The 144,179-nt window shown below is 37.3% G+C and overlaps 2 protein-coding genes across 2 annotated transcripts; both read right to left on the reverse strand.

Annotated features, from left to right (window-relative positions):
- Positions 1-19,776: 19,776 nt before the first annotated feature.
- LOC128857755 (uncharacterized) lies at positions 19,777-66,128 on the reverse strand. The gene is made up of 3 exons (XM_054093498.1): positions 66,036-66,128; positions 30,028-31,681; positions 19,777-24,180 (listed from the first exon to the last, which is right to left on the reverse strand). The coding sequence occupies exons 2-3, from the start codon at positions 30,182-30,184 to the stop codon at positions 21,458-21,460; spliced, it is 2,880 nt and encodes a 959-aa protein (XP_053949473.1). The 5' UTR covers positions 30,185-31,681; positions 66,036-66,128; the 3' UTR covers positions 19,777-21,457.
- Positions 30,525-80,949, reverse strand: LOC128857446 (uncharacterized). The gene is made up of 3 exons (XM_054093203.1): positions 80,772-80,949; positions 73,763-74,087; positions 30,525-30,873 (listed from the first exon to the last, which is right to left on the reverse strand). The coding sequence occupies exons 1-3, from the start codon at positions 80,923-80,925 to the stop codon at positions 30,525-30,527; spliced, it is 828 nt and encodes a 275-aa protein (XP_053949178.1). The 5' UTR covers positions 80,926-80,949.
- Between the last annotated feature and the right edge of the window lie 63,230 nt (positions 80,950-144,179).

Consider the following 144,179-nt stretch of genomic DNA (forward strand, 5'->3'; position numbering starts at 1 on the left):
AAATTATTGCAATATCTTTTTTGATTCTCTTAATTTCATCTTTTCTCTTCACAATGAATTAGTAACAATTATTTATTTTTTTGTTTTTCATTATTTTTTCATCTGCACAAAAAACACGTAAAAATAGTAATAATTTCATTCTTTTACAAAAATCTGCCCTGAACCTTTTTTTCTTAAAAAATTATGCTTTAGAAATTAACTAAATTCCAAATTTAAAACTTGTGAAAACTGATCAATAAGTTTACTTTTAGTTTCTGAGATATTGGAGTCCGAAGTTGGTGGTCGAAAAATCGACCAGCTGCCGAAAATGGGTTAATCCATTTGCTGCCGTTCTAACTGGTGGTCCCAAGCAATTCAGATCCGTTGTAAACTCCTCCCATTTTTTTGCTTGAACTCTGATGTAAATCCCTTTTGCGAATTTTGGGTTCCCTTCCAGCCTTTCTAGTATATGTTTATTATTTGGTTCCTATAAAACAATAAATAATCGCAAACGACTTACATTTTAACACATTTTCACATAATACGCTACACAATCGAAATCAAAATTGCATTCGACTCTGAATTCGGTATACAACGAAAATTTCGACAGGGTTACACGGCTCATAATACTACTAAGTTCCCATTCGACTTTCGATCTTCGACAACCACCGAATATCGAAGATTAAATCCAACTCATAATAGGGGCCTCTATCTTCTTGACATTTTTCTATCCTCTTTTAATTAAAATTTGATGCTTATATACATATTTTTAACATAGGACCAATAATTCGCTAAGTTTTATTTAGCTTTCCTTTTTCTTATCGTCTGGTCCCACTGTCGGCGTTTGCGATTATTGTTTAAGTTGGTAATTTTTCGTGTGTTATTTGCGTGTGGCATTTCTTTGCTTTATTTAAATTTTTTTTCGAAATTTGTTCATCGTCTTCTCCTTCAAACAGTCAAATCTGTCTCTCCCGCAACTGCAGTGTTGCTTAGTTTTGGATGTAACAAAGCACCAAAATACTAATTTAATGAAAGGAACATTTTTATTGAGTTATGATATAAACACAGCAAAGGATTATACAACAAAATTTAAAACAAAATTGGTAAACTTTTGAAAAAAAAATTTAAATTTATTAACCAGTTTCCTTAGAAAAATTTTGTGCACTTACTTTTCGAGCACCCCAAGGAGATTTGGCAAAATGAGAAGTAGCTTAAAAATTGCATTGATTTTTCAAATTTTTTTAGTGCTCATTTTCTCCACCTAAAAAAATCTTATATTCCTTCCACGTAAGGAAATAAAAAATACGAAGCACCGTTAACAAAAAAAGATAATCGAAGATCCTCGTCTATTTTGTGCCACTTTGAACTTTAATTGACAACAAAACTACTTTTTCTTCTTGATTGGCACGATAACCGCTTAAGCGATTTTGGCCGAACTTACCAACGCGCGCCTGTTATTTCTTTCTTGTGATAACCGACTTCAATTGAACGTACCAAGTTATGCCAAGTCCCTCTTCTGATGATTTAAAGGAAACCTGCCCCTGCGCAGAGGAAGCCTTCCCTTTCCTGCTTTGTGAGTCGGAGCCCTTGTATTCATTCGGACGACATGACCCAGCCAACGAAGCCAGCTGGATCTTTATTCGTGCAGCACTCAGACATTAATTAAGTACATTGTACTACACTTGGATTCCCTTTTAATTTTCTTTGAATCTACCCGATCTTCGAAGAAAACTTAGTAGATCGTGTGGTGCCAAGGAGCAAAGGAGGTTGCTTCTTATCATATCAGCGCCAAAGATCTCAAACCTGATTCGAGCGAAGGCGGGGCAGACGCACAGGAAGTGGTCCGTCGTCTCATTCTCCTCTTCTCAAGCTGGGCAGAGTACAGTCCACTATATAAGTTCTGTTCATCGGAAGAGCACTTTCCTACTCAATTAGCCCAAAAGTAGCACTTGTTGGTAACAGAAATTCTCCGTTGGATTGCAAGATGTCCTCCAAATGCTAATGGAATTTTTTGAATCATTTACAGTTTCTTACAAGATGGTATACCTTGAGTTATATGATCTTTTTTAAATGTTTTTATAAAAAAATTAAAAGTAGATAAATGCGGACCACGAAGAAAAGACAATAACAACAATAAGAACAATATTAATAAGAATAATATTTGGTGCTTAGTTCCATTGTTCTGGGTTTGCCCGAGGTCCTCCTTCAATTCTAAGTGTGTTTTTTGAAGTTTTTCCACACATTAGAGGGGCCTACAATTTTAAGGCGCCACCAAATGGCAGAAGTAAAGGTTTGCCATTGCCTGCCGAAGCTGGTCTAAGTTAAAACAAAAAAATTTCAATTCTTCTCAGAATGTGTAAGAAAAGCTATTTTGTCAACCGAAACCTCTTAATGAATTTTTTGGTTTGGGAGTTCTTCAAATACTTCACTCGACTACGAAAAAGTCTTAAAATCACTTAGCTGTACAATCAAAGAAAACAGTTAACATCACCTTGCTGGTAGAGTATAATGCTTCGAGATTTCTTGACACATTTCTCGAAGCGCATGCATATAAAGAGTGCAACTATTTTCCATTTCAACTTATTAAAGCAGACCATCAATGAAAATGGGGTTAAGTGTTTGTTCTCACTGTATGGGTCTTTCTTAGGACTGACTATGACTACTATGAGGACGGCACAGGGCGTAGATATGCGCTATACAGAGGGTTACTCCAACCCCATAGCCTCTACTAAACCAAGAACTTTAGTGCGTGATGAAGAATCACATCCTGCGCGAGGTAGCCCTGCTACTTAATTCAGTAAGATCCCTTGCTGTCGGTTGACAAATAGAGTGATTACTGAGTTAAAACAGAACACTACGGATCTAGACCTGAACTGTCGATAACGGGTTCCTCTTGAACAGTGACTCCCTCGAAGAGTATTAATAGGGCCACCAAACGGAAATGAGTTCAAACCAGGACTACTCAGCACGGAGTACCCACTTGTGGCAATCCTCCCGCTGGTTCTCCAGCGGCTTGGGATTCGGATGTGAAGGCCCAAAACTCATTCATAACCAAGACGACCAGGACTGAAAATCAGGGCCCTGGAGGAAGCAAGCTACCGGTTGAGGTTAATTCTAGAGTAAAACCCCTAAACAGACTACCGAGAAGTATGTGCCTGGGTATCGCAGGTGCAATGAGTACGACATCTGGTGATGCCACTAATGCCATTCTGAGCTAGTAACCTCTAGATCATCAAATTCGAAAGGAAGCAGTGAGAGCGGCGTAAAGGCTCAAGTTAAAAACGGAGTCTCGGGAAATGAAGTAAGCACTGGCCACCTTCAGATATACCACGAGTTGTCGGAGCGGTGCACACTGTTCTCAATGCCGGTGGACAATCGGGTGCCTGTCGTTAGCTTCGGTAGGAAGCATGTCGTTTTGATCCCAGATAAAGATCAATGGTTAAGCCCAGATAACCTATTAATGGGATATCAGCACACTTTCTACACCTACGGATCCAAAACCAGTGAGAGAAGCGGATCTGGATGGTACTTTAACGAAGACGAGTACTCCTATGCCAGAGGACAGATGGTCACGGTATTCCTTACGGAAGTCTATGCCATCTTGAAGGCTAATTGAGAAAAAATGGCGGGGCAACAGTATTGGAATTTGAGTGACAGTCAAGCTGCACTGAAAGCCCTTGCTAACCCCCACTGCTTTTCGTAGTTAGTCGGTGAATGTAAGACAAAACTGAACAGTGCTGCAAAACACAATAAAGTTAGTCTTATTTGGGTGCCTGGATATTGTGGTATTACAGGGAACGAGTTAGTTGAAAGATTGGCAAATAAAGGCTCTGCAAGTTTGCCACTAGGCCCTGAACTCTTTCTAGGTGTCAATTCCGCATCGATTCAACTATGGATTGAGTACTTCATGAGGTCTACCCACAGAGGTCGTCGGTCTGAGTTGAACTCGTGCAGAGTAGCCAAGTGTTTTGTGAAAGAACCAAACAGGAAAACAGCGACCTTTCTCCTAAAACTCAGCAGGAATGACCTGAGAGTACTGGTGGGTGTAGTCACAGGGCAGAACGTCTGTGGTCAGCATATGGCTACCATGGGGGTCGTGGACAATCCGATATGCCTATCCTGTCTTGAAGAAGACGATACTGCAGAGCATTTTCTCTGTAGCTGTCCTGCATTTTCCACAATGGGATTTACGATATTGGGTTGCGGTACACTGAGTGTGGACAAAGTTCATACTCCTCCTCTTCCGGATCTCTTACAACTCATCAATGAATCCAAGAGATTTGTGGAAGAGTGACCTCAACTAATTTATCCGCTTTTACCATCCACCCTTTTATCTTTCCTATCTCTATTACTTCTACTGATATCTATCCGGTTGTAGTACAATGGTCTACTGACTGAGCGCTTGGACTTGTCCAGCCCCCCAACAAATCAAATCTAATCAATGAAAATAATCTAAAGCCATCAGTCAGCAGTTTTATGTATGAAAACCAAACAGAAGGCACTGTCCAAGCGAAAAGTGTTAAATCTTCGATTTACTGCTAGTTAAATATTTCGACGACCCATACATAGCAGTTCGTTCAGAAAACGTAAATATGTTTAAAGAGCAGACAAACTTTAATGCGACGACGAGGCCTTAATCTACGAAATTGAAAAAAAAAACTGTCACGTCATCTCAATTTTTATTATCGTTTTTCCATTTTCTAAATTTTCTAACGAAAGCGAAATGCCAAAATTTATGCAGCTGCCTAGTCAACTTTCATTTTTCGAATGTCATTTTCGCCACCCACACACATATGATGCTGCCGAAAAGCACCAGCCGCCAATGGATTTATTCATTGACAAAATGGAAAATTCTGATTTTTAATTTAGAAAATTCAATGAAGAAAATAGCAGCGCACAAAATGAGAATCGAAAGCAACTGCCACAACAAAATCTGGCGACTAACAAAATCAGGTGTATAAAATGCGCAGATATCAACCAAAATGTCTTGGTCACGAAGACTTAATATTTTTTACACTTCGACTTTTTTTTGGTTTTTTTTCTGGCTGTCACCAATTTTGAAACCACAAGTGCTCCGGGGCAAGCAACATGGCTGAAGCTGTGATGAGAATGAAAAGCTTGTAAAATGACAAGCTAAGAAAATGGGTGGAAGGGGCAGCAAACATCAAATACATATATGCGAGGGGTCGAGGGCACGAGGGTACGACTGCTGGCGGCTGAGTGAGTAAGTAGCTGGGTAATAATTAATCAAAGACATGTGATGCCAGCTGCAGTGAGTGCGATGTGCTAGGCATTTGCGGTGGCACATATCTACATACATACACACATATGTGTATATGATAGGAGATACCATAGGAGAAATTGGATGAGGTACTGTAATGGTGGTGTGAGTGTCGAAAATTTGGAAAATTTTTTTTGTTAGCGGTATGTACTTAGCGGTGTATGCGTACGTTCTAAGTTAGGAAAAACGCATTAAAATCGCTTGTTGGTTACTTTTTATTTATTTATTTTTTATCTTCTGTTTTACCCCAATCTTGGCGTCACTGTTGCTGGCAGCCGCAGTTGGCTGGGCTGCAATATTTATGCTGGTAATCAAAAAAGTTTTAGCTCGTCACAAGCCTGTAGTACACACACACACACACACACACACACACATAAACACTTATGCAGGTGCGGCAAGCAAACGTCGTAGCATAGCTATGTTAACGCATATGCGTCGTATAATTCAAAGATACTCGAATGTAGACTTGCGTATTCATGCACAGCCGGTGCGTATACGTAACATTGGGTAAACAAATTGTTTCGTGAATTTTAATGTTTTTTGTTTTGCACAAATTTATTGAAAATTACAAGCAAAAGTACAAATAAGTTTATCAGCGCTTTAAGGCGACATATTTTAAAAATGTAAGCAGCACAAAAAAATATGCCGAGGAAGACCCATCTAACTAACTAAGGACGAAAAAAAGACAACAACCAAGGCGCGTACTTTGCCAACGTGTCACATGTCAACGCTGTGACTTTTCACCTGATGTCACCCATTAGCAGCAAGAATGTATAATATTTTGTACGCATTTAAGTTGAAGCAGAGCGATAAGCAGCAGATAAGAGAAAGATGTTAGCACCTCAACTACAACCATGTCAAAAAATTAACAAAAGCATTAGCCTATTTTGTGAGTTGCATACATAAAAAAAAATGTATACCTACAAAGCTACAGTCAGCGTACAATGAGATAAGAACGCTAAAAGCTGCTTACAAAATCGGTCAGTATGAGGTGAACTTTGGAGGTCAGCACAGAAGCTGAGACGCCCGAGTTGTTTACAACGGAGATACTCAGCTAGGCTCGCCTCGTGAAGCAAGATAAGATTGTGCACTGTCAAGAAATTTGTGATTGGCTTGCCTTTTTAGGGAAAGTGAATTTGAATGTAAAGAAAAAAAGAACCTCGTAGTTATTATGTGTTTTGTGCCAACGCTGATAGAACCTCTTTCTCTGTCTCTCTCTTAGCTTCACAGTCTGTGTTGGACCATAGCTTCGTCAACAATTCAGCTTCATCAACAATCCTTCTCCAATTCAGTCTCTCTCTTGCCTCATTTTGCCAATTACGAACGTTCATCGCTTTTAAGTCTGTTTCTACGTCATCAAGCCATCTCTTTCTTGGTCGGCCTTTCTCTCTTCCTTCAATTGGACGCAAAGTAAACACCTTTTCTTGGATTCTTTCGTTGGGCATTCTTCTGATGTGGCCAATCAATTTCATCCGCTGCGCTTTAATAAAACGTAATAATTTTCACCACGAATAAGGTTTTCAATAGGACAGTAGATTTTTCTGATTATGGATATTTCAAATCGCTATAGCTGGTTTATTATATTAGCTTTCAGTGTCCAGATTTCAGCACCATAAGTGAGAACCGGACGTATCAAAGTTTTATACATCTTGATTTTCTGCATTTAGATAAAACCCTTGATCTGAACAATTTTATATTTGTGTACAATTTTATATTATAGTACGTCGCTAATAGCAGATTTAAGACTGATAGAACCACAACTGTACAAAAAATGTAAGGGCCAGTGGCTAGGGGTGGAATGAGCCAAATTTGAATGAAAGACCTGACCCATATAATAACTCCTCTTCAAAATTTTAAACCCTTTCTATTTTCAAAGACTGGACGAAAGTTCAATGACAAAATTTATGCAGCTGCCTCTTCAACTTTTCTTTTTCGAATGTAATTTTTGCCACCCACACACAAAAAAAAATTTAAATTTTTAATTCAGAAAATTCAAGCAGAAAGTGAAAGAAACGAGAAAAATTACCAAATCGTTTTGTTTTAAATTTTGTTCAAATTTCCTTGCCATGGCCATTTTAAGTTTTAAATAATAATCCTGTTTTGTTTTTAGAATAAATAAAAAAAAAGGATGAAACACATATCGGAGAGAAATATGCAGTTAAAATGGATATATATAGTAAAATTTTACGTGGACTCATTTTATGGAACATTTAAGGGAGGGCGCCACTGTGAAGGGTCATTTTTGGGAATTTTTTTTTGTAAGCAGAAGGCAATTTATTATATATATATTATATTAAACCATGTTGATGTAAATTTTTAAAGAAAACTATTGAAAATTGACAAATTTATCTAAATAAACGTAACGAGTTAAAAAAAATGGCGTCATCTGGTGGCAGCGATACAGCAATAAATAATCATCTGAAATCAAAAGCCTAAAAGTTTTACTAATTTATACAAGAGTAACTATCGTTGTACGCAGCCTTTTTTTTTGTTTTCTTTTTTCTTTTTTTTTGTCAAAATGGTGGTGATTTGGATTTCGATGAGTGGATTTCGATGTCTGATTTTCAACAGGCGCAAAAGAATAGTTACTTTCAAAATTTTGAAAATCGGCTACGTACAACGATAGCCAATGCAATAACAAACATTTTGAAAAAAAAAGAAAATTAAAATCGGTTCATTTGTCTTCGAGAAATCGTTGCTAACGTATCAAAAAAAAAAAACGTTTCGAGAAAAACGCGTTTGAAATAAAGCATCCCATCGTAAGCGCTACGATGACGCACCGACGGGCGCTCACTTAAGTGCACATAGAATCGGAAATAAAGCGAATTTCGCTTTAAAATTTTTACCAAATTTTCTTGAGTGGTTATACATACTAACGATTTATGCAATTAAAAAAAAATCGATTTTTTTGTATTTTCACAGTGGCGTTCCCCCTTAAAACCATCAAGTCTGTCACAAAAGAGTCATGTTGGCTCCATTTTGAAGGTCGCTCGAGGGTTCAAATATTCTAGAAAATTATATTCCATAAATTTTCAATTTTCACTAGGGGTGTCCTCAGACAAAAGCTTTGTAATTTTTATTTTGTTAGCATTCTGTAAGAATAACTTTTTTTCATACAATACATAAATCCAAAAAAAAAAAATATTTTTCTCGGATCTTAACCGAAAATAAAGAATATGGAAATTTTCTTTCTTATTATGAAATGCGTTTATAAAAAGGCATCTGCTGCGACAGCATTGCCCTACAGGCGGGACGGGTGTATGAAATTGTATATGAATTAAATGCCAAAGTCAATGCGGAACAATTTGCTATAGGCTTTTTAACGCAGCGTGAGTTCCATTGCAGTTTATTGGTTCTTAAAAACTGGGCCTAAAAGAAATTGCACAAGAAGCGACAGTTTGGTTGTTGTTGCTGTATCAGCATAACACCTTTATTATAACTATTAAGGTAATGTTGTTAAGGGCAACGAATCAAACCAGTTCTCTTAAACCAACTGTAGAACCAACTGTCTTTCGAATGGATCAGTATCGCATTTTATGGTCATCTACATAATTTTGTTTTGGAATAACTTTTTTACTGAATAAAAAATATGTTTAATGATGGAAATCTTTAGTTTGACCCTTACGCGCTCCGCTATTTGTGTGTTTGTATATTCCAGCTGATTAGTGCACAAGTGTCAAATATCATTGACGTACTTAAATTATAAATCTCGGATCTTTTTTGTCTTGATTGGCGCGATAACTGCTTAAGCGATTAAGGTCGAGTCTAACCCAGTCGTGTCTTTCTCGTGCTAACCGGTGCTAATTGGAAACTCTAAATGAAGCCAAGTCCTTCTCCACTTGATCTTTCCAATGCAGAAGAGGCCTTTCTCTTCCTCTGCTATCACCAGCTGGTACCGCATCAAATACTTTTGACCTATCCAACGCAGCTGCTGGAACTTTATTCGTTCTACTATGTCTATGTCGACGTAAAGCTCATACAGCTCATCGTTCCATCCACTCCGATAGACTGATTAATTTTGTGCCATTTTTCATACGCATAAGTAAAAAAGACCTGCATCTTCACGTAAAATTTTTGGTGAAACGCCTGAAGAGTTGTTGCATCCCGCCACTGGAAGGTGCGACATTTGTAGAGCCAGCTTAGCCGAATGGGGTTGTGTTTAACTACAGCCTGCGACAAAAATGTTAATTTTTTTCGGGTTTGTTTTTAATATTGTTTATTGAAATCTGTTTTAAATTTTAAGATTAACCCCTTTATGTAACTTCGTCTAATGGGGCGATCTTGAAGAGCGCGAAATAGGTGTAGTCCAAGTTCACCTAAAGAATTGTCCCTTCACATGCTTGTAAATAACTTGCAGAACAAGAAGTGAGAACCGTGGCATTTTGAGGCTGATTTTAGTTAATTAAAAAAAAAATTTTTTTAATATTTTTATATAATTTGGTTTTTTACTGTTTTTATCTTTTTAATTTTTTTTTAATATTTTTTTTGTTTTTAATTTTTTTATATGGTTTAAAGAGGTGTACCTTATTCGAGGTACGGTATATAGGTGTTTGGCTAAACTATGTGCCTGACAAACCAAATTTTTTTTTAAGTTTTTTTTATTTTTTTCTATTATATATCATTTTTTAATCTTTTAAAAAGTTGTATATGGTTTAAAGATATGCAGTCTGTTTGAGGCGGAATACATAGGAGTTTGGCTGAATTATGGCCCTGGAAAACGCGTTGGGGTAGCTCGACAAATGGCTGCTGTAATGGTCACTGAGTTTCACGTTGCTAGAGTAAATCGAGTCTCTGATGACTATTCGAAGTGCCTCTGCCTGGAGCGTCCCTATGATGGATATGTTGCCTAAGTCCAAATGTGTTAAATTCCGGTTTTGTAAGAAGTTTATTTTCTAGAACCAGCACTGAGCTTCTTCCCATAAGCCATTGTAGGGAAGTGAGTTTTAGGTCGAGATATTTGCGTTTGGTCCGGGTGTATACCCAAATATTTCACGTTTTCCGCTTGTGGAGGCGGCTTATTGAATAAGTTCAAATTTCTTTGTTTTTCGAAACAAATTCATATGCACGACTATGAAGCCTATATAGTAATGCTGCATACCCCTCTTCCCACTTTCCCACAATGTAATTTTTAAGGAGTTTAGAGTTTCGAAGGAGTACATTTTCAAGAAATAATTTTAAATACTTATACTCACTCTATGACAAACGAAGTTGAAAAGTAGACAAATTTAATTTTTAATAGCCGAATATATCCTCTTTAGTTCGATATCGACGTTAATATCGTACAGTCCATATGTATATTTAAAAATTTTTTTTTTTCAAAAATTCAGTCCTTTGAAACTTTAAAGAATAAAAATTTATATTTTCCCTTAAAAAATAAAATTTCATTCTCTGAACTGAAAGTTGCTTTATAAGTCGAGTGAGCAAAATACTTCGAGAATTGAGAAAAATATTTCGACGAAGGGTGATATAAGGTCTCTGGGTGTGACAATGGGAAAATTTTTTTTTCAAAAATAACAAAATGGCGGACTTTTGAAAAAAGGTATGTTTTCACACCTGCTAGAATGACAAGCCTACAGAATATTAATAGTCCGGGAGCCAGGGCTCATTTTGACCTTATCACTTCATGCCGACTGATTTTAATACTGAAAGCAGACGCCTTCCAATGGATAACGAAACCAACCGTCAGCTGGTCCAGTAGCGGTGGGTACGTGCGTGGGATGCTGCGAAACGTGTCGAAAAAAAAATTTTAACAACTCATTTAATATCATCTGAAATTTTCTTTGAGTATTGTTTACATTTAGTAAAGTAAAAAAAAATTGTCAGCTGCGCCGTAGAGGGGGGAAAATACGTCAGCTGAGCGCAATGATACATTCTTGCTTCGGCCGACGGTCTTTCCGCCGCTCTAAACGCAGCTGATCATCATCATTATATTTTCATATATGTCCAAAATTATGTAAAAAAATTTCAATCGGCATAAAGTAGTTTTACTTTTCAATTTTTTTTACAAGTTCACCTGTTCAGCTGCCTTTTTTCCCCCCTCTATAGCCCAGCTGACTATTTTTTTTTATTCTACTAAATGTCAACAATACACAAAGAAAATTTCAGCCGGTATAAAATGATTTGGTAGAATTTTTTTTTTCGACACGTTTCGTACCCTCCCACAATCACACCCACCGCGGGTGCGCCAGCTGACGTCCACTTTCATTTTTCGTGAAAGCTAAGTCACAAGTATAGTCAAGAATTTTATGGTATAAAAACGCAGTCCAAAATCGACCCCTGGCTCCCGGACTATAATCAGTTTAACTTTTTCGATTCAGATGCCCTGAAGAGCCAAAATCCTGTTGAGAAGCCACCTATCATTTTTTTGAGACGCTTACTTTGGTGCCACACTACTACAGAAAAATATGTCAAAAAAATAAAATTTAAATTTAAATTAATTTAAATAATTAAAATTTTGTGTACTCTTTGTTGTCAATAATAATTTTCTTAAAAAACAAAAATTCCTAAAAAATATCTATAAAAAATGAGTGTTTCAGCAGACTACTACCTTAAAAGCAATGGATGATGAAGCAGAAACAGCAAAAATAAATAGTGATTTTAACATTTTTTAACAAATGTTTTCCCTTCTCTTCCCTTCATCCAAGTTGTATAAAGTTTTTATCGGAAATACAAGAAAATAATACCCTTTTTCTAGACTTACACCTAACACTTAAATTTTTGTTGCTTGCCAGAGTTAGAGTTCCAAATATTTTCTTATCATTCCTAATTCATTGGACAGCTACTGTACCTGCAGCTAAACGAAAATGAAACCATAGCCTCGCGCACCCAGCCAGACATACTCGTATATACCCGCTCGTCAGAGTGTCAAGTACGTGTCAAATTGCATATGAAATGCGGCGGGCTGAGGCGAAAAATCAGGTTAAATTGATGTGAAAAATATTCCACTGACATATTCTTGTCTTCAGCACAGATATGTGGCTTGCATATTGAATTCTGACAGCTCTAAATACAAGCACGTACGGCGTCTTCAGTACATAGTAAATCGTATGCAGGTGCCAAGGCATATCTACTCCCACTCAAAAGTGCAGAAAAACGTGAGCGTAATTGCGACTGGTATACTTTGTAGACATTTAAGGACACCAGTTTGGCGTATCGTGCAAAGTCACGGCAAGTTTTTGTATTCCTTATATATTTTTTTCGACTTATTTTGCCTTTTCAGTTGTGTGGTTTTTCCATTATTATTAGAGAACGCTTTCTAATTGGAAACCAGTAATTAGCTACAAAGCAAATTTTTAATGCAAAATGTAAGCGATCACAGTAAGAAATTGTTGATTAAATTTAATACAAATATGAAATAATTATCTTCTTTTTTACATTTAACCAAACTATAAAGTATTAGATACAATGTTATGGTAATTGCTTCTGCTTCTTACTGCATCAACCAACTGCCTAAAAGTCTTTAATCCTGTTCACTCGTTCATGCTACGTAGCCAAATATTTGCTTCCTTCCAATTACTTCTTTGCCTTCGATTTTACTCTGTTCGATCAGTTGCAATAACTCATATTTAGGACCACGCATCATATGACCAAAATATACAGCTTTGTGGCGTTTTGACGTTAGCAAAAGCTCTCTGTCCTTTCTAAGTTTTGTTAAGACTTCCTTGTTACTAACTTTGCCTGTCCACGATATTTTCGTCATCCGCCGATAGCACCACATCTCAAATGCCTCTAATTTATTCATACTCGTAACCTTTAGTGGCCATGCCTCCACACCGTGCAACAAAATAGACGAAACGTAATATTTGAGGTATCGAAGACGTAATTTAATGTTCAAGTTTCTAGCGAAAAAAACTTTCCCGTAATTGAAGGAAGCTTCACTAGCTGCTTCCATGTTTCGCTAAGCCGACATCTTAGCAACTTAAGTCGCGATATTTTTTGTATTGGATTGTCCTATGCATAGATATTTGAATAGGCGATTTGTTGAGAGTTTTTTGAAACAACTATGAATTAGGTTTTTTGGGCTTAATACTCAGACCACATTCCAGACTTTTTCCGCTGCAGATCATTAATTATGTCAGCCAATATTATGGTGTCCTATATTCCTATGTTGACTGATGCCAAAGCTTCTTCAAATACTTCAAATATATTGTTGCCCATCACTGGCTACTACTTTTTCCCGTCTTTCTGGTAGATCTCGTATACCGTCGCGGTAAAACTGGTGAATACCTTTTGAGGCTATCCACGGATCAAGTCATTTTTTGATGCCTCCATATGAATGGAATTGCTGGTCAGCTAGTCCATGCTCCATCGATTGGAACAGGTGTTAATCGGACGGCGCAATATCTGGAAAATATGGCAGGTGGGGTAAGATTTCCCACTTCAGTGTTTCCAGGAAGGTTTTAACGGGTTTGGCAACGTGAGGCTGAGCGTTGTTATGCTTTAGAATCACTTTCTCATGCCTCTCCGCGTATTTTGCCGCTTCTCGCGCAGTGCTCGGCTCAATCGAATCAACTGAAGTCCATACCGATCCGATTGTTTCGCTTGGTTTTAACAGTTCATAATAAATAACACCAACTTCGTCCCACCAAATACATAACATAACCTTCGCAGCGTGAATATTCGCCCGAGGCGACGACGGAGAAGCATGACCGGGCAGAGAGGCTGCAGGTGGACTAAACTGATGTTACCTGTCATGTCCGATTGACTGTCGCAAACCCTCCTGTTATTAATCAGAGGTCAGTGCAGACGGCTGGTTGGACTGATGACGGGACATTTTCTGTGGGCAAAGCACATGGAAAGGTTGGGCATCTCAGACAGTGTACTCTGCCCAGCTTGTGAAGAGGAGGATGAGACGGCGGACCACTTCCTGTGTGTCTGTCCCGCCCTTCGCTCGAATCAGGTTTGAGGTCTTTGGCACTGATGTGTTAAGAAGCGACCATCTTGGCTCCTTGGCTCCACAAGATCTACTCAGATTTCTTCGGAGATCGGGTAGATTTAAAGAAAATTAAAAGGGAATCCAAGTGTAGTACAATGGACTTAATTTGTGTCTGAGTGCTGCAATTGCTAGTTGTCCCGACAAAAAAAAAAAGAAAAAAAAACTATTATTTGTAGAGGCATGTGAGTCATTCAAAATTGATGTTTAGAGATGGCCGAATTACCGCGCCGTTGTGACCAACATATGGAATAGAGTATTTAAAAAAAAATGTTATTAATGATTTTGTACAAAAGTAATAAAACTATTTGAATTTTGGTTTTTTTATTTCTGTTTCAAACCCGATACCTCTGAATTGATCATTCTTTACAAGCGTCTCCATTTGTTTGCCATATTTTTCGCAGTCTTTTTAGTAGCTGCACAGTGCGGCCGATTCCCGAAAAGCTGGCCAAAACTCAAAAAATTAAGTAATTGATTCAAAATTTTTTACTCGGGGGTTGTCGGGGTCGCTGATTACGAATTTGATCTTAAAATTTTGAAAATCCACCCCCTTTCCACCCCTATTGGCCACCCCCTCACGTGAAATAGCGTATATTCTAGAACATAATCAAGATGCATGTAAATTTATATGTTTTCGGGGTCGCAAGGTAACAAGTGGTAGCAGCTGAATCTTGTTTTATTCAGTAACCATTACTTTTTTGAGTAACCTTTAATAGGTTTCAAAGCAGCATATGACGGCGTTGTATTACTATACAGTTTGAAAACTCAAATTTTATAAAAAAAATTGCAAAAAATGTATTTACGTATTGCTGCAGTTAAAAATGTTGTGTCGAGGTATTGATATGTACTAAAGATTTCTCGTATTTTACTAACCTTCCCAAGATGATTCCATTTGGTTTTGTTCAATTTACTCCATTACAAAATCTTTCAAATGTGTACAACTTTCACTATTCATCGACAGTAATACGATGCTCAAACGAAGGCCACGTTGGGACTGAAAATACAGAGGATACCCTAAGTACAGGACGTTGCTATGAACGGTTTTCACTACTCAAGGCATTACTGTAGCCAACCCAAAGACAAAAAAACTCTATCTAGAAACTTTTTTTTCGACTTTTGGCCAGCTTTTTGGGAATCGTCCGCACTTTGAGCTGTGGCAAAAATCGATTTCTTTTCCAAATTTTGTTCAGCTTTTTAAAAATGATTTTCATTTATACTTACGCTCATTTTCGAAAATGTCGCTCCTGCAACCACTTCCAAATCAAATGAAACTCAGACATTTCTTTTACATTTTAATTTTTTTTATTTTATTATTATTTATATTTTGTTAGCAGTTATTTACCATTTTTGGTCACTTTGGGCTGAATTTTGTTAGCCGAAAACTAAGAATTTTCTCATCTCATTTAAAGTCTAGTGATTTTAGATAATTTTTTTGATTTTTTTTTTAAATTTGCTAATGTTTTTTAGTTTTATGCTTTTAGATGTGTTTTCTTTTTGTGGTTGCTTTACTCTTACCTTCTACAATATAATTTCAATTAATGACTAAATTTTAATAATAGTTCTTATAATTGCTAGCGAATCTATGCATGAATTCAACGTTTGCGCCTTCTTCGGTTTGTAAGTTTGGATGTATGAATGTAAGTATGTCGTCGCATGTATTTTTTTTTTCACATGTTTGTTTGTATGTACATTGCGCGTGTGTATGTGTGTGTATTCGGAGTTTCATATGTTTGGCTGTTTATAAAATATTTTGGCTTCAGTTACTGTGTAGTTGCTACTTGTATAAGATGAATTATGTTGGTGCTCGTTTTCGGAAAGAACTTTGCTATGGTATTAATAAATATTTAACAGAAAAGGATTGTAAATGTCATGCGCGTTTTTGGTTTTTTTTTTTTTTTGAGTATTTTTAATTTTCAGAGTACTCTTTGCTATGATACTAAAATTTAAAATTTAATTGAAATAAATTTTGAAATGCAAAAAGTTGCATGCGAGTGATTTTTCTGATAATTTTTATGTCATGAAATATGTTTTTTTAGTGTATGTTAAAATTTTGTTTTTGATATTTTGCATTTACCTATTTTCGTTTGATTTTTTATTTTTGTTTTTTTTTTTTTTAATTTACATTTAAATTCATTTCGTTCGCCTGCATACTTTTCAATTGAATTTTTTTCTCTTGTTCCTGGTTAGGTTTTTAATCCATGACAGCTTAATTGTGTACGCGTATTCAATGCATTTAGCTTTAAAATTTTAAAAAATCTCTAATCTACTTTATTTTTTACCGCTATGCCTACTGGTAGTATTTACACTATTACGTACAATGTTAATTAGTTACTTATGTATGTAAACATATACGACCGATAAAATTTAATTCTTAATTAAAGTTAAGCTGATTTACATAGTAATTTTTTTTTTTTTTAATTTTTATTATTTTTCCTTTTTGGGCTTTTTGCTTAATCGTACTATTAATGTCAACGTAAATATGGTAATGTACTCGTTTATTCAAAAAACTTTTTTATGATGTGTACTTTTTCACTAAATAAATATTGTATTTTTTTCTTTGTGACCTACTTTTTATTTGGTTTTTCCATTTTATTTTTCACAATAGATATGGCATAAATACCGAAAAGGATTTATTGCAGCTAAAAGCTAAACTAAATTAGTATTTGAATTTGCAGCAAATGGTTATAGATTGGCGTTTTGTAAATACCGTTAGATGGTAAATAAATGCAGAGTTTCGCAATACGATTTTCAGTAAGCTCTAATTTTAAGGATTACGCTCAGAAAGAGCTGCTAAAAATTCTATGGTACTAAACGAAGCAATGGGAATGGGTTAAGTTAAAGCGAAACAAATTTAATATCCATAAGCTGTTTCAAGCCTCCACTTCTTTATTCGTAGAATTTTATACTTCATGATCGGATTAATACTTCCATTTCGTAAATAAAATATGACCGGCTGACGATGATGAGGTACGCATGCAATTTTCTTGTTGCATTTTTCAACTTTTTAATTCTCAGATGAGGCCTCTCAAAATGCCTCTTACCGATGTGTGATATGATACAAATTTTTTTGAACTGGTTAATTTCTCTGATAACTCAACAGCTGCAGTTTATAAGCTCGTTGAACTCAAATCTGAAATTGCGCTAGTAAATTTCATTAATTGTGGATTCAGTATAGCGGACGTAAAACTTTAAGAAGCATATTTGAACTAATGACTTTTTATACTAGCATAGTAGTAAGTAGGACTTGTTACACCTACGTACTAAACACCTCTTCATAATCTACTACTCTCCCCGTGGAACTGCCAAAGCACTCACGGCGCAGGTTAGCTAAGAGGCTGCTAGTTATTGTTGACGTCTATGAAACTTCGCATATATCTTAGATCAGCTGATTTTAACAAAAAAACCAATAATATTTTCTCCTTTTAAGATTTTAAAGGTTTCGGGAGCATAGCTTGGGCATTCGAATAAGACGCGATCAACATCTTGTTCTCTCGCCATACAAATTGGTCAGTTTCGTTAACTGTCATGGCCAAATCTGTGGAGGTATTTTCCAAATACCCCGTGCTTTCTAAACACGTCGTAAGGATGGGTACTTACTCCTGCGTTCATCTACCCGTAGGTGATCTGTTCTACATATCTACTGTTTCATTTATTACCTCCATTCTCAGATACAAAATGATCGGAGCTTCCCCTACCGAATATTGCTTTTTCCAATTCGTTAACTTTTTTTGAAGATCCTAAAATTTCTACTCAAGGCTTCCGCCATCTGATATGCCTTGATTTACAATCAGCGGATGTACCCCTGGTGTACTCACGGAGACATCTGTCGTCCACATCCCTAAAAAGAAGGTGCATTTCAAATGGTGTGACATATTGAGGAGATATTCAATAGAAAATAGAAAAGTGTATACGAAAAAAAAAAATACGAATTCGCTAGAAATGGCGGTCACCTAATCGCCGAATCGGCTTGACCCAATTAAAAAAAATGTGGCTGGGCTCACAAGGTGTCAAACCATGTAAATTGAACGAAATATACTAAAAAAAAATTTATAAAAAAAAAAAAAATTGAAAATTATGAAACTTTCGCTTTTTGAGCTTTCCGCATTTTTTAGTTTTTATTTTCTTTTTTCCAACCGGTGAGGGTTTTACTATTCTATCAAAAAAAATCTTAAAAATTGTTTGGTCCCCTAACGATAGTAGTACCTTAAAACAGAAACAGGCTACCTCGCTGAATTTCCTAAGCTCTTAAGGAAAAAAGTTCGGGTAAGAAGCAATTAAATACGAAGCTACTCGAACTATAAATATGCTGAGGTCAAAGTAAAAGATGATCAGATTGGAGGTACTTTTCCCAACAGGGTATTTTTGAAGGGTCGCGTGTTACTATTGTCAAAGCGTAGCTACATAATTTTTTTCAGTATTCATTGACATTTTATCAAGGATAGAATTACGCACCAAGAACCTTTCAAATCGGAAAATTATATTACGAAAATCGGCAATCGGTAAAAAGTGTTCATCGCGCGCTCAGACCAACTTATGGCGTGCATAGCCGTTCAGCGATGAGGCCCATTTTTGGCTTAATGGCTACGTGAATAAGAAATATTTCTCATATTTTGGCTTAAGAGCAGTCCGAAGCCTTTCAAGAATAGCCACCACGTTCATTGACAACAATTGTTTGGTGCAGCCTACGGGCTGCAGGAATCTTTCGCCTATATTTCTTCAAAACCAAAAATGCTTTGGCGACATGATAAAAGACTTCTTGATACAGAAAATTTACGCCCGCGATCTCCACTACATTTGATTCCAACAAAGTGGTGCTGTGTGGCAAGCACGTGGAACAATGGATTTACTGTGCCATCATGTCGGTTATCTCTCGCCTCGGACCAGTGGATTGTCCCCCAAGATCGTGTGATATCACACCTTTGAACTTTCGTTTGTGGAGGTATGTTAAGTCTAAATTATTTCTTGGATACACCAGCTTCGATTGAGGCATTGGAAGCCAACATTCAGCCTAAAATTATTCACGAGATACTGACCGAAATACTCTAGTTATTCATACGGATGGGCCAATTACGGAGCAGTTGCAGCCAACATTTTAAAGAGTTTATCTTTAAAAAATAAATGACATGTATGGTTTTACACAAAAGTATTAAAGATTGCTCAATAAGTTGAAGCTGTCGTTGTTCTATTTTAATTTAACATCCGAGATCTCTAAATTGATCACCCTTAAGTATTAGAAATGTGCATTCTTTTCACAAAATGCTTTGAGGCGCAGCCAGTACTGTAATCATAAGAACAAAAGGCGAATATTTCTTGAAATTTTGTTTGAATGAATTATTTTTTCATTATTTTTATTTGAATATATTTTTGAGTTCACACATTTTCTGTAATAGAAGAAATGGCAACTGCATGGAATGGATAGCACTTTATAGTACGCACAAGCACTAGCCAGGAAACGGAAATAAGCGCCAAAAAGTAGGCGCCAAAAAGTAGGCACCAAAACAAAAACACCAAAAAAATTGGAACCAAAAAACGCCCCGAACAGTAGGCACCAAGGAAATATAACGCCAAAAAGTAGGCACCAAAAATATATATCCTACAAGTTTGCACCAACAAACAAGCGCCAAAAAGTAGGCAGTGTTATTTCCCACTAAAAATTAGCAACCACAAGGAAAAATTCAGGAAGAAAAGACTATAGTGTATCTAAGATATATATAAGGCATAGCTCTCTCTCGCCTTTTCCTCTATGTTATATCGTTTTTCTCTCTCACGGAACGAAAATGCCCAAAAAGTTGCATGGCCTTGAAATTTTACTCTCGATTCTCGCTCATCCATCGACGCCTACGAAGTTTCTCTTCAAAAACTTTGCCCAAACACTTTAAGCTTGTAGGATATTCTCTAACGCAAAGAGTTCTGTTAGACAGAAAACAGGAACATAGGCAGTTGTGAGATAACTTCAAATATAGACATAAGTCAGTTGATTTAGTGAAATATATTTTTGTTGAAATTTTTGAAAAGATGCATTAGCACTCACTCAGAAGAGAATTATGGAACCTGCGCGATTGCTTTGGAAATCGTATATATTAATATGGGGAAATATAAATCTTTTATTTTCTCGGTAGATGGCTGTAGTGATCGATATCTCGTAAATAATGAAGTGAAGTATCGAAGTTGAGCGGCACGTTAGTAGTCACAGCAGGAACCAGGAGCTAAAGATCGACCATAAAACAGTTTTAAATCATTTGCGCAAAAATTGGGGATTTATTTTTCTGCAAACTAATAAATCTCAAATTTAGCAGAGTTTTTAAAATTAGGTCGAACGTAGCCGAAGATATATATGTATACATTTAGTAAAAGTGAATTAAAAGTCGCGAAGGCAGGTATTCTAAAGGGTGGTTAAATTTCGTGGGCCGATGTTGAATGTGAACCACACCTAAACGTTAACGACACCGTTGGACTTCTTTCTTTGGCGTTATTTGAAAGAAAAGGTGTACGTCGATAGGCCAGCAACAATTGAAGAGCTAAGGGATGAGATAATTCGGCTCATTAATGGCATAGAACCTTAATTATGCCTCAGTGTTATTGAAAATTTTGACGATGGATTGCGGTGTGCCGCCGAGGCCGCAACGGCCATTTGGCCCATATTTTGTTCCATACGTAATTGAACTATACCAATTATACCACAGTAAAGAGAAATCATAATAATTTCCTAAAAAAATTTTATTTTATTCAAAATCAACACCGGCCCTTGAAACTTGACCCCCCCTTTTCTTGTCACTGTATCCTTTTCTGTCCCTAAGTTAAGTATACTTTTATCCCGCACACTTAAATCCTTGATTAAAATGGCGGAAGAAATATGTTGCATGATTTTGTTTTATTTTTTTCTTATATTACAGCTCAACTTTTGGATTTTTTAAATTCATAAAAAAAAAAAAATACTTCAAGGACGCACCTAAAAGTAGGCTTCATGCGTTTAGCTGCTCTCGAAGTGCGACAACTATGTAATAAATCCGGTTGATGGATGGCCTACTTTTGGGCAATAGGATCTAAAAAGCAAATACATATTTTCAGCATATGGCGCTATAAGTAATTTTAATTTTTTACACTATATTTATGTATGTATACATTTTCCCTATTAATATTGCATATATTCACTATATTATAACTACTTGTATATACTTGCCAACTATGCCATTGCCCCCACCGCTCATGTACTCTTACAACTATACTACACACATTGCCCCTATTTACACTTGCGTTCCGTAATACTACAGCGACACATATTCCGTGCCCCCGCCTGCATCTGCTACCATCGAATTTCCGCTCGCATTCGTCGATACGCCCGACGCATTCACTGCCGCCGCAACCTTCAGCTGTTGTTGCTGCTGCTGCTGACAGTCTTTTTGCTGCTTTTGTCCCTGCTTCATTTTGCGCGCCTCTTCAATGAAATGCGTCTCATCTTCCACACATTCCTCATCTGCCTCATCGGGTAGCGAGAGCGTCGAGTTGCCGCTAGCGGTGATGCGTCGCCCCATGTTGTCATACTTTAGCCCTGAATTGCTAGACGCTGATGAGCCAGCACCTCCTTTATTAAGCGGTCTCAGCGGCGTTGCATCCATCGTTGTCGGCGGCGTGCTGCAAGAAGACGGTGGTGGCGAGAGGGTGCCAATGCAGGCGGCGCAAGCTTTGGCATTGATGGCGGCCGCCACAGCTGTTTGATTATGATGGCACTGCGATAGTGTGGCTGCCGCAGGAGGTGGCGGTGGTGGCGGCAAGCCAACGATATTAGCGCCATAAGTCTGTCGCTGTTCAAGCGCCTGCTGCTGCTGCTGTTGTTGCTGCTGCTGCTGATGTTCCTGATAGCCCTGACTGTAGGTGGTATCGAGATTGTGATACGAAACGATTTCATCGTGTGGATACAAATTCGTTTGCTGTTGTTGTTGCAGTGAGTATTGATGCTGCAGCGATGAGTCTTTTTTGAGTATGCCGCGTCGTTGATGATTCCGCGGCAACGTCGCAAACGATGAGACATTCACTGCGGTCGTGGTGCCCGTGGGCAGTAGTGTGTTTGTGGTAGTGGTATTGCCGGCACCACTACCGCTGGTCACGCTCACGCCCGCTTGTATGCTGCTGCCATCTGCGCTCATTTGACGCTTTGGTATATTCAACAAGTCGGGATACATGCTGATGTCCGCACCGTCCAACATGTCCTGCGTCACGGAGACGCTTATGAATATGTTGCCGTAAGCGGGATTTGGCACAATGTTGGAGCAGAACTCAGGCGGCGGCGGGAAGACACCAACATTTAGCGGAAACTCCTCCGGTATGGCATTGGGATGCGCTTTCGTACCCACCGCGCCCACGACCGATGCCATTGATGTAGGTATGCCAACAACGCTGCACGAACCGTCTGCCACGGCCATCAATTGCTGGCGACTTGGTTGCATCATAGAGTTTGCCACGCCGCCGCCACCGCCACCACTCCCAACGCTACCTGCACCCGCCATATGCGCGTGATGCTGCTGCAACTGTTGTTGGTGTGTTAGCTGGTGATGGTTGTGGTTTGCTGCGGCGCCGCGAATGTTATCCGTTGCATGTATCTCAATCGGCTCGAAGCCAATTACCGATTCCGTTTTGCTCATTGTCGTTGTGGTATTGTTATCCATGCCACAACTGTCGCCACGGTCGGCTGTTGTCGTTGTGATGCTTAAATCCAGCAGTTTCTTCTCTTGATCATTGAAGCTGACGCTCGGTTTCACGCCAGATTTTTTCGGATGGCGCCGTTGCCGTGTCGTGCGTTTGCACAAACACACCACAAATGAGATAAGTATGAGCAGGAAGATTGTGCCGAAGGTGCCCATGATCAAGCCGAAATACCAAAAGGTCTCCGGTGTTTTCACCAAGACATGCTGCACAATTTCCGTTAGATATATGCTGATGTTCTGCGAAGCCACGCCAACAATATTTGAACCGATGCAGGCGTAGGTGCCCGCATCTAAGCTGGTCATATTGAAGACAGTCAGATTGCTCCACAGCTTATCTGAGGTGATCGACTCTGCGTCGAAAATGACATTGTCATTATCCAGTATTTTGCCATTCAGTTCCCACGTCACCTCGGGCAATGGATCACCGTACACCAGACAGCTGAAGGTCGTATTGCTCCCTATGTCGATATTCTGTACATCTTCGTTATTGAAGAGCTCCACTTTGGGCGTGCAGCCGAACTGTTCCTCATCAACATGCTCCCACTGCTTCTCCTTCTGTGACGGCGGACCCTTACACAGCAAACTGATGCTGTTCAATTTGCTCTTCACATACCAGGTGCGGAACTTGCGCAGCTTGCAATTACACTGCCATGGATTCTCGTCCAATACCAACGTCTTGAGATTCGTCATGTGCTGGAAGACATATTCGCTGAGGCTTTCAAGCAGATTATTCTTTAAGTAGAGAAATTCGAGTAGATTCAGATTCGCCAGGGCCATCGGATCCACATATGAAATCAGGCAGTTATGCAGATCGAGTGTGCGCAGATGTGGCAGTATGGGAAATTGATAGGCGACCAACTTCTTCAGCGGATTGCCATTCAAGTAGAGTATGCGCAAGCGATCGTTGCCCATAAATGTGTCTTTGTCGATCATTTCGATTTTGTTATCTGACAAATCGATTTCGACTAATATTTTCAAATTACGAAATGTCTCCTTATGTACATATTGCACCTCAGAATTCTTTAGGTAGATGCGTTGCAGGTTGAGTAGACCTAAATTGGTGAACTCCTCTCGATTGAGATATGGTATGTGGTTGTTGTTCAGTACGAGCACTTGCAGCTCGGTGCTTAGCGTTGTGGGTATGGTGGTGAGTTGCAGCGAACTGCAGATGGCCGATTTCTTACCATTGGTCCATTTACAGGTACAGTTGGAGGCACAACTCGCCGACCAATCATCGCCAGCGGCATGTGGCAACAACATTAGTAGAATGTTGAGCGCGAGGGAAACTGTTTGAGAACGAAAAGCACAAATAAAATTATATAAATTAGTGTAAATATAAAACCAAATTAAGTGAATTTTTTGAGTTATAAAAGTTTTATGTATATTATTAAACTACGAAGTCTGATAGTACAAATTATAAAGGAACAATTTCATATGCAACAAACTATACTATGGACTTTGTATCTGGAAACACTGCATACTATTTTTTTCATTTTCTTAAAATTTATGCTTTAAAAGGGCTTAAAGTTTCAAGGGATACAATTTTCAAAAAATGGTTTTAAATTTTTTTACTATGAATATTCGTTAATAATGAAATCTCGTACATAATCAGATTTAATTTTTGTTAATAGTCTATAAGAATTTGTTGTTCATAGACTCCATTTTTTTTCCTTGTTCACTCCTCCCGTGAGCATAGGGCCGCGACAAGACTCAGTCTTGCCTTAATCTGTTTTGATTTCGGACAGAGCAGGTGATTAGCCAGCCGCTACCGGTCCTAAGTAGTGGGAATGCCCACCTGTTGTTGCTTAGGAACAACGCCTTCTTACTGCTTGGAGGACCATCTGTGTCTCACATTTTTCTGGCAGAAGGATCGCACAGGTGGTTGAGGACTTCGCAAAATTTCGTGTGTCTGCGCTATTACCGCTGCTGCCCGCTTCCTCTTACTGGCGCCACTGATGCAATGTATAACTGTGTGTTTTTATTTGAGTTTTGCTTGTCTTAGCAGCCAAAATTCAAATAAGGCGCAGACTATTAGCGGGAGTAAGGATGGAAAAGATAAGTTTTTGGGGTGGAGGAATTGAAGTGAAGGAACTGTTTTTGTTTTTCTTTTTAGAAACAAAGAAAGTAGGTAAAATTGGAAAAGTGCGAGGGGCGTGCTTTGCGTGGGATGGCAGGCTAATCCATTTACGCTAGACTACCGAGGCAGCTATATTTAAATAAATCGCTAAACAACTTTTAAAAAAAATTTTAGTTTACTTTTCACCTGGAGAAATGTATTTTCCTTTGAAAAACTTATCGTTAAATAACCCTGATACTTTCATAGTGACTCTATTTCGAAAAAAAGAAAGAAGTATGAAAAATGTACTAAAATATACCTCAATCTCTTTCTTCTGCTCTTTTATAAAAACGTAAACCAAAAACTAATTAAACTTTTTTCCTGTAAAATACACTAGACGAAATAGTGGAGGTATCCATTTGGGTATCCGCTTTGAAACTTTAAGGTTCGTCAAACAAATTAAACTGATGAGGACGCGAAAAACTGAGTATGCAGAATTACTATATCAAATCCATACTTCCACGTATTTATGCTATTTATATTAACACACAAAAAAGTTAATTTTTCATACAATAAAAAATAGAGAATTCAGACCTTTAGAAAAACTATTAAAAACAGGCAAAACTCTCAGTAAATTTACAAATCGCCCCTAGACTGCAATTAGATTGAAAAGTATTGCAAAAAATTGATAGGAAATTTAGTTATCTCTAAATTTATAAAAAAAATTTGAAAATCAGCTAATTAGTTTTGAAGGTAAAGGCAATTTAGTGAACTCTTTTTATTTGGAAACTAAAGTTTAGATAAACCTCGAATGTCCTAACAGGTCTATGTCTGATTGGCGGGTTCTACGTTACCGAAACGACCCGGATTTATACCCGGCCAAGGACTATCACTCTAGCAGTATTCCCCGTATGTAAGTTTGGAGAATGTTTATGCTGCTACAACAACAACAACAACAACTTGAAGCACCCTATAATGACTATTGCAACGATATTGAAGAAGAAGAGACTATAGAACACTTCCTATGCGGGTGCATGGCTCTGGATAGAACAAGGTTCAATATTTTAGGAAAAAGTCCCCTGAATAACTTGGCAGAAGTATTCAATATAAAAATAACAAGCCTTTTTAGATAAATTAAAGCCACAGGTTGGTTCAATGACGGCAATGTAGAGGGAGGATAGAGGACATCCCCGGTGGTATGTCAACCGACAGCCACTTAACCTACCTACCTAAACTTCGAAAACTTTTCAATATCAGATTTCATCTTCAGAGTCAGGAACAAAACTTACGAAAAACTAAACTTATTGAAACAGGGTGCTTACGGTAGTCGACGGTATGCAAATATGTGGCTTTAACTTCCCAAAGCCATTTTTTTTTGTTTGTGTTTTCTTTTTCAGGTAAAACGTGGTAAGAAATTCAGGCACATTCAATAATCGACGCTATATGTGCAAATGAAACGGATTCGGAAATTTCAAATTTTCTTAACTCTCCGTTTGACAGCCGGCTCTGGCCAGACTATTTTAACTTGGGACATGAATTTAACATATTTCTATTATAGCATATTTCTATTGAGCCTCCAAGTAGATTCCTAAAATGAAATTTTCTATCGAATGGTGGAAATAACTTTTTAAAAGGGATCATCGAACAGGACGAAAAAAGGCCAGACCCAGGTGCCCAAGCGAAGGTTTCGAAAAAGGTGTCCCACGAAAGGTGAATTGGAAGCATCAAACGGTGATGAAGAATCATTTTCAAAACGAAAACACCCGAGGAAAGTTCTGATTCCATCCGCTTTGCACACTTTATTCAACAAGTGCAAGCGATCATTGATGAAGATCGTTCAAAATCAATAAGGGCACCTGCGAGGGCGCCAGATATTTCTGATGGTCTTATTCGTTGAGTTGTCCAAGAAGTATAAATAATATAATACGTAAGGCGTAGAAGATAGTTTATATCGACTTCTAAACAAAATTAAAGGCGCTTCAGGGTGCCTCAGATTTTATGATATTTTCTGAGAAAAAAAATGTTGAGCAAGGCTAATAGACCAATGACACTAGACTACAGAAATGACAGTTGGCTATGTTCCAGTCCTACACAGATTCCTGTTGTCATGCACCAGCTTCCTGCCACTATTATGGTTTAGGTGTTGTGAGTAACAAAAGACATGCCATGCCGCCACTCTTCTTTACTCAAGGATATCGAGTGAATCTGCCGCATGTATCGAGATTCTAGATACAGTAGTGAAACCCTGAATTTTTAGTGTATGCGGTGACAGCCCATACATCTTTCAGCAGAATTCTTCTACAAGACTACCGTTCAGAAATTGGAGTGCGAAATTCGATACTGAGCGTAAACAGACGACTCTGAATGCAGCTCTGAGACAGAAAATAAAAGTTGGCGATGTAACCGAAAGTGTTACCAAATCAAAATGGAGGTGGGCTGGCCACATAGCGCGCTTTACGGATAACAGACGGGCATAGAGAATCCTAGAATGGATACTACAAAAAAAAGAAGCAGAGAAAACTAGAGGAAAATTGAAAGACCGCCAACAAGATGAAGCGCTGACATCAAAAAAATAACGACAATTTGCATAAAACCAGCACAAAATAGAGAAAATTGAATATCAATGAAAGCGGGATATGTTGAACAGTGGGCGCAAATGGCTAGATGACGATGATGATAATCGCACAGGCATAGATTAAGGGGTGCAAAAAAAAAATTAAATTTGTTTGTATTGTCATTGAGTAACTATTTTTCATGTGTGATCCTTGGTTACAGTAAATTTTCCATATCCACTACAATTATTTCTAATGCGTCTTCTAAGTGACGACTGCTATTAAAAAATTTGTTCTAAACTCCTTTTTTCCACAAATGCATTACTTTCTACTGAATTTTTGTTTTTATCCCAACTAAGTGAACTCAGAATCTCAACTAAAATGGACTTCTTCTTCTTGATTGGCACGACAATCGCTTAAGCGCTTTCGGACGAATTTAGCAATACCCGCCAGTAGTTACTTTTTCGTGCTAACCGGCGCTAGTTGGCCACACCAAAATGGACTACAGTTACGATATTTCAAAATCTCTTGATCCGAGCGCCACCTAGCAGATAAATTTGTTTCAAAGAGTATATCTTCCAATTAAAAAATATTGTTGATATTATTTTTTGAGTATGAGCCGAGCTGAGCCCTAAATGGAATATTTCAATGCCCGTGTCACTTAACCCTTTCAATACTAACGGGACACATACGTCCCAATGAGTGTTTTCGTTTTACTAAATGCCAAATATTTCTTTGCATCGCTGTGCATTTTCTTCCCATCAGTTTTTTACGAGATATACCATCAATTATGCTCCGTATTACCCGTTATACTTTGTATTTTTCTCTACACATGTTTTGCAGTCGTCGTTAAATCGTAGCACGTGCTAGGTCAGTAAGTGGAAAAACGACAATTATAGATCTACTGAGTGTTCATTACGGGTGGGACAATGTTTTCCCAGGACATTTTCTCAATTCCTAGAATTAATTTCTTTATTTATAGAAGAGGATATACTATTTACATCACTAGTAATAACTTTTCATGGTTAAATATTTTTTCCCCTAAAAAAACTCCGTATTGAAAGGGTTAAGCGTAATATTTTCCAAAAAATTATTGTAATAAGCAATAATCTGCTTGAAAGATTATTTTACTTATGACTGAAGAAACATTTCCCTTATCTTGCTTCCGAGACACAGGAATATAGAGGGAAATGAAATTGCCGATGAGCTTGCCAGGAAGGGGTCAACAGAACCGGTTTCAGGTGTCCTCTTCTCAGACATCGGTGTCCCCTTGACCGTTGTTAAAGGGAAACTACACAATTTCTTTCTAAAAAAAGCGCAAGACAGATGGAGGTCTGTCTCATCGTGTGCTATTTCGAAAACACTATGGCCTCAATACGATAGAAACAGAACGCTTAAGGTAATGGGAATCGCCCGCCATTCAATTTCCAAACTCTTTGCGGTGTTCACTGGTCACTGGGTGATCGGTACTCATGCGGAGAAGCTTGGAATTTCGTACAACCACTATTGCAAAAGCTGTGGGGATCCTGCAGAGAAAGAGACTGTTGAATACTTTCTCTGCAAATGTCCGGCTCTGGCGGCTAGGCGCTTGAGATTCCTTAGCGTGCCCTTTGGGATTGACTTGAAGAAATCCTCCAGCCTAGATCCTTTTTCTCTCCTCCACTACATCAACAGCACTGGATGGCTCTAGACGGGTTTTCTTCCTTACCTTTCTTTCTCAAATCATTTCACAGGTAGTGGTTCACATTATGTTATCAAAACGGCTCGTAAGTGCTACTCGAAGTGTACCTGGGGTACTCTTGCCATCCTACCTACCTACCATGACTGAAGGTCGAGCAGACTCAGAAGAAATCGAAACTTTTCGATCAAACCAACACTTGGTGGAATACTTAGCTTCGGTAAATGGGGCTATGAGAGAAGGTTCGGTCGGTCCGTAAATTCCGCTTACTTGGTAAAAAGAGTAGGTGAAATCCATATGAAATATTAAATTATATAAAAAGGTACTAATAAAGCTCGTCAAGCTTGTTAGTGCTAAGCTGCTAAGTTGAAAGCAGCCACCTAACTTCTAATTGAGGCAGACTATAAAAGTATCGTTTCGCCGATGATTTCAAGCAGTTGAAAAGAATTATCTGAAACTAACGTAATGAATGTGCACATGTTAAAGTAAAAATTTATACTCCATCTACTTCTGACCGCACTTTAAATATTGCCTTCAAAAAGAAAAACAAAAAAAGGTTTGCAGTTTTTCGGATTTAAAATTTTTTCGCTCACGCCATTTACTTTCATAAATCACTGTTTCAATACCGATACGAAATCAATGCGCCTTTTACCCTATCAATAGTTGTGCCTGCGTAAAGAAGCCTTTGTTGCATGTCATACATAAATCAGTGTAAAGTGCAATGTTGCAACATGCGCCACACAAAAATATGCATGCAGCATGCGCCAACATACAGCACTTTCGCGCTCACACACACACACACATACATATGAAAATACAATGAACAATGCCATTCGCACTCACTCACCTGACAAGCAAATTGCCACACAATTTCTGCTCATATTTGCTGGCATTGCCTTTTTCGCTACACTCGAACGGCTATCGCTCAACGCTGTTGCTGTTGTTATTTTTGTTATTACTTTTTGTCGTATTTCGTGTTCCTTTTGCGCTCGTTGCACACTCATATATATATATCAGCACTATAGATGCATACCCCCACTCGTTATTCAACTAGACATATTGGGGGGTGGTGGTGGTGGTGGTGGTGGAGGGGCCGAGTGGGTGTCGCAAAAACACAGCTGCTGCCTTAAGAGTGACCGGCCGCCGACGATTTAAATGCGTTACAGGCACGACAGGCTGCTGATGGAGTGAAGTGTGTTGTTGAAGATGGGAGAGGAGAAGCCGAAGTGTCACAACCAAAAGCGCTCCTGCTCTTGCGCCGTATTGTACAACGGTGCGTATGAGTAATTTTAGCGTATGCCTGCCTTCCGACCGGAAATAGTACAGCAGCTTTTGCTGGCGATATCAGCAAACTAATGTGGCAACATGCGGTGCGTCAATGCAGTATTTTTTCTCTTGTTGCTGTCGCTTGCAATGCGTATCAGCAATGCTGCGCCAACCTCGACTGCTGCCAACTGTACTGGGCCGTTCAAGCTGTCGTCGTTTGCGTCGCCGTTGAGTGGATTGTTGTATACCGTTCAGTTGTTGTTTGCCTACTTGTTGTTTTGTTTGTAAGTGTTCGATGCCATAAACGTGCGTATTGCAAAGGCAGCAGTGACCTATTCGTTGGTGTCCTTCCGTGGTGCTGTGTTTGCGTTGACGAAAATTGATGAAATTTGTTTTCAGTAGCTTCAGCGCTACATGTGAGCCGTCGCTATGGCAATGGTAGTGGTAGTAGTAGTTGTAGTAGTGGTAGTAGTAGTAGTAGTGCCACTGCTCCTGCTTCCCCACTTGCAACGCCACCAACATCACTGCCAACGCGTGGTTGCTTCTACACTGCCGCTGGCCGCTGGCACTCTACACCCTTTTAGCTGTTTTATTGCCAGCTTTTACGATAGCCCACACTTTTTTATTATTGCTCTTTGTTGTTGCTGCCAGGTGGAATGTTGCTGAATGCGCATTTTAATTCTTTTCTCTGTTCCTTTTTGTTTTTTTTTTGTATAATTCCTCTTCTATGTTCTGTTTTGTTTCTTTGTTGGAGCGGAAATTTTATTATTTCATTTGTTTTCGTTACTGTCACTCGCCTTGCCACTCTGTTGCAAATGCGTTTCAGCTGTTATTTTTACCTGTTCTTCGGCAGCATACCACATGCTGCAGCACACGTTTCACTTCGATTGTTTGTGATTGCTATTGAGCAACTGAATTGGCAATTTTTCCTCCATTCAGTCAATCATTCATACATTCGCTCGCTGTGCTGTACACTGGTTATAATTTTATTTTACTTTGCTTTGTTTTTTTGCCCGCTTCCCGTTTATTCGCTCAGGTGACGATGTTGCAACATCTGTGTGACGCAAGCATATTTTCACGCAGCTGCTGCCAGCGTTCGATGCAAGTCCGTTGTATTTGTTACACTTCAGCGCACCTCAGGTTTCATTTGTTGGCATTTATTTTTTTTGTATTCCGCTTTTTTCTTGCAACTCCTTTCCGCGTGCCTAAGTGTTGTGCCCCTCCAACTGCTGGCTCTGCAATGTAACATGAGAAAATGTGAAAATGTTAAATTTTTTTTGTTGTACGCAGGTAAGCACATGTGATGCAAAGTAAAATGAAATTTTTTCGTTTAACAAATGGTTCTTGCATATTATTGGACACAAGGTGCGCGTGTACTATCGGAGCGTAATAACTATTAGTTATGGCTAAAGTGCGAGGCACAGGTATGCAGCTGCTGGCAAGCGAGATGCCTCGCGACAAGCTGAGTTCATGCCAATGGTGATCGACATAAATACAAAAGGTAGGGTGAGCGCTTTTGACTTGATCTTCATTAAAACTAATTTTTTTTTTGACTGTTTTGAGAGCAAATAAAAATCACTCGTTGTAACTCGATTCTGTTAATCCGTTTCAGAGGAAGTTAAAAATATAGGAGTGATATATATATATATATATATATATATATGTATATATTTGGTGCATACACCCTTTTTGGGTATTTGGCCGAGCTCGTCCTCCTATTTGTGGTGTGCGTCTTGATGTTGCTCCACAAATGGAGGGACCTACAGTTTCAAGCCGACTTCGAATGGCAGATATTTTTTTATGCGGAGCTTTTTCATGGCAGAAATACATGCGGAGGTTTGCCTGCCGAGGGGCGACCGAACCTGCATTGCCTCTGAATTTCGAATGGTAGTCATGCACCAAATCAAGTGAAGAAGGTCAGCATAGCTTTCCACTCCTGCAAATCTAAGTTCGGGGGACTTAAGCCACAGGTTGTTTTCTAGATTACAACATAGTGGTTCTGCCACTTATTTGGTGGGAAGCTCTTGGAAAGAGCTTTAATATCACTAAACTGTGGTAGATGCAAATGGCTGCTTGTACTGGCATCACCGGAGCAATAGAATTTGTACCAGTGCTGTCCTAAATGTCATTTTGCGATTACTTCGCACCGACTTTTATGTTATTTTCATCGCTCTTCAAAGTGCAATTAGGTCAAGGAGGTTGCCTCCTAAAGCCAATATATCAAGGGGCATGGCAGAGTCTTTAGGCAGTTATCTCCGTAATTCTCTGAACATCGGATAGATCTCTCTATCAGCAAACTGGTGTTTAAAGGCCATACAAGGGCAAGCTTCTCAAGAAAGCAGGATTAGTATGACGAGGAAATCTGTACCGAGGCTGTTACCTCTGTCTTCACTGACGACTCCAAGAGAGATTTCGTAGCCGTAGCAGAGCTTTTTTCCAAATCAGGTAAGTTATGTATTTCCTTAAAAGTGCCGACCACTGCTAGTGTTTTTCAGGCAGAAGTCTTTGTGATCCTTCTAGCAAGCAGAATGCGTAAGAAATACGGGAGCGAGGAAGATATTAAAATTTTTTGGGACTTTCAGATCAGAGAAAGATCAAATCTCTTGAATGTGCCGGTAACAGTTCTCAGATCTGGCTTCCAAGATATAGGCGAATAGAAGGATTGCTGATGAGTGCGCCGGGAAGAGGTCGACTGAATTGGACTCAGAGTTCTCCCATCCATTCATGGGCATCCGCCTGACTATTGTTAAAGGGTAATCACACATTTTATATCTCAAAAAAGTGCAGAAGAGATGGTGCTACAATTCTTCTTCATGTGCTTTTCGAAAATCCTATGGCACCAGTGGAATAGACGCGAGACACAGGAAGCCCTGGAAACTCCACACCATTCACTTTTCAAGTTTGTAGCTGTGCTTACTGGTTATTGGACGATTGATAGTCACGAAGAAAAACTGAGGTAACCGTTCAATACCCATTGCGGAAGCTGTTGGGATGTTTCAGAAAAGAAGGCTGTTGGACAATTTCTCTGTAAATGTCCGGATTTGGCTGCTAGACAGTCTGGGTCACTGCTCCAACCCAAATTCCATTGACCACCTTCATTACGTCAACAGCTTTGGTTGGCTGTAGATATCTGCCCTTGAAGGTCCCATAATGGTATAAAAACGGCACTTTTTTGGTACTTAGAGAATACCAGAGTGGTACCACAAACATTTTACCTACCAACCTTACTCAATTCTGAGTGAAAAGGGCACTTCACAGAGGTGATCAGCGGTTACCCCACAGAGGCCAGAGCCAATAATCGGAATTAGTTCTGCAGGAATCAAGAAATGGATCAGCGATTATGTAGGCAATCTACATAAAGAGCGATGGTCCGGTCTAGAACGCTGCAGAACTGCAAAGTATTTTGTGACAAGCCCGAACAAAAAGCTGTCGGACTTTATTCTAAAACTTGGAAGAAAAGACTTTCGGTTAATTGTCGGTATTATTACAGAACACAACCCGTAGGGTCAGCATATGACCACCATTGGAATCCTTGAGAACCCAATGTGCTTGTCGTGCTCAGAGAAGGCAGATGGCCCTTAGCATTTTCTCTGTGAGTGTTCCGCATTTTCTAGGGAAAGGTTACAAATTTTAGTTCCGATATCATGAGAACAAGTAAACTTCGCTCTCTCAAGCTGGAGGACATGTATTTTCAGATTTATCAAAGAATCTGAAAAATTTTCACCTTTCATCATTCTTTATTCTGTCCTATTTTTTCTTTTGGGACTTCTATACTTTCCTCCTTGACTATCTACCCTAAATCTCTCGGTGCTTCTTAGCTCAACGTTTGAAATTTCAATTTCAAAGGTGGGAATACCGATTAGGCAAGCGAGTTATTCATTGCAGGTCACAGCCTGTGAACTCTTGTCACAGCCTGTGACCCATAAGTTAAGCTCGCCTAGCACCCTTTGGATGATCCCACCGATCATATTAGGACACAGTCCTGACGTCATTAGCACCACATCATCAACGTACGCTTATGTAACAAAAAAACAAAAATGTGAAGAAAAATATTTTTCGGCAAATTTTTTTAAATTTTGTTTTTTGAATTTTCAGATAAATACTATTACCTTAAGTCACGCTTTTGAGTGATTATGATGATTAATTGGTTTGTCGACAGAGGTAATAATAATCTTCAATTTATGCCATGTTCAGAAAAAAAAAAGTGGAAGAAAAGTGATCGAAACTGCTCTAATTTTCATATATTTATTATTTTAACAATGAAATGTATATATATATACAATATATATATATTATATATATGTATATATATCTAAATATATAAGTGGGTACGATTTATATTATATATGTAGATATAATTTTTAAATAATATATTTTAATTTGATTACAATTTTTTGATTTTATTGACAATTTTTGAATCATTTTTTTATTTTGTGTTTTGAGAAAAACGTCTTGGGTGTATATTATATTTATATATTATATTTGTTTTATGTATTTTTTTTTATGTGTTATTCTAGTACGAAAGTATTTATATATGTTTTTTATCAATAATTTGTGAATTATTTTTGAAGAGAAACTTTTTAGGCGTTGATGGACGATCGAGAATGGAGAGTAGAATTTCATGCAACGGTTAGAGGGAGAGAGAGAGGGAGCTATGCCTCATATGGGGCCTAAAGTTACTTTTCCTGAGTTTTTCCTTGTGGTTGCTAAATTTTAGTGAGAAATAACACTGCCGGATCTCTCCCTTTTTCTTTGTCTGCCTTGAAAGTTCTGGTTATGTGTACTACGTGCGTGTCGTGTCTTCAATACATTTTTTCGTTAATACCAATTGTATTTATAATTTGGGATTTTGTTTTTTTTTTAAGAAATATACTATAATGATTTTTTACAGTTTGTTATTCAAAATTTTTAAGCTATTTTGTTTTAGTTAAAATTTTTTTTTTGTTTTTTTTTTTGGAAGAACGAAAATTTTATATTTATATTATATGTATAATATTTTTGTTTGGAATTTTTTTCGTTATTGTTTGCTTGGAACACGAAAATGTTTTATTTATTGTACAGTCTTGCATTAATAAGTTTTGAAATAAAAGGGTTTTTAGCTAAAATTTTTGAAGCAAGAAAATTTTTAATGTATTTTTATTAATAATTTTTCTATTTTTATTTTTTAATTCAAAAAATATTTTTTTTTTATTTTGAAGCACGAAAGAGTTTTATATAAATATTATTTTATTCATATTTTTTTAATTGTTTCGTTTTTGGAAGCTCCATTTAATTTTTGAATCGCTTTTTTATTTTTAACAAATTCTATGTTCACATTTTTTTTTTTTTTTGTTTTTTGTGATATTTCTCAAAATGTTTTATTTTAGTTTTTTATTCACAAATTTTCAACTGTGGATTTTTTTAATAAGAATAAAGAACAAAATATATATTTATTTGTGTGTTTTAAAGCACGAAGATGTTTTATATACATTTTTTTATCGGTAATTTACAAAATAATTTTTTTTCGGAAGCTTAATTTTTTTGGTTTTGCGTGTTTGAAACAGAAAAATGTTTTATTTACAGTTTTATATTCATAATTTTTGAATATTTTTGGTGAAATTATAAATCTTTTTTTTTGTAGTTTTTGAAGCACGAATATGTATATATATTTCTTTTTATTAATAATTTTTAGTAATTCTTTTTGGAAGTTTAATTTTTATTTTCTGTTTTGCTTGTTTGGTGGAGTTCAACGGTTTTTCTTTATATTGAAGAATTTTTTATCAAAGATATTTTAATTATTTTAGTTTATGTAAGGTTCATAGATCACACCCACCCATTGTATTTTAGATATTCACCTGCACATGTCACTGAAATACTTCATGTCCATTGTCTAATGCTGCTGCTTGTCAGATACTACAAGACAAATACCAACTATCGTTAAAAACACACACATATTCTCAAAACAATTCCATTTCTAGATATTTCGCACTAACACCGCAATGGCAAAACAATGCGCGCGTACGTGCAAGTCTTAAACAATTTTCTACATCTACACCTCAGACACGAACCATTGGAGCAATTGCTTGAGTTATTGCTTGTTATTTTTGCAGGAATTATTGTGTGTGTACGGCGATGTGCTATTGAGTGGCATTTAGTTGGTTTTTAATTGAAATGACATAATAAATCGATTGCATTTTATCAGTAAAACTTATGTGCAGATGCGAGTGAATGACGCACAGAGAAGAACTGAAATTGAAAATAAATAATGGAGGACATGTCGAAAGCATTCTTTCGTTGAAATGCATCTGAGAAAAGGATTATTAAAAAAATAATTTAAAAAACGTGTTATAATCTTGCTGTAATATTTAAGCATTTAAAAGAAAGCTTTAATTTAAGAGCTCTAGCTGGCATTGCTAATGGGCAGATGTACTCGTGGAGTATTGCCACCACCTATAAAGCATACTGCTTTAAAAATTATGTGAACTTGCTACTAAAGTCATGCGATGTAGGGTGAGTGGATTTTTGGTTTTTAAGGTTTTTTAAAGGAAAAGGAGGCTATGTAAAGATTGGATGAGAAATTGAGAACTAAGCTGTAGCTGTTAAGCCAAACAGCCTTCGAAACACTCAAAAGTGCCTGGATTAGTTTGAAAAGTAATCAAGAATTTTGTCTCAAAAGGCCTAATAGCCCCGATACTATGCCAAATTTTATTATTATTGTATTAATTAGTACCAAGAACCAGTACCAAAGACCATTTCCTGGTTTAATGTCTTCCATACGTGACCTCCAAGGTGATTATATAGCAGGGGACAAAGGAAAGTTATCCTAGACGCTTATGACCATTATTTTTAAGTAATTTATTATTAATTCGTTTGTACGACATGATGGCCCAGAATAATGATGAACTACCATACCTGTGAATATAAAAATAGTAGTTCCCTTTAAAATTAATTTGAAGTTGCTTTTTTCCATATTACTCTTTCCGGGGCGCTGTGGTATACAAATTTTACCACTTATTTAAATATTTTTCCTTCATTTTATGCGCATTGGTATAATTCTTTTACCACTTATACAGGCATATTTAATCTTATATTTTATAAAAAAAAAATAAAAAAAGTGTTTGAAAGAGATGAATATGTGCGCTTTTAGGCGCAAAATGAATAGAACATTATCACATTTTGTAAATAAATGCACGTGCAGCATCGGTGTCCTACAATTTTAATAAAATAAAGTATTTATGAATTAATTACTCAGCCAGTGGAACACAAATAATCAAAAGACTTAGTGTGGAAAGTGTTTAAAGTTCCTGGTACAAAAAGTATACCACCGCGCGGTATATACGTATGTAAATGACAAAAGCTAAAAAACTTAAGCAGGGTGATATATGCCAACTGTTGGAAGCTTTCGATGATGAAATTGATTTAGCAAAGATTCCTTCAGATTCCGATTCAATGGTTGATGAAGTTGAAGTATTCGATGAAGAAAGCTTGCAGGAACTCTTTGATGCCATCGTTGAAGATGCTCATTGTCATCTTGTGGGAATTGTTGAGAGCAAAGAACTACGGTTTAGCAGAGAGAAGTTTACGATAGCGATGATGAAGTTCCTCTAGCTGATTTAAGAAGAAACCGTGAACTGCTTGGGCCACCCAAGTGGAGTAAGCAAAATTCTATGGAAGCGTTAGTAGTATTTGCTGGCGAGATGCTGGGGCCTACTGATGATATCGAAAGCAATTTTTAAATTTTCAGTTCAATTGTAACTCCAACTGTGGTTGAGCATATAGTATTCCAAACTAATTTGTATGCCCAGCAATCTGGTAAGTCATACATTCCAACAAGTGTGTCAGAAATATATGCATTTCTTGGAATCAACAATTCGCAATTGAACGACTCTTCTATAATCCCAAAAAGAGGATAACCATCATTCAACAAACTCTACAAAGTTCAACCATATTTGGATATGCTGCAAGAACGCTTCAAACTGTGCTTCAATCCTGGCGAGTACCTTGCGGTAGGCGAATGAATGATAAGATTCAAAGGTAATTTTTAAGATACGTTGATATTTGTATTCTACAGAAACTGTTTTAATAAGACGATCAACTTTGAGCCAGTATATGCCGAAGAGGCCAATAAAAAAAGGGTTCAAAACTTGGATGTTGTGTGACCGCACCAGTTATGTCTATCGGTTCGAGATATATACGGGTAAAAAAGAAGATCTAGTCGAAAAAAAACTTGGAGAACGGGTCGTTCTCGGCTTAACTATGGATTTTAGGGGGAAACACCATAAAGTGTTTTTCGATCATTTTTTCGCTTCGTTCAATTTGATTCCTGAACTGAAAAGGCAGTTGATAAATGGCTGCGGAACAGTGCGAACCAATCGAAAATTTCTTTCTACCGATATTAGACCTGGTAGCAGTTAAAACGGGGCGACTATGATTGGCAAATTAGTGATTCTGGTATATTCTTTATGAAGTGAATTGACAAAAGAGAAATTACAGCTTTATCTAACTTTCATGATCCGAGTAAACTTGTAAAGGTACAACAACGCCAAAGCGACCTATCTAGACTTAATCTATTTCAGTTCCACTCTTCTTGTACAAAGCCTCCAGGTCACGCGATTCTGAGACGTCTCTTTGATGACGTTTCTGCAACGCGTGTCGTTTTCTATGGTGTTTTTCCAGGTTCTTGGTGCTCTGTCTAGCCTTCTTTTCGCTACTTCCATCTGCAACACTTGCCTCAATGCCTAATCATCTGGTCTTCTCATTAACATGACCGTACCAGCGTAGGCGGTTTTCCTGGAGCTTAGTGCTGATTGGAGAAACTTTATTGCTACCAAGCGTAAAAGTGTTTTGAATCTTGTCGAGCAGTGTAAAGCCGCTAAACCATCTCAGCATCCGCATTTCTGCTGGGTGCAGTTTGAGCTTGAGGTTACGTGGGGCAGCCTAGCATTCGGGTGCGTATGTCATTGCTGGCCTGATCACGATTTTGTATAAGTAGATTTTACTTTTGAATTTTTGTAGAATTTTCTTGTCGCATTTAAAGCTTTCAGCGATTTTGAGTGGTGCGTTATTTATTGTAAGAGCTGGACTCACACAACTCACTGTGGCAAAATTAAACTCGATTGCTCTGGTCTTTGCGTAGCTTACGCGTAGCCCATTTACTGTATGAATTCGAAGAGTAAAATCGGCTTTGTAAAAATACAGTTTAGAGTATAGTTTCAGATGTTAGATATAGACAAACCACAACCCATGCAAAATTTTATGGAGTGACTCACAACCCAGTGTGTCTATCGAAGGTCGACTTTCCCCTAATCTCGTATAGAGTAATATTTTCATTACCTCTGAATTGCCAAAACTTATTCAATTTTCGATTATTAGATATTTTTTTATTTAATAAAATTTTATTTCTTCTATTTGAAACGAAAAATTAATAGTCTAGCAACTTTTTTTTTATTTCCCTAAATATATTTGATACCAAATTTGGTTACTTTGTCTTCTCATGGATGACCAAAGCAAACATATGTACACAACTTCATTAAGAAAGCCCAACCAAAAAATAAAACTGTTTCTCGATGTTACCCCAAATTTTGATCTGTGGGCAAAAAATTCAACAACTAATTTTTATTTTATTGTTTCTAGTATTTACCGGTGCCGCCAACGCGACCATTGAATTTGAAATAAAAAATTCATTTCACCATAAATTTGCTATGAAATGTTCGCATATCTCCTCTTTGAATTTCCCTTTACAAATATGCTAAAATTTGTGGCTTATTTAAAAATCCAGAATTTCAGCTATTTTTCAAAAGGACCCTGAAAACCTCTTTAATGTGCATATCATCTTTTCTGCATAACCCAGTAAAGACTGTATAAGTAAGTAATTAAAAAAAAGTGCGTGTAGGGTAGTGCACATAACAGAAGTGAAACTTTTAAGGCAAACAAAGAAAGAGGGAGAGACCCGAAATGAGATAGAGAGAGAGAGAAAGAATATATATCTGAATAAATTCACAACATTTGCAGAGAATACAAATAGACGAAATTTACAAAAAACGGAGAAGGGTCGACTGGTGTAGGTAAACGCCGGACACAAACCGTGGCAAAAACGCGCAATACTTCGAGCGTTTATCACCCGCACAACCGCAGAGATTCCAGGACCGCAGCAATGGCGCAAATTACCGCAAGGCAATACTAATAAATCTGACGCCGGAATGGATAGCACTAGCCAGGAAACGGACATAATCGCCAAAAGGTAGGCACCAAAACAAAAACACCAAAAAAATTGGAACCAAAAAACGCCCCAAACAATAGGCACCAAGGAAATATAACGCCAAAAAATAAGCACCAAAAATATATATCCTACAAGTTTGCACCAACAAACAAGCGCCAAAAAAGTAGGCAGTACTATTTCGCACTATAAATTACCAACCCCAAGGAAAAACTCAGGAAAAATAGCCCAAAATGTATCTAAGATATATATATAAGGTGAAGCTCTCTCCCTCCTTTTCCTCTACGTTATATCTTTTATCTCTCTCGCGGAACGAAAAAGCCCAAAAAGTTGCATGGCCGTGAAGTTTTACTCTCCATTCTCGATCGTCCAACGACGCCTGAGAAGTTTCATTTCAAAACTTACTTACATTTCATATGTCGAAACACGAAAAAAATGTTGGGATCGAAACAAAACGGCAATCCCTATCAAAGCAATTTTAGCTGATCTAAAGGCAAAGCTAAAAAAATTTATAAAATATATATTATTGCAGAATCACTTTCTTCTGTGCTGACGTTTGTGTAAATCGATTTGCAAGACGTGTTCTATTCTAACTAATTGTCCTAGTTCACTTAATTGATCCATTTCCTACACGAGCTCAAACACAAATTTTTTTTAACACAAATGCTTTACGAAGAAAAAGAGAAAATTAAATGAATGTTACAAGACAGTGTGCCGCAACCTTTCCGCTGCAACATACAATTTTGGATTAGATATGCTATCACCAGCAACTCGTAATCCCGGCAGTTGTACAAGTACCAAAAATCTCGGGATTAATTAATCGAGCCACGGTATATTTTAGTATTATTTTTATAATATAAAGAGAAAGAAATATTTCAAATAAAATCTTGTTGAACGAAAGTACACAATAATTTCCCGAAATTTCGGGATCCTAAATTACATTTCTAATATACACCAATTACTAATAATACAAGTGCAACACTAACAAAACAACTCCAAGTGACAGCAAGCAGTAACTTAATTGAGCAAAAACTTCTCGCAAAGAAATTCAGTGACATAACCACAAAAATACTCGAAAAGATGCATACCAACAAACAAAGCAATATTTGTGGGAACAAAACACAATTTACACGCACACCATAATCCATTGTACAGGGTAGTCCAAAGAGAGGTTTCTTTTTTTATCATATTCATATTACTAAGAGACTAACAACTTTCTTCTTAAGTAAGAATTTTGACTGACGCTTTGTAATTTATATTTATTAGCCTTGCAAATGATGTTGCGCAATAGCTAATTGGTACGTACAGGGTGTTCGGTGGAAGTTCATGTTTAAGATTTGATGCTTCAACGCGATAGCACCGTTATTCGTGCCACGTATTTAGACATGATGTCGGAGTAGACGAGTGCACAACTTACGTCCGAAATCAAAGCGTATTTGAAGGCCAATGATTTGTGTGTAACTGCTCATCATAGATTTTGTTCAGTCATCGACTACCACTCGCGCTGAACAGAGGTGTTTTTTTTTTTTTTCTCTGGTGTTCTTTAGTGCTTTTCGCAATCACAAATTGACACGTGTTTACCTAGTCTATTTTTTCACTTAAAATAAAACTAAGTTCGTGTTTTGATTCGGAGTGGCAAAATCCAAAAGTATACAGTGCTACACCTAAAACATTCGCCATGGCCCCTGGGCCTCCCAATTTAGGTACAAATCGGTTTGCGTTACTAGCCGATAGCACCACCATCAAAAAGAATAAAAAATCCAAAGACAAAAAGAATAAGTCTCTAACGACTAACTTGCAAGACCTTTTCCCTGGCCTTCCTAGTGTTAAAAAACCTAACCCCAAGTTCGTAATCCTCGAGGCAACTGACAAAAATAAGCCATTGAGTCACTATTCGTGCTTTGCAGTTGACAAATCCATACGTGCAGTAAGCAGAGAAATTCAATCCATTTCTGAACTACGTGACGGCAACATCCTGTTATTAGTCAATAACAAGAGCGTGGCAGAAAGATTCCTTGGCTTAAAAGAGCTTCCTGGTATATGCAACATTAAAGCAAAATACCATGAAAATCTCAACTTTAATAAGGGCACCGTGTTCGCGCCTTTTCTCAATAATGTCAATGAAAGTGAAATCGTAAGTGAGCTTAGCGCACAAGGTGTAGTGGCGGCCTATAAGTTTCAAAAGAAGATTACCAATGATAAACTAGTTCCATCCGGGGTCGTTTTATTAACATTCGACCTATTTCACCTTCCTGACAAGATTGACATTGCTTGGAGAAACGTCCGCATAAGGCAATATATCCCCAACCCAATGCGATGCAAAAACTGCCAGCTGCTTGGGCACACAGCAAAATTTTGCAAACGCTCGCCAGCATGTGTTAATTGTAATTTTCCACCCCACCAGCCGGATAACTGCACTCGCATTCTTTGCGCTAACTGCTTAGCAGATCACCCATCTTCGTCGAACAAGTGTCCTAAATTTATTCAGGCAAAAGACATACAAAAAATTAAAACAACCAATAAATGTACCATGAGGGAAGCTATTAAAATATACCAGACCTCTACTCCCTCCCTCCCCGAAAACGCGCTTTCCTTTTCAACAGTTCTTTCTATGGAAAACTGTCAGCCAAATATTCCAGAAATAACACCTTCCAATCCACATCCACAATTAACTCAACATCAATTGTACAATAATGCAGAAAAAACTCTTCCCGCATCCGATTTAACTCTAAATAACATAACCACTCCATTCATAGCCCCAGCATTCACTCATTCAACAGAAGATCTCCCAATAAATATCTCTTCACTTTCGAATTTCGCTCAAACCCCAGAAACATCCATTATCAATTTTGCTAACACAGACTCTCACTCTTCTCTTATTCATTCCCCAAATTTTACTACCACAGATTTTAGCTCAACTTCAAACTTCTCTTCCGATCACCTACAAACAAATAACACAAATCTCCCAATGGTTAAAACCAAATACAGCTTCCTACCTCTCGCTGATGACACTACAATGTCATCAGAAGATGATTAACGAAATAAATCTCTAAGCATAACAAGTAGTACAACCAACAGTTAAAAACAAACAAAAAAAAAAAAAACAATAAACCAAGCAAATACTCTCTTAACTCTCATATAGCAACAATATCAATAACACACACAAAACCATTTTTTTTTTTTGTTTTTCTTTTTAAGCTATTTTTCTTTTATGTTTAGTATACTTCAGTGGAACATTAAAGGCTACTGGAATAACTTTCTCGGTCTCCAATTGTTGATAAACAATTTAAACCCAGACATTATATGTCTTCAAGAAACACATTTTCCCCATACTCAAAACAACACAGTACTCCCAAAAGGGTACACCGGATACTTTGCAAATCTACCTACAATAAATTCCTCTAAACAGGGAATTGCTATATTGATAAGAAATCATATACCTCATAAAAAAACACATGTTACTTCATCGATCGTATCGATAGGAATTGAAATAGCAATTGATTTTAGTTTCACAATTATAAATACTTATATTCCACCACACCAAAATTTTTCCACCAACGAATTAGCCACAATTACCCGCAACGCCACACCCCCAATAATACTCACTGGCGATTTTAATGCTTGGAGCCCTTTATGGGGTTCAAAGAAATCTAATGAAAGAGGTACCCTAATCGAAGACGTTATTATTTGCGAAGACCTGGTAGTCTTGAATGACGGATCAGCCACCCACTTCTCCACACATCAGTCGTTTACCCATGTAGACCTCACCATATGCTCTCCTATACTAGCCCCAAAGTGCACTTGGCAAATTCTGGACAGCCTTCACGGTAGTGACCATTTCCCTATTGTCACTAGCATGCAATCCACGCTCGTCTATGAACTAATTAGACCTAAACTTAAATTTAAAACCGACATGGCAAACTGGCCTTTATACCAAAATCTTTGCTCTCATTTTTCCTCTCAAACTAATCACTCACACAACATAAATAAAGAAGCGGCTAAATTAAACAAAATAATTCGTTCTGCAGGAAATATGTCAATTCCACAATCTAAACCCTTCCGTGCAAAATCAGTTATACCCTGGTGGAACTCAAACATTGAGAAGCTCAGACAAGAGAAACAAACCCTTTGGAAAAACTATAGAAGATCTAGAAGCGAGGAAAACCTCATCTTATACAAAAAAGCCAAATACAACTTTAAAAAGGCGGTCAAAGACGCCAAAAACTTGAGCCTAGAAAACCTTACCTCAAAAATTAACCCAAATTCCCCTATTAAAAAGATCTGGAATGACATAAAAATTCTGACAGGTAACAGAACTAATACTTCTATTAAACTAGTAAACACCGGTTCAAAAATCATAACAAGCGCTTCAGAAATTGCAAATTTTTTCGGTACAAATTGGTCTCTTTGTTCCGAAGACAAAAACTTCCATGCAGAGTTTATTAGGCAGAAAAACGCAACACTACACAACAACTACAGACCATCCAGCATCTCAAATCTTGCAAAGAAAATAGAAACTAATATAACTTCTATAGAATTAGAGCAAGCACTAAAAAGATCAAAGGGGCAAACCCCAGGTTTCGACCGCATCAACTACCCTATGATAGCAAACCTTCCTCCGACAGCTAAAAGCCGAATGATTCATTTATTTAATAGCATTTTTGATAGAGGCATTTACCCTCAAGACTGGAGAACGGCAGTGGTTGTTCCAATCCCCAAGCCAAATAAACCTACATCGGAAATTTCCGGATACAGACCTATTTCACTTTTATCGTGCGTTGCCAAAACATTCGAAAAAATTATTGCCAAAAGGATAATGTGGTTTGTTACCAGAAACAACTTAATTAGCCCCAACCAAACTGCTTTCAGAGGTAAACAGAGTACAACCGACGTGCTGCTGCACCTGCAACATTACGTCTCCAATGCACTTTCATGCAGAAATCACGTTACCATATTGGCAACGGATTTCGAAAGAGCTTTCGACCGTATCGGTGTGCATGTGGTCCTTCAACAGCTCGAAGCTTGGGGCACTGGTCCAAAAGTCTTTAATGTAGTTAAAGCTTTTTTGACCTGCCGCAAGTTTCGGGTTACAATTAACTCTCAGTATTCAAATACCTTCCCTCTTCACAACGGTATGCCCCAGGGATCGCCATTATCGGTGATTCTGTTTATAATTGCTTTTGAACAACTGAGCAAAATAATATCCAAGTACAAAAAAATAGAACATTCAATTTATGCTGACGATGCTATACTGTTCACAAACATAACTGACATGGATATAATAAAATCACTATTCACAAATATTTTAAGTGACATAAAAACATGGGGCAATTCGTCCGGAGCTAATTTATCAATTAATAAATGTAAAATGCTTCACATTTGTAGAAAAATTAACTGTAAGAAATTTAATTTGTACCTTGACAGCATAAATATTGAATTTGTTAATCATATTAAAATTTTAGGAATAATTTTCGAAAAAAATTTTAGTTTTAAACAACAATGTATAAATTTAAGAAATAGCCTAGCAGCCAGACTAAATATTGTAAAATTTCTTTCCTCAAAACATAGTTTAATTCATGTTAGCACCCTAATTAACGTTACGAAAGTATTAATACTGTCAAAAATCGAATACGCTCTGCCCGTATACGGATGGTGTGCTGTCAGTAATTTGAAACTTATTTACAAACCTTACCACACCACAGTGAGACGAAGCATCCATGCCTTCCCAACTTCGCCCACATTTGCCATCCTTGCTGAAGCAGGACTACCAAGTATTTTGGAGCTAGTAACTAAATCTACATACAAGCTTATCCCCAAACTTTATAACGCCCACAATGAGCTCCTCTACAAGGATGTTTTGTCAACAATTAAAAGCAAAAAAAATTACAAGGTCGAGTCAACGATTCGGCGATGTGTACGCTTTGCTAAAACATTAAAAATCATCCTTCAACCTCAACTGATCAAACCGGAAAACGAACCACACTGGAACTTAAACCAATCATCATTTATTTTGGAATTAGAGAAATTTCCTAAAGAAAGTACTACCAGTGCCACCTTTAAACAATCCTTCCTTAATATAATTGAACCATACCGGAAGAAAGGGTGGAATTTTTTATACACTGACGGTTCGAAAACCGATTATAGCACTTCGTTTGCAGTTTTGAGAAGTAGTGGCACGCTAATTACCCGAGGAATCATTGACCAACATTGCTCAATATTTACAGCCGAAGCTTTAGCCTTAAAATTAGCTACCGATTACGCAAAAAAAAAATAAGGGGAAATTTGTAATTTGTTCCGATAGCAAATCCGCAATCAATGCAATACGCAACATAGGCAACGCTAACAATATCGTATCCGAAATCAGAACGACATGTATTAAAAACAGCAATAAAATCCGAATCATGTGGGTACCAGGGCACAAAGGTGTAGAAGGAAACGAACTCGCAGACCGCGCTGCAGACGATACACATTTAACACCTTGCTTCACGTTTCACACAACAAGCAACAATGACATTTTAAACGCAATTTACAGAACATTAGCCCTTGATAAACAAACCAAATGGCTTAATTATAATAATAAGTACACATTGATTAATAAACATGGAGAAAAAGCTATTTTCCCAAGCACATCTACTCGACATCAAACACAAACATTCATTCGCCTTCGTATTGGCCATACTCACCTCACACATGAACACTTATTACAAAATTCACAACGTACAGCGTGCCCCTTTTGCAACAGCACACTGTCCACGGAGCATATTTTAAACGACTGCAGTCAACTAAATGTCTTTCGACTAAAATTTTTCGGAACTATTTCACCCAGCACACTTCTAACTACTATAAACCTTGAAAACATGTCTAAATTTATAAACTATCTTAAAGCTTGTAATATACTACATAAAATCTAAATAATTTTAAACTTTGTACTTAGATATTGAACATAATACATGTATATGTACATTTTACAGGATTAACAAAAACGCAATTTTAAAAGAGAGTCGAAGGCCTTGGCTGCTAGCACTCCTGTTAGTTATTAAGTATAATAATTGTATTATTGTACCTAATCATAATAAATAAATAAAAGATTTTGTTCAGGTCACAATATTCGACGTGCTCCAATTGAAGATTTGATTCTATCTTTTGGAGGGATGGAGCCCATTTTCATTTAAATGGAAGTGTAAGTAAGAAACATTGTGATTATTGGTCATCTAAGGCTCTTAATCTTTTTTAAAGCATCAACAGCTACCTTATTCTTAATCATATATTTTTTTTATTTTTGAAAATTTCGCAAGGAATTTCTGTGGACGGCCTCTTATCGGCACATTTTCCTCAATTTTTTTTTATTTTAATGATTTATCCAAAAAATAAAAAAAATTGTAGACTTTATAATTCGGTTCATTTTAAATTTTAGTTCGATTTAAGCTTTAGAATTTTTTTAATGTTTAGGATACATGTTTGCAAAATTTAAAAAAAAAAAAAAAAAAAAAAAAAAACACTTTTTTATAAAAGAGTTTTCCTAACTAAACGATTAAAAAAAATGTATTAAATATAATATATTTATTTAAAACCTCTTTCTTAAACATACACCTCAGAAACTCTTTAGAGGGCTCTGGTATATCAACTGCACAACACGCATACCTTAAAGGCAAATCTACGGAGACAGCGCACAATAGAGAGCTCCCTAGAGAGCAAACAATATACCATGGCGGCATTCTTGGATATAGAAGGCGCCTTTGACCATGTTAGTACAGATGCCATCCAAAGGGTATGGGTAATATCAACATAACCACGGTCCATGGGGGTCTCTACACAGGGGAGCATTATCTCCACTTCTTTGGCCAAGTGTGATTAGCAAAATCTTAATAAAACTTAATAGAGGTGGGGTAAAAGTGGTGGCGTTCGCTGATGATGTGGTGCTAATGGTGTCAGGACTGTGTCCCAATACGATCAGTGGGATCATCCAAAGGGCGTTAGGCGAGCTTAACTCTTGGGCCACAGGATGTGGTCTAAGTTTAAACCCGCGTAAAACAGAACTCATGCTTTTTACCACCAGATACAAGGTACCAACTTTTACCCTACCAAATATAGACGGACAAACTCTTTCACTATCACCCAGTACAAAGAACTTAGGGGTAATTCTGGACCCCAAACTTAGCTGCAAGTTAAACCTCGAAGAACGGGTAAGGAAAGCAGAAATTGCTTTATATGCCTGCAAACGTATGCTTGGAAGAAGATGGGACCTTCAACCTAAGCATACATTATGGCTGTATAAGGCGGTTATACGACTCATTTTATCGTATGGTTTGGTAGTTTGGTGGAAAGCTCTAGGGAGAGAGTACAATTCCAAACTACTCGGCAGAATACAAAGATCAGCCTGTGCAATAACGGTCGGTTCAATCAGATCATGTCCTAGAGAGGTTCTCAATGCACTCACGCAATTTATTCCAATAGACCTACATATAAAGAAGGCAACCACGGGTGCATTTTGGTTAAATGAAGCGGTCGTTGGAAAGAAAAAACTTATGGTCACGCTAGTCTGTTATTGCGACAAGCTCAGTTAATCACGACGAGGACTGATTACATCGACCCGATGGTAACTTTTAATAGGAATTTTGCACACTCTTTCCATCTAAGGAAGAATGGAATAAGGGATTCTCTCTAAACAACTTCGATACCACAGTCTATACTGATGACAGTAAAATGGATTGTGGTGTTGGAGCTGATATATATTCCTAATACCAGCAGTGTCTTCTAGGCGGAAGTACTGGCAATTGGGGAAGCTTGTAGGCTACTAATCACGGATTTCTCTTTTAAGGGCAATTTCGCTATTTTTTCGGAAAGCCAAGCTGCAATCCAGGCACTGAACGCGGCTATAACAACCTCTAAAGTGGTGGAGCCAAGTAGGAATAGCCTCACCACCTTGAGTGAAAACCATAAAGTAGCCTTAATTTGGGTCCCGGGACACCGGAACATAGAAGGTAACGAAAAAGCCGATGAACTGGCAAGAGGAGGATCTGCCATGAATAGCGTTCTTGCAGTGCCGGAATTCACACCATTAGGTGCAGTCAAGAAAGCAATTTCCCTAAAATTCCTTCGAATCGCAGATTGTAGATGGATAGACCAGACGAAGTGTGAAATTAACTGGACGTTATGGCTCACCTACAACCTCAAGCAACCATCGACATTAATAAACATGAATCGACGGGACGCCTGTAGACTAACGGCAGTCATAACTAGCTTCTCTATCTATATCGGAGAACAATCCGCCAAAATCGGCATCCCTCAGAACACATAATGTCATAGTTTTAAACAACCGGAGAAAAAGAAAACAATTTTCCATTTCCTCTGTGAATGCCGCGCCCTAAGGACAGAATGTTAACCCTGGGCAAACCGCTGTTCGAGAGTCTCGAGCAACTGTCTTGCTTAGACAGCAGCAACAACCTAATAAGGTTTATAAACTGCATAGACTGGATATAGTCTTGCTGTAAATAACTGGTAAACAAGTTGGTAACGAGGATGTGGCAACGAAATGGTGCGGAAACGCTAGTTGGATTCTGGAAGAATCGCCACTCTAAGCAACCAACCTTTCCCAAAACTTTCAATAGTAATTTTCTGTGTCCACATCTTATTAAACTCAAATCTTCAGAAAAATTTACATCAATGTCCAAAATTCTTGAATCTCATAGATCGATACTGATCCAGAAACAAACTAGAATCATACAGTGAATAAAATGAAAGCCATTCATGAAACTAAGCCATAAACCATCAACAAGTTATCGAGTTGAAAAGAAATGTTGTTGCAAATTCAGCCTAACGAATTTTGTATGGCAAATTGGAATATTTCTCTTTCTCTTAAATTTATATTACGTATTTTAAAATAAAAAACCGAGGTCCCTTTATTTAAATCAATCTTCCAAAAACACTTGCATTCGGACCACCTTGTACACATGGAACTGAGTGCCGCTGCTTAAGAGTGCTATGCATAGTAAATGGAGAGGGAGAGGGAGAGAGCGTGAGAGTACGACTGGTGTAGAAGTTGTTGTACTAAATGACAGCAGTATTTAATATTCAGTGGCAGGAAGTGTGAGATTATTTCGTATTCCGCATAAACAAATAATTGTCAAGTACATTTGTCAACACCGAAATTGCGTTGAAGCTGTGAATGCCAGAGTGTGCACGAGTGTGCGAATGAGTGGGTGGTTGAGAGAGATAAGTAACATGACAAGCGGCTGAGCAAAAGCCAAGAGCAACACGAAATGAAGTGATGCAAGGAGTCAACTTAGTTGTACGAATCTTGTGGCTAAGTTGGTGTTTTGATTGGTCCAGTTGTCGGACGGTTGAACTTATCACCACCGCCTAGTTTACTTAGTTAGTTAAGTTTTGACAGATTTATTGTTGTTATGTGATGCTGTGTGAAGGAAAATATTGCCGGAAGTGAAATTTGTCAGGAGCAAATTAATACATATACAAACGCTTACTTACATAGACACCTCTACATATATACATATATATTTAAGATATAAGTATACATATGTTAACAAATATTTTATCATAGACAACGCCCGAAGGCAAAGAAAGAGTCGGAGTAAAATAGTAAAATGCGGCACAGAAATAAATGCAGCTAAGGGCAATAAACTGGCAAGAGGCTGCAAAAATAAATACGATTTTTCCTTTTTTTTTCCTTTTGCTTGTTTGTTCTTTTTGTTTTCCTCTTTCTTACGTTTAAGTACACTCAAATCGTAAGGTTAAAAGTAGCGGCGGCAACAAATGCTCGAAACGAATGGGCGCGCCAGCCACTTGAACACGATTTTTGTGGCCAGGCTGGTGAAATAAATGAGTGTACCTATTTTCAGGTGAATTGGAATCCAAGGGTGGCGGAGGAATTTTAACATATCTTAAGATAAATATGCACACACATACACACACGTTTTTCTATATTTACGATTAAAAATATGTTAAATACGATTCCAGAAAATAATGCGAGCATTTAAGTAGTTCACAAGTTATGTGGTTTGCACCTTGAGGTTATCTCACAAATGGAGAGAGCCTCGTCCGTATGCCGTATTTAAGCGGCATTTGTCATCTAAACTTGAAAAGAAAAAAAATCTTGTTTGCTTAAAAAATACACTCGTCTTCTTGGTTGGTGCGATAGTCACTAACGCGATTTTAGTGGAGTGTAAGAAATGCTTTAGTACCTCAAAAACTACTTCTTCTGGATATCGTACCGAGGACTTTGAATGCGTTTTTTTTCGAATTTGTAATTTTCATGACGGAATGAATTAAAAATTTAACTTTAAATTCGCAATAACATTTTGAATAGAGAGTAGAGAAATATTTGTTTCTTTTTTATTTATTTAAAAGAGTAACAGTTATTAACAACTATTCCACTTACGAAATAGGCATTGGCTGCCAGGGCCTTCGTCTTATGGAATCTTAACTAGAGTAATAATATTGGTAAGTAACTATACAAGAGGATGGAGGAGAGTAGTTGAGGAAATATTAGAAGATGTGTAGTGTGATGGGTAGTGTGAATTTGATCGGGGTATAATTTTATATATAGTTTTGGCAACGAGTTAATGTTTTAATATAGTTAGTTTAATAAATTTACAAATTAAGTTCAAGGTTAGGATGAATTTAAATTCTAGTGCATTCCAATCCTGGGCAGGTATCGAGGAGATGTGTAGTCGTGTATTCGTCTGAGTTGCAAAAAGGGCAGTCTGGTTTGACTGTGCCGTCTAGAATGTGAACATGGGTGGCTATAGTGTGACCGATTCGAAGGCGTGTATAGTATATATCTTGAGGTTCTTGGAAGTCATGTGTGTAGGATATATGGGCTTGAGGCCAGTAGGGTTTTACTCTTTGTAGTGGTGTTGATGATAATTAATCCATTGGCTATTATACGCATCCTGAAGAGATTTTAGTATAATTTTCCGAACATATTTGGTAGTAAAATGTGCACTGAACTGAAGGGGTTCTTGGGTAGTTTCTTTGGCTCTAGTATTAGCGGACTCGTTGCCTTGTATTCCGGCATGACCCGGAACCCACATGATCCTTATGGAATTTTTATTTGATACGATATTATTTCGTTGTTTTTTTAGTTGAGATGAAAGAAAAAATGGAAAAATAGTACATTACACCACACGGCAAATCAATTTTTTTCTGGGCATTGAATCAAACCAAGTCAAGAAAGTAATTTCTCGAATTTTCGAACTTCGCTTTCAATTTCGAGATATGAGCCTTCGAATTTCGAAGCCTCTATCAGTTAAAAATTATTTAAAATGAAGTTTGTAAATAACTAAAAAAGAACAAATATAGTAATGATCCACTCATTCCATCTATACAAATAAGATACCACTTTTTCGCACAAAATTTTTTCTGGCGCTATTAAGGGTTAAATAGTATATTTAAAAAAAATTGCTTACTGATTTTTAAAAAAATTTCAGGGTGAAGTGTTACCTATTCAAAACACCATAACTTTTTTGTGTGAAATTAGTTTTTATTGATTTCAAAGACAAAATTTTTCAAAAATGATTACAATTTTAACATAAATATATTCACTTTAGCTCGACATGACCACCTCTTGCCTTGACTATAGCCTTCAAACGGTCAAAAAATGAGTTGCATGCTGCACGAATGTGATCTTGAGGTATTTTGGGCCATTCTCGTATAATCGCTTTTTTTCAGCGCATCCATACTGGCATATATTTTAGTCCTCTCCTTGCTCTCCAAAATGGACCAGATGGAATAGTCCATCGGATTTTCGTCTGGCGAATTCGAAAGCCATGGTGGGGACGAAATGAAGTGTGGAACATGATTTTTTAACCATTCTTGGTTCACACGAGCTTTATGAGATGGAGTCCCGAGTCCTGTTGGAACGTCCATGGCCTACGACTGAAATGTTTGCGTGTCCACGGCTCTAAAGCAGCTTCTAAAACATTTTCCCCATAATAATAAGTCGCATTCACTTTGACACCAGGCTCGATAAAAACGATTGGAGAGCGTCCATCAGCGGTCACTTGCGATGGGAAATTGCTTCGAATGGCCATACGTAGGCTCAAATTCCGGATCATGTGCTTTTTGGAACTTGTAAGCCTTGACCTTGAGCTCATTTTTCAATATGCGTCGAGCGCTGTCTTGCGATATTTTCAGTTCTTTGGCCATTTTTGTTCCACTTCGACGTGGATTTCGTTCAAGTCGCTTCTTCACTTTCCGAACCATTTCTGGCGTTGTTGCGATTTTTTTGGTTCACCTCCAAGGCTACCAGTATCATTGTAACGTTTTATAGTGCGATACACAAACATTTTATTCACTTTGAGGTGACTGAGCTCACGAACAATGGCTGGTTGTGACTTTCCAGCCAAATATAACGCAATCACACTGTTACGTTTGAATTCCATTACAGAAAAAAAAAATTCAACAAAACTGAGACGCAAATGCTTTCGATGGGTTATAAACAATATACTGAACTGTCATTAGAACAATTTTGACGTTAATGTCATGAGCTGTTTTACAGATACAAGCAGTGTGAAGCTGGTAACACTTCATATCGTTCACCATGTATGTAGACACAATAAAATTGATTAGAGAAATGTGAGTAGTTAAGTAACGCAAAATATGTGAAAATAGTATACGAGTACAAGGTGCGATATGAAATAAATGGAACTTTTAAAAAATAATTATTTTTACTAGTAAGAACATCTTAAAGCAATTAGACATTCCTTAAATCGAGATGGACCTACTTTGCTCAAAGTCCAATTTTCAAAATTAATGTTGTAGCTGCTTGATCATTTTTATCAACCTTTCTTTCTCCCACTTCGTAAAGAGTTTTTTCGAGCGCATCACATTTTAATTATCGACCAGCAGCAATCGCGGAAAAATACGATGGCTGATTAAAAATTTGGCCGCCTCTACGTCAAAGGTTCTAGCGAAATCTTGGCAAATATTTCAATTACCGATCTAAAACATTTATTCGATATGCTTTTCGTGCAGTTTATTAGTGCAAACAAAAAAATTGAAAGCCTTTAATTTAAAAAATTCTTTTTCATCTTGGCACGCACCCTATGTGCACATACATACTCATAGCCATATGAGTAATCGCTTATATTAGCCTGAGTGACTAGCAAGTGGCACATAAATCTTAGTTTTTCCATAGCCTCTACGCTTTTTGTGGCATGCGCTATAATTATGCCGTAAGAATAATTATTGTAATTTAATATCTGGTATTATCACTAGGCTTATGCGAATACGTATCCACAAAACCATGTCAACAGCAAATAGATACAACAAGAAAGGCGAGAAATGCAGCCATAAACTAACATCCATTTCTATTCCTGAGCACTCGGTGTGAAAAGCAAAAACACAATCAACTCACTCTTGTGTGGTCGACCATGAGATTAGAAGCAAAGAGTCAATGACCCCTAAACCTGGGGACATTTTCACCAAAATGACACCCGCATTAAGTGGAATTAGCCAGCTTCTAATTACGACTTTTCTTTCACTTACTTTCCTAAGCTGTTTATCATTTATCAAATCTTTGAAGAGTTACTCTTTTGGTTGACATGAAAATTGTTTTCTTTTTGTTTTCATAATACTTAATTGCTTGGTATTTACGTGGAAAACTTATCACAAAAAGTATTAGGCAGAATTTTATTTTATTGGAAATCAAGTAAATGAATGACTAATTTAAGAGGGCGCAAAAGGTTGTTATATAGACATTAATTTCATACGTATTTATTGCTTCAAAATTTTTTTTAAATATTCCGAAAAATTATTGCTTAATTGAGCCTAAATGCAATTGGTTCTCTGTACCTGTAGATGAGACTGAATGTCTGGTACTCGTATTTAATCATGAGTAAGGGTAAAGCGGCCGCCGCATACTAATGGGTAGGTGCGTAACTATAATATTATTCGGATGTGCGCAGGTTCGAATCTTCGTACATGAATGGCAAACTTCCGAGTGAATTTCGGCCATGAAAAAGATTCTCATGAAAAACAATTCGCCCCTTGGAGTCTACTTAAAACTGTAAGACCCTGCACACTACAAATAGAAGGATATGCTCGATCAAGCACCCTAGAAAAGCTGTGGGCGTCAATTGTATGCAATTATATATGTATACAGTGCACTCGGGAAAACGTCAACACTAGTTTACGTCAACATCCCAAAACGTCAACCCTTAATTTTTTACATTGTCTACTCTAAAACGTCAACCAAACCACATAGCTCTAAAACGTCAACTTTAAATAAATAAAAATTTTGAATTAAGCAACAGTTAAAATACACAGTTTTGATTTCACACACACATTTATTTCATGAAATTAGTTCAGAATTCGGGTAATGTTAGTTCAGAATTCGAAAATGGAAAAGCGCCTGTATCAATGGTTTGTAAAGCAAAGAGAAAAGCATTTTCCGGTTAATGCATTAGCGCTCAAGCAAAAGGCTAAAGAGATTCATCTAAAAATAAAAGAAAAGCAATGTTCTTTTAACGCAAGTGATGGATGGTTGCAAGGTTTTAAAAAAAGATATGGAGTTTGCCTGCTTAAAATAACTGGAGAAAAGCTATCTTCACAGCCTTTGCTGATCGAACCATTTGCCATGATCAATTGTACAATGCTGATGAGTCTGGCTTATTTTGGAAAATTTTGGCAGAAAAGTCTTACGTATTAAGTGCCGAAAAAACTGCTCCGGGCGTAAAGACAGAAAAACAACGCGTTACTTTTTTATGTTGTGCTAATGCTTCCGGAAATCATAAGCTTAAATTGTTGGTGATTGGGAAGGCAAAAAATCCAACCATTTTCAAAAACTTTAACTGCCCAACTGAGTACAAGAGTTCCAAATCCTCATGGATGACATCAGCTATTTTCTACGATTGGTTTCACAAATCCTTTGTGCCACAGGTTAATATTTGTTCTGCTACAGAAAAAATATCGCTTTTAGTAGCTAAGATTTACTGATTTTAGGTAACAGATTTTCTTTTAAAAAAGGACTTGCCAGTTAAAGCGCTCCTTCTGATAGACAATGCTCCATCTCATCCAAGTGAATTAGAGCTTAAAATAGAAGATGGAAACATAGTTGCAATGTTCTTTCCTCCGAATGTAACCCCACTTATCCAACCAATGGATCAAAAAGCAATTAAAATAACGAAGCTGTATTATAGAAACAGTCTTCTAGCCATGGTAACAGCAAAAAAATCAGATCTAGTAGATTCTATGAAAGCTGTTACATTAAGGGATTGTGTTATGCTTTTAGAAGCCGCATGGAATAAAGTTAGCAAAGATACAATGGCAAAATGTTTTGCGTTTCACGGAAAATGAGACAGATCCGGAGGAAGATATTCCGTTAAGCATATTGAAAGAAAAAATAAACTCGGAACTGCAACAACAAATGGAGCTCGCAGTTGATCTGCTTTATGAAATAAACCCTCAGGTTTGTCGCTTTATAAAATTATAAATAAAAAAACATAAACGTCAACAATTTGTTAAACGTCAACACTCGTGGTTTTAATTAGTTGACGTTTTCCCGAGCGCACTGTATATGTATGTATTGTATATGAACTCTAAACGCATTTTTCTCAATAATGCTTCATTTGAGCCATTAATATAACTCACGCAGTTGTACTGACTTGCTCAAAAGCTGAATTGTACCTACTAAAAAGTAGCATCTGGAGAAAGATATACGGATTTTTTTATAATATATAATTCTTTAGCTATAATCAATCACAGCACTTGTCTAGGCATTGCACCAAACCATTTTTTTTTTTTAAGATTGAGTCATAAGTAGAAAAGTAATTTCTCCGACCTTCGAAGTTAGCGAAATTATTTTTGCGTCCATAACCGCAATATATTTTAAGCCTGTACATGGTAAAACTATAAAAAAGCATACTCAGGAGTTTTCTTCAAAGTTTTACTAAAAAGTTGGAAGCTGTGATGAAAATTTGCTGAATTTTTCTGCTTTATAAAAAATTATATCATTAAAAATTAACTAATATTAAATTAACTATCAAAATTAACTTCGGCCGCCGTAGCCGAATGGATTGACGCGTGACTACCATTCGGAATTTAGAGAGAACGCGGGTACGAATCTCGGTGAAAGCCTAAAAAAGAAAAATTTGTGTAATATCGGTCGCCCCTCGGCAGTTAATGGCAAACCTCCGAGTGTATTTTTGCCATGAAAAAGCTCCTCATAAAAATATCTGCCGTTCGGAGTCGGCTTGAAGTTGTAGGTCCCTCCATTTGTGGAACAACATCAAGACGCATACCACAAATAGGAGGAGGAGCTAGGCAAACACCCAAAAAGGGTGTATGTGCCAATTATATATACATATATATATATATATATAAGCCATTTTGCATAAGTTCTCTTACGAAAAAACCGATAAATGTGTTGGGATCTTTTTTATTTAAGTTTTTTTGGTTTTTTGGTTTTAGAGAAATCCTCAGAACATTAAAATGTTTGGCTTGGAAACACATTTTTATAAATGTTCTCTTGCAGCTAGCTACATTTTTCTTAACATTTTAAGTACAGAGGAATGAGATTTTCAAGCAAAAGATAACTTAAGGGGGTACATGGGTTTCATGGGTTCAAAAAATCGATTTTTTTTTGCTATTATTACTATTAACTTCTACAATATCTAAAAATATTATTATACTAGATTTTCAAGTTGACTCGAATAATGGTTTCGGAGATACACCCTTTGGAAGGTGCTCCAAGCCACTTTTATTGTTACTGAAAACTTTAAGCGCGTTTTTCTCGGAACCGTGTTTTCAAAGTCGGTTGTCAAATGTTCTCGAAAACTACTCAACCGATCTTGATGAAATTTTACACAGGTGTTCGAGATAGAATTTACTCGTGCTTGGATGAGGGATTTTTTTTGTTCAATTACAACTATTTAAAAAAAAAAAACTAAATATCAAGCAAATTTGACCGAAATTTTAATTTTTTTGGAAAAATGTCTGCCAAAATTCCAATTTCCACTTTTTTTTCTTTCTTTCATTCAAGCACGAGGTTATGGTCTTAACTAAAACACCTATTTTTGTTTTTTTCATTTTCGATGATCCTGTCAGGAGTAATGCTGACAACGCGGACGCACCTCTTTTTCGAGGGGTCACCGGAAATGACGTCACAATGGAGGAGTTTTAATTTTTTTTTTAGAAAGTTTCAGAAATGATTCTTTAAATATGTGCTATATCTATAAAACAGAAAAAAGTTTGATTAAATAAATAATTTTTTACATAGAAAAACAAATATTGAAAATAGGCCTTTTTTACCCCACGAAACTCATGTAATCCCTAAAGTAAAGTTAAAATGAAAAATTAAGTTGTATTAATTTATAGTCCAACGCTAAGTGACCATAGGTTAGGTTAGGTTAGCCTGGTTGGCAATAAGCCACGCATAGACCTTTTGGTCCCTAGACCTTTTGGTCCTCCAGTCCCTCAAACTGTGGAGCTCCCAGGCATTTTAAACGCGTTTTTAATAATGCCGGACAAACGCACTGAAGGCGTTCTTAAGTTTCCTCAACATCCTCTTTACATTTCCTGCATTTGTCCGTGTTAACAATCCTTATCTTGTACGCATGTGCAGCCAATAGATTAAGACCTCTCAGCATACCTATGATAGTTCCTTAGTCTTTTCGCGAGAGCGTAAGCACGAATTGAGTCAGTTTTTTGTTGTTAGCTCTGCACATGACTTTTGCTGTTTTGCATGTGGTCAGATTAGTCCAACTAGCTTCCACTAGTTTTTTCTTGTAGTCGTCAATTTCATTGTATATTGAATTTAGCGGTTTTGGTATGTCGTTCTCTTGTTCAACTGTCTTTGCACTTTTTGCTATCTCATCTACTATTTCGTTCCCCACAATGCCTTTCTGACCAGGTACCCAGTAGATATGCAGCCTACTGTTTGCGACTAGCCTTTCTATGGCCTCCCTACTTCATTCAACATTTTTGGACTTAATATAAGCTTATTGCTTTTATTGCTGCTTGCCTGCCCACGTATATATTAATTGTTGAGTTCTTTCTTGTTCTAGTGTAGACCTGCGGATTTCCCCACAGCAAAAACTTCCGCTTGAAAAATACTGCTGTGACCTGGCAGCTGGATAGGCTGCCTTATCCCTAGTTTTGAGCACTAAATGCCCGCTCCCACTCCATCTGAAGTTTTAGAGCCGTCTGTATAGATATGAAAAGTCCTATGGCCAGGCTTCATGCCTTTGTGCCATCCCTCCTCTTCAATTGCAGTGCGAAACCTTCTCTCCCAATTAAAGTACGGAGTCGTGTAGTTTGTGCAACCTGAGCTCCATTTTCTTATTGAGCTGTATCTGAAGGTTCTACAGGTGAATACCCCGCAGCCATTAGCCTCCTCGCGGATTTCGCTGCCAGGTTTTCCGCCATTAGGTTGGCATGCTGCGTATCATTTCCAGCGCCGCCGTGACCATAAATTCAATTAAATAATAATTAACCTTTTTAAGCCACCTTATAAATTGATTAGTTTCAATGTTTGTAGTTGTAAATCGTAAGATAGCTCCGTTAAAAGCATCTAGTGGAGAACATTTTAAAGTTTTGCCTTTTCCATTTTCTACCTTTTGTACAATGAAATTTTTTTTTTAAACTTGTTATTAAATCATCGCCCCCTGGCACAATTTAAAATTAAAATTTTGTTGCCGTAAGTCTGTACACAATCTATCACATTATCAAAAAAAAAAGAGGAAATATCTAAGTACAACATACACACCCAAAGCCAGCCACTGCCTAACACCTTAATTAAAATGCAATATTTCAAAAAAGCGCAGCTGATGACTGCCGCCTGGTAAAATAAAAATTTGCATGGCCAAAAAATATTTTCTTCCAACACGGTCAATTATGTTTTTTACACCATCAATATTTTTTTTCTTTCTAGCCTAACCAAATAAGAGAAAATAAACACAACAAAAAATATTAATGGTAAGCAACCAATCAACTGTGGCAGTAATGCTGTTAGTTCGGTATGCAGTCAAGCCCACAAAAGCGTCGAGGACTTTCAAAATTTGCGGCCAACGCTTTTTTACATATTTTTTTTGTTACTCTTCTTTTCCATGTAATTTCCTCATTTTTTGTTTGTGCGTGAATATTTATTGCATTTGTAAAGTATTTCCGCCTGCCGCATTGCTGCATCATTTGCGCGTATATGTGCGGATTTTAATTTAATCACTCTTCAGCAATGAGCCTTTCACAATCGGCGGACAAGTGGTGGGTAGCTGCGTCGTCTGAAATATCGCTCATTGATTTTGCGAATTATTTCAATTTTTTGCATGTGCGCCTATTTACTTAACAACCACACTTTTTTATCACATTATTTTCTGTTCATGCTTTGCCATATTATTTGCTGGTTTCAAAGTAAAATAACGCGTAAATATTTCAGCGAATAATTTATTATATTTCCCGGAATTATTTTAACATTGTGACTGCGGTTTACGCGCACAAATACATTCATATTTACGAGTATGATTGTTGGATGTTCAGCTCAGTAAGTGAGCAGCTGTAGTGAGCATAGATTTTTGGGGAAGTTATTTGGAAATAGCCTTTTAGAACAAAGTGCATAGAAAAAATCTTAAACAGTAATTTAAAATGAATATAATTGGATTGTGCTTTGAAGTATTGTAAACTATTTTTTTTAAACAATTTCCGATTGAGGGTATTATTGGAGCAAGTATTTTGCGTAACTAACTGTTTTTATACTTCGAAAGCAAATGGTTTTTTAATGTGGTCGGGCTATGGCGGCCATGTTGATGTATGGGAATCAGGCAAGTGCCTATATGCACTTTTTTCGTATTTGTTCTAGTTTGTCTATTGAGTTGAGGAATAAGTTCATACCGTTTTTATATATTCCTTTATTTAAGAACGATTTGTTTGCTGTTTGGCAAAGGCTAAGTATTCATGCGATAGAACTCGTTCTGCTCCACGAAACTATGTTAATTTTATTTTTGAGTTATTTAAGGGGGTATTCTGGTCTAGACGCCTTAATTTTAGGTATTTTTAAAACTAAGATAAAAAATGAAAGACATTTTTAGTCTCCACCTTTTTTATGTTTAGTTTTAATATTGGAAAAGTATAAAAAAAATTAATAAAAAAAAATAATAAAAAAAATAAAAAAATCGTGGAATTACAGGCCAGCTGAGTGGGGGCTACATAAAAAACGATGCTCCATGGTTGACATGATTGCGACCCTTGTAGTGACCTAAAACAAACAAACTAAAAAAATTCTTCATTAGTTAGGATGTCACTATCGGATTACGCCAAATCAAGAAAAAAAATTCAAAAAATTTTCAACTTAAAAAAAAATTTTTTTTGCCCCTCTTTCTTACCTTTTCAAATTTTTTAAAAATACTTCAAACTTAAATTTTTCAAAATTCGAGGCAGGCGCAATAGATAGATGCATTAAAAAAAATTTCTTATCAAACTTCAAAGCGATCGGTCAAGTAGAACTTGAGATATCATGACGACCATCTCAAAAAAAGTAATAGGGAGAAAATCGCGTTTGAAGTTTGAGCAACTATCCCAATAGAATAACTTAGATCATAGTACAGATACTCACTCTGGATTAATCGGTGATATATTTCGAGGTATATATTATATGTAGAAGTATAAAATATATATATATATATATATATATAGGTATATAGCATTTTGTGGAAAGTCCTCAAGTCGTCCAATAACATCTGCCGTTCATTGTGCGATTCACTCCACTCGGCCGGCTTAGACTCTTCGTCACAAAATCCGTTGTATCTCCGTAAATAATTCGAATTTTGAAAAATCCGTTCAAGGGCATATGTTTGAAGATATAAACTTTGAAAATTTGCAAAAAAACAAAAATCGATTTTTTCAAATTTCTAGACCAGAATACCTTAAAAATAGACCAGATAGGCTTAAAAATGGAATACTCAGGAGGCAACAATAAAAATTTTCGATACCTACTCTTCTTTGCTTTTTATCGAGGCCAAAAAGATGCCGAATGCATATATGTATGCAGAAAGTGTGATAGGCAAGCCCACAGCACGGAAATGGTTTTTAAAGTGGTGGTGATTCAAAAATGGCGACTTTGCCGTAGCAAAAGGTCTGGCCGTATTTGGGCTGAAGAGTAGTCTGAGGCCACACAAAAACAGGCATTACATCCATTGAAAACAATTGTGTGACGCGGCTATATAGCCTATGGGCTGGAGGAATCATCGACCCACATTTATGCAAAAATGAGACTGGCCCCAATGCAACAGTGAACAGTGAATCAAGGCGAATGCTATCGCGCCATGATAAACGATTTCATGTCGGATTGGTGACTTCAACCCCGTGATCTCCACAAGATTTGGTTCCCACAAGACGACGCTACTTGCCATACAGCCCATGAAACAATGTATTTACTGCGTCGGCATTTCGGTGAGAAATTTTTCTCCTGACTCGGACCAGTGGGTTGGCCACCAAGATTATGTGGTGATATCACACCTTTGGATTTTCATTTGTGGGGTATGTAAAATCTTAATGCTTTTGGCACAGCTTCGATTGAGGCAATGGAATCCAACATTACTATGCCTCGAGATGCCGACCGAAGACCTTCAGCGAATCATTCAAAATTGATGTTTGCGGATGGCCGAATTACGGAGCGTTTGAGACCATCATTTGGAAGTGATTATCTTTTAGGTAAGTAAATATTTACACCGATAGCCAAGCGGCAATTAGGGTCTTGGGCTCACTGTTTATGCGTTCAAGATTGGTCGGGGAATGTCTGGCTTCTCTCTCGACTGCATCCGAATACTTCGACACCAGGCTCATTTGGGTTCCCGGTCACAGCGGCATAGAGGGAAACTGCTGGGCTGATGAGCTGGCTAGACAGGGAATTTTGGAGACGGTGAAATGAGAGGATTGGAGTTCCCTTAAGAACCAGTGGTCTGCTCCTGGAAAGATGGGTCTCGAGTCAACTCAACTCAAGGGAACTCCTAAGGCTAACAAAGCCCCAGCTCTCTAGTTTGGATACCCACACCCTTACCGGACATTGTCCGTTAGGTGTTGATGCGATGAGACTAGGATTACCTCAAGTCCGTTCAGCAGAAGTTGTCTTGTAGACGAGGTGGAATAATTTCAACACCTTCTTCTCAGCTACTCTGCTCTCGTCTGGCAGAAATTTAGACATCTGGGCTCTCATTTTTTCGCTACGCCTGCAGATATAGCGGGTCTTAATATCACAATTCTGGTGAAATTCATCAGTAGCTTGTTGCGACTAATTATGAACGTAAATGAGCCACCGTCAGCGTCGTCGAAAAAGCGTGGTCATTATCGTCTCTTATCCCAAGGCTCCTTCTTCCTTCGCTTCTCATTTCTCCTCTCCCCTGTATGGCATCACAACGGACGAATTTCTTGAATATTTGTCCAAGTGTGCTCTAAGCTAGGGCAGCCTCATAACCTAACCTAAGTGATTATCTTGAAAAAATGAGGCGATGAATTGTTTTACAAAAAAATAATAAAGATTGCCTAATAAATGGGAACTTTCATTGTTTTCAAATCCGATACCTCTAAATTGGTCATCCTTATGTGGAAATAGTAAAAAAGAGTTTCAGAATTTAAAATAAAAAAAGCGATTCGCTATTCAAAATTTATTTTATTCCTTTTCGGTGCTTTCTTATGGTGAAATTCTATATACTAAAAATGTGTCCGAGTTGTGATACTAAAACGAAAATAATTTATTTTATTAATAGCTCTATGTCAAACTGTTTTCCCAAATACCTTGGCATGCTTGGGCTGAAAATGTCCCAATCTACATGCCAGCTGGAAGTCTCCGATGCTAGCACTTCGTTGTAAATAAGAAGTGCATTTTCATGAAAATCTTGAAAAAATAAAAATGAAATAAATAGCTTTAATCAATTGGTTTCCGAAATCTTTCTCAATGTTTACCGCTCCAACGCAAAAGACTGATCGCTGAAACGTATATACTCACAGTGTATATATTTTGTTTTTGTATAATGAAGTTGGTTATATGTATGATTATATGTACATCTGCAAGCTTATTCGCTTAAAATGGTTTCTTTATTTGAATGTTAGCTTTTTTCCTCTTTGCTACTCGCTTTGGCTATTTTTGTCGTTGTTTTTCAGTTCTTCCATTGCCCATTTTACTTCATCCAGGATTAACATACATTTCCCTCTTAACCAATTTGTAAATCTGCAGGTAATCGATTCACAATCGCCCCTTTGTTTATTGTTGGGCAAATAATGAGGTGATTAAGCTGGATTTTCACCAAAATGTACTGAAAATGGGAGTATACCCACAGGCATACAAGCAGCGACTTGTAAGAAAATGTGAGCTTAAGACAATAAAAAGCAGCTTTTAAGCTGTCCTCGGACCATTTTTACCTAAATATGTATGTAGCTTAACAGCTCAGGTTGTTAAGTGGCCCAAAGGATGAATGCAACTGGCACAAATGTTGATTTGGGTAGAAAAAAATAATTGCTAGTTCACAACTCCTTCATTGTTTCATTTCTCTTTTAGTGAAGGTCATGTAATTTGGTGTGCGGAGATATGGCTTCATGCCTAAATTGCCTTAAGTACAGGAATAACACACTAATACTCAAAGAGAAGGTCCAGGTAGATTCTATGTAGCAAATTTTAACGTTAAGCCAGTAACTAGGTTTAACCCATGTTTCTTCATTTGACTTCCTTCACGTAAATAAATCGAGAAGTATTTTCGTATTCGGCGACCAGCGATTGCAGTCTTGAGAGGCTGCAACACGACAACAAGAAGAAGAGCCTGACGAAAGTGCTGGTTGACTTTCAATCCTTTTTGGGTGAATCACAACAGGAAAAATCCCAAAAGGATAAAATTATCACATCTTCATCTTAAGTGCAAGATGATTATACGCCGATGTGGGGATATTTACAGAGAGATTTTTACGTAAAAAAAATCGAAAAAATTGTTTTCCAAGTTCACTGTGAGACAGACTGAGTGCTTCAAGCTAATGAAATAAGCTGAGTTCTACAAGTTGGCTATAGCGATTGTGAAGCTTTGACTTAAAGCGAGTCTAGAAGTGCTGTGCCCAGATTCAGAGTTTGTATTCAACATTTCGAATTTGCTCAGATATGTTGACTAAATTACAGAACTCCGCGCTATCGCTGAAACTGATTTCCTCCTATTTTTTATTTATTTCGTTTTATTATTTATTTATTTATTATTTATTTACTTATTATTTACTAATTTATGGATTTCGCGATAGTTTGTACAAAATTTATATACAAAAAATCTCATCCTATCTTCAAACCTCACTTGTCACTGAACTGGTTACTTTATGTAAGCGACACTTTCCATAATTTGTAGGCCTTTGGAAATTTTTTTAGTATTTTTATTTTAATTGTATTTTTTCTACAAATCAACTGCTATTTCAATTACCTTTATATCCTGTTATTATTATTATTTGTTTTTTTTTTTCAAAAATTATCCACAATTGTGGATTTTCTGATTTATTTCAAAATTTTACACGAAAGATTCCTTCTTCATTGCACTGGAAATGCATTACACTAATTTTGTTGCGCATCTCATTTCAAGCAAAGTGGCTATTTTTGCACATTCAGCTACCCACATAAAATAAACAAATTTCGAAATAAGCTTTTCAAAAGCTTTTGTGGCACTGACAGTGAATTGGTCAATTTTGTGCGCCACAAATACCTACAAGTGGATCAGTCAAAACCAATGCAACTAAGTGATTGAAGCACAAAGAAATATACATACGGACATAATTAAATATGTACCCAAATGCAATCGAAAGAAGGTAATTTCTGAAAAAGAAGGTATAGGGTGTACTTCGCTGGTGCAGTAAGTCTGGCATCTCTCTAAATATGTATTAAGAAATGTTTTAATGTCACCTTCGCCCGGTGGTCTAGAGCACGAAAATTTCACCTATTTTCACGATTTTTTTTTTGCCATTAAAAATTAAAAAAAACGGTGTTTCAACTTTTTGGGACTTATTAGTACATATGTACGTTTATTGAGCATACAAAAAATTTTTTTTTTTACTTTTGAAACAATATTTATTATTACATAAATGCCGCTGAAGATGACCCTCTCGAAAAATCGAGCCCGCACGGCGTAGATGATTTCGAGAATTCTACTCATTTGAAACACAAAATTCAAGAAGATTCTTAATCAGAAAGAGTGCAGTTATGGTTAACAAAAAATCGATTTTTTGAAATTTCTAGACCACCGGGTCCCCTTAAACTAAAAAGGTTTTCCAGCCATCTTATAGCATTGATAATACTTTACTTCAATTTGTTCATGAATACAAAGACTTAGGGGTGATCTTTGTTGACTCACATTTTTCTATCAACAGTCACATTTACTTTACTGTGTCCACTTCTTACTCAGTCTTAGGTTTTATACGGCGTAATAGCTCGATGTTCTCGGACCCATACACTCACAAATTACTTTTCACCTCCTTTGTTCGCTCTAGATTAGAATATGCAACTTTTATCTGGAGTCCTTGCCACCAATTTGCTATTGAGAGAATTGAACGTGTACAGTGAACGGTGTTTCTTCAATATGCTCTCAGATCGTTAAAATTCTCAAATCTTATCCCTTCCAATCATTCCCGTTTGATTTTAATTAACTTAAAGTCTCTAGACACTAGAAGGTCTATACTCACACTGTCTTTTGTTTGCAGTATAATTAATTGGAAAGTGGACTGTTCATCCCTATTACGTTGCATTTACTTTCATATTCCTACTAGATCGTTACGCAATACTTATCAATTTCATCTTAAATTTCCTAACACGAATTATGCGCGTAATGCTCCTATTGTCCGCGCTTGAAGAGAATTCAATGAGATCTCGAGTTCTATTCCGCTTGATTTTTCGGTTTCAAAGAATGAATTTTATAAATTTCTCAACTCTTTTTTCTAATTTATTTAATAATTATCCCTCTAGTACCCAAGACCGCCTCTAGACGGCCTAAGTTTATTTCACGCTTATTCCCTTTTAAAATACCATTTCGTTACTTTTTAAACTCTTTCTAATTCCGGAAAGTCCCAAAATTATTGCTGGTGCATTTGCAGCAGCGTCTTGTTTTTTAATCAGCCGTCATAGTCATTTGAAGTCGGAAAATAGTGAAAAGCGGTCAAATTAATTATTCTGCAAAAGTGGTGTATTTTAAAAATTAAATAAAAATATTAGAAGTGTATTTAGCTTATAATAAAAATTATCATAGTGTTGCTGGTTGTGTTCAAAATACGAAAATTAAAAATAATAATATAACAAAAAAAAAGTGTTTCCTGTATTTTATAAACCTTTGAAGACAGCCCGTCTAGAGGCGGTCCTGGGATAACTCGGAATAAATAACATTATGCGGTAAGTTTGAAATTTTGATATTTTTAGAGGGGGGGCTAAGCTTCAAGTTTTGGTTTTTTAGAAATGGATCAACGACAAAAGTCTAAATTATCATCCCTCAATGATGAAGATATTGCAACATTTTCGGATTTACTAGAAATCGACGATGATACAGACGTGGAAGAAGATTTGGAAGATCTTTTATACGAAAATGTGGACGATGCAGAATTACCTATTGACACTGGAATTGACGAGGTGATTAACAGGGCGGTAAATTTGTCAGATTCTATGCTGGAATCAGAAGTGTGTGTCAATTTATGTACATGTTGTCAATTTATGTCTCGTTGATCATTTCAATAACAGGTTTCAGTCCATTCCGATGACTCAACGTTTATGTGACGATGAACAAATGTGCGCACCGAAGATGAGGACTTTCCTTCGACAATATCTGCCAGATAAACCACATAAATGGGGTATAAAACTCTTCGTTTTGTGTGACTCCTTCGGATTTTGTTATAACTTCGAAATATATTGCGGCGCAGGAGACAATGCTGTTCTGACTGATACACCAGATCTTGGGGCATCAGCGAATGTGGTGGTCCGATTGTCCCGTAATATTCTAGATTTTAAAAACCATACAACATATTTCGACAACTATTACACGTCTTTGCCACTTCTGGTTTATCTAAAATCACGCGGAATACATTCGCTGGGAACTATTCGTTCAAATCGAATTCCGGATTGCAAATTTCCGACAGATCTTGCTCTCAGGAAACAACCCCGTGGATATTCAACTGAATTTTGTGGATCTGCTTTAGGAGTTGACATTTCTTTATCAGTTTGGAAGGACAATAAAATAGTGTGACTCGCATCGAGTTACGCAGGCGAAAAGCCCTTCCAGAATGAAACAAATGTTATAAATAAGGTGTCGCGGTTCGTCCGCTCAGGAAAAAAATTTGTTGATGTCGATTGCCCCAATGTAGTCCGTGAATATAATAGTCATATATGGGGGGCGTCGACCTCATGGATGGACTAATTGGGCGATATAAGATTCCGGTAAAGAGCAATAAGTACACAAACCGACTTTTTAATCACCTGCTTGATATGGCCATGATAAACGCTTATGTTTTGTTCAGAAGAATTAACAAGATTGACACGCATGCTAGGCAGTACCAACTGCCGAACTTCCGGGCAGAGATCGCATACCTACTACGCAAACAACAATATTCTTCAATACCAAGAGCTCCAGGTCGTCCATGACAAACTCCTCAAGTTGAATTTACTGGAAGAAAAGCTTACTTACCTCCTGACGACGTTCGCTACGACGGAGTTGGACATTTTGCAAAGTTTTTATCACGCACCGGTAAAAATAGGTGCGAATATCCTGGCTGCACCTCCGAAACTCAAATCGTGTGCCGAAAATGGAATCTGAATCTTTGTTTTTCCCAGCAAAAGGACTGCTTTCACAATTTTCACCATAAATAATTTGCACCAACTGCCTATTTATGCCCAAAAGCATGCCTTTCTTTTGTAGACATTTTTCTAAAACTATTTGAAATAAGACTGACTGTTTGTTTTGTATTGATTTCTGTTAAAAACTTTCTGTTTTGTTCAATAAAAGTACGTAATACAGTGAATTTGCAAGTTTTTCATTTAGATTTTTTTTGGCGTTCTTTCCCAAAGCCGCCTGCAGGCGGGGTAAGGTTTTATCCCTATATAATCGGATCATGGAACAAAATTTCACTTTCTTGATAAAGAACCTATAATTTTACCATAATCCCCACCCAAAGCAATTTTTTCCATTCAAAAATAAAATTTGGGCACTAGAGGGTTATGGTAATATAGTAGTATAGTAGTAGATCTAAGTGGTCTGTAAAAGCAATAATTATGTTTTAGACTTATAACACCGCGTTACACACATTCTGTCCTATGAACCAAATACACTTTTTCGGAAAGGGAATAAAAAATAAAAATACACTGTATCGGCGATTTTCATGTACACGTCACAATTTTTTTGGTTTTTTGTATTTTATAACTTTAAACGAGCAATTCTTGTATGCATATCTGTATAGCCACACGATCTCAGGATTAGCTTAACGGATTTGAATGAAATTGGCACACAGATAGTGTATCACATTTCTAGACTTTTCACCTAGGTGTTGCCACTGACAATGTTTCACAGGGTTGCCACCTGTTCGAAATTAAAAAAAAAATTGCATGAGAAATGCCGATGTGGGTATCAAAAGAAAGGTATTATATTTTACTCCGCATTACAATGGAGATATAAAACCCCGAATTTTTTTATTAATTTTATTATATTAAAATTAAAAATTGTTACATTAAAAATTTTAATGCTTTTAAAGAAACTTAGGTCTTTTATTTTTGCGTTTGTAAGCATTTGGGTCGGTATCGCGACAAATAGACCAACAGTTTTCGCCAAGCATATGCGTAATGTCTTGTCCTTTAAAGCGCTTTTCAATAGCCGCAATGTCCTGATGGAACCTTTCGCCATGTTCATCGCTACAAGCTCCTAAATGACCAGGGAAACAATCTAAATGATTGTGAAGGAAATGGATCTTTAGCGACATTAATATGCCCATTTCGCCATATGCCGAAATCATTTCTGCAACAATATTTTTATAATTGTCAGCTCGTTTGTGGCAATTGAGTCTTTCCATGCACGTTGTTCGATAGCATTCAATGTTGATGAAAATTCATAACTTGCAAATATTTTTTTATCCGCGGACCACTGAAAACCCCTTAAATTATACACATCATTAAAAAAATAAAGTTATCAAAAACCTTCGGAGCATACCACAAGTAAGGAACATAAGCAGTCTTGAATATTTTCTGAAACGAATTAACCACGGTTTTCGTAATATTTTTAAAATTTTTACTTGGTGCGAATAAGCCACAAACGTAACAAAAGTTATTTTGAGTCGGGCACTGCATTTTTCGTAAGATGAAATATACAGAAAGACGTTTTCGCGCAACAGAACTTAAAACAATTGTCAAAGTATACGTCTCCTAGTAGCGCAACTGTCAGATGATCGGAACTTCCGGAACTGGAACAAACACACAAACGGCACAGAGTGTGTTGTATGAAACAATAAATTAAAGGTTAATAAGTTGTTTAAAAATTTGGAGTCCCTTCAAGTTATGCCGAAAATTTAGAAATTTTTTTTTTAGGAAAAAAAATTCAAGAAAATCTAAGAATTGATAAATTTTTTTTTTTTAATTTTACATAATAAAAACATTTCCAGGAGTCTGCCTGCAGAAATTCAGGGCGATCGGATCACGGAAAAAGGGTTAAAAATTGATCCAAAGTTTTTCACACAGGCGGACTACGAGGTCTATATTTTATACATAAAAAAAAAATTCTGACATGTACAAGAAAATCGCCGATACACGTGTATTTTTATTTTTTCTCCCCTTTCCGAAAAAGTATATTTGGTTCATAGGACAGAAAAAAAGTTCGTTTTAGTCAGCATTATTCCGCGTTCTGGAGCAGTGTAGCGTAACATTGTTTATTAACGTGTATTTCGCGTGTGTTTACAACACAAATGTCAAAACAGAACTGACATTAGGGGCCAATCGCAAAATGTATAGCATTTTCTGATAGGAGGATTACTTTAGCGCCACCTGTTATTAAAATGCCCGGCATCCGTTGCTATGCCTCGTTGAATCAAAACAACCAATCAGAAAAATATCAATCAAAATTAGTTTTATTAATTTTCTATCTCAAACCGTTTTTGAACTTTGCATTTGGGTCATAGTTGCTGCACAGCTTATGCGGATTATAAAGTCTAAAGTGTGCTATAAATAGTGGGAAATAGGAAAAACTAAGATTTCTTGGATTAAATTTAAGCAAATATTCGATTATTAGTGACGAATGAGAGTGGTGGCGCGGCTTGGGGGCTGTGGGAAGGGAGTTCCAGCATAAAAACATGCCTATAACCTTCATTGGGTAAAAATATGAATGTATACAAATTTTTACGTCATTTGGTGTTGTCGTTTCGTAGTGATGCGCGGACAACGTACAGACATTCACCTTTATAGTATAGATATATACTTTTATACCATACACAAACTTATAAATTCTTGTTCATATATAATATTTACTAGCAATTCAACGGCAACTTCACTTAATCTGTGTTGTAGCTTTTTTTTTCTTCTTGATTTTTGTTCATCGCCAAAGTTTAAAACAATCCTGCTTTCTCTTTTATTATTTCATGTGCCCACCCATTTATTTATAGCCACTTCTGTTTACCCACTGCCTTTGTATTCTTTGACGTTATTGCCGCTCTGCTCGTTTGCTTAACAATGTCGCGCTAGTGCAGCATCCATTTCGGAGCCAGAAATAACTCACACCCAAACGAACGGGCATTCTATGAGCCAAAGGCAAAGCTTTTCTGTATTCTATGCAATTGTATAAAGGAAACGCTGCCAGTTTTTTTGCTATTGGCATTGACGTTATACTTTTGCTTGCAAAAACATGCCCATCTACACTGCGTGTGCATTGATTTTCGGTATGACACAATGGTACTTCACCTTCGATGGAAGACTTTGCTTTGCTCACAAAAAGAAAAGAAAAAAATAGAATAAAAAAAAAGTGGGTTTTATGCACAAATTATATCGGAAAAATGTTTCTTCATGCTGCAGCAGGTTTTTTTGCTGAACTGTTTTGGTGCTTGTGTTTTAATTTTTTTTTCTGTTTGTTTTCTCTACACATTTTTTGCCAACATTGCGTTAGCTTTACACTGCTAAATTTTCACATGTAGACAGTTTAAGTCATATTAATAGAAACACTTAACCAAATATTTTTTACTGCAGATAATTTAGATTTAATTCTATTATTACTTAATATAATAATATTGGACAACTAAAATATTATTTTCATTGATTTTTGATTTTGATGGTTGGTTTATAAAATTTATTTCACACATTTTGGTTGTTGTTCGGTGTCATAAAGCATTCCAATCCGAAAGGTGTTAGATTTTTTACTATTTAATTTCACTAAAAATCCACACCTGCTCCATTTCCATCTTGCCGAGCAACAATCAAGCGGAAGAGCTGCCGATTACCTATGAAATCCTGGGGAGCTGTCTCTCACTATGACATAGTGCTTCACATAGATCAAACAACATGTTTTCGATATACTACTGTGGGCAAAAAGTAAGGTGAATTTGGTTGTAAAATGAAAATCTTTCTTTATTCTTGTAAATCAATTTCATCCCTTCAAAATAATCCCCTCTCGATGAAATACATTTATGCCAACGATTTTTCCAATCCCCGAAACATGCCAAATAGTCCATTTCAGGTATAGCCATCAGCACCTTCTTCGATTCAGCTTTTATCTCCTCAATCGACTCGAAACGCGTTCCCCGGAGTGGTCTCTTGAGTTTTGGGAATAGCCAGAAGTCACACGGAGCCAAATCAGACGAATACGGTGGTTGCGGAACGATATGCGTGGAATTTTTGGCAAAATGGTCACGAAGAACGAGTGCAGTGTGAGACGGTGCATTATCGTGATTCAAAAACCAAGAGTTGTTGGCCCATAATTCTGGTCTTTTTAGACAAATTGCTTCACGTAAACGACGCATAACGCTCAAATAATATTCCTTATTAACAGTTTGGCTAGGTGGAAGGAATTCATAGTGCACCACACCACGAAAATCGAAAAAAACTGTCATCATGACCTTTATTTTTGAACGACTTTGACGTGCTCTTTTCAGTCCGGCCTCGCCTTTAGCACGATATTCGCTTGATTGGTCGGTTATTTTAGGGTCGTAAGCATAAATCCAAGTCTCATCTCCCGTAATGATGCATTTGAGCTTGTCCTGATAGTCTGAAAGCATTGTTTCACACACATCAACGCGACGACTTTTTTCCAAGAAATTGAGAGTTTTCGGTACCAAACGAGATTTCACTTCTCGTAGGCCCAAATGGTCTTTCAAAATGGTTTTCACAGGTCCTTCTGATACTCCGATCATATCTGTATGGTCTTTATCAGTCAACCGACGAGTTTTGAACACTAACTCCTTCACTTTATTGACGTGTTGGTCATCTGTTGACGTCGATGGTCGTCCGGAGCGCTCCAAGTCATCAAGACGTTCGTGACCCTCTTTGAAGTCTTTTTAATAATTTAAGAACGAACTGTACAAGTTAAAAAGCTGTTGTAATTTCTATGTAGATTTGCACAAAAGCAAAACTACCGCTGCCATTATCTTATAAGATCTAATTTGCTGAATGTCTTATAGTAGATAGATTGCAAATAAAGTAAGTTATAAAAAAAAAAAAAAAAAAACTTCTCTGCTCAATAAAATCAGACATCGTAAAAATGTAAAAATGCACTCTTGGTCGTTGGGTAAACACAAGCGTAAATATATTACTGATAATGACATTCACATGAAAGTTGGCCCAGATGTTACTAACAGTGCTGCCAACTCAAATTCACCTTACTTTTTGCCCATTTTCTACCTTTAGTGTAAGCCACACGGATGACCGGAATCATCCTGCGAAAGTACTATTTACTATTTATGTCCTGTGCTCGCTGATTTCTTACGTTGACTATTTTTCAAGGAGCAGCTCTCAGAGACCTGCAGGGAAAACCTTCTCTCAATTCCCCTGCGTAGCATGGCTTGTGTCGTGATAAAAGTGTTCCCTTTACACTGCACCCACGAAACTTTTGTAAGTGTGATATTCAACTTCCAAGTCACATTTGTTTTGAAGCTGAATTAACTTGATTTCGAGCAAAAAATTCGTGATGCGGAAAGGTAAGATAATGAATTTTAGTAAATTTAATCCTATTTTATAAATTATTTAATATTAATAGGAGTTTGTTGAAAGGCTCACAGCGCGCTGGACTAAATCCACCGACGATGAGGTCCATTTAGAGCGCTTTGAGGAACCTCAAGTTCATGTTAGTTCCCCCGTAACCAGGTGCCCATACGAGCATAATATCAAAGTATTTGGAAGTGAGTGAAAAGGAAGTTAAGCAACCACTCTAGTTTCCAGTGCATGATCAATAAGCACAGCTTAACATTAATATGAATCGTGTGCTACAGCTCGCGACCAAGCGATATTTTGACCAGTTTTAATAATTTTTTTTTTGTTTATTTTCAACGTTCGTTATTTTTTTTTGTTTTTTCAAAAGTGTAACCTATTGCCTTAAAAACGCATATAAATCTAATTTTTACTATAAAATATTAGAAAAATTTCCTAAGTATTACATCCTAATTCCACGCCTTTCAATCGAAATCAATTCCAAGTCAGACTTATTTTTGTTTGCAGTTTTATATGCGGCCGCCGTAGTTGAAATTAATACCCGTGGTAGCAATAAATCCCTGGCAGGAAAAATGAAATGTTTAAAAAGGTTTTTTTTAATATCCATCGCCACTCGCCAGATAATAAAAGTTCATCAAAAAAAAAACACCCCTGCCATTTGAGGCCGAAATACCATTTGCAGAGAAACATAAAAACGCAAATCACAAATAAGAGGAAGAGCTCAGGCAAACACTAAACAGAAGATGCAAGTGCCAATTATTAATTATTACTATGCAGTTTTAAAGCTTATTAAAATTGAATTAAAAAGGCGCAAAGAGGGGCAGCTAAAAATCCCGTTCAACTTTTTCCTTACAAAAAATTATCGCGCATTCGTTACCTGGCGCAAATACCCGACAGGGGGTTGAATTCTCGTTCTAAGTAAACGTGAAATGAAAAGTTATTTCCCATTTTTCATTACACTTTCGACTCGCGTTCGTATTTCATATTTCATACGAAAATTTTCTTTTCCCTAAAAATTTTTATGTGACAAAATGGAGGAGGTCCGTGGCAAGCGCGCAAGTGCGGGTATATTTGCGTGGTTACAAAACTCTATATACCCGAGAAGTTTTTTTAAAAATTTTGCTTAGAAAATTGTAGAAATTAATGCAAATTTGAGGCGTTTTTTTAACTTGCACAAAGTTTTAAACTAGGATTTATATGTCAATATCAATTCGAATGCTTGATATCCTAGTGTTTCCGACTTAATATTTAAGCCGTTAAACGAAAATGCTTTTTTGTGAAAAAGAACGAGAATTGATCCCAAGGTCAAGGCAAGAAATCATGAAAAATCAATAAGCAGAAGAATCGCGCCACTTTATGCTTCGACTTTACTGGATACTATAACTAAAAAAAGCAATAAAATGACACATCTACAGATTTTTCAAAACTTCTGAATAGAAAGAGAAGAAGTTGAATGTATGCGTATTCTGCTCTTGAATAAAATATACATTTGTAAGCAAACACCGATGGCTACCCAGAAGAAGACAGCAACCAGCGGCAGCAACAACTGAGCACAATATTCTTTTTGGGCAGTCAGTTATCGCAAGCCAATGAGACAGAGGGAGCCGAGGGCGATCATTTCAACTATTCTATTGTTAATTTTATAAGAGAAATAAAAGCTTGCAATTTTGTAGAACTAAAGAAAACATAATGAAAGGATTTATAAAAAAAAATTTTATTTTTTTGAAAAAAATAGCCATGAATCAAATCACCATATCAACCTATCACTCACTATGTTAGTATGAAAAGGGTACTACATAGAATGCTACGTAGGCAACAGCAAATCGATATTTTGGAAGCAGCTATGATGGCTGGAGAACTATTTTATGGCCCGGGAATAGATGACTCGCTGTGAGTAATTAAATAATTCGTATAAATCGATAGCAAAACTTTAATTGCGTTTTTCTCAAAACTATGTTTCTTGAACTGGTGATCACTGTAACTGAACCCTTTCAATACGGATTATTTTTTGAGGGGAAAAAATATTTAACCATGAAAAGTTATTGCTAGTGATCTAAATAGTATGTCCTCTTGTATAAATAAAGAAATGATTACTAGGAATTGAGAAAATGTCCTGGGAAGACATTGTCCCACCCGTAATGAACAGTGAGACACACGTGTCCCAATAGTACCTTTAACGTAAACTATTAAATTAACGACTCGGTGATATCCTTCTTTATTTTTATTTATTGAACTCATTTAGTTCCTGTTACAGTATTTTGAATTAAAGTTTATGTATATGAAATTAGTTTGTATGATATTTGGCAAAACAGGCCTTGCATAAAGGAATATTGCAAGAAGAACATATAGTTTTTGTACGTTGTTCTTTTTTCTTATCGGCGCAACTTCTGCAACGACGTCGAGTTGTCTCCTCTATTGGGAGATGCTCTCAAACTAAAATAAAAGTTTTGATCGGTGAGAGGGCCGGCCGCTTGTACTATGACGTTTAACTTTTGCGCGATCTTTTCTGATAATTCTACGAGAAAGGAAATCAATGGAACCTTTGTATGCCGAGTTTCTTCAAAACTGTTCCAAGAATTAGAAACGCAAACCATAAGAAGCTTTTGAAAAACTCTTTTCCACCATTTCCCAGATTTTCTATTTGGATCGTAGAGAGATGAAAATTGATCTGAAAGGTCTACTCCGCCCATATATTTATTATAAAATGCAATAGCTTCTGGGCATTGAACATCTAATTTCTCTCCTTGTCTATTGGTTCTTTGTACGGTTGTCATCTTATCAGTATGGCAATTGCTAATCAGTAAAACTTCTTTGGTGTCTTGCCATTTACAGACCAAACACCCTTTATTGTTAAATTTGAAGACGTAAGCACCCCTTTCCATTTTTGGTCCATCAGTACTTGGTAATAGCTTCCTATTCTTCATAATGGTGCCTACTAAACCAAACTCCAAAGATTGTGCTAAATGTATGGTAGTAAAAAACCGATCACAGCAAATTATTGTAATTGGATTGTTGCACACAATTTTTTTACAACTCGTTCTCCAAGAGTACCCTCTGCTTGAACCTGTTCCTTCACAGAATAAATATCAATATCATAGCTGTACCCAGTTATGGAATCACATCTTTCCCAAATTTTAATTCCTCTTTTGATAGGCTTCATTGGGTTGTATTGTTTCAAAGTAGACCTTCCTTTGAATTTTGCCATAGCTTCGTCAATCGATTGATAAACGCAGTCAGTGCGAGATTTTTTAAAAGTATATTTTCGGCAAGACACCATTCCATCAATATAATAAGTTTTAGTAGCATCTGATGGCTTTATTGGACCAGTGACATAAAGTTTTGATGCCAGAAGGAAAAACCGATCTCGGCTGATGCAGTTCTTCATAGCCATGTTGCCCTAAGATTGATTTTGTGACCAATCCATATGCCATCCAATTGTTATATGACATGAGTATACATCGACAACGGTCATTATTTCGTATTGATCAGTTGATTGTACTAAGGCTTTTCCCTTCTTAGATGTAGAAGCATTTCGGTTACTACAGGGTGGCGCACGAATCGTGCTACAAAAACAAAACGTAATAACTTTTTTTCTAATCAATGTATTTAACTTTTTGTTTTTTTATTGTATAGATAATTCAATTTTATTTTATGTAACTAATTAGTTTTGAAAATAATAGAACGCAAATGACCTCCATGCTCATTCACTCATATGCGACACCTGATGAGAAAATTGTTCATTGCGCACTGAAGGGTTGAAGTCGGGATCGCCTCAATTATTGTTGTGATGGACTGCTTCAATTCAGTCAAATTACTTGGTTTTGCTTTATACACCTCTTGTTTGAGATAACCCCATAAAAAAAAATCTGGTGCAGTGAGGTCAGGTGACCTTGGGGGCCAGCGGAAAGTGGAATTTCTGGATATCAATTTATTTCTAAATTTTCGTTGGAGCTCCTCCATAACCGGTCTGGCTATATGTGCAGTTGCTCCATCTTGCTGGAACCAAATGCTGTTAAAAGGGATATGTCTTCGCCGCAGTTCTGGATAAAAAAACTCATTCAACATGTTTAAATAACGGTCCCCATTTACAGTCGCTGTTACACCGTTTTCTTCGAAGAAGTATGGCCCGACAATGCACCTTGATGAAACTGCGCACCACACTGTGACTCGTTCTGGGTGCAGTTCCATCTCATGGAGTATTTGCAGATTTGATTGACTCCATATACGGCAATTTTGCTTGTTTACATTGCCGTTTAGATCAAAATGGGCCTCATCAGACATAAACAAGCAATTTATGAAGTTGTTGTCTTCTTCGGCCATTTCAATAATTTTTTGGCAAAACTCCAATTTGCACCGACAAGTTACGAGTCGAAACTCTTGGATTTGCCTGAATTGACGATGCTACAGCCGCGATTGTGGCTTCGACCCGAACATGGGGATCTCGATGGTACGGTCTGCGTGCTATGCTTCCAGATTCAGCAAACATGTTCACCAGCCTCAGTGCCGGATTTACACAAAATGCCGCCCTGTGCACCATGAAGAATGCCACCCTAATTTTTTAAATTTGTGTGTGCATATTTGTATTGTAGTACCGAAAATCGTCGTTACACAATAAACAGGTGTAACAAAACAAATTTTGGGTAGTTTTATCCATCAATTAACAGACTATAGAATAATATTTGATATATTTCAACCTTTATTGTTGAGCAAAATTTTTATTGTTTAATTATAAATTAAGTGCCAAGAAAATGTAATAAAACGCATAAAATATAGTAGTGCATCTTAAAAAATAGAATCCAATTGAAACTATAGAACAGCGTACTTGCTTAAACATATTATCAATCTTTATTAGATGAGCAAAAAAAAGGAATGATTGCTTTTATGAGATCAAGATTTGACACATCACCTTAAATGCGAATACGTCTGACTTTTCGTACTGCAAACTGATGTATTAAATTGTCACAATTCAAGCGTTCAAGTAAATCAGACTCAATGCACAGTAGAGCCAGACTATTCAGACGGTTTTCAGACTTGTTGAACGCAAATGATTTTTTACTCTATTCAGACATGAAAATGAACATTCTGCACTGCAGTTTGTTGACGCTAATGTGTTAAATATTCGATATGCTATCTCCACATTTGGAAACTCAGTATATAGCTCGTTCGTCCGCAGAAGAATCAGAAGATCAGATGGCTAGTTACGTTCTATTTTTCGTTCAGAACAGTACGCGTGAAAATGAATCATTTCGTCAGTGAATGAAATCTCAAGGTCTGAAGTATAAGCTTTTCTCAAATATTCGGATCTTTCACGAAGCTCTTTGAAATTCAAACCTCCAAAATTAGTAATCATTGAAAATTTCTCGTATAACCTTTCATACACATGTGGGCAAAAAGTAAGGTGAATTTGGTTGTAAAATGAAAAATCTTTATTTATAATCCCCTCTCGATGAAATGCACTTATGCCAAGGATTTTTCCAATCCCCGAAACATGCCAAATAGTACATTTCCGGTATAGCCATCAGCACCTTCTTCGATTCAGCTTTTATCTCCTCAATCGACTCGAAATACATTCCCCGGAGTGGTCTCTTGAGTTTTGGGAATAGCCAGAAATCACACGGAGCCAAATCAGGCAAATACGGTGGTTGCGGAACGATATGCGTGGAATTTTTGGCGAAATGGTCACGAAGAACGAGTGCAGTGTGAGACGGTGCATTATCGTGATGCAAAAACCAAGAGTTGTTGGCCCATAATTCTGGTCTTTTTAGACGAATTGCTTCACATAAACGACGCATAACGCTCAAATAATATTCCTTATTAACAGTTTGGCCAGATGGAAGGAATTCATAGTGCACCACACCACGAAAATCGAAAAAAACCGTCATCATGACCTTTATTTTTGAACGACTTTGACATGATCTTTTCGGTCTGGCCTCGGCTTTAGCACGATATTCGCTTGATTGGTCGGTTGTTTCAGGGTCGAAAGCATAAATCGATGGTCGTCCGGAGCGCTCCAAGTCTCGACCCTCTTTGAAGTCTTTGTACCACTTATAAACATTTTTCTGCGACATGGTCGAATCACCAAAAGCCTTCTGCAACATGCTAAACGTTTCCGCAGCCGAAATTTCATTCCGCAAACAAAATTTGATGGCACTTCTCTGCTCAATCAAATCAGACATTGTAAAAATCGAAAAATGCACTCTTGGTCGTTTGGTAAACACAAGCGTAAATATATTACTGATAATGACATTCGCATGAAAGTTGGCCCAGATGTTACTAACAGTGCTGCCAACTTATGAAAAAAATAGCTATAGCGAAATTTTAATCCCGCGAAGTTTGAAAAATAAATTCACCTTACTTTTTGCCCTCTTTGCCCTGCTTGGCTTGTCTTTCTCAATTCTGAATCAACGTTGTCTAGTATGATATTGAAGGTATTTACTCGAAAATTATCGCTTCCTGTCAATTGAACTTCCCCATCTCTTGATTCGTCAGCTTGTAACTTTCTTCTTCTTTTTCTCGAAACAGTCGTCTGATATTCTTGACTCTCTGACATGTCCAACGCTTCTTTTTCATAAACTTCAAATTGCATTCTTGTATCTGCTACTACTTTTATTAGTCCACGATAGTCATTAACTACATTAGTAATGTTGATTTCAACTTTCTGTAATCTTTTACTAACCGCGTGGAGTCGTGATAGTAAAAAATGCCAAAGAATGTGCATGAATGTTATCTCAAGTCTCTCTAATTGAATCCTCAGTACTCTAGCTTTTTGTCTCGTTATAGCATTCTCAGTTACATCTTGCGCCACATTTGCGCTAACCGGACTCTCTCCAACTTCGAAATATTTTTGTTATTGCGAATAAAATCAATTTGTATGCCCTAGAGAAGTCAATGAATAAAATCGCTCCTATGCCTGGCGGCTATTGTGGGCCACGTACTATATAACAATAGATAACGATTATTTCTGTGTGCACGATTAATTAACGTTCAGAAATAAACTTTTCTATTCTTACAATTATTTCTCGCATAGATGAATGTCTAAACTTTCACTAACTGTTAGAAACTAATCCGAGATCAGCTTCTTATTTTCTCCATAAGCGTTTTCCCTAAGGTGGAGCGTAATATCCGCCGCTCCTCGAATATATATTAATTTTTTTTTTTTTTTCAATATTCTTCTCCTAGTTTTGCCGCCCTTCTAGAATCTGCCGCCCTGTGCGCAGGCACCGTTGGCACTTAGTGTAAATCCGCCACTGACCAGCCTCATAATGGTCCATCTGCTCGGGGGAGTGCCGCCAAACTCCCGCCTAAATTCCCTTTGGACGGAAATGATGGACTGCAAAGCATGGTACCGCTGCACTATCCAAATCCTCTTTTCGGTATCCCAAGCCTCCATTTTTTGTAAATCTAAATACTAATCTGTAAAATAAAAAAAAAAAAAGCCGATTACTCACACAGAAAAAAAGTTATTACGTTTTGTTTTTGTAGCACGATTCGTGCGCCACCCTGTATTGTTTATTTTATTGTTAAGTATTCCGATTCGCTTTTATGTGCAGTCGGCAATTTCTATAAACAAGCTTCTTGGGAAAATCTTGAAAAAGATATCGAGTTCTCTTGAACTTCTATCAAATTGGAATTATTGTTGTCCCATACTAAGTGTTCTGGGACTGGCTCTTGCATCTCCTCAACACGTTGCACTGGCAAAGTGAGATCATAATCTAAATCCGACTCACTTTCGTTCGAACTTTCATCCGAATAATTTGGGTCAATAACACTCATCGTCGAAGTCACTGCAGCTCTCAGAATCACTCTCTTCTAATAAGCTTCGTATTACGTCTTCATCATTTATTCGTAAACGCGTTCTATCCCGGGTTGTGTCGCTGGTTGAAAAAAGTTGAAAATTGTAATTGTTTAATATAATACTGTTGGGACACATCCATCCCAATGGCAAGCTCTGCTGGGACACATAGGTCCCAAATTTAGATTATGATCTATATCATATACAGTTTTAACACTATCAATTTCACAAATGTTTATTTTTATACGCACGATATTACCTCTCCATGTTTCCACCAATTTCACAAAAAAATCACACTCAGTAGATCTATAATTGCCGTTTTTCCACTTACTGACCTAGCACGTGCTACGATTTAACTACGACTGCAAAACATGTGTAGAGAAAAATACAAAGTATAACTGGTCATACGGAGTATAATTGATGGTATAGGTATCTCGTAAAAAATTGATGGGAAGAAAATACACAGCGATACAAAGAAATATTGGGCATTTAGTAAAACGAAAACACTCACTGGGACGTATGTGTCCCGTTAGTATTGAAAGGGTTAAAGCTGCTTGGTAGATTTCAGTACAATTTTTACTGCTTTTGAAACACATGAAAAACTCGTGCCTGATGAAGGATTTTTTTTCAAAAATTTCAATTTTTTTAAGCAAATAATTGTCGGGTTTCTTCTCGAAATTTTGAAAAATAATTTCTGAAGCCGCCATATTGGTGATTTCGACAGACAAAAAAACTTCAATCTGGCAAGAGATTATCTATTACCAAAACTAATTTCTCTTGTCCGTTTGATTTCAGATGAATCCCCAAGGACTTTTGATGATCACTGCACAGGACTTCCACTTGCTCCACACAAACAGCGATAACGTTTACAATTGTTAATTTTTTTTTTTTTTTAATTTTGCAAAAGTTAAGCCGAAACATGATTTATTGATGCTAAATTTCAAAAAAAAAAAATTATGGAGGTTGAATTAGTTTTAAAGGTGACACACAGATGGCGCTATTTATCACTTTATCGCGTTGGCAATACTGAATATATATTCATGACAAAGCCTCATCCCTAGGCTTTGTTTATCAGTATCTGTCATTTCGCTGAAGTATAAACAACGCAGTGTTTTCGTGCTCCGAGTATGTCAACTTTCGTGCCGTCGAAACGCAATTTGCGGGAAGCTTTGCTTTTATGCTTCAATTTGAAAAAAAATACAGCCCAAGCCCGTGAATTGCTGCAGGAGGCCTACCCAGACCATACTCCGTCGATTTAAACATGTGAGTACTGGTTTCGACGATTCAAAAGTGGTGATTTTCACACCGAAGACAAGGAGCGTCTTGGCCAGCCCAAAAAGTTCGAGGACGCGGAATTGGGGGAATTGGTAAACGAGGACTCGTGCCAAACCCAAGAAGAGCTTGCTCAATCATTGGGCGTTGATAAATCAACCGTTTGCAAGCGTCTAAAAGCGATGGGAATGATCCAAAAGCAAGGACATTGGGTCCCGTACGAGTTGAAGCTGCGCGACGTCGAACGGCGACTTTTTGGGTGCGAATTGCTGATCGAGCGACAAAATCGGAAGGGTTTTTTGCATCGGGTGGTGACTGGCGACGAAAAATGGATCCACTACGATAACCCAAAACGCAAAAAATCATGGGGTTTGCCCGGCCACGCATCAACGTCGACGGCCAAGCAGAATATTCACGGCAAGAAAATCATGCTCTGCATTTGGTGGGATCAGGTCGGCGTCGTATATTTTGAGCTGCTCCAACCGGGCGAAACAATTACGGGGGATCGTTACCGACTGCAATTGATGCGTTTAAGCCGGGCATTGAAAGAAAAACGGCCGGAAACGGTAAAAAGGCACGACAAGGTTATTTTGCAACATGACAACTCTCGGCCGCATGTTGCTCAACCTGTCAAAAAATACCTTGGAACGCTTGGCTGGGAAGTGTTACCCCACCCGCCGTATAGTCCAGACATAGCTCCCTCCGATTATCATTTGTTCCGGCATATGAGTCTCGATTTGGCGGACCAGCGGTTCTCCTCGTACGAGGCTACCAAAATATGGGTTGAGTCATGGATAGCCAAGCAGCGGCCAGAATTTTGGAGAAACGGCATCCGGAAATTGCCCGAAAGATGGGCGAAAGTTGTAGCTAGCGATGGCCAATACTTCGAATAAAATATTTTGTACCGTTTTTTCACAATAAACCTTTAAAACTAATTCAACCTCCAATATTTTTCTAGGACTGCAATTTATAACAAAAAAAGCATACTTTTTTCATTAAATTCATGCTTTACCTTTTTATTGATTGATTTTTAAAAATATTGCTGCAGCCACCTTGTATTTATTTAGTTTACCTTTAAGTATCCGTTAACCTTATTATCCTTTTGACCCTACTAATCGAAATCAAAAGTCTTAAATGCCTAAAATACTTTTGTATCTGCCTAAGCTTTCTTAATTGTTTACTTTTTACATTTTTTATTACTAAAATTTTTCTCCAATCAAAAAAATACTCTCCAATTTTGGCCTTTAATAAATTTATGCGTTTCCCTTTTACATATCCCTAAAAAAATTTCATGCACAAGTACCCTAATTTCTATTTAATTTAATTTTTTATATTCTTCTTGCAGCATCAACAAAAAAACAAAGAAAAAAAAACAACAACTACAAAATCAGATGAAAGTGTATTCAAAAAGATTGAGTGGAATTTGAAAAGGGTTGGCAAATAAAGAATTTTGCATTGCAATGAAGGCAGGCGAAGGAAAAAGTCAAAAATTAACTTGAAAGTGAAGCGAAAAAGGCGCACAAATTGGCATAAACGACTGCCAATGCTGCAATGAGGAGGTAAAAGGAGAAGCACAAAGAGTTAATGGAAATCAAATTGGGGCATACAAAATATTTCAAACACTTCAAAGCGCGTATATTTAAATAGGCATGCAAATAACAATACCCTTGCAGATTGCGGGCTTTACGCTAGCTTTGCCGTTTGGTATTCGTGTCAGCAATGCGGCATAATTCTGAGTGTATTCACAGTTTAGAGGCGTGCGCTTACACCCAATAAGCGACTGGTGTTACGCTATTGAAATGGATTAAGTTATGCGTGGCTTTTCAAACGCTGGGCCAATATAAACAGAAATGAGCTACGAAATATGCAACGAAAGCAAATTTAAAAGAAATTGCGAGGCAGATAAGAATTTCGGCAAAAGGTAAACGAACCCAACTCCTAGAAGTGTATAAATGTCAGACATAAATGCCGAGTGACGCCATTTTGAATTAATTTTTGTACCACTACTCATTGTTGTATGTGTACGAGTCCATACCAAATGGTCAAGCATAAGCTTGGACAAAGCTTTCTTGTGCATAAGAAAAATAATTTGTGAAAATTTCTGCGAAACAACTTAACCCTTTGACTGTCTTTTTTAATAAATTTTCATTATAACTTTTTCGAGAAAAGTCAAAAAAAGTCAAAAGCCCATTTAGGTATGAAATGGAGGGATAAAATTTACTAAAAAAATTTCTCGTCGCGTTTTGCTATAAAAACCTCAACAGTCATAAGACGATCATATGAGATACTAATTAGCATTCGCACACCGAAATTGTTCTGCATTTACCAACCCACACACTCTCAAAACGTTGTATTGCGGTTTTGTAAGATCAAGGCTAGAGTATGCCGCTGTTATTTGTAGACCGTACCAAATAGGTCTGTCTAATCGAATTGAGATAGTTCAGAAAGTTTTTCTTCGTTTTGGGCTTCGATCTTTAAACTTTTCTGAACTTCGCTCTCGATGTTTACTGATGGACTTAAATCCCTTGATGATCTAATCTATCGAGCTCATTTATTGTTCGTATCATTTCCGGATCTATTGATTGTCCTTCCCTTTTAAGTAAAATTCAATTCAATATTCCCAATATGGGGCTCCGACAGTACGAAACCTTTAAAATTGGCTTCTCGAGGACCAACTACGGGGTGAATACTTCGATTCCAAGGGTATGAGCAGATTTAAATATTGGTTTGGGGAAAAAGTAATGTCGTATTTCTGATCGAAATTTGACGCTTTATTTAACGTGCTTAGAATTATCCGATTCAAGTCAAACATGCCCCGTTTTATTCGCAAACTTGTTGCCATTTAGAGGGTAACTTCATTATCCCCCCTTTATAAAACCCCCCTTTCCGTACTTGCAAAAAACTCAGACAACCAGTTTTCGCAAGCCTCTTCTGAGGCCAACTTGGTATCACCAAGGGCGTTTTTCATGGACCGGAAGAGATGATAGTCACTTGGTGCCAGGTCCGGACTATTGTACTGTACTTGCCTTTTAATAAAATTAATTTTTACCAGTTAATAACAGAGATTTGATATTTTCACTGGAATATTTTGTTTGCACTCAAATGGGTTAAGCACTCAACCTTTCCACCTCTTCCCAATATAAAGGCAAAATAATTAATTTCGTTGCAAAAACAATAATAACCAAAGCACACACACTGCGATCGCGCTCGAGTAAAAGAGCAAAAACAACAAGCGCAATAACATTTACACGCAACATATGTGCATGGGAGCGCGTATGTAACTGTATGGTACGCCCGTGTAAGTGTGTATGCAATATTGCCAGTACGGCGCTGTCATAACGCGCTGATTAAGTGGCTGTTGTGGATATTAAAACAGTGACAACACAGAAAATTAACATCGCCAGCTCGTTGGAGAAAATGTTTAATATAATATTTCTACGGTGAGTGTGAGTGGGTGGGTGTGTATGTGGCAGCGGAAGTATAATTTAAAATTTCACGCACACATTCATAAGCAAATGTGCACGAGTGTGTGTAGGTGTAACAAAATTATGCTTTTAATTTAAATCTGTCCACACATACAGAAGCACTGATGCATATGTGTGTGTGTATGCGTGTGTGCCTTTCCATGCAAATACGAGCGCTTTCGCATTTAAAACACCATTACGTGCCCAACTAGGCGTATGAGTAACCGGCTTATATGCAGACCCATATTTACATATGTATGTACGTACGTATGCAAGCGCAGGCGAGAATGAATGACTGAATGAATGAAAGCGCTGTGACTATGAATGAGCGCAGGCATTAGTTAGTTGACAGTGAATAAAAGCATACGTTTCATTTACGTATGCGTGTGTGCGTGCGTGCGTGCGCTTGTCTGCATTTGCGTTCAACTGCCTACAAAGTGCGTGAAGCACAGCAACGCTTTCAATGGCTCTTAAAAGGTTAAATTGTTATGCAAATGCACTCACGTAGGACGTGCAGCCTTTTCAATTGTGTTTGTGTATTTCATCATAAAATATATTTAAAAAAAAATATCGCTTTAATCGCTTTCGTAAATATTTTCAAGTATGCACTTGAGTCATAATTAAGCGCAAAAATTGCATTTACACTTTGCCGTAGCTTGATTGAGCGTGTAATCAACTCTCGATGCTCTGAAAATGGCTGCAACAGTTGAAACGATTTGGCCCTGATGAAATAACTGCATAAGCGAAATTGATTGTATAAATGCGCTTTTTCAAGCAACATTTTTGGTTCGGAAATATTCTCCGATTTTCTAGGTATTTCTAACTTTTATGCTAAATATGTTGTGGCAAAAAAAAAATGGTTTTTAAGTTTGAAAGTATTAAACCTTTATTCGTTCTTTGCATTTTATTTTATTAAATTAAGGGGTTACATGGGTTTAAGAAATCGAATTTTTTTAAGCTTATTAATTTCTACAACATCTCAAGAATATTTTCCTAAATTTTCAAGTCGATATTAATAATAGTTTCGCAGATACAGCTTTTGGAAGGTGTGCGCTCCAAGCCACTTTTATTGTTACTCAAAACTTTAAACGCGTTTTTCTCGGAACTGTGTTTTCAAAGTCGGTTGTCAAATGTTCTCGAAAACTACTCAACCGATCTTGATGAAATTTTACACAGGTGTTCGATATACAATTTGCTCGTGCTTGAACGAAGAATTTTTTTTCCAATTACAACTATTTAAAAAAAAAAACAAAATGTGAAGCAAATTTCACCGAAATTTTCATTTTTTTGGAAAAATGTCTGCCAAAATTCCAATTTTTACTTTTTTTTCTTTCCTTCGTTTAAGCACGAGTTTATGGTCTTAACTCAAACATTTATTTTTGTTTCTCCATTTTCGATGATCCTGTCAGGAGTGATGCTGACAACGCGGACGCACCTTTTTTTGAGGGGTCACCGGAAATGACGTCACAATGGAGGAGTTTTAATGTTTTTTTTTTGAAAATTTCAGAAACTATGCATTAAATATGTATCTATAAGACAGAAAAAAGTTTGAATTAAATAAATAATTTTTTAAATAGAAAGAAAAAATATTGAAAATAGTCCTTTTTTTACCCGACGAAACCCATGTAGCCCCTTAAGTAATTTTTTTAGTAAATTTTTAAATGATTATCAAATAAAATTTAAATTTTTCGGAAACCCGAAATTTATCAAATCCCATCAGTTTATACAAACCTTCATTTTGATAAATTTAAAGTAACTTAGTTTAGTTTCATACACATATTTTCGCTGCATTTTATTTAAAAAGTAACGCTAGCCACCCTCGTACGTCTTGTGGTTTAACTTTTCTTCATTTCTCATTTCCGATTTTTAGCACTGTGAAAATATCATACTAAATATTAAACGCGTCGAAAACTATGTTTGACGTATTCAGAAAATGGGGTTTGCTATATATTTTTTTTTAATTATATGTTTTTGTTTTTGGTCTTTGGTTCTCCAAATGGCACTGATTTGCTGCCACTTTTTCAAAAAATGCACCTATATGTTGGCTTCAGGCAAAACATATAAAAGTTTTAAAGATTTTAAGAAAGGTTTCACCAATTTTATTCAAATACGGCTCATAACAATTATGAGCAAAAATTATATAATTTAAATGTCTACTATAAGCATATTTACAGGCTGTCGCACGATTACTAAAGTTTTCAAGGTCTCACTCACACGAGACTATCGCTCAATGCTATAAGACACGAGACTATCGCTCAATGCTATAAGAGTTCAACAATCTCGAGCCGAATGTAGTGCAGTAATGAAACTCCGAACACTTTAGCGAAAAAGCGGGAAACACTCGCTTCATAGGTCCTGAACCCTTCTGCGGGGTAAATAAAAGCTTCAAAGTGCCTTTCTACGTGAGTAGGAACAACGAGACCTAATCGATTACCGGAGAGCCCAATCGCGCATGCGGCAATAGGAAAGACTCGTGGATTCAGAACGAATAAAGGCAAAAGCAATTCTTAACCTAAACAGAAACTTTACATTAAACTACTAACAGGACACTGTAAACTTGATTGTTACATGCAGAAGATAAGTGCGATAGAAAATGATTTCTGTAGACTCTGCAAAGAGACACAAGAGACAGCAGAACACGTTCTATGCGATTGCCCAGCAGGGGCACAACGCAGACTAAACTTCCTGGTAAATGGGGCTATAGATTCTCCTGGTAGAATTTTAGCCTACAGCAGTTTTAGGATGTTAATAAATATTAAAACTGTTTATAAACATGCTAAAGCTGTCTGAGTAGGCTACATGGCTGCACAATAGATCTCTTCAGGTTGCAGTGCACAAACAGCCAATCAATAATCATGTAGTGCCACAGTCCTGGAATCATTGTTGGCTTATTCATATACACTTTACTTTAAAAACAAACGCCAGTCTGGTCAGCGATTTCTTTTTATATCCCCGAGAGAAACACTTTCTTGAAATTTTTTCATCAAACCTTTGAATTTTGAATAAATAAAGGAGTTAATTGTCTTGTGTGCTTTTATAGAAAAAATGGACGGATACAACAAACAAAGGGATGGAATACTTAAACTTTTTCAAAAATGCACGTTTGCTGTTTTCACAACTGCGAACGCTGAAGAAATGTATCCGTTTTTGGATATTTGCTTCGGATGAGAACCGATGCCTTCAACATGGTATGGTCGTTGACCAACCTAATTGGGTATTTGCTTACTTCAGCGCTAAGTAAAAGCTTCTAAATTTTGTGACTGTTTTTCACGTAATCCTTTGTAAAGGGTTGTTAAGTTTCAACGGCCGGTGTTGATTTTGAACAAAATACAATTTCTTTAGAAAATTATTGTAATTTCTCTTAATCATGGTAATACTAGTGTTGCTCAATTACAGAACAAAATATCGGCAAATGGCCGCCGCGGCCTCGGCGGCACACCTCCATCCGATGGTCCAAATTTTCGATGATGCTGAATCATAATTGAGGTTCTATGCCGTTAATGTGCCGAATTATCTCATCCTTTAGCTCTTGAATTGTTGCTGGCTTATCGACGTACACCTTTTCTTTCAAGAAACCCCAAAAAAGGAGTCAAACGGTGTGAAATCACATGATCTTGGCGGCCAATTGACATCGCCGCGACGTGAGATTATTCGGCCATCAAATTTTTCGCGCAAAAGAGCCATTGTTTCGTTAGCTGTGTGACAAATGGCACGTTCCTGTTGAAACCACATACCGTCCACATCCATATCTTCCAATTTGGGCCATAAAAAGTTCGTTATCATCTCACGATAGCGAACACTATTCACAGTAACTGCCTGACCGATCTCATTTTCGAAAAAATACGGCCCAATGATGACGCCGGCCCATAAACCGCACCAAACAGTCGCTCTTTGTGGGTGCATTGGTTTTTCGGCAATCACTCTTGGATTATCATTCGCCCAAATGCGGCAATTCTGCTTATTGACGAATCAAATGAGGTGAAAATGTGCCTCATCACTGAAGATGAAGTGCGCGATACGCATTTTGATTTGAAGGCCCGTTTTTATAATAAACCTGAATAACTTTAACGTGTTGCTCGATTGTGTATCTTTCCATTGTTCAAATTGGATTAGTTGGAAATTGAAAAATGTCACATGAAATGTAAAAGAAACTTGACGTTTAGGTGTGGATCACATTCAACATCGGCCTTTGAAATTTATTCACCCTTTATATTCTGATATTTCTATCGCTCGCATCGCTTGGTGAGCACGATGAGAAAAAACTTGTTTCCATAATCTACTAAAGGGTAGTCCCGCAGCTGCTCACTGCTGCTACGACGACGTGATTAGTACTTCTTCAAAAATCCAGAGCGTAGTGCACTTACAATCCTGAAATTGCGACATTCTTAGAAGCTTTTATTGGTGGCATGGTTACTACCGCAAAGACAGAATTTTTATGAATAAATCATAAATAAGTTAAATTTGCAAAGATAAGCCTCGGGCTTAAATTGCTAAGATAGATTAAGGATTATACTTTGTATAATTGAATGCAAATGTATTGAAAAATTCATAGCAAAAAAATCGACACTTTAGAAAGTTTACACAGCGGGAATATGGGAAATATTGCTCATCTTTAATATATTGTTGATCAACTACTAAAAGTATTTACAAATATTTAATACGTTTATGTAAAAAATTGATAAATTTGAATTGAAAAAAAGCAAGGGGGATATTGGATGACGTTTTTCCTTCTCTAAAATTTATGTTTGCATAGCAAATTTTGGAAGAAATTATGTCAAATGTAAACACTCGTCTTAAAGAATCTCGAAATACTAGAAACACTTAACTATATACCGAATACCTAAAACTTAATCTCCATTTGAGCGCAGTTGGCACATTAAAATGCCAACAAAGCTACACACATTCGCACAACTATTCCACGTAAAAATACTTTAGAGTTGCCTCAGCAATTGCAAAAATCCGCTAAAGAAAGCTCAACCGACCATCTTTTGTTGCATTTCTAATGGTTCGTACAAAAACATAATCCAGCAAAGGCAAAAATCGCAGGTAGAGTTTTCAGGACAACCTGCTTGCACTAACGCATGGTAACAATAGCAGTAGAGCAGCAGTTCTGGCTCCATTCGAAATAGAAAAAAAGGAGAAAAAACGCGGAAGGCGAAAGCGATTCGAGAGCGCGCAAAAATGAGACAATGACGAATTGAAATGTGTATAGTGATTTATGAGTTGCTGCTGCTGCGCTGATGGGACGCACCCACTGCTAAACGATATAAAACCAACCAAACTCTCGCTTGCAGCCATTTCATGTATGACATATGAAAAATGTGTGAAGGGATTGTGCTGCACGCAACAGCGATATACTGCAAGAAGCAAAAAAAATAAATGGCAGTCGGGTGCAAAAGTATTTATGACTATTTGCGACTATTTATGCGTATTTTACTGTACTGGAGAGTTTCAATTAGTTGCGATGCCCTCAGCTGGTGCAATGTGAGATCCTTAGTTATTGTCTAAACAAACTGAAGTAATCCATTTATAGGTTGGATAAAATAAAGAATATTTTTGATCACTAAGAGGTCTCAAATTCAAAGGCGATGGAGTAGAGAGGAAATTAATTTCTTAGCGGATGGATATAGGCTAGCAAATAAAGTAGGCTATGGAGTTTATTACAAAGAATTAGGATTAGAATTATCTGTCCGACTTCTTGATTACTGTAGCGTCTACCAGGCAGAACAAAGACTTCGATAAATATCTTCTCGGATAGCCAGGCGGCCATCCAATCAAAGGAGGATGTCAGCGTGTCAGCTCTAAATGATATTAGCACCATCTTCAAGGTCAGGCGTATATAGATGTCAAGACATGGAAATATATTGAAGGAAATTTCAAGGCCGATGAGTTAGCCAGAAAGGGTACTAATCTTTCTCTGCTTGAAAACAGAGGCAATATTGGAATTCCTATGGCAACTTGCAAATCAAGGGTAAAAAATAATATTCTCCAGTAGGCCAACAGGCTATGGAGAGAAGTAAATACGTTTTTTACAACCAAGCTAATTTGGCCGCAAATATTTAGATAAGAAAAGATCAGATTGCTTAACCTCCCAAGAGAAGATTGTGGCTTGTGTCATCAGTCATTGGCTATTAAGTAGGCGCTCTTCTAGGCTAGGAAAATTTTCGCATGAATACTGCAGAAGTTGTACAGACGAGGAAGTGTTAGTGACAGTAGAAAACTTCCATGGTAATAGTCTAGCCTTAGTTTGGAGTAAAGCAGGGAATTATGGCATATTAAACTTTTTAGGATATTGGATAGGATTTTGAAATCATGCAACGTAACCAAATTATGATGCGTTCGCTTCCTGGCTACTGGAGCGCTTTGTGAAACTCGGTCAAAATTGCTTAAGTGGTTATCCCGCCAATCAAGGAGAAGCTATGTATTTCAATATATGTAACATATGCATATTCTAAAGTAAAAATTTTACCTAAAACTCACAAGAAAATATAATTTTTTGAAATATATTACCCAACGAGACATCCATCGGCGAAATTTTATTTTCAAGTATTCCTTTCATACATCTAACTTATATTCTGAATGTGAGCCTTGAAAGATTTTAAAAATATTTCGATGTCAGTGCTATCTACATATTGTACTATAGTTATATTTTTATAATACGAAAATAATGGCAACCAGCATGCATAGAATATTCTTCTACTTTTGAGTGAATGTCTCATTGTATCCGATTCATCCATTCATAGGCTAGAGATTAGTGCTAAGCATTCAAGTGTGGCGGTCGCCGTAGCCGAATGGGTTGGCGTGTAACTATCATTCGGAATTCGTAGAAAACGTAGGTTCGAATCTCGGGGAAAAAACTAAAATGAAGAAAAAGTTTTTCCGAATAGCGATCGCCCCTCAGCAGGCAATGGCAAACCCCTGAGTGTATTTTTGCCATGAAAAAGCTCCCCATAAAAAATATTTGCCTTTCGTAGTCGGCTTGAAACTGTAGGCCCCTCCAATTGTGGAAAAACATCAAAGCGCACGTCACTAATAGGAGGAGGAGCTCAACCAAACATCCTGAAAGGGTCAAACAGTTAGAGTTTTTAAAAAGGAATAATTATTTTTTCCTCTTCATTATTTTTCCTCTCCTCTATCTTATGGTATAGATTTTTAAATAATCAAATATTTGACCATTTCTTAAGTTTGTGATCATTAGTACCTTAAATCACTGTCCTTCGCTTTATAAGATTACATAAGTTAGATGCAATCTTTCTTAAATCAGACAGTTCTGCCCAATATATGGACGTCTCTTTATCCTTTACATCAATACTAGTAGATGGACCACGTAACCCACATGGGAGATAACTGCACAGATTTGGCCTAGAAACAACTCTTCCCTCATCGATCTGGACCAATTTTGAGTTTTACAGTGACTACATAACAGTGATTGATATTATCACCTGGCACTGCCTAATGGAAACACATGGAAAACGTAGGAGGTTTCCCTCAAATGACTTCTGTCTCAGTTATAGCAACGAGGAGGAGGTGGAGAGCGTTGTACGCTCTCTCTGCTACTGTTCCGTTCTAGGCAAAACGCGATATCGTTGGCTACACTCTAACTGTTTTGGATGTCTAGCAGACTTGGAATTGGCGTAGTATTTGTTTTTTTTTTTTTGCTTATCCAAAAGACGAAGTGGTTTTTCCACATTGTGTGGAATAAATAAATTGTATCATAGAGGGCCCACTTTACGCTGAGTGTACACCACTATACCTCTTTATGAAGAGGTAAAGGCATGGCCTAAGTAAAATTTAATTTGCTTTGTTAGCTTTGCGACAATTTGCATATTTTATTACACTGCTCTAGAATTTTTCGGTATCTAAAGCTTCTTCCTACATAAAGTTGCAAATATTTTGCTTGCTACTGTATCTAAATACAAATACAATAGCCTTCCGAACCACTATCAACGCAGATGTGTAGTGTGCTAGCCCAATTCGTAAGCTATCAGCGCACAGCAGCAACAATGAACGACATTAGCGCGCCCTACACGCAACAGCGCCGCAGAGGTGGGCTCCCTGCAGATGTGGGTGAAGCTCTGACCAGCGCAATTCGCAGTTACGTACGCTTTTAAGCCAGGAACAAAGAATGTGCAAACAACAAAAATGCAGAAAAGCGAAAACGTAACTTAACTGCTAGTGCAGCACACACTATTGGGCGTGGCGGAGTGGCAAAGTAACGGGCGTAGCTGTGTAAAATGCTTACTGGATTTTTAGATTCTAGTTTTTTTTTTTTTTTTTTTTGTTTTGGAATTTTAATGCTACCACTGCATTTCTTATAGCTTTTTATACTAGTTTTTTTCACACTTTTTTCAGATTCCTGCAGTTGTATGCTTTGCGGCGCAAATCGACTTGTGACAGCAGCCATTAAAGTGCAGCTGACTGCGTTGAATTTCGGATTAGGAACAAAAACCAGGAAACTAAAAAAAAAAGGTTTTTATTGTACGCAGCGTGTAAGTATTGTTTATGTATATAGAAAAAAAAGCGACATAAGAAAAGTGGGACTAAATGTAGGTGATGGAAAAATGTTGGCAAATAAACCAGCTAAAACTTAAATGTAGACTGTGCGAAAGTTTGTTGGAATTTAACTTTTTGCTCAGCGTTTATAGTTTTTGGGTTTTTCAGAAAATACAATAAAAAGAAAAAATTTGGTGCCCTCAAAATGTTTTTGCAGACAGACATATGTAGGTGCAAATGCACTTTTTCTTATTTATCGTGACTTTTACTTGGATACTTTCGCTTTCGTTCATTTATCTTTGTCGTTAAAGCTTTGAAAGTGACATATTTTTCTACGGTGTTTTTTTTGCTGAAAGGCGGGAGACTTGAAAATGTGTATAAGACTTTGCTTATTTGTTATTTCTTCTTTTATAACTTAAAAAATTCACTTGTATTGTATTTTATTATTTATTTAATTACATGAAATATAATTATTAAATTCGAGTGAACTGTAAATAAAGGAAACTTCGGAGCCTGTACCTAGGTTACTTTTTGATAAATAAAAAAAATATTTGCTACAGCTATAGCTACGCTGTTAGATTCTATGCTTATATTGTACAGTAGGTTCTGTTTTTATGCGGCTTTTTTTTATGCGGTTTTGAAATAGTGCGGTTTTTTTTTTAATTACAAAATGCATGTCGACCTATCGGGAATTGTACATATAAAGAAGATTCTAAACCAGCTAAGCAAAAACTCATCACAGATTACATCAGAAATGCTAACCCTACAAGTATGGGACCGCCTGCATAACTATCTAGATCAGACGTGTACATCTCCTAAAGTGACGAAAGTGATTTTACGCCAAATCCTAAACGAACGCGCAACATGTGGGTATTGTCTGATTCTATTTCTGACTTAAATTTATTTTTCGATTCTGACGTTTCTTAAATAAAGATATAATTTTCAAAAATACAATATTTTGTTTATGCGATTTTATTTAATTATTTCAGATTCATGCGCTCTATGGAACGTATCTATAGTTATAATATGGGACTAGTGCCCTCTTTTATGCGATTTTATTACATTATTTCAGATTTGTGCGGTTTTAGCATTTGAAACGTATCTATAGTTTTACTATAGACTATAGTTTTACTATAGAACTAGTAGCTTTTTTATGCTGTTTCTTGCGGAACGTATCTACCGCATAAAAACAGAACCTACTGTATAAGTATAAGTATAAGTATAAGTATAAGTATAAGTATAAGTATAAGTATAAGTATAAGTATAAGTATAAGTATAAGTATAAGTATAAGTATAAGTATAAGTATAAGTATAAGTATAAGTATAAGTATAAGTATAAGTATAAGTATAAGTATAAGTATAAGTATAAGTATAAGTATAAGTATAAGTATAAGTATAAGTATAAGTATAAGTATAAGTATAAGTATAAGTATAAGTATAAGTATAAGTATAAGTATAAGTATAAGTATAAGTATAAGTATAAGTATAAGTATAAGTATAAGTATAAGTATAAGTATAAGTATAAGTATAAGTATAAGTATAAGTATAAGTATAAGTATAAGTATAAGTATAAGTATAAGTATAAGTATAAGTATAAGTATAAGTATAAGTATAAGTATAAGTATAAGTATAAGTATAAGTATAAGTATAAGTATAAGTATAAGTATAAGTATAAGTATAAGTATAAGTATAAGTATAAGTATAAGTATAAGTATAAGTATAAGTATAAGTATAAGTATAAGTATAAGTATAAGTATAAGTATAAGTATAAGTATAAGTATAAGTATAAGTATAAGTATAAGTATAAGTATAAGTATAAGTATAAGTATAAGTATAAGTATAAGTATAAGTATAAGTATAAGTATAAGTATAAGTATAAGTATAAGTATAAGTATAAGTATAAGTATAAGTATAAGTATAAGTATAAGTATAAGTATAAGTATAAGTATAAGTATAAGTTGGTAAAATAATTATTAATAATTATATTTCATGTAAATAAATAATAAAATATAATACAAGTTAATTTTTTAAGTTATAAAAGAGGATATAACAAATAAGCAAATTCTTATACAAATTTTCAAGTCCCCCGCTTTTCAGCAAAAAAGAAACAACGTCCAGTCAACAAGTCATTGACCGGAATGTCCTTCAGGATGTCGGTGCAAACCTTTGAATGGCCCCTGCGGACGCAAAACGTTTTCCTTTCATGACTGAATGCAATGCATATCAGGCAAATACGGTGAGTGATTAATGGTTAAAATGCGATTTCTAGACAAAACATCAGTCACAAGAGTGGATCGATAGATGGTTCATTGTCATGCAATAAGCGCCTGCTTCCTGCTTTGCGGTATTCAGGACGAATTCGACGATTGCGATGCAACAAACGACAAGATGGAAAATTGTATTGACGGTTTGGCCCATGGGCACGAACTCCTTGTGGACACTTCCCTTGGAATCTTAAATTAAAAGAACATCGACTTGATTTTTAACTTCTTCAAACGCGATTTTTTGGGTGATGGCTCAACTGGGACCTTCCACTCTGCACTTCGACGCTTAGTTTCAGGTTCATATTGGAAACAACATGTTTTGTCACCAGTTAGAATGTTGTAAAGGAAGTTCTCGTCTTCCCTAGCCGCTTTAATGAGGTCTTTCGAAATGAGGTCTTTGCGGAATGAAACGTGCACAGACCTTTCGTAAGCCAAATGATCAGTCAAAGCGCGATAAATCGATGTTTTGGAGCTATTAAACTCCGATTCCATGAATTTCAGTGATGATTTCGGTTCACTTTTGATAAATTGACAACCAATTTCGATGGACGTTTTGGTAATTACTGATTTTGGGCCCGTATGTTCTTTGTCATTTATGTCCTCACAACCATCTATGAAACGTGTAAGCCACTCATGAACTCTAGCGCGAGATAGGCAATCATTGCCATAAACTTTTTTCATCAATTCAAATGTTTCGGCGTTTTAGCGATTGTAGAACAAAATTTGATATTAGCACTTTGTTCGAAACTCATTTTTTACCGATGACCCAAACATACTAACACTTTAGACGCAATAGCTTCACCTCCACTGAATCGCATGTCACCAAGCTTTCACTGGGAGTCAGCTCGGGATTTAACTTCCAACGCACTAACTCATTAAAAAGATGGCGCCATAGAAAACATTTTTGGTACTTCACCTTCTGCATATGGTGAAAAAAAATTCCGAGGGGAACTTTGGCTACCACTTCGTTTGCGAGATTCGGCAGCCGAATTCTGCACGATCATTTTACATGTTTTCACACGCTCGTCCAATCAGTCGTTGTTCAGATGGCAACGAAGTGCCATTGGTTGATTTTTTCGTATAACACTAACACAATCTCAGTTTCTTCGTAAACATATCACTATCGCTGACCCAGGTGATGTCAGCCAATCAACGGATTCCTTCAAGTTTCTTGAAAGGCGGTTAACAGTCTGAACTTGAATGTTTTAACTATGACTAGATGATGCTGCTAAAACAGTGGAAATGCAGATAATCTGATTTTTTAACATTCCAATATAAAAGTATTCAACTAACTAAGGGTGTTTTTTTAGAGGTTAGGTTTTCAAGATGAAATAAAACGTATATAATTTAATGTTATGGCCAAGAATTTAGCTTTATTATAAAGATAAGGGTTTGCCATTATGTTTTAAAAATGATTTCGGGCAAGTGACCGCCAGCCGAGAGGCCCAATTTTCGACCACTTTTTGCAGCAATTGGGGCCGTATGTCAGCAATAACGCGCCGAATATTCTCTTCCAAGACGTCAATCGTCTCGGGCTTATCTGCGTAGACAAGCGACTTCACATAACCCCACAAGAAATAGTCCAGCGGTGTTATATCGCATGATCTTGGAGGCCACGCCACAGGTCCACGGCGCGAGATAATGCGCTCACCAAAAGTTTCCTTCAATAAATCGATTGTTGCGTTGGCTGTATGGCATGTAGCGCCGTCTTGTTGGAACCAAAGGTCGTCCACATCAACATCGTCCAATTCAGGCACGAAAAAGTCATTAATCATGGCTCTATAGCGCTCTCCATTGACTGTAACATTATGGCCGGCTTCATTTTTAAAGAAATATGGACCAATGATTCCCTCTGCCCATAGAGCACACCAAACAGTGACTTTTTGAGGATGTAACGGCGTCTCAGCAATGGCTTGTGGATTATGTTCACTCCAAATGCGACAATTTTGCTTATTGACATACCCATGTGATAGATGGAAGACACGCTTCTAGTGTATTAGATGTACGTACGATCCGAGGAGCCAACATCGACTCGGATCATTACCTTGTTGCAGCCAAATTGCGCACACGCCTCTGTGCAGCAAAAAACGTACATCTACCTACGCAAAGAATGTTCGACATCGAAAAGCTGCAATCACAACAGACAGCCAGAAGGTTCGCCACTCGACTCTCACTCCTGCTCTCGGAGAGCACTGCCCAACACACCGGCATGCGCGAGCAATGGAGCAACATTTCTCGTTCCCTACGTACCGCCGCCGAAGAAGAAATCGGATTCCGGCGAGCCCGAAAAAACAATTGGTACGACGAGGAATGTCATGCTGCCGCCGAAAGAAAAGATGCCGCCTATAGAGCCACGCTGCGATCGGGCGCAACGCGAGCCATGTGGGATCGCTACAGAGAGCTGAAAAAGGAAGAGAGACGTATTATCCGACAGAAGAAACGTGAGGCCGAAATACGTGAGTGCGAGGAGCTTGAGATGCTGGCCAATAGGAACAACGCCCGAAAATTCTACCAGAAAGTTCGGCGGCTTACAGAAGGTTTTATGACCGGGGCGTTTTCCTGTAAGAACAAAGACGGTGATCTGGTGACTGACGTACAGAGCAATCTTAAATTATGGAGGGAACACTTCTCGAACCTGTTAAACAGTGACAGCTGCGCATCTCATAGAGAAAGTGAAGATCCCGATACCCCAATCGTTGACGACGGAATTATCGTTCCGTTACCCGACCATGACGAGGTGAGCATAGCAATATCACGGCTAAAGAACAACAAAGCCGCGGGCGCCGACGGACTGCCGGCTGAGCTATTCAAACATGGCGGCGAGGAGCCGGTAAGGTGCATGCATCAGCTCCTATGCAAAATATGGTCGGATGAAAGCATGCCTGCCGATTGGAATTTAAGTGTGCTCTGCCCAATCCATAAGAAGGGCGATCCTGCAATTTGTGCCAATTATCGCGGGATTAGTCTTCTAAATATCGCCTATAAGGTTCTAGCGAGCGTATTGTGTGAAAGGCTGAAGCCCACCGTCAACCAACTGATTGGACCTTATCAGTGTGGCTTCAGACCTGGAAAGTCTAACATCGACCAAATATTCACAATACGCCAAATCTTGGAAAAGACCCATGAAAGGAGAATCGACACACACCATCTTTTCGTCGACTTCAAAGCTGCATTCGACAGTACGGAAAGGAGTTACCTGTATGCCGCTATGTCTGAATTTGGTATCCCCGCAAAACTAATACGGCTATGTAAGATGACGTTGCTCAACACCAGCAGCGCCGTCAGAATTGGGAAGGACCTCCCGAGCCGTTTGATACCAAACGAGGTTTCAGACAGGGTGACTCGCTGTCGTGTGACTTCTTTAACCTGATGTTGGAGAGCATCGTACGAGCCGCAGAACTTAATCGCTCAGGCACAATATTTTATAAGAGCGTACAATTGTTGGCGTATGCCGATGATATTGATATCATCGGCCTTAACAACCGCGCTGTTAGTTCTGCCTTCTCCAAACTGGATAAAGAGGCAAAGCGAATGGGTATGGTGGTGAACGAGGACAAAACGAAGTACCTCCTGTCTTCAAACAAACAGTCGGCGCACTCGCGTATCGGCACTCACGTCACTGTAGACAGTTATAATTTCAAGGTTGTAAAAGACTTCGTTTATTTAGGAACCAGCATTAACACCGATAACAATGTCAGCCTTGAAATCCAACGTAGAATCTCTCTTGCCAACAAGTGCTACTTTGGACTAAGTAGGCAACTGAGCAGTAAAGTCCTCTCTCGACGAACAAAACTAACACTCTACAAGACTCTCATCATGCCCGTCCTAACGTATGGCGCAGAAGCGTGGACGATGACAACATCCGATGAAGCGACGCTTGGAGTGTTCGAGAGAAAGATTCTGCGTAAGATTTTTGGACCTTTGCGCGTTGGCAACGGCGAATATCGCAGGCGATGGAACGATGAGCTGTATGAGCTTTACGGCGACATAGACATAGCGCAGCGAATAAAGATCCAGCGGCTTCGTTGGCTGGGTCATGTCGTCCGAATGGATACAAACGCTCCGGCTTTGAAAGTATTCGATGCGGTACCAGCTGGTGGTAGCAGAGGAAGAGGAAGGCCTCCTCTGCGTTGGAAAGATCAGGTGGAGAAGGACTTGGCTTCACTTGGTGTGTCCAACTGGCGCCGGTTAGCACGAGAAAGAAACGACTGGCGCGCTTTGTTAAGCTCGGCCAAAATCGCGTAAGCGGTTATCGCGCCAATCAAGAAGAAGAAGAAGAAGACATACCCATTCAACCAAAAGTGAGCTTCATCGCTGAACAAAATTTTCTTGTGAAAATCGGGATCGGTGGCCATCTCGTTTTGGGCCCATTCACCGAACGTACGACGCGCTTGATGGTCGTTCGGCTTCAATTCTTGCACGAGTTGGATTTTGTAAGCCCGCACACCAAGATCCTTCCGCAAAATCTTCCTTAAAGTGGATGGGCACATCTCCAATTGCTGCGCGCGATGGCGGATGGACTCATTGGGGTCTTCTTCGATACTCTGCTCCAGAGCAGCAATAGCGTCTTCGGTGCGCACTGTACGACGTCTCTGAGGATGCGTATTATCCACTAGAGCAAACGTGGTGCGAAACCGATCCATGGTTAATCGAATTAGTGACTCTGATGGACGATTATGTCGACCGAATATTGGACGCAGCGCGCGATGCGTCGCGCGAACCGAACCATTATTTTCGTAATAAATTTGCACGATTTGCAAACGTTGTTCAGGTATAAGTCTATTCATTATGAAATGGCAAACCAAACTGAGCATAAATCAAGTGACAGCTGTCAAAAAGACCATCTACGAAAAAAGTAGTGCCAACTTGAAAACCTAACCTCTAAAAAAAAAACACCCTTTACGACTATTAAATAGATATTATAAATAATTTTACTTTTTATTATTTTTGTGACCTAAACCTTACCGTGACTGGGACTTATGTACCTATTTTGCTTTTTTATAAATAAAAGTAAAATTAAAAAAAAATTTGCTTTTCTATTACTTGAACCTTTTAAAATGTTCGGTTAGGTTTCAGTTTAAGTTTGGCTGGGGTTGAAATTGGCCATAGCTCGGCTTTCCCTTAAAAAATCGATGTTCGGTTTATAGAAAATTTCATATAAAATTATAATATTTTTTTACGAAATCGCATACTCTGTAAATGACAGACGTTTTCTGGGAATAATCCACTATCTAGATTACCAACTCTTTCTTCTGTTTCAAGCATGTCTCCACCACACTGCAACGGCTCATGTCATTAGTAAATTTGCTTACGGGATAAATAATCACCACCACATAATTTTTGAAGCATTTCATTTATTTTTTTAACAATTTTAATTGCTGTTCTTCGTTTGATACTTATTTCACAAAATTTTTTAGCAGCAATGACGGCATAACTAAAAGTATTTGCAATCAAATGACATCCTTATTTCACATTATGGTAATGCTGGACTAGACTACCCAATTCACAAATTTTTCAAAAGATGGCCCCATCAAACCTTTTTATTTATAGAAAGTTTTCTAAAAAAGTAGCGCCGATTAGAATATGTTTTCTAAGCAAATCCTTCGCAAAAACGGCAGTTCCGTCTGGTCTTATAGCTCGCCCGATTTGACTGTGTGAGCAATTTCGTGTGGGCTACTAAAGCGTAAAGGTGGACTCCCACTAATTACCCATAAATATGTGAATTTCTGAACTAAAAACATTAAATTTTACTTGCATCTTTAGTCCAAATTCCATTGATCTATTCACAAACGAATGTATGAGATGTATATTTAATGGATTACCTGTAAAGAAAAAGAATATCAAATCAATTAGTATTAATAATCAAAAAAATTAGAAGATCAAAAACACTAGAATTTAGAGTTCAAATTCCTAAACTATGGTTCAAGTGCTAAATGTCAAAATGAGATTTCGTGACCACCAAATGTGCCACAGTTGCGAAAACAATGAATTGAGTCGTTTTTGTTAACTGGTAGAAGCCTTAGCCTAATGGTCGGTTCGAATCTCGGTGAAACAACAAAAGTAAAAAAAAAACATTTTTCTAATAGCGGTCGCCCCTCGGCAAACAATGTATATTTCTGCCATGAAAAAGCTTCTCATAATTAAAAATATCTGCCTTTCGGACTCGGCTTGAAACTGTAGGTCCCTCCATTTGTGGAACAACATCAAGACGCACACCACAAATAGGAAGAGGAGCTCGGCCAAACCCCCAAAAAGAGTGTACGCGCCAATTATATGTATATATAGAAGCCTTAGGTCCAATAGAAGCCACAAGATTTTAATCTCACTCGACCTACAAGCAAGACTTAAAAGCAGTGGGCAAATTGTAGCATTCGTTGTCTACGAATGGCTTGGAAGGAAGAGATGGTGTTGTTCAGCGATTAGCTGCTCATTAAGCCGAAATTCAGTCTACCGGACCATAGCGTTTTCCAAGTGAAAGTTGTTGCAATCCTAGAAGCAGTAGAAATAAATATTTACTCCAACCGCCAAGCGGCAATTAAGGTCCTGGGCTCTTTGTTGGTGTGCTCGAAAATTGTCATAAAATGCCTTACTTCTCTTTCGACTGCTTCGGAGTTCTTCCACATTAGGCTCATTGGGGTTGTTTGCTCCAGGTACTTAGCGAAAAACTGGTGACAGAAAGAGCTTATTGGACAGAAGAGCCTCGGGACGATTTCTCCACGAAATGACAGTATTGCGGTTCCCTTAAAAACGTGTGGTCTGTTCCTGGAAAGGTGCGTTTTGCACAAACTCAGCAAGCGCTGGGATAGAGCGCAAAAGTTGAAGGTCTAAAATTCCGCCGGCCATGGATATATCATAGGAGCTCGAGGAAACTTCTAAGGGTAGACTTGGTACTACTTCGAGCCCTTTCAAAGCAGTTATCTGGAGGATGAGTTAACATCACCTCAGTACTACTTCTCAATTATCCTGCTCCCCAGGGCTGAGTTTCAGACATCTTAGCCTCCTCACATGATATTGTTATTAGCAAATAATACTTTTTGGGTCGTTATCGCCAGTATCATTCTGCTAGAAGTCAACTATCCCATCTACTTCCTCTAATAGCGAACTAGAAAAGATTCCAAATCGCTCTGCTAGATGAATATCTCTCTTGGTTAGGGTTCGATAAAATTTGTTAATAAATAAAATTATTTTTTGTTTGTACAAATAACACGTCTCTACTAATTTCGAATATTTAGTCGACAGAGAGGAAATTATATAGGATTCTGAATAGGATAGGATTCAGATAGAATTATTAATCTGATTGAGAATTTCCTGTTAGCTTAAATGGTATAACATAATTTTTAAGAAAAACACCAGTAAAATAAATAAAAGGTGGTTAAATTTCAAGGGCCGATGTTGATTGTGAACCACACCTAAACGTCAATGACATCGTTGGACTTCTTTCTTTGGGGTTATTTGAAAGAAAAGGTGTACATCGATAAGCCAGCAACAATTCAAGAGCTAAAGGATGAGGTATTTCGGCACATTAACGGCATAGAACCTCAATTATGCCTCAGCGTCATCGAAAATTTGGACCATGGGATGGCGTATTTTGTTCCATACGTAATTGGGCTATACCAATATTATCATAATGAAGAAAAGTTACAATAGTTTCCAAAAAAATTCTATTTTATTAAAAATCAACACCGGCCCTTGAAACTTAATCACCTTTTAATTAAATAAATTTAAATTTTTGTAGTTAATTAAATATAAATTACGCAGCTCGCGACAAAAGGTATGCTCATTATTTTTATAAAACCATAGCTTATTAACTCATTGTCTAACAAAAACCATGTAAAAGTGTTAGAGTTATGCAAAAATTACAATAAAACAGATCAGGGTGTTTCCATCCCAATCCCACTGATTTTAACAAAAATTGAAAATGAAAAGAAAAGATGAAATATTGTGCGACTTCGGGGTTTCCTCGAAAACTTAGATGATTCTTCTACCAGAGCTGTGCCTTGCATTCGATACGCTATTTGGTGCATAAGTATCTCAAAATGATTTTTTTTTTTTAGTTTTGGGACCACGTTCACTGGCATTTCACTTTTATCTTAATTGTGTTGAAGAATAGCCAAATTTACCTCCATTTTCGAAAGCATAAAAACACAACTGATTGCCCCAAGCACAAAACTGTAGAAAATTTTGTTCGAAGTGTATTATCACCAGTAAATCTGCGTACAGTGAGGCCTGATGGAATTTAAAATTCCTCAAATATGGATCACTAAAAACTTCAAACAAAAAATGGTCATAACTTTTAAGTACGTTTAATTGTATCAGCTGTTACACCACTTTTCCACTCATTTAACTCCTCACACTACCTCCAACACAAACTCTACCTTGGCTACTCAATTCCAAGCAACTTCTCTTCATTGAAATATGTGTGCAACTGCAACTAAGCCAACACGCCAACAAAAATTTGGCTGCAAATGAGTTTCCGCATCAGACGCAGCACTGCTTAAGCTCAAAAATTCCAACATAACTTTGAAAGAAAATTTTACACAACAACTTTACAAAGCTTCGTAGTGCAGGACAAGCGAAGGCGAGTTAATTTGTTTGTGTGCACGCGAACAGGTTGAAGAGTGCATTTGCTAATAATTAGTTTTAACGCTAATAACTCAACTAGGGCAATAGCACACGCTTTATGTACCTGCAAAAATCAGCGTCTGCTGCTAAACGAGTTGCAAGAATGAAATTGCTGGCAGTTAGCCGCAAACCAAAGCAAAAACAACAACAAAGATTGTGCGTTGGTTGGTTTTCGAGGTGTGCAGTAAGCGTTGAGTAGTAAACCAGCGAACTAACCAAGCCATGAAAACAACAACAACAACAGCAACAACAACAACAGCATTAATTGCAGCAATTGGTTCACGTGGAACACGACGCGTCTCTTGTAACAATGGCGTATGTACACAGTCGGGTAATGATACGAGGCCAACTCGCCTAACTACGCACACCACACACACATACACGCCTGCTCCTCCTCAATCCTCCGCACCTCCACTTCTTCCTCTACCTCCTATTGCGCCCTCGCTTCGTACAACGTAATGCACTTAGTTGAGTTGCAGTTTGCTGTTTGCTTGCTTTTGCCTTGGCTTGGCTTTATTATTTAGTTGATGTTACTGCTGCCGCTGTCGCTGCTGCTACTAAGCCAAAACAACATTCCGCCAAGCACGTACGCCATCTTTACTTAACTGACGTTATTGCCTGTGCTATTTGCTTTTGGCTATGGATTTTTATTGGGTAGCAGACTAGCCGGCAGCAAGTCGTTCGGTCGGTTGGTTGGCTGTCTGACACCTGTGCTGCCGTTGCTGCTGTCGCTGCTGTGACTACTGATAAGAAATAGAGCGAAATAAATGCCGATTAAGGTGTAAAACTAATTTGCGTCCAAATGAATGTAGAAAAATAAAATAAGTAAAGTGGGAAAATAAAATCAAATAAAAGTGAAATAAGTGAATGTTGGAGAACAAAGGCCGAGTAATAAGAAAGCAATAAGAAAGCAAGCGAAAAAGCTTAGTGCGCATTCGAGATAATTAATACATACAAACAAACGTACGAAAGCAGTGCGGAAAAACTGCAGCGAAGAATATTTGCATGCGCAATACGAGGATGTGCTGGCGGATGTGTTGTAGTGGGTGGGTGACACAAAATTGTTGTTGGCCGCGCAGCTGTCAACGCCGGTTGGGTTCGACCCAGAAATGCACAGCAGCGTGAAAACCAGTTGTTTCTTGTCGGTAATTTGCATGTGGCACCACACCGTAGCCACTTCGAACTTCTTCGTTTATTTTCTTGCTAATTTAGGTTATTTCTGTTCCTATTGTTTGTTCGTTTTTTTTTTGTTTTTTTGAGTGTAAGAGCAATAAGAGGCCACGTACGCTTAAGCGAAATTCGTTGCTGACCTTGTCCTGAACGATTTGATGGGAAATGTGATGCTTGTAAATTTAGTGAATATCTTTAGTGAATATCTTTTGTTTTTAATATTTAAATGAAAAAAAAGTGGTTTCACTTTCGTCACTAAAGAGTGCGACGAATGTTTCCTTAAATTTAAAATTAGAGGATGCACAATCTTATGGGGTTACATACAGTTAGAGTTTTAAAAAAATCGATTTTTTTTTCTTCATGTACATACACATGCCCCACAAAGTCTGCGTTCACCCGAATAGGTGAATTTATTAGAAACAATATAGCATATCATGAATAAATTGAAATCTTTACAATTTGTTTATTGACTCCATTTCCAGCTTTCAAGGGCAAAAAAAGATTCCCCACTTCATTTTTCAGATAACGGGAAAATAATTTTAGCAGCATGTAAATGTGGCACCAAAAAGTCTGCGTTCAGCCTGTTTATTTTAATGATACTGTTAATTTTAAGATATTTTTCCTTATTTATATTAATTTTTGATTGCGCATTACTTCGACTGAATGTTAACAAATCTTAGTTGAACATTTTAAAGGGGAAAGAAATAAGGGTCTCCGAGAGAAAAATAATTATAAAAGTGGGGAAAGACGGAAAAAGTTTCCGAAATATTGGAAGATCTATTGGGTGAATGTATTCCTCTATTCAGCGAGTTGTAACAAATTTTCGGCAAACTAGAATTTTTACATCTAAGCCCAGGTCAGGGCGTCCAAAAAAAAAATCGACCCGATGTATAATCAACTTGGCAAAGGTTAACCCCCGGATTACATCCTCAAAATTAGTTGAAAACATAAATCAAACATTTAAAAAAAGGATTTGCGCTGAAACTGCCAGAAAAGTTCTACGACATGCTGGATACCATGGTAGAGTCGCCCGAAGAAAGCCTTTCATTTCTCTTGTGAACAGACGTAAACGCATCCAGTTTGCTAATGAGTACATAAATAAGCCTCCCGAGTTCTGAAAAAAAGTAATGTTTTCAGACGAAAGTAAATTTTGTATATTCGAAAAGTAGGCCGTCAAATTGTTCGGCGAACACCTGGAACTGCTCTTGAAAAGCAAAATCTTGTTGGCACGGTTAAGCACGGATGTGGCGGGGTTATGGTTTGGGGCTGCATCACACCTGAACATACTAAAACGGAATTTAAAGCAAAGTGCAGAAAATCTCGGCTTATCAAGAACATTTTGGTTTCAACAAGATAACGACTCGAAGCACACAGACGAGATCGTTAAGCTTTGGCTCTTGTACAACGCCCCAAAACAGCTTAAAACTCCGTCGCAGTCCCCAGATCTTAAACTCATCGAGCATCTGTGGGATCTATTGGAAAAAAGAATTCGTCAGCAAGTGATTACTAGTAAAGAGGTTTTGCGGAGTGTCATGCAGGCAGATTGGAGGAAGATAACAGCAGAGGAAATCAAACTAGTTCAATGCCAAATAGGCTGGGTGAAGTCCTGAAGCAACGTGGATATCCAACTTAATATTAGATTTAATTTAGGCATATAGCATATCATGTTTTCGTATTAGACTTTAAGACTGAACGCCATTATTCACCGTTATCTAGAAACTTATGTGAGGAATCTTGAAATTAATTTTTGTTTTTGAAACTTAAACATATAATAAACATATAAGTATATACAAATTTATAAAAATTATAAAATCAGTTGTGTGTTTCATTCACTAAAAAGTTATTGTAGGGTGAACGCAGACTTTGTGGGCCATGTGTATATTTAGGAATAGACAGAGCAAATTTAATATTGATTCGGTGAATATTTTCGAAGTTACACGAAAATTAGGAAAGGCGTTTCAGAGTGCTTGAAAGTACAAGGCCGATGAGCAGTGCGTGAACATTTCCGATCTCAGAGCGCGTGAGAGCACCCGAGATGGAAGAATGGCCCGCAGATAACATCAATTCGAGTTATTAGAAGCTGCCGAAGCGGCGGAGGGTGTTTTATTTTCATATGGTCCTGGAATAGACAACTCCATGTAAGGTAAAATAAAATTTGTATCCTATGTAAAGTGCTTTTCTAACTTTATACGCGTTTTTTCCCAAAATGTTGTTTTCTAAATCGGTGACATTACTCGAAAACGGCCAATTCGATTAGTCTCAAATTTTAACACGAGGTTGCAATATACTTTTCAGTAATTAATCGAAGATTTTTCTCACTGATAAATATTTTGTTTGTTATATAAACAACTTAAGGCCGAAATTTTGGTCAAAAATCGAGTTTTTTTTTTTGAGAAACCGCCGTTTTGTCCAAAAAATTTATTTTGTGTATTCTTTCGACTAATTACTTGATTTAACATTATTTTTTTACGAAACCCGTTGAGTTCTTTAATTTCAGAGAATCCAGTTCATGGTCACCGCAAAACGTCTGTTTTGAGAGGAGATCCCGAAGATCAGCTAAATCAATAAAATTAAAAATTTTTTCAGAAAAAATTCTGGAAAATTCGCTTTTTTCGGCCTCCTAACTGTATAAAACCCCTTCAAAGGTACGTTTTTGGTAAAGGGTGGTTAAGTTTAAAAGCCCGATGTTCATTTTGAATGAAATACAATTTGTGTAGGAAATTATTGCCATTTCTCTTTACTGTGATAAAACTGGTATGGCTCAATTATGTATGAAACAAAATATTGGCCAAATGTCCGCCGCGGCCTCGGCGGCACACCTCCTTCCGATGGCCCAAATATTTGATTACCCTGAGACATAATTGAGGTTCTATGCCGTTAATGTGCCGAATGAACTTATCCTTTAGCTCTTGAATTTCTGCTGGCTTATCGACGTACACCTTTTCTTTCAAAAAACCACAAAGAAAGAAGTCCAACAGTGTAGTTCACGTTTAGGTGTGGTTTGAAATCAACATCGGCCGTTGAAATTTAACCACCCTATATATGGAAACACCATCAGTAAAGATGCACTGTGGAGATTAACGAACGAGGAACCCATCCTTGTGCAAATCAAACGCAGAAAGTGGGCGATGGATAGATCACACACTGAGAAAACTACCAGATAGCATCACGAGGATGGTACTGGACTAGAACCCCCAAGGGAGCAGAGGTCGCGTTCGACCAAAAAACACTTGGAAAGGGTGGGTGCTGCGCGAACTAGCAGATCCCGATATCTCATGGGATGGTGGAAAAACAACAGCACAAAACCGTGTACGATGGAAGAGTCTTGTCGAGACCCTATGCTGCCGAGAGAAGTGAACAAGGAAAAAAATTCTTACTTATGTATATATGCACGTATCCATATATATATGATTGGCCTTTACACCTCTTTGGGTGCTCTATCACCTATTCGTGGTGTGCTTTTTAATGTTTTCCCACACATAGAGAGACCTTCGGTTTTATGCCATCCCCAAACGTCAGTTGGTTTATTATGGCAAGCTTTTTTCAAGGTAGAAATGCACTGAGACGTTTGCCTTTGTTGTCTGTCCATACGCGATTGCTTTTGGAAACAATTTTTTCTATCAATTGGTGTTATATCCCGAGGTTTCAAGGTCGGACATATCAAGGAATTATTAGTACTAAAAACAAGAAAATTATTCGTATAGCCCTGCACATCATATGCGACTGCCATCTATTGCGATTACTAAATACCATTCGATCTTAAAATATGAAGACGTGGATGCACAATGTGAAACTGGCACAAAGGAGGCAAAAAATACGCGAATAGATAATAAGAAGCTCCAAATTGTGATATCGACAAAATGCCTACAATATTTTGTTGTTTTTGTACTTTTAATAAATTAAGTCGGATTGAAAGCTGTTGGTGGCAGTATGTAGAATAAGTTTAGTAACTACTGCAAATTTACTAAATCAGCAGCAAATTTGCAACATTTGAAAATTTCTTACTTCTCATACGCTCGCTTGGAATTGTGGTATTTTTCGATTTTCCTGCTCATTTCACTTATACGAGTATTAATGCTTGCTGTTCAGAGTCAGATGGCCACAACTCTGAGGTCAGCGCGCAAATGAGCTAGTAACTTAAATACGTAGATGTGTGTGTGTCAGAGAGGATGTGAGCGAAATGAAGTGAGAAGAAGAAGGCAATTTACTTTGAAGCATATTTGCAGTACTTGACACTTGGTGGATTATGAGGTACTCCCGTACTCCGCCTTGTAATTTTTGGAAGCTAATCTTCATAATATATATTTGTAAATATATATGTGTATATATACACACACAAATACAATACATATTAATGAGGATTTTAATATTTACACTTCCTTCTGCGAATCCAACAAAATTCTCACACTGATCAAACAAAAAATGTTGTTCGCACGTTGGTATTGCTCACAAGCATAAATATTCTAAATACGTACTCGTATGTATACGCTTAATATGTAAAGCACATGAAATATGATTTATTCGTCATTCCTATAATTTATTTTAAAGTAAAATATCTGGTGAGTCTCATCCGCTCTGCTTATGGCAAATCAAAAACTCCATTAAATATGGCTGAGTTGTCGCAGAATATGCAAAAATTTCATTTTGTATGTAAATCGAGATAAATCGTTTGTCATTGCTGCTGTCGTCACTGTCAGCGGCATCGTCTTCGTGAGTGTAATATTTTCGTTGTTCTTGAATTTTTTCTACACGCTTACCAGGGTAGGTTGAAAGTAAACGAGTTAGTCGCTAAAGCGGAAAATAACAGGAAAAAATTCAATTTATTTCTCAACAGTCTCAACATTTAACTCAAAATAAATAAGTGTTTATAACTCAAGGAAAGTAATAGCACGACCATCGTTTTGCAAGTACAAAAAATTCCTTGAAAAGTCATGACTGGTACTTTAACTTAGGCAGAGAAAATTGTTAGATGCGCAACTAAGTTCCCACTGTTTGTCAATAGATTACGCCAGCAGTGTGTGCTAGTCGAATCTAACATAACCTAAACGACATAAACCAAGCTTAGAAACATGGTAAACAAACTGTTTCGACTCATTAGTGATTTTGTTTTGCTATCATATACTTTTGGGTTTGTGAAAATGTCTGATTTTTTGCCGAATAATCGTAATTTGTGGGAAGTGTTGATTTTCCGCGGAGACTTGAATAATGTAAGTTTGCATAAAAATATGCAATTTCTAGCAGACAAATAACTATTAAGGCAACATCCCAGTAACCTTGATCGCCATGCAGAGATATGATCATATCTGCCAATCCCATATACATACCGCGTGACGTTATTAAATGTCACATTAAGTTTATGGCAAGATGTGGAGTCAAGTTTGCTGTATACCACCTCTGAGTAGGTAATGAGAGGCATAATTAGCTGGAGAACAAATTTGCGCCTCGTTTTCTCTGGCGTGAATGTTGCAGGGACTCTCAGCTTACGCAATGTAGCATAAATGCTCCCCACAACCCTATTTATGTCGTTAGTACAGGTAAATGTTGTGTTGAGAATGAACCCCAAATTTTTTAATTTGTGTTGAGAATGAACCACACATATTTAGCAAACGCCATTTTGTCTGTGTTCCACTACAATTCCACTACATTTCGAGTCTTTTAATCAAAGATTGCATGAAATTAGGATTATCAGCCAAGAGAAGAAGGCGTACATGTATTGTCTCAATCAGTAGAGCACTTTTCAAACAGTCATGTAGATCATTTAGGTATAATGTGAGGAGCAAAGGTGATAACGGACAGCCTTGTTTCATCCCTGTACCGGTTTCAAAGTAATCTAATACTTCTCTTCCTGTGCAAGCTGCTGTTCTCGTATTCGACTATACATTTTCAATTAGATTTGTTATTTTGTTGGATAGTCCCATCCGCCGAAAGCCGTTTTGAATTCCACAAAATATGATTCAACTTTTGTGTTTTCGTTAAACTTTAAATGTACTATAGATGCAAGATTGTATATGTTATCCACCGTTGAGTAGTTTTTTTCTAAAGCCGGCTTTAAATTCAGTGGGCATGTTAATGTTTTCTATCCAGTTTGTAAGTCTTTCATTAATCAATCCCATAAAAACTATTGCGATACAGTTCATAAAGGATATCCCCCGATAGTTGCTTGCTACATTTGCATTTCCTTTTTTAAAGATTGGGAAACCTATTATTTTAAATAATGCTTCGTCGATTCTTCCGGTCTCGAAGATGATGTTGTATACTTTCGTTAGCTCCATGATAAATTCTGTTGAGGCGGCCTTTAGCAGCTCATACAGTATTCTGTCTTCTCCAGGGGCATTGATTGTTTTAGCATTTTTAATTATTTGTTGGATTTCAATTATTTTTACATATTTATCAAGGACCGTATCTGTATGCAAAGCAGGTGCATAATGAATATCTTTTGTCAACTGGGGCAGATTTGGTAAGTCTTGAAAATAGTTTTTAAACTTCGATGTCGTAATATCTACACCAACTTTAAATGATTATCCTCTTATTTCTTTGGCAAGGCTCCACCATTCTTTTGAATTTGTGGTTTTATTGATTCTCTTTTCCAGTTCTTCATAATAATCCTTCTTCGCTTTCTCGCATGTGTTTCTAAACAATTGCTTTGCCTGCAAATATTTTTGCTTATCGTCTGCTTTGTTGGATTTTCTGAGATCATTCAAATATTTGTATTTATATATCCGTTTTAATTCGTACGATGAAATTGTGTCTATATTTGCTTGGAAGGAATACCGAATTGAAAACTTGGAGTTGGGTTTCTTTATAGTTTAAATTTCCGAAATAGGCTGTTCTTCCTGTAGTATGTCATATTATCTAAAGGAATACCCATTATATGTATATGCCCAGAACACACATATACATACTTGTATATATGTCTCTTAAATCCTTAATTTGTGGATTCACTAAGCTCCTCTTCACTTTTCTGGTGTGCGTCTTGATGTTTTTCCCCAAATGGGGAGGGAATTTTGCCTCCGAGCGGCAATCGGTTTTTTATGAGGAGCTTTTTCATGGCTGAAATGAACTCGGTTGTTTTTTGTGTCCAGCGTAGGGGCAGCTGTTATTAAAAAAACTTTTTCTGTCATTTGGGTTTTCCTGTCTCGAAATCTTAACCTTTCACTTCCGTTTGGTAGCCACGCATCAACATATTCGACTACTGTAGATGCTGTGGTGAGCTCATAATTACGTTTTTTTCTTTCAAGCCCTAATCTGGACTTTATTATATAAAACTATATTAATTTATATATTGAAATATAAATTTTTTTGTGAACCAATTGCGCGCTTCTAAAACATTTTCAAAATAAATAAATTGCTACATATATCTCAAAATCTCGCAAATTCAATCGTAATAAAGTGATTTACTAAAATGTTACCAAAAAGAGTCAGATTTAAGTGCTAGTAATTTTTTTGTTGTTTTTGTTTTTTGGTTTGCCTAATCCGATTACTATTCATCCCACCCTAGTATTTGCTTTAGAGCATTACATGTTGTCGCATAGCGAATTAAATTGAATTTTTGGCTCACACGTTTCAACGCCTTCAAGGCTTTTCTCTACAGCTTAGACGCAATGATTGTGTGTTCTTGTTGTAGCTCAATATATTGCCAGTTTTTTCTATTGCCATGTTCCTATTGTTGGGTACAACATATACACACACAGCATCTTATAAATGAGTGACTGGATGACTGTGTTAGAATGTCGCCAATATGAGCCTACAAATTTACTTGTATATATTTTTATTGTTGCTTTAAGTAATTGAAGGTCTCAATGCGTGCCATTTCGTGCAGTATTAACGTTGATACACACAGTTGGTGGTATACACATACATACATACATACATACATACATACATACACACGCCAATACTAAACACATATGCATACAATGAGATTTACATGTGTCAGGCTGTCACTTTTTGGCTGCTCGAGTGACTATACAGAAATTGTTACTGTTTTCTTATTTTAGTTGTATTTTTGTTTTTTCTTTTTGTTTTTGGCACACATTTTCTGTCGCCTGGCAAAACTTAATTGGATTGAAGTATATTGTAATACGAGGAATAAATTAAATGTTACTCATACGCCATGGAGGCGACCCTGAATGTGACCGCTTTTATAGGTTTTTGTCCTTAGTTTGTTTCTGTTGTTGTCCTGCCTCAATACTGCTTGCCAACAGCCTCCCGACTTCCCAGTACTTTAACTATTACGTTACTTGTGTATGTATGTATGTATAAAAGTGTCTCATTCTTCATCTTACTCACTGGCCTGCTCTTCCTACTACTAGTTACATTCAAAGTTATGCACTCCAACAAAGTTTGATTTGGTATATTTTGTAGCAAATAGTGAATATGCTTACTAATTACAATGTATCCGCGAGCAATTTACTTTGATATTGTTATTTCAGCTTGTATGTGTGTGTGCGTGTGTATTTCATTTAATTGAAAAGCCGAAGGTCAGACAACGCAAACAACTTGAATGGTCTGTGGTTTAATTATTTAAGTATTTAGTTTTTTTCATATGTAGAGTACTTGGCTGTGCGTTTTTATTTCAACGTTAAGCCTCTAGGCATTTAAATTTTATGCAAAAATATTTTTCGAAGTTTCCTTAGTACGAAGTGGTTAGGAGGTTTTTACCTCCTCAATTTAAAAAGCTAGAACAACATTTGCAGGAACCTATTAAAAATTTAATACTTTTTGTTAGGTTTGCTCTGTGATTCATTCTATTATGAAAATGCTGTGAGGAAGTGGGCATTGGCGGTGGTGGGCCCTAGCAGAATAGCTTCTCGTCAGCGTGAGAAATCAGTACGCAGTAATAAGGAAAGGATTTATGGTTTCAGCTGATTCATTCAGGGCTTTATTAAAGATACATTATTATAAAGAGAGTCAACGACGATAGGTACTCCTGAACAGTTTAATCATGAGTGAGCAGTGAGCAACTGAGACCTTATGCAGGGCTTTGCTGTTGTCTGCTTAAGTGAACGTGGAGCTATACCTATTGGCAAATCGAGCGATCATAAAATGAGCAACAACAACAAAAATACGCAAAATAGTTAAGGAGACTGATCCTTTCAAAGCCTTGAAAAGGCATTTCCCCAAATATTAAATAATCACTAAGATGAAAGCCGCGGTGTGGTGACTAAAAATGCATTGTAGTTCCAATTGTGGAGCGGACTCAAGGGGCTCATGAGAGAAGAAATGCTAGTGTTAATGCGAAAAAATCGAAGAAACTTTATTGGCACCAATGAAAGACAAAGTTGTATGTGGTTTCCTACTTTGGCGAAGTTTAAAGATAATACGCAGCACCAATATGGGCAAACATCCTCCAACACATACGAGCCACATACAAACTTCGCACCCTGCTAGTAGCCAGTGCCCATCGTGCCTATAGTGCCAATATTGATTGAAAGTTAAGCTCGCTCGAGTGCCTTAAGATTAAAAGGTATATCTGAACTTAACAGTGGGGATATGAAAGGACATTTAAAGATCTTTGAAGACTTCCAACATATTCCCATTCTTCATAGGGATGATATACTATCACCCAACTTCCAAGTTATAATTAATGAACGCACAGACTGGAGAACTAATACCATCACTATCAAACCTGGCTATGGTTTACTGATGGGTCCAAATTGGAAAATGATAGAACAGCGGCAGGAATCAATTGGTCTAAATTCAAAAAATCGATTCCAATGGGACTCTACCCAACAATATTCCAGGTAGAAATACATGCTTACTGGTCCTAAGCCTTTCTGTGGACTCACAAAAAGCCACATTAATGAATTTCTTAGCAAATGGAAAGAAAGGAAATTTGCTGCACACTGGCTAACCTGTGCCGGCCAGCGTCAAGCCACACTATTCCCAAGTCCCAACAAAGGAATATCTGACAAGCTACTCTCTTTTAACTGGATATCTTGCAGGTCACTGCAGCCTGAGGTATCACTTAAATATTATTGAGAGACCAATGTCTACCGCTTTTGCGAAATGGACATAGAAAGCTCAGAATATGTGCTTTGTGAGTGTCCTGCGTTGGGCAGACAGAGACTTCATCACCTTGGTGATATCGTAGTATCTCCATGCAATCTTTGGGACAACAAACCTAAAATTGTGCTAAAATTTTTAAAAAGCCTAAAACTTTAGGGTTACAAAAATAGGCCCTTCACAATAGATCAACTCTGGTCGCACTGTGTAATGGCCTTCTAATAATAATGGCATGTATACCAGCGTCCCCATCCCACAAGTGGCTTGAAGAATCTTGCGAGCATTCAAGTTATTTCACTTTAGTAGTTAGGTGAAAATGGCAGTCGGTCTTTAAATCAACTCTCTTAGACCCTTGGTGATCCATTGGGATCCCGCAGAAGCAGTTTAACTGTTTATCCATGTTAAGACATTTTGTTTGTTGCACTTGCCTAACGCTCATTGAGTTACCATGAAGCCTACGTTTCCAGCAGCAGACCACCCGTAGTCAAGGGAGTACCAATCCTGTCATTTCACGGAAAAAGTACCTCACAGATTCACTGTCAAGTTCCCTGCAATGTTTTGTGACCAGCTATCCTGATGATTTTTTTGAAGAAATTTGAATGCGATCGAAACAGAAGCCAGGTATTAACCTGCCAGTTTCGGGCACGCCTACATCAAGCCCAGGACCCTAATTGCCGCTTAGCTATCGGTGTAGATATTTATTTCCGTGATAGTTATTATAGATGCAAGTGGTGGTGGTGGAGATCTGTGTGACACAGCCAATTCGCACAAAAGATGCCATTTTGATACACCACTTGTAGAACCACTGCTCTTTATTATTCGAGAAATCTTTATTTGACTATGGATCTGCCTACGATGTCTACTTTCTTTTCTGCAATTTCTTTTAAGTTAACCATCGAGAATTCCCCCAGCATTCTATGTCTTTCATCTTACACAGATGAAATACTGTTTTCTTACATTTTTCATAATTGCTATCTGTCATTGCACGGCCACCCCATCTTCCTGGCATGGACTCTCAAAAGTCAGTGCCCGGTTATTTTTGATTGCGACGTTTTCCGCTTAGAACACACTGTAGTGGTGCGGTAGCCTGAATTTCAGTTCCTCGTAAAAACCCTGTCATCTGTTGTAACTTCGAGCCATCCGCGAACGATAGAAGCCTGTCTCCAAACGCTCCACCCCCTCAATCTTCTTGTGATGGAATTTGATCAAGATCAGGTGGATGTGTACTAGGGCGGGTCGATTTAAAAATCGCTCATTGCTTTATAAAAATCGTATTCTAGGGATCAAAATAAGAAACTTTGCCGAAGGAACCATACCTCTAAAACGAATTCTGATGTCTCCCAATTTGGGTCGAACGCAAAATCCCACTTTGACCCATTTAGAGTGCTCCAATCGAGTCCAAATGTATGACCGACCCCCACTAACTTTGGACGGCCGATCCACCCATACCAGTGGCACACCTCCTGGAACTCTCCTGGGGGGTTCCCCATACAATTATTTCAAAATTTGTTCAAATTTTTGGCCTTTACATGAGAAAAGAAACTAAAAAGTTGGACCCAAATTGGGGGGCATCAGAATTCGTTTTAGAGGTAAGGTTCCTTCGGCAAAGTTTCTTATTTTGAACCCTAGAATATGATTTTCACAGAGCAATGGGCGATTTTTTTGCCTCCCCACAAACCGACCCGGCTGTTTACGTACCCAAAGTTTCTGAGGGAGTCTGTTAAAAATGTGAAGGAAACAATCTTCTCTTTTATCAATTTCTTTCGCGGCAACTTTTTAGTAAATAAATAAATGTCTTTAATTACCATTGCCGTTCTTACCTCTTATGCTACTAAAACTATGCTTCGCAGTAAAAATTTATTTATTTAAAGAGTGTATTTTTATTTATTTATTTAAGAGTAAATTTTTGTGTTTACTTGCTAGAGAATCCCGAGAGAAAAGAAAATGCCACATTATTCTTTCAGTTAGGAAGGCAGACGACCATGAACAACAATGGCAAGCGAAGAGGATAGAGAACAAAAATATGTATGTTATATGGTTGTATTAAACAACAGCAAGACATGTTGATGATAAGAGACAACATAGTAAGGGAATAAAGCTAAAAGCAACAAAAGCACAAACAACAACCAGCGAAGCAGCGAGGCAGACGCTGCAGTATTAGAACAATAAAGCAGCAGCATCAGCAGCGAGCATGAAAACAACAGAGCCATGGAGCCATATCGAAAAGCCATGCACGACGGCATGTTCAATGGCGTATTGACAGCAAATTTCGCATTTGGCGATGACGTCCTCGCCGCGTGTGCTGTAATGTTGCTGAGTAGCAGCAGCGACAGCAAATTTTATGTTGTTAACTATAATCACATTTTGCATTTGAAATTCTTGCGCAAATAAGATTTTTGCGCTTATGGCGGGGATAATCATTATACGAGTATGAACTGAGAATTTATGGGCTTTTATGAGATGTGTGCTTAGGTATGTATATGGATTTACTTGTATTCCAACGGCGCTTAAATTTGACGAAGAAGAAATGTGATTAGCGCTTTAAAATTTGCGTCTCGCTTAAAGTAGTTCCAAGGTCCAGTTCAAGAGTAGGATGGATTCAATAGATGAGGGCAATGCATCCCGCTTGACCCACTGGGGTGTTTTTAAATTTACCTAAAACTAGAACAGGTACTGATTGTAAGTGGACTGCGCGTAAATTCCACCTTGACCAAAAAGTTCCTGGAACAACCGGCACTTAACGCTCTAAGTTAACTTATTTGAGTTCAACAAAAACAAGCGAAACTTGTTTTTTATTAGGTTGCCATATTAATCATTAACATTACTACCAAAATTTTGTCGCCATTGCTTGACATTTGTTAAAGTTACGCACTTTCCAGTGAATTTATATCTTTTTTTTTTTTTACAGTGTCAAAAATGAATTTGAATTTCCAACAACGAGTTTGTATTAAATTTTGCGTTAAAGTGGAGTCAATGGTGCGAAAACGTTAGTATTATTGGGAAACTATTTCAGTAATGATTCTCTTCGGGTATGACGAACATAGTGGCAGACCATTGATATCCCAAACTGATGAAAACATCAATAAAGTGAAAAAAAGTTGGTCGATATGCACAAAATAACCATCAAAGAGCTGACAGAGGACATGGACATTGCCATTCCAGACATGGATCCGTTCAAGACATTGTAGATAATGATTGGGTACGCGCCGTGTTTCTTCAAAGTTGGTCACAAAAGAACTGAAATTCATAGAAAAAAGGGACTGCGTTGATAGATGAATCCCAAAGACATAATTTCCAAGGGTGGAGCCGACCCAGTATTCACCAAATGCGTCATTATTAGAGACAAGATATGGGTTTATGGATACGAGACGCAGACATCAGCCGAGTAAGCGGAGAGCTCTGAATGAGCCGAGACGAAAACACCATTACGTTTCCGGGAAAAAGAGAAAGCAATGCTCACGATTTTTATGGACTTCAACCATAATGGTTATTGTTTGGCCGTCATGAGATGATGTCGTGAAACAATTCTCCAAAAAAGAAAGAATTTTTTGGAAAACCACTTGTGAATTTTGCAACATTATAATAAACCATCGCACAGGTCCATCATTATCCGTGAATTTTCCACCAAGAACGAAACGAATACATTCCAATAGCCATCGAATTCTTCTGATATGGAATGCGATATTTTTCTGTTAGGTCGAGTTAAAACGCTACTACAGGGAATGCGTTTATCGGCCGAAATAGCCAAAAGGAAGTAATGAAAAAATCGAATACGGTTCTAATGGCTATACCGAAAATAGAGTTCCAGAAAGGAGCTTTGCAGTTGATTGAGGGATTACTTTGAATGCGATAATAGCACTTTTGAGGAATAAACTTGTATTATAAAACTGAATTGTCTAAAACACTTCAATGTGCAGTTTAGTTGGAAGTTTACAGTCTGTGTCAGAAGAAAAGAACCGGTTTTTTTCTTGGAACTTCAAGATACATTTCGTTCTGTTTCTTACTGTGTAATAGACCTAGTCAAGGGCTACGACGCCAGTGCTAACTCAGATTAGTATCGTTTGAAACTTTCCCGTAAACGAAAAACACCAAAAATGACTGAGAAGTACGCGAAACGTTTGGAGGCGGTTGCAAAAGTAATCAAAAAAATCAAAAAAGTTTGTTGTGATGTGGAATTAGCGGTATAAGATGCACAAAATTGTTGTTGACTTTTCCGAGCCCGGCTTGAAGCGAGTGACGACAAAAAATCAGGACAAAGTGATCGTCCAACGGGACCCTTCTTTGCGACATCGCCAAGCACGATCAGTTCTTGCTAAAAAGGGAATAGATGGGAGTATCAACTCGATCAAACGTTGACTGAAGGAGGCGAACATATCCTACCGTCCCGCATCATCAAAACCACTGCTCTTAGAAAAACACATTGAGAAATAAAAAAACAAGCAAATGGCGTCACAGTATGGGACTGGTCTTCCCAGTCCCCAGACCACAACCACATTGAAAATGTGTTTTTGACTTAAAAAGTTCCAAATGGTATTTGACTTTAAAAATTCCATACCAAAATTTTCAACGTTGAATAAATCTTTATGAACTTTTTTCGAAATATTTTTCAGTTTACTTCTTGCTACACTAAAATTTTCCGAAAAATTTATTACCATATACAAATTATTTGGATCACTTAGAATTACTTTGCTGTTGATATGAATTAATGTACGGCACATTTTGTATCTGAGTTATTTCTTCCATCTCTGTTCGCTGCAATGTTTCATACTTTCTTCTCTTTCTGACTTAATATCTCCTATCAATTAGCTCCCTCACTCTCTTTCATATCTCTTGTTTCTTATTTCCAACGATATTTTTTAACCATTCTTCGCCCCATGTCTTCCGGCTCGCCTCTCTGTTTTTATTTCTATTACATTGTATTTCTATTTGCCCCCTTGTTTTTGTTATTCTTTCTTTTATATTCACATCTGCTCTTTTCTATGTTATTCTTTCTATAATATTTCTGTTATAGTTTCATCTGCCCCTTTGCTCTGTTATTATTTCTATTACTTCTTCTTCCTCTTTCTCTTCAATTCTATTTTTGTCTGATCTCCTTTCTACCACAATCTGGTTTCCTTTCAGCAACCTCCTGGTCTATTCTGTCTTCTATGCTCTGCTCTCTGCTTGCATATCTATTCTCTTTCTCATTTTATTTTAAATTCCTATTTAGTTTGGCTTCTGTTTTCTCTCAATAATCATCTGCTCGTTTTCTGTCTCATATAATTTTATTGTTAAATATTTCCTATTCTTTGTATGTTCACCGCCGTGTTTCGTATTTTACATCTGCTCACTTGCCCCTTCATGGTTCTCATTTTTTTATTCTCATTTTTCTCAGGCAACTCTCTATTTAATCTAAACGACCTCCTATTTTCCATCTCATATCATTTCTTGTTTCTACAAGGACCGGCACTCGAAGTGTAACCAATTAAAAGGCCATAAATTTAGTATGGAAATTATTTTTATTCAATTCAAAGTAAAAAATGTGTGAAAATAATACAAAATTAAGAATAAATTTTCTTTTCATCTATATGACTAGCTATCGCCTTGACTTGACTTTGGCTTTGAGACGGTCCAGAAATGAATCGCAAGCTGCCCCAATGTGACTTGCAGGTATTTTGGTCCACTCGCGGACAAAGACTTTTTTCAACACCTCGAGACTGGTGAATCTTTTAGTTCGAGTTTTGCTCTCCAAAATGGCCCGAAAAGAATAATCCATCGAATTCGCGCTTGGTGAATTTGAGAGTGTGGACGTTTACAAATTCGGAGCGTTGATTTTTAGCCATTCTTGGTTCACTGGAGCACAACGTGCCTGTTGAAACGTCCACGGTCTGCCACCGAACTGTTATTCTGCCCACGGTTTTAAAGCAACCTCCAGAATACTCTCCCGATAATATTTCCCTTTTACCTTGACGCCAGGCTCGATGAAAATGATTGGAGAGAACTCATTTGCGGTTACAACATCCCAAACCATTATCTATGGCGGGTGGCTGCTGGTGGCCAATCGAAGACTCAAATTCTCGTACGAATGGTTGGTCCAATAAACCCTATCGTTTTGGAAGTTCACGAATTGCTCAATTTGAAAAATTTCCTCGTCAGAAAACACAATGTTCGGAAATTGACAGCTTTCGGCTAAGCGAAGCAACTCCTTCGCTCTCTGAAGTCTGACTTGTTACTGCTTTGGTGTGAGGGTGTGAGATCATGCGCCTTTTGGATCTTCTAAGCCTTGACTTTGAGATAATTTTGCAGTATGCGACGGATGCTACGGTCAGATATTTGCAGTTTTTTTACCATTTGATTGACACTTTGTCAGGAATTTCGCTCCAGTCGCTTCTTCATTTTTTGAACCATTTCAGGTGACGTCGCAGTCTTTTGATGACCACCTCCATGACATTTCGCGATGCTACCAGTATCATTGTAACGAGTAATGGTACGATAAACAAAAACTTAATTTACTTTAAGGTGGTCGGGCTCACGAACAATCGCTGGTTGTGATTTTCCAGCCAAATATACTGCAATCACACAAGGACGATTGAAATTCATTGCTGATTTTCTTTCTTCGCGTTTACTCTTGGCAAAATGCGTTCGTACTCTCGTAAACAATACTCTGGACTGTCACGTAGCTAGCTAACAGACAGCTTATTCGGGTGCACCAGCTACGCGAGCGGTCTGAAGTAGGTTACACTTCGAGTACCGAACCCTGTTTTAGACAGTAATCTTATATATATTGTACTTTTGTTAGTCCCTTGTCTATTCCATTTCATACCCTATTTTATCTATTTTCTTTTTTAATTGTACACCGGTTTTCTATTAACAATTTTGAATTTCCTGTGACCTCCTTCTTCTTCCTTCTCTTGTTTCATATCTTTCTTTCTATGTCTTTTCTTTACTGTTTTTCCTATTCTCTTCGCTCTACTTTTTATTATTTCTTCTGTAATTGTCCACCCATTTTCTGTCAACAATCTTCGGTGTCATATTTTCTATCTTTTGTCTCCTGATACATAGGCTACCATTGAAATTATTATCTTGTTCTCTACGGCTCTCATCTTATATACCTTTGCCTATCTTTTCTTTGCTCTTTTTTATTTTACTTTATCTGCTTTCCTCAAAAGTTTGTCTTCCGTCTCCTGCCTGCTATCTGTAGTTTCAAATGTTCTATAATTGTTTACTGAAATAATAATCTGGTCTAGTACTGCATTTTGTCATATGACTTCTGTATTTTGCAGCCCGTATCACATCACCTCTACTCCACCTGTTATTCTTTTGTAGAACGTGTTCTACTTCTGATTTTCTGCTTTTTAAAATTGAAAAAAAAACTGCGTCTATTTTGTTTTACTCTATTCGCCCGTTTAAATTTTTGTAACAGGATCCTGAGTCCAGCAACTTAGTCATCTACTGATACATAGAAATCCATCTTTATTGTTTTAAATCTATCATACCCCATGACTTCATGGATATACTATACGTGCGACCCGGTATCGTATAAATTCATAACTCGAGAGACGTTTCCGCCAGCGAACAAACTTAGTAACAAACTCAAAATTTTATAATTTTTTTGGCCCTTTCCTACGAATTTCAGCTAACTAGCCAACAAGTATTAAATATACATGAAAAATATTGCCATCTATTACGATAATAATTGCAATCATCAATAAGAAAGTAAGAAAAAAAGTCAATTCAATAAAAGGGCATCAGTTCAATTAGATTAGACAAACCAAGAGAGAAAGCGAACAGTGACTGATAGTGGCGAAAAATGCAATTTTCCTGTTTACACAATTTTCCGTGCCATAACCAAACACTCGCACAAAAGCACTTAGAAAAACACTATCTATTGCTTCACATACCGTCAACACTAAAAAATTTGTTCACACCACAGACGAACACCACAAACACACAGGCACAACTTGCAGCAACTCAACTGCAAGAGAAGCTCCAACTGCAGAGCAATAACAGTTGCTGCTAGCAAAAATAAATTTTTTGTGCACTGTTTGCTTGCGTTCAGTTGCGATAGCCGAGCACATAGACAAGCAGAAGTGCAGCCAGACGTGCAGACAAACAGAGAGACAGATGGTTTGCCACAAGGGCAGGCCGTCGAAGAAAAGGAGGCCTTCAAAGTTAGCAAAGGTCCTGCCACGGAGCTGACTGCTCAAGCAATCTCTGCTGTGGTTGTGGCTGCTCGGAAGGAGCGTTGCTGAAGTCAGGCAGTTCATCGGAAGAGCAAATATTTTCAGACTACAAATAAGTAGAAGAAGTAGGCAAAAATAAGAGCGATAAAAGAATCGAAGCGGTGTGATGCAATGTAGGGCCAGAAAAACATAAGAAGCCGCATGCACACTCGCACTCACACCAACAGCAGAGCGAGAAGAAGAAGAGCAAGCATAAAACGTGGTGCTGATAAAAAAATATTTGTGGTCGCTGCATCAGTTATTTGTTTGGCTGCAGCAGCCGTGAAGTACATTGGAATTGATAGAAGCGCGTGAAGAAAATAGAATGATGATTATTTGTGTGTGTGTGCGTGTGTTTGTATTTGTATGTTTGCGAATGGCGCATCAGCACTTCAGCACCTCTTAATTTTGGTTGGTTGTGCACAACTACTAGTCGCACTAGTGGCAAGTACACAGTGTGCGGCAGCCGGGACGTTGGGTATACATTTTGCGCTTATCAGAAAATGCGATGAAACCAATCACAAGCGCAGTGAGAATAATTTCATGCGACATGTTTTTGCTGCTAAATCTGTTATTGCTACTGTTGTTGTTCCTACTATTTGTGGTTATTGCCTTGGCGGTCTGCGTTGCTTCGATGGCACAAATGTCATTGCACTCTGTGACCCGTCAAGGAGTGGGCAAATTGTTTTGTGTACGACGAAGCTACGCGTATACGTACTTGTGTATGTATAGGTGGACGGCTTGTGTTGTTGTTTACACAGAGTGTCTGCTGACAATTATTTATTTTGATTTTCCATCAATCTGACATTATATGAAAACCTACTGTTACACAAAAACAATAACAATATTGTGATAGAATTTACTTCGCATGTTATTGTGTACGTGTTTTAATAGAGAAATCAAGTGGAGTTGTTAGACTTTTCTTTAAGTTAAGGGATTAAAAAGTTTATTCGACTTCCTTACGAAACTAAAGAATGTTTGCTAAAACCTAGGCCAGAAAAAACGAAAAATGTAATAGTAGGGAATGCCCCTAGTAGGGCCTAGAGCAAGGAGAATCCCTCGTCAAGCTTGTTGATCTCGCAGTATGCTTCTTAGGATTGATTGGAAAAGCAGTGAGTGAAGCAACAGTACAGCGCAGTCCAGCGAACAAATCTAAGCATCTCGCCTTTGCTAAAGAGTACATAAATAATAAAATATAGTTTAAAAAAACTAAAAAACACGCTTTTATTGCCATTCGAACTAAAAAATACAAAATAAATTTTAATGACAAAGAGACCCATAATGAAGTAATAGCAAATTGAACGATCAGTCATAGTCAACTACCTCAGAACAGAATTATAACAAAAATTAAGATACAAATAGAGTAATTCAAATTAGAGTTAAAAGCGTGGGATGCTTGATATAGTAAATATTACAATCATTCTATTGGCAACTACCTATGTACAGAAGGTTATGGAAGTGAAGCAAAATGCATCAGTGATGTTGATGACTTGGAGCGCTCCGGACGACCATCGACGTCAACAGATGACCAACACGTCAATAAAGTGAAGGAGTTAGTGCTCAAAAATCGTCGGTTGACTGTTAAAGACCTTACTGATATGATCGGAATATCAGAAGGATCTGTGAAAAACATTTTGAAAGACCATTTGGACCTACGAAAAGTCTAATTTCGTTTGGTACCGAAAACTCTCAATTTCTTGGAAAAAAGTCGTCGCGTTGATGTGTATGAAACAATGCTTTCAGACTATCAGGACAAGCTCAAATGCATAATTACGGGAGATGAGACTTGAATTTATACTTACGACACTGAAACAACTGACCAATCAAGCGAATATCGTGCTAAAGGCGAGGCCAGACCGAAAAGAGCACGTCAAAGTCGTTCAAAAATAAAGGTCATGGTGTGGTACACTATGAATTCCTTCCACCTGGCCAAACTGTTAATAAGGAATATTATTTGGGCCAACAATTATTGATCTTGCATCAGGATAATGCACCGTCTCACACTACACTCGTTCTTCGTGACCATTTCGCCAAAAATTCCACGCATATCGTTCCGCAACCACCGTATTCGTCTGATTTGGCTCCGTGTGACTTGTGGCTATTCCCGAAACTCAAGAGACCACTCCGGGGAACGCGTTTCGAGTCGATTGAGGAGATAAAAGCTGAATCGAAGAAGGTGCTGATGGCTATACCGGAAATGGACTATTTGGCACGTTTCGGGGATTGGAAAAATCGTTGGCATAAATGTATTTCATCGTGAGGGGATTATTTTGAAGGGGATGAAATTGATTTACAAGAATAAATAATGATTTTTCATTTTACAACCAAATTCCCCTTACTTTTTGCCCACAGGTAAAAAAAGAAAATATTAATCCTGGCAATCCTAATCAGGATAATGGAAAACTTTTATCAAATTATTGCATTGTCATCGGTCCTTGATAGGTGTGCGGAATTCCAAGTCGATCAGATTTTTAGAAGCCATTGAAAATTAAGCTCAAAGATTCCGTTACATACATACATACATACATACATACAACCTGAGCTAATAAAAGTGTGTTAAAAAGCCAATTGAGTTCTGACGTAATTAGTTCTCATTTTAGTTTCAGTGTTAATTTAAGAGAAAATTCATATATTTGACACCAAATCTGTATAGACACTGCTCCCCTCAGCCTCTTAAGAGATTCGGTGGCAATTCAGTTATGTTTTGGCGGTGCGTGTCCTTCTACAGATATGGAGAGCTCAAGTCCATTGACGGTACTCTAAAACAAGTCGGCAGCATGGGCAGTATTACACAACCAGGATTTCACAACATGCCAAAAGGATTGGCTACCCACAAAATGTTTGAGTGAAGTAAATCTTTGCATACTCTAAACATTTCAATAACAATATTTTTTATAAAGTTGTTTAGAAACAGACAGGCAAAGGCTTCTAATAAATAGTGTGACAATTTCAGCGTTGTGTAAATACTTTTGATTATGGGTGTAGTACATATTTCTATCAGATTTAAATATTATTGAATTGAACTGCAGTGCAGGCGTATCTGTGATTTTAGCCATTAATTTAAATGCATATTTAACAACGGAAACCAAATTTCGAATGTGTTTATTAAACTCTGCATTATTTCCTAATTAAGACATAACATATCCGGGGAATTTAATAATACATAATATTTAGATCTCCAATGATTTTTCGAATCTTCTTCCCAATTTTGCTTTCAATATTTAATTGAATTACTTAGTTAGATAGGTATGTATGTATGCAAGGAAAGCATTGCATGAGTGTTCGCAAAACACACACCCGCACACACACAAGCACACACTTATGCATAATGGGAATAAAATGTGAATACAAGGCGAAGTCCAAAATAAATACGACTGGCGTCATAAAACTGTTTTTGATGGCGCCATCTTCTCAATGAGTTAGTGCGTTGGAAGGTACATCCACAGCTGACTCCCAGTGAAAACTTGGTGACATTCAGTTCAGTGAAAACGAAGTTATTGCGTCTAAAGTGTTAGTATGTTTGTGTCATCGGCACAAAAATGAGTTTCGAACAAAGAGCTAATATCAAATTTTGTTTTAAAATCAGTAAAATGTTTACCAAAATATTTGAATTTGTGAAAAAAGTGAATGCCAATGATGGTCTATCTCCTGCCAGAGTTCATGAGTGGTTTACACGTTTCAGAGATGGTTGTGAGCACATAAATGACAATGAACTTACGGGCCGCCCAAATCAGTAATCAGCGAGAGCTCCATCAAAAAAACCATTCGTAAATTTATCAAAAGTGAGTCGAAATCAACGTTGAAATTCATGGAATTCGAGCTGAATATCTCCAAAACATCAATTTATCGCATTTTAACAGAATATTTGGGCTTACGAAAGGTATGTGCACGTTTCATTCCGCACAAGTTGACTGAGGACCAAAACTTGCTCAGAATTCAACATTCGAGAGACTTCATTAAAGAGGCGAGAAAAGACGAGAACTTCCTTTACAACATTGTAACTGGTGATGAAATGCGGTGTTTCCAAGGTGAACCTGAAACTAAGCGTCAAAGTGCGGAATGGAAGGCTCCAGACGAACCACCTCCCAAAAAGTCGCATTTGAAGAAGTCAAAAATCAAGTCGATGCTCATTTATTTTTACGATTCCAAGGGAGTCGTCCGGAATGAGTTCATGCCAATGGGCCAAACCGTCAATTCGATTTTCTATCTTGGCGTTTTGAGGCGTTTGTTGCATCGCATTCATCTATTACCATCGGCCTGAATACTGCGAAGGAGGAAGCTGGCGCTTATTGTATTGATAGTTCACCATCTCATCGATCCACTCTTTTGACTGATTTTTTAACTAGAAATCGCTTTTTAACGATCAATCACTCACCGTATTCGCCTGCTATGACTCCTTGTGACTTCTTCATATCTATTCGGAAAATTACATTTGCCCGACTAGAATTACAGTTAGGCATGCCGAAGAATCAGTTAGGACCGAATTAGGCAGGCCTTACTCAGGCACGCCTCACTATTACCTTACCAAGCCCACGTTAGGCAAGGCAAAGATTGGCATGCCAGAACAATACCAAATTTGGTTGTGGTCACGAAAATCTGTGGCAGTGTCTCACTTAGGCGTAAATTGGAATTCGTAACTGATTTGTAGAAGGGCATCCGGAGTATTACCGAAGTTTGGTTTTTCGAACCTGCGCCTAATGAGGCAGATGTGTGGCGATACCTTTCGGGACTGGGGCCTAGTTTGGCTGCCTTATGAGGCGCAAATTTAGAATGCGGTCTGCCTTATTTGCGCCTAGTCATCGCCTTACCACAATTTCTAGTCGGGTGGCTGTGAAAGGGACGTTTTGCGTCCGTAGAGGCCATACTGCGGGATATTCCGGTCAATAATCTGAAACACTCTTTGGAAAAGCTTTTAGATCGAGCAAAACAGTGTATCGAAGCCATTTCGAGGAGGATTGTTTTGAATAAATAAACTCGAAGTTATCAGAACAAAGCGCCTGTCGTTTCTATTTTAGCTCAGTCTTGTTTATTTTGGACTTCACCTTGTATAAAAGATATTCTTTGCGTTACACGCGCTGTTGGCAGCAGCTGGTGAAAGTGATGAAAAAGTGTATGTGTAAGTATGTAGAGATATGGTTTTATGAAAAAGAGTAGTTATGCATGTATGTAAATGTGTATTTAGATTTCCCTGCTCACCATATGTTTCATTAATTAACATTTGAAGCAATTCCCTAATAAAATTATGTGCTTACTATTCCTCATGTATATATGGGTGTATAACTATAACCAACTACCCTACAAGACAGTGCTGAGCACTTTTGACAAAAATTCCAACACATTTACAAGTATTTTATTAGTCTCTAATACATGCTCATTATAAGAATAGCATATGCAACATTTTTTAATGGGGAAATCAGATATTTCATTTGACATTCTTTTCCCCTGTTCGGTGTGACTTCTATCTCTCTTTTACCAATAGCAATTTTATATAAGTGAAAAATATATCTACTGTACTTTAAACGCCAAGGTATCAGTGTTGGTTACTTTTAACGAAATAATGTGGCTGCTCTGAAAACAGTTCTAGTGTGAGATTTAGCTGTCTTTGTTTCATACTTGTTACAGCCGAGCGAGTAGATGTTTGGCTAAGACTTGAGAATTTGTGAGTTCGAATCTCTGTGGACGAAACACTGAATTGGCGTGAAACATTTTTTTTTAATGAAAACAAAAAAATATTGAGAATTCGTGAGTTCGAATCTCAATGAAAATACAATAATATAAATTTTATAATTTCTAAATAAAACATTTTCAGTAAACTCCGCAGTCTAGTTACTTTTTAACGAAAATGAGGAGCTTTTGTCATCAGTGTTGATTAATTTTAAAGAAATAATGTGGTGCTCTGAAAAAGGTTCTAGTGTGAAATTTAGCTGTGTTTGTTGTATAGTTGTTATAGCCGAGCGACTACGTGCTTGGCTAAGGCTTGAAAATTCGAGAGCTCGAATCTCAGTGGATGAAACACCGAATTGGTGTGAACAAGTTTTTTAATGTAAACAAAAAAATATTGAAAATTCGTGAGTTCGAATCTCAATGACAAATATAAATTTTATAATTTCTAAATAAAACAATTCAACGAAACTCATCAGCCTGATTACTTTTTAATGATGAGTTATTGAGGAGTTTGTGCTGATTACTTTTTGATGACGAAAATGAGTAGTTTAGAGCATAGCAGATATATTTTTCAGTTATAAGAAATTTCTATTGGTAAAAGAGAGATAGAATATCACACCGACAAGGGGAATCTATCAGAACTTTCCCATGGCTAGAACAAAAATGTGTAGTTGGATGATGATAGCGATGATGATAATATGAGTGCTAATATGATTGTCAGCTGTCTTGTAGGGTAACTAACTGTATATAACTGTATACCTATACATATATCCTACGTACATAAATATATATACACAATCTTACTATCTACACACTGACTAAAAACTACACAATTCCCCCGTTTTGTTGATAGAGAAAATTGGAAAATGATTTTTGATTTTCAGCTAAATTTCTAGGCTTGCGTGTGGGTGTCTGTGGAAAGATGTAATAGTTTTATCCGTCAAGGATGTGAGTGCTTTTTAGTAATTTAAACATGTAACGCATTGCTTCCAAAGTGTCTCAACCTTTTTGTGTATTCTACACCAAGAATTGAGCTACTCTTCCTTGCACTGCACTAAAGCGCTTTGGACGGAAGCTGATGAACATAAATATTTGCATATGGATTTCGTCGAACATGACATCATAAAGAACAAAAGTGTAGCTGAAGACAACTTGAATTTTGACAAATAAATAGTCTGCATAATAATGCCTGAATAGTGTGCGGGTGTTAGGCTGTGAACATGCGCTTATACGTGGCATAAGGGGAAATGGATTATAGCTCCTCTCTTCAATAAACGCTCTCGTGGGGGATAAACATCAAGCATTTATTAAACATTTACTCTATATCACCAGTTAACTTCCCGCAGGGGATGACGTTGATATTTCTGCCATGAAGCAGGCAGATATTGATATTTCTCATGAAAACCATCAGTCGACCGGATGGCGCATAATTCTGTTGACACTTGTAGGAAAATAATGAATAAAAATCCTACTCGTCAATTGAAAATGAAATTTGGTCCAAGCATCTGTTAGAAAAAAATGTATGCACCTATCTGTTAATCTGTTTCCCATTGCATCTGAAATATTCCAACTTGTATTTTAACTTTGAAGTGAGAATGGGAAACATTAGATATTCACAAACCTTTCATATTACATTCACAGAGAGAACCTTGGTTCGAATCTCCTCGCCCCTCGGACGGCAATGGCAGACCGTTCGGAGCCGGCTTGAAACTGTAGGTCCGTCCATTTGTGGAACAACATCAAAACGCACGCCACAAATAGGAGGAGGAGCTCGGCCAAAAACCGAAAGAGGGGTGTACGGGCCAATTATATATTGTATATTGGGTAGTCGAAAAAGTCTTTTCGTATTTCTAATCAACTTTCAACTCATTTTTTTTATATTTATAATGAACTTTATTAAACCAAATATGTACCATTTTGGTCGACCACCTTTTTTTGCCATTTTTCTTCTAGAGACATTATTCCATCAGGGTAAAACTTCTGTGGTTTCTCTGCGAAAAACTGCGACAAGTAATTTTCACAGGCTTCTCTTGAAGCCAACTTTACTCCATTAAGGGAGTTCTGCCTCGACCGAAACAAATGGTAGTCCGATGGTGCAAGGTCAAGGCTATATGGTGGATGCATCAAAACTTCCCAGCCAAGCTCTCCCAGTTTTTGCCGAGTCATCAAAGATGTGTGCGGCCTAGTGTTTTCCTAGTGATGAAAGGCGACGCCCTTTCTGCTGTTCAGTTCTGGCCGTTTTTTTTCGTTTGCTTGCTTCAATCTCATCAGTTGTTGACAGTAAAGTGTAGAATCAGTCGTGTGAGCAGGCTGGAGCAGCTCATAGTGAATGATTCCTTTCCAATCCCACCAAACACACAGCATAACCTTTCGAGGCGTCAATCCTGGCTTTGCGACCATTTGTTGAGCTTCGCCACCCTTGCACCATCATCTTTTTCGCACATTATTGTCGTATTTGATCCACTTTTCATCTCCTGTTACCATTCGCTTTAGAAATGGTTCGATTTCATTTCGTTTCAGCAAAGAATCGCAGATGTTAATTCGGTCCATTAAATTTTTCACAGACAATTCTTGTGGTACCCAAACATCGAGCTTCTTTTTGTAACCAGCCTTTTTTAAATGGTTCAAAACCGTTTGATGATGAATGTTTAGTGCCTTGGCGATGCCATGGCAGCTTATGTGACGGTCCTGGTCAATCTTTTCCATAATTTCATCGACTTTTTCAACAATAGGTCGACCGGAGCGAGGTGCATCTTTCACATCGAAATTTCCAGCGAACGAACCATTGTTGTGCTACACGAACTGATTTCATTGGTGGCTTTCATGGCATTGTTCCCTTTTTTATACAAAAATTTCAAAATATAGCGAATTTCTTCATTATTTTCACTCATTTTTGAACAGCTATAACTTTTTTTCGATTTCTCCGAATTAAATTTTTTTTTGTTAAATGAAGCTTAAAATGTCACCTTTATAACACCATATGATATGACACAATGTGATTGGTAGCACTGGAGACAGATGACTCCAACGACATCTATTGGCAAAATACGAAAAGACTTTTTCGATTACGCATTATATTATATATATATATATAAGCTTTCCCACATCTTATGTTTTCGATAAAATTTGTTCGCTAGTATCCTTATGCAAAATGTTTTAATATCAAAACGTTACTCTGTTTATGCTTAAAATACATGAATAAAATTTAAAAAGTAAATAAAAATAAAAATGAATAAAAAGGTAAATAATTTGGTTGAGTTTTATTTCCTCCTCTGTTAAAGTATGTTTACCCATTCATGTATGTCCAGCTTATGCGTCAGCACTGGGCACGATGTCGGCACAACTTAGGCGGTTTCATATTTCTGTGGTTCCATAAATCTGCAACCTCCATAGTTTTGCATATACTTTCAACAAATTTTTGACTGTATGAGAAACAATTTTTTTTGTTTTTTTTATTAAAAAGACAATTGCCAGGTGCCCAACCTTGAATTGGCAGAAAAATACTTTGCCATAAGAAAAAATTTGTAGAAGAACATCAAAGTGGAAAGACAATAAATTAGTTCAGACAAGGAGACTAAACACAGTGGCACTCAAATGAGCCGTACAGCTGGGTGTCCATTCGAGCTTCTTCTCCCATTTGTGGCATGCGTCTTGATACAGTTTCACAGCTGGCGGGACCTATGTATAGTTTTAAGCCGACCCCGAACGCCAGATATTTTTTATGGAGAGTTTTCTCATGGCAGAAATACAATCGGAGGTTTGCCATTGCCTGCCGAGGGGCGAAAAAACCTTTTCATTTTTATGTTTCACGGAGATTCGAACATACGTTCTCCGAATTGTAGTCGCGGGCCAACCCATTCAGCTACGACGAATTTCACTTGTTCATTAATCAGTAAAGTTTGCTTCAAATCAGAAATGCCTCATACACACTTCGAATTTTCATTTTTAAAGGGTATCCTTTGAGCCCTTTTTACGCTACCAGACTTGGTTTCTGTGTATATTATCAGTGCAACCTAAAATAAAACTTGAAACCTATTTAAAAAAAAAAAACAAAATACGCCAATAAATTCTGAATCCTTTTTGCTTAATTATACTCAAGTATTTTAAAATTCTATAAAAGTTTCTGTTAAACTCTTTTACTAAATTCACAAACCGAGAAGTTATAATCGGCTGTTAAATTACCAAGATATAAAATCAATTCCGGCAGTTTTTAAAGAGATAAAAAAATGTTTAAAGCACCAGAATCCTACTAAGATAAACTTTAAATACAGAAGTGAACTGACTCGGTGCACCTTTGTCCTCTCCGCAGTACGCCAGCAGCGCACAATCAACCAAGAGCGCAAAAGCTCTACCAAACATTTACATAGTAAAATTGTTTTCCTATTTTCCATTTCGTGTTGTTTGTTTACGAAAAGCGATTTGCTATGCGATCATATGCAGCAGCGAGCAAACAATGTAACAACGAAGTGGCAGCAGCATCAGCAGTAGCAGCACGGCAAAGAAGAAAGATCAAAGACAGCAAAGTGTCTAGCATACACATCCTGGAGGGGGTGGGCTTGGCATCAGAATAACTATTGTACTACAGTGAGCAGCGATGCTGAATCAGGAAGCAGGAAAGAGCAGTGGGGGGCCAATCCTTAATTGCAATTTGTAACAATAAGCATTCTTGGCATTTTAAATTGACAGCAAATGAGTATAAAATAGTGGCTGATTGTGTAGCTGCTTGAGCATCTACATACTATATTGCCAGCCCACAGCTAGTGATTGCGATTTGTTGTAGCAACTAAAATTAAATGTGGCAATTGATTAGAGCGGAAATGTTTCACGTAAAAGGGACAAGTATAAAAAAGTGTAGTATAAGGGAATAAGAAACATAAGAGTTGAATTAGGATCGAATAGAATTTGTAGGAATATAGGATTTCTTCCATTCACAAATCTGATTATTCTGAATTATTGGGCAATTATAGGCACATTGAGGCATTCCGCCAGAAAATTTTAAGTGGATTCTGGATCTTTCTCATCTCGGCAGGTTATGTAAAATTTATTATTCTGACTTCTGAATAGTCCAATGGGTCAAATAGCCAGCTCTCCGTTGGTATTTCAGTAAGAATTTGAATGCTCATTTTCTAATTCTAATTAAATTTAGGTGGCGGCGCGTGACTATCATTCGGAAGTGCACAGGTTCGAATCTCCGTGCATAAAACACCAAATGATAGAAAAAAGCTTTTTCTTATAGCGGTCGCCCCTCGACAGGCAAACCTTCGAGTGTATTTCTGTCATGAAAAAGCCCCTCATAAAAATATCTGCCGCTTAAAGTGTTCTTAAAACTGTATGTCGCTCCATTTGTTGGACATCACTAAGACGAACCTCACCAAAAAGGAGTTGGGGCTGAGCCAAACATCAAACAATGAGCCAATTATGTATTTATATAAGTAAGTTCTGTTTTTCAGTTTATTAAATAACCTCGAATTTTTTTCTCATTTTTCTCCGTTGACATTGTAATCGCCCAAGGAATTTCCAACTAGTTCAAAACGCATCAGTCCTTCATTTCTCGCATTAATGAACGGAAACCAGAGTTTTCTTCCTTTCTTTCATGGCCAAAGGAGGTAGGTATGCCTGTTTTCCTGGAGCTATGATTTGTATCCGTTAATACCAAAGGGCACAAAAATCAGCCTCGTATAACAAACCCAATTCAACCGTCAACGAAATTTGGCTACCGTACAAGAACTAAGATTGAACTATGGAATGTACTAAGCAACAACTACTACTGTGGGCAAAAAGTAAGGTGAATTTATTTGTCAAACTTCGCGGAATTAAAATTTCGCTCTAGTTATTTTTTTCATGAGTTGGCAGCACTGTTAATAACATCTGGGCCAACTTTCATGTGAATATCATTATCAGTAATATATTTACGCTTGTGTTTACCAAACGACCAACAGCGTATTTTTCGATTTTTACAATGTCTGATTTGATTGAGCAGAGAAGTGCCATCAAATTTTGTTTGCGGAATGAAATTTCGGCTGCGGAAACGTGTAGCATGTTGCAGAAGGCATCTGGTGATTCGACCATGTCGCAGAAAAATGTTTATAAGTGGTACAAAGACTTCAAAGAGGGTCGAGAACGTGTTGATGACTTGGAGCGCTCCGGACGACCATCGACGTTAACACATGACCAACACGTCAATAAAGTGAAGGAGTTAGTGCTCAAAAATCGTCGGTTGACTGTTAAAGACCTCGTTGATATGATCGAAATATCAGAAGGATCTGTGAAAACCATTTTGAAAGACCATTTGGGACTACGAAAAGTCAAATCTCGTTTGGTACCGAAAACTCTCAATTTTTTGGAAAAAAGTCGTCGCGTTGATGTGTGTGAAACAATGCTTTCAGACTATCAGGACAAGCTCAAATGCATAATTACGGGAGATGAGACTTGAATTTATGCTTACGACCCTGAAACAACTGACCAATCAAGCGAATATCATGCTAAAGGCGAGGCCAGACCGAAAAGAGCACGTCAAAGTCGTTCAAAAATAAAGGTCATGATGACAGTTTTTTCGATTTGCGTGGTGTGGTGCACTAGAAATTCCTTCCAAATGGCCAAACTGTTAATAAGGAATATTATTTGAGCGTTGTGCGTCGTTTACGTGAAGCAATTCGTCTAGAGACAGAATTATGGGCCAACAACTCTTGGTTTTTGCATCACGATAATGCAGACGCTCCGCGCGGGAAGGCTTATTACTTTTCAATCAAACCCTGTATGTGTACCTATGTATTATACGGAGAAAATATTATCGATTTTATGCTAAAGTCAGATGATAACTGGAAGCGAATCTGCGCGCATGCAAAATATATCCACTATGATCTAAGATGCGCGGACGTTCGTAGATGAAATAACTAGCAGCCTATGAGCTAGCTAGCCCTGTGAGGAAGTTCCTTTTCGGACAGTTCCGCGGGGAGAGTGATAGATTGTGGGGTGGTGTTTAGTGCGTAGGTGGAGCTGTGAGGCTACAAGTCGTACATACTATTGCTATGCCGGTAGAGCAGAACTCATGAGAGTTTCCTCTTCCCCTTCCCTCAAATGCTAACGCGGTTCCAAGGTGAATCATCCGAGGGGGAAGAATGTTAAAGAGTTAGTGGGAGCATGCGCCACCTATCATTGGTGTAGCGGAACCTTTGATGATGTTTCTGACAATCTGATTTCAACTAAAAAGAATTAACAAAAAACTAAGGACCTGTTATTAAGCCTTAGTACATATCTGTAAGTGACAATTTGAAACCTTGTCTAAACTACTAAAAATCTATTACCAAAACCATTTCAGCGATTTGAAAGAGTCAGAATTATGTAGGGGCGCTCTTTGAATTTGAATTTATTAGTTAAAAAATTCAATTAACCGATTTTCTTTCGCGAATATTTTGAAAAAATTTCCAATTTGCTCAAAATCACCAAACTTCAAAATAAAAATGTTTCAAAGGCATATAAAAAAACTGAGTTATAAAAACCTAAATACTCACAGCTTCCTAAATATGTAAACAATCCGTGTACAAAAAAAAACACATCCCCATTTATCTATCAGAATCTACTCTCTAACAGTTTTACAACATACTCGTACTCGTATTGCGGTTTCTGATAAGTATGCAAAGTAGTGTGTAACAACATCATGAAAACTTTTAAAGGAAAAAAAAAATGAAATATGACAAGTTATGCGCTCATATTGGCAAGAGACTTGGTACAAAGCATTTTTAGCGCACGTATTCACAGTTAGTTTTATGCTCGTGATTTGAGTGTGTGTGTGTGTCTGTGTGTGTAGAGGTGTGAGTGCGTTTAGTTTTATTTACATAGCAGCCATAGTTTGCTGCCATATTTTACGATAGTAAACGCGCATTTTAAAAACGATAAATATCAAACGAGTGTCAACTCGTTACGCGTAGAGGAGCATAAATATTGAAGTATGTGATATGTAAATAACTAGAAGATAAAATATGTATTTTATTGTCAAGTTGTAAATGTGTTAAAAAACACCACAAGATATGCAAAAATAGTTTTACATAACAGGCAGAAGAATCGGAAGTGGAAAGAAGCTACACACAGAGATTTTTTTTTATGCACTTAAACAGTAAGCCATAAATTTTGGCAAATAAATTGTGAGTATATTTTCTACGCAGAATTTGAGTGCTATTTGGAACTTGTGGGGTGGAAGGGTAGAAGTCATGCAGAGAAGCGGGGGCTGTTTAGTATGCTAATGTCCGTCATACTGGGTAGTTTTGATATAAGGCGTATTTCACAAGACGCGGGGGGATGGTGTATTATTTATTTATTCTGAAATCAATAGATAATCATTCCCACTGACTACTTACTATAAAAGTATATTTAACAAAAAAAAAAAATTAAGTTAAATTACAATTATTCCTGCTCACTACGAGTAAATATTACAATACATTTTTTTTATTATTATTATTTTTTTTTTGCCTAATTTATAGATATAATAACAAGTTATCATACAAGTTTTAAAACTGCAGCACTAGCAACGAAGGCCATCAGCTATCTGAATATTCATGAAATACGAATTTACGAAAGTTACAATATTATTAAATTTTGGATAAAAGTAAGATTACAAATTAGTATATACCTATGAGGTAAACTTAAGCGTATCTAGTTACACCTGTCTTAGCAAATCATTTGATTTTTTTTATTATTTGACGAGGGCTCTTGCAGTAGATCAAGAGGGGATGAACATCCAAAAGCTGTGGTGTGACCAAGCCGTAAACGAATAAAAGGTTTCAACTTTTTTAAAGGCAAAATAGGTGGAAAGGTGGGTTGTATCCTTTTCTGATTAACAGAAGCATAGTGGTGGGTGTAGAATTTCCAGTCATCAAGGAGAGTGGAATTACGCCGTATAGATATCTCAGGAATTATATTTGTTTAGTTAGATGACGATGAAAAAAGGATGGAATATTTGCTATGTTTTTAGCAGCGACATCGGCACCGTACATATAACATATTCAGGTGAAAACTACGACCGCAATCTTACACGCCGTTTTAATAGCGCGCAGCGAGAAACTGTGCGAGATCCCTCATATGTCTGCCATTTTGTTTTTTTATTTATTTTAAAAAATTGTTTATTACTCTTCAATCATGCCTTCAAATAAATGCAAAAGATTATTCCTGTGTGTTGCTTTTTTCGCGTCGAAAAAAAATTGAGAAAAAACACCTCTTTTTGAAGCCACTGATAAGAGGCCCCCCTTAATTCGCCATTTTCTTTTGTTACAGCAAAAGAAGTTGAGAAAGAAGTTTTAGAGCCGCCTGTAAAAAGTAAATTCCAACCTAAATTCAACAATTTATCGCGTTCAAACGCAAATATTTTTCTGTATTCATCTCTCGATGGTTTTTCCTTACAGAGTTGCATAATCCTGATCCTCCAGTATTCTGGAGGTTACTTTGAAACCATGGGCAGACAAACATTTCAGTGGCAGACCATGGGCGTTTCAGCAGGACTCGGCAGCATCTCATAAAGCTCGAGTGAACCAAGAATGGCTAAAAAACCAAGTTACTAACTTCTTAACGTCCACACTGTCAAATTCACCAAGAGCGAATCCGATGGATTATTCTCTTTGGCTCATTTTGGAGAGCAAGTTCCGAACTAAAAGATTCACCAGTCTCAATACGCTCAAAAAAGTCATTGTCCTCGTGTGGACGAAAATACCTGCAAGTCACATTCGGGCAGCTTGCGATTCGTTTCTGGATCGTCTCAAGACCATAGTCAAGGCAAAAGGTGGTCATATCGAGTAAAAGTAAATTGATGCTTAATTTGGTATTATTTTCACAAATTTTTTACTTAATTACTAAATTTATGGCCTTTCTAAGGGGACTGAAACCTGTAAACCGGCATATTTTCCCTGATTTTCATTAAAATTATTTAAAATGAAGAAGTCAATATATTATTTTCCAAAATTGGTAATATAATATGTAATATAATTTTTTGTTTGTTTTTATCATTTGAAATGGTGGATTTATACTCAATTCTTCCAGCAAGGTCGCAGCGGGGCTTCTCAATTGGCGGGCATTGTAGCATCGCGCCAGTGAATTGAATACAAAAAAGCAAAATTTTTTTTGTTTACTATTAGTAATGTCATAATTTTTATATGAATTAACAATACATGGAAAAAAGTTCGCGGAATAAAATGCTTCAAAAAAAAAAAGTGAATTTTGGGGCGAATTTTCCTCTATTTTTGCTTCGAAAGAATTATTTTTTCGAAAAATTTTCGAAAGCTTGGAAATTTCACATAAAAAGTAATATCATAAAAAAAAAACTTGTGCAAAATTTCTGGGAGATCGGTCAATAACTTTTCGAGTTGTCGTGTACGCCAATTTGAAAAATATAGTTTTGAGAAAAAAAATACTTAAATTTAGTTTCTAAACATTTTTTGACATATTCTATTCTTTTATGAAAAAAATAACATTTTGTGAAAAAAAAAATAATAAAAAAAAAATATTTTACTTTTTTCGAAATTTTACTGGTATCTGTCGGAGTGCCGGACCCTGTAGCGCAATGCATGATGGTGATGAAGAAATACTGCTTTTCTATATTATTAAATAAATAAATAAATTTAAATTTCAAACTTTATGCAAATTCAACAAAAAGTCAGAAATTTTATTTTTCAAAATTTTACACTAAATAGCTCATTAAAAATAATTTTTTAAGCTGGTTGTCGCATCTTAAAACTAAGTTCCTTTATTTTGCAATATTGTGCAAGCGCGCGCCATGAGTTGCTACTCTTCATTTTTTATTACTATTTTATATGTTTACAAGATACTTTACAACCCGCCCGCCAACACCACCTCTCCATTAGTGATTTGCATAAGCAAATTGACTGTTCACAGTTGAAGAGGTTGAAGAGGGTATTGAACTATGAGCTTTGAAATTTATGCACATTCAAGAGTGTATTCATACTCAAATACATACATATATATATTTATTCATTATTAGTGTAATATTTTTAGTAGCAACAAAATATGTGCTGATATAATTTTTAAGGGCTCTAAACGTTAAAAGTGCCTGAAAGCCTGAATATGAAGCAAGTGTAATAAATACAAAATAAAGTGTTACATACATACACGCATACATACATACATACATACATACATACATACATGCATACATACATACATACACACATACATACACACATACATACATGCATAGAATATAAAAAACCACACACATGAGTTTGTATTCCCGTTCATGCTGACAAAGTTTTCTCCCCTGTCATGCGGGTATCCAAGTATCTGTGTGTGTATCTGTGTGATACTAAGCAACTTTGTGAAGTGTTCAGTTGAGTGTAAAGCGATTGCAAATGATGTGTACATAATTGTGTTCAATTAAATGCTTAGCAATTTAAGCGTAAAGCATCTGTCAGCTACGTACATAGGTGATTGGCCACTTTGTTGCAAGCTGTCAAGTTGTTTGGCGAACCCCTAGTTTTAACTAGACACAAATAAGTTGAAAATATATCTACACACCTACACACACACCCATACATACCCACCCGTACATGTATTTGTGTATTTATTTTTGATTTACTACGGACAAAGGTGACTTCGCCGAGCGGTATGAGCGCAGTATCCTCCGAAGATTTGGGCTGCTGTCACTTGGGACTTTGTTTTATGTGCATTCCAAACCTGCTGACTGACAACGAATTAGTCATATTTCATTGTAATTTATTGTGATAGAGTGTCTAGACTGTGTTAAGGCATTCTGAGTGTTTTATGATTTGACAGTAATTTTAATAATGAAAGGAAAGTGAAGCAAAAAGCGCGTACGATGGTGATTCGATGAAGCATTCAAGTACAAATCGTAAATCAAAAATGTTTGCTGATTTATGCAGAGGTTGCGTGGTTGTTGTTGTTGTTATTGAGCGTAAATTTTCATAGATGCTAATTGATAGCGGCAGGCATAGGTAAGTGGGTTGGCAAGTTACCATCATGCGATTGGTAGCGTGTTCAGTTCCCACTACCAACATAGCAATGTAAACGGTTTTCCAATAACAGGTGTTATTTTGAATACACCGCTATTTCGGTAGATGCCCCCTTTAAAGCTGGCATTTTTTGATATTTGACAAGCAGAAACTAAGCCATTAATAAAAATTGAACGGTAGGCGCTTAAACAACGCATTGAAATTATTAAAATTCACTATAAAAAAGGTGAAACTTTGGCAGAGACTGTTCGTAAAACTCGCACATTTTTCGGTCATCGTGAAGCACCGTGTCTGACCACAATACAGAAATTGGTGAAAAAATTCGAGCTGTTGGAACAAGTTAGTGATGTGAAGAATAAAACCAGTGCACTACGCTCAAGTAAAGCGGAAAATATTCTGTTGTAGCCGAAAGTGTTGAAGAAAACCCAGGTTTGTCCATTCCGCGGCGTTCTTTGGAATTAGGCATTCCAAAAACGTGATTCCACCCAATTTTGTATAAAGATTTGGGTCT

The sequence above is a fragment of the Anastrepha ludens genome, chromosome 3, assembly GCF_028408465.1.
Source record: "Anastrepha ludens isolate Willacy chromosome 3, idAnaLude1.1, whole genome shotgun sequence".
NCBI classification, from domain to species: Eukaryota; Metazoa; Arthropoda; class Insecta; order Diptera; family Tephritidae; genus Anastrepha; species Anastrepha ludens.

Excerpts from the sequence above, each read along its gene's own strand:
- LOC128857446 (XM_054093203.1), bottom strand. The coding sequence starts at position 80,925 with ATGTCTGATTTGATTGAGCAGAGAAGTGCCATCAAATTTTGTTTGCGG. Across the intron at positions 74,088-80,771 it reads GTACAAAGACTTCAAAGAGG|AGGGTCACGAACGTCTTGAT; the intron begins GTCGAGACTTGG and ends AAGACTTCAAAG. Across the intron at positions 30,874-73,762 it reads ACGGGAGATGAGACTTGGAT|CGACGGCTCACATGTAGCGC; the intron begins TTATGCTTACGA and ends CCATTGCCATAG.
- LOC128857755 (XM_054093498.1), bottom strand. The coding sequence starts at position 30,184 with ATGAGTGTGCAACGAGCGCAAAAGGAACACGAAATACGACAAAAAGTA. Across the intron at positions 24,181-30,027 it reads TGTGGCAATTTGCTTGTCAG|TTTCCCTCGCGCTCAACATT; the intron begins GTGAGTGAGTGC and ends GTTCTCAAACAG.